This window comes from Octopus bimaculoides, chromosome 5 (assembly GCF_046866305.1).
Source record: "Octopus bimaculoides isolate indiv1 chromosome 5, ASM4686630v1, whole genome shotgun sequence".
Taxonomy (NCBI): Eukaryota; Metazoa; Mollusca; class Cephalopoda; order Octopoda; family Octopodidae; genus Octopus; species Octopus bimaculoides.
The window spans coordinates 4038813-4176312 of NC_142932.1; the positions used below are offsets into that span (position 1 = coordinate 4038813).

General features: G+C 36.1%; 3 protein-coding genes and 1 long non-coding RNA gene across 6 annotated transcripts; 2 read left to right on the forward strand and 2 right to left on the reverse strand.

Annotated features, from left to right (window-relative positions):
- Positions 1 to 19823: 19823 nt before the first annotated feature.
- Positions 19824 to 74514, reverse strand: LOC106872959 (twinfilin-1). 2 transcript variants are annotated; one of them, XM_014920148.3, is made up of 10 exons: positions 69621 to 74514; positions 47170 to 47247; positions 44519 to 44569; positions 41218 to 41345; positions 40150 to 40245; positions 38307 to 38411; positions 34865 to 34990; positions 33696 to 33846; positions 28748 to 28869; positions 19824 to 24045 (listed from the first exon to the last, which is right to left on the reverse strand). In XM_014920148.3, exons 1-10 carry the CDS (start codon positions 69643 to 69645, stop codon positions 23881 to 23883), a joined length of 1047 nt encoding a protein of 348 aa, XP_014775634.1. In that variant the 5' UTR covers positions 69646 to 74514; the 3' UTR covers positions 19824 to 23880. The 2 variants fall into 2 exon arrangements, with proteins under 2 accessions (XP_014775634.1, XP_089208062.1); XM_089351936.1 differs by having other exon boundaries at positions 41218 to 41373; positions 44493 to 44569; positions 69621 to 69860.
- Positions 73283 to 75241, forward strand: LOC149135405 (uncharacterized). The gene is made up of 2 exons (XR_016241819.1): positions 73283 to 73447; positions 74394 to 75241. It is a non-coding gene; the product is annotated as an uncharacterized LOC149135405 (long non-coding RNA).
- Positions 75242 to 81935: 6694 nt separating this feature from the next.
- LOC106872947 (uncharacterized) lies at positions 81936 to 105891 on the forward strand. Of its 2 annotated transcripts, XM_014920129.3 has the most exons (10): positions 81936 to 82285; positions 83321 to 83415; positions 88504 to 88672; positions 89096 to 89207; positions 90347 to 90489; positions 92962 to 93100; positions 93806 to 93947; positions 96054 to 96159; positions 98977 to 99078; positions 103719 to 105891. In XM_014920129.3, the coding sequence occupies exons 1-10, from the start codon at positions 82090 to 82092 to the stop codon at positions 105872 to 105874; spliced, it is 3360 nt and encodes a 1119-aa protein (XP_014775615.1). In that variant the 5' UTR covers positions 81936 to 82089; the 3' UTR covers positions 105875 to 105891. The 2 variants fall into 2 exon arrangements, with proteins under 2 accessions (XP_014775615.1, XP_014775624.1); XM_014920138.3 differs by lacking the exons at positions 81936 to 82285; positions 83321 to 83415; positions 88504 to 88672; positions 89096 to 89207 and adding an exon at positions 89565 to 89700.
- Positions 105892 to 115657: 9766 nt separating this feature from the next.
- LOC149135406 (uncharacterized) lies at positions 115658 to 116092 on the reverse strand. The gene has a single exon (XM_089351888.1). It carries the CDS (start codon positions 116090 to 116092, stop codon positions 115658 to 115660), a length of 435 nt encoding a protein of 144 aa, XP_089208014.1.
- Between the last annotated feature and the right edge of the window lie 21408 nt (positions 116093 to 137500).

A 137500-nucleotide genomic window follows, 5' to 3' on the forward strand; every position in this document is an offset into this window, starting at 1 on the left:
TGTAACTGCTGAGGACATACGTAAGCTCGCAAGGAATGAAGCCAGTATGCTCCGTTGGATGTGTAATGTCAATGTGAATACCTGTCAGAGTGTAAGTATCTTGAGAGAAAAGCTGAACATTAGAAGCATCAGTTGTGGCGTGCAAGAGAGACGATTGCGCTGGTATGGACATGTGGTGAGAATGGAGGAGGATAGCTGCGTGAAAAAGTGCCACACCCTAACAGTTGAGGGAACCCGTGGAAGAGGTAGGCCCAGGAAGACCTGGGCTGAGGTGGTGAGGCAAGACCTTCGTACATTGGGCCTCACCGAGGCGATGACTACGGACCGAGACCTTTGGAAATGTGCTGTGCGTGAGAAGACCCGGCAAGCCAAGTAAGATCGTTGCCAGTGCCCCTGGACTGGTTCTTGTGCGGGTGGCACATGAGATGCACCATTTTGAGCGTGGCCGTTGCCAGTACCGCCTGACTGGCTCCTGTAGGATTTTCGAGCGAGATCGTTGCCAGTGCCCCTGGACTGGCTTGTGCGGGTGGCACATAAAAGACACCATTTCGAGCGTGGCCGTTTTCGTGCGGGTGACACGTAAAAGCACCCACTACACTCTCTGAGTGGTTGGCGTTAGGAAGGGCATCCAGCTGTAGAAACTCTGCCAAATCAGACTGGAGCCTGGTGTTGCCATCCGGTTTCACCAGTCCTCAGTCAAATAGACAACATACAACACTGTAGACTTTACATAATCTCACAGACTACCAGAATGCAGCAGCTGAACCTTCTTCAACACAATTTGCGAACAGCATTGTAAAACCATAAATCCTGGTCCAGCAAAAGTTTCTTCTAGTCTGTCTCCTCTTCTAATATAATATTGCTGAGCCTACTCTACTTAGAATATATATATATCATAGATATTCTTGACCAAAGCTAACCCTATTTTATATATATATATATATATATATATATATATACATACATATAATGCTTAAAGACTTAATGAACTTTTTCCTTTTTTCCTTTTTCCTTTTTCTTTTCCTTTACTTTTTTTCTCCTGTCTATTTTCCTCCGATAAACTCTAAATCATTCTGACAATGTTTGTTAAATGGAGCGAGATAAATGCAAATTTACTTCAAAAATAACAAACTGAAACAGCTGTAAATGTTTTTTTAACTACAATTAAACTATAATTAATACCAATGATCAACTTCTAATCGTTGTTACTCCATTTATTTTCTTATCTATATATATGTATGTATGTATGTATGTATGTATGTATGTATGTATGTATAAAATTCCTCTTAATACTCCTGCATACCATTTTTAAAAGTCACCAACTCTGTCAGTGCCTTATAAACTTATTTTGTCTTTTTGTTTTACATATTAACTTAGCAGAAACTGTTCCCAGGAAAATAAATTCCTTAGGTATAACAGCATTGCAGATAATTTTTTTTCAAATAAACAAAAACAAGTTGTATATAAAAGGATATGTAATCTTTTATATCTTTACGAACACGATGTTTCAGTTGGTTTTCTCTTTGACCCGAGACACTGTAACTTTTATATATACACATATGCTTGATTCCTAGATGATGTATGTAAGCTTGAATGACAGCTTACTTGATATACAAGTTTCACACCTATTTCATGGTTGACTGATACAATGCTATAAATTTAGAAAAAGGTATAGTGGATTAAATTAACTCCAGTACCTGATTGGTACCTTATTTAATCAAACCCTGAAGGATGGAAAGCAAAAAAAATTTCAACAGAATTTGAATAGACAACATAAAAATGTCTTGACTGAATGTCTAATAATTCTATCAACCTATTTCCCTTTTTTTATATGAGGAAAAACAAGTATTTAGTTGCTCCATATTTTTCAGATATATAAACATCCAATTTTACAAGTTTCAATCATACAATTATAGAAAATTGGAAACAAATCTGTAAAATCTCCTTTAGCTGATATTACAATCCCAAAATTTCAGTCTAATTTACATGATGTCAGAGTTCTTATTTATTGTACCACAGTGCTGCGGATTTATTTCATCAACCCAGCTAGAAACAGATGCTGTTGTCAGATCATGATGTCGCAGTTAGACTGAATGCCAGCTGTAAAATATCTGCATCTATATCTTTGCAAAATATGACTATTTAAAGAATCTTTTGCCAACTCCTGATAGCACAATAAAATACTGGATCTTAGAAAGTTCCTCATCCTCTTTGAATTTATATAAAAACTTTGCACTAATGGATCAGTGGTTCACATTTTTTTTCCTAACTAAAGCAGTTGTATCATTCAATTATTCATTTGATACAAAATTATAGACTATTTTAAATAAGACTTCTGGAATCAATGTTCAGGAATATACTATACTTACGTTTTCCCAAGAAAAGTATCAAGCATCATGCATGCCCTATTTTTATTTAATTAAAGTATTTTTTATTAAAAAAGGACTCATTAAAATTTATTTGTTTGCCATAATGGTCTGTGATGGTAAATGCATAGAAACTGCTGATGTATATGAATACAGTTGGGTGCTCAAATTTGGTTTCTGCAGAGTTAAGCAGAAGGTTACAATGCTAATCTGTCATTTATTTTTACCCTAAGGTTGGTAACTATTTCTTACAGCTAAGTAAAGTTGATCAATGGGAAACAAACTGTAAGACAGTAGAATGTTTATAGTATATTTGAACTCACAACTAGATATGATAAATGACAGGTGAAAGTATGTGGAGTATTTTGGTTTATTATATATCTACATGGAATCTTGGAAAAAGATAAGTTAGATGACACTTGAAAATATTGGTCTTTAGTCATTCAATTCTGGATGGAATCAAGTGTATCAAAACATACAACATAGCTATGGAATATTTTTTAAATTGATGAAGCCCACTCCTTTTCAAGGATGGTCATTACCAATTTGGTATTAGGTCATCAAGTATGAAATTTGTAGTAAGGTATACGGTAAACTTTGACAGCTGCTCATTTTGTGCCATTATTTGACAATTTTTATTTTTTGTTAGAAAGCTGACATAAGAATTTGGTCAGCCCAAGGCTATAGTAGAAGACACTTACCTAAGGTGCCATGTAGAGACTGAGTCTAGAACCATGTAGTTGGCAAGTAAACTTCTTGCCACACATTCACACTTGCACCTTTATTTCCACACAGCTATGCCTGCACCTATATATCTAGTTTCTAATTCTTTCATTGATAAAATCAGAGGTTACAATGAAAAAAATGGCATACGCTAAAAATATGACACCCATTTAGCCTGCTCAGTTTCACATAACTTATTTCATTCATACAGCATCTCCAATATTTTTCTTTTTGGATTCTCATCTTTAATTTTTTAAGAATTACAAATATTTGTACTCTGCTAATCACCAGAAATAGCATTTTTTATGATATTTCCTCTTTTTATGTCCATAATTGTTTTGTTTAGTGGTTACATCCTGTAAAATGGCTGGCATTAAGAAGAGCATCCAGCCGTAGAAACCATACCAAGGCATACAGTAGAACTTTATACAGTTTTCTAATTTGCCAGCGCTTGTCAAACTGTCCAGCCCATGCCAGCATGGAACAAGCATGTTCAATGATGAAGAAGAGGATGGTGAGAATGTCCATCTGACTTTTGAAACTCTTGTATTCTAAGTAGATTCTTTATGAATGAGAGAAACTATTATATAATGAGGAAAGAAATGTTCTCTGTTCTCTTCATTTTCTTCAATGAGAAAAGGTTACTTGTGTATTACAGTTACCATGGTCTCTTAATCCTGAATTCTTCTTTAAGATCTTAACTGGGTTTCATTTTAAAAAGATATTTAATAAATATTCTCAAAGAATTAATCTTAAATATATTAATACAAGACATATTTCTAATATTTCCATCAAGTTTGTTCCAATGGGCTGCAATTATACAATTATCTTCAAATTTCCAACTATGTGTTCCAATCATTGTTTATCATTTTCTGTATCACTTCACTTTGAATTCCTTGAAGTATGATTATATGCTAAAACAGTGATTCTTAAGTGATATATCTAATGGAAAACTGGTCTATAGAAATGTGCTGCATTGTATATTGAAGTAGTTTGGAGCAAGAGATAAGAAATATAATTCTGTTAAGGCATTCTTTGCATCGGAAAATAGTTTTTGGCACTATGCTATGTTGGCTTACAATAAAAGTTTTCATTTAAAAGATTTGATAAAGATTAGGCTACAAAGGAATGAGAAAAATCATTGTAATGTTTGGCTATGATACAAGTTATCTGAATATTGGTATAACTCAAAATGTGTAGATTCTTGGAAAATTATTCAAGAGGCTGTGTAACATTTACCTTAATAGCTCAAAATGTTCAATATAAAGGCTAAAGAGAGATATGCATGGAAGAAGATAAACAGATAGGTAGGTAGATCTAATTCAATATCACCATTGATAAAAATGAATATCATCTGAGAAGAAAACTGAAAAAGATTAGGAACGACATAAATAAGCAAGCTAGACATGAAGTAAAAGAGAATTCATGCATTAATGGACTCAGTTTTCAAGAGCTTCAATTATTATTGCTCTGCAAGATTCTTCACAGATTTATACTAGACAACTCACCCAGTGTTCAAGGATTTTTACATTTTCATATTTAAAAATCAATTAATTATGGAAATTTCCATCTTCCTTTCTCTATGCTACAATTAACCATCCATCTGTAAGTACAATTGGATATTCAATGGAAAAAATTCATCTATTGTATTTCTTTCTCAGGTGGAAAAGAAGAGTGTGTTGTCTGTCCACAGAAGACTTTGTTCATTCATTCATTCATTTAGTACAAAAATATAGACTATTTTTAATAAGTCATTTATCTTCTGAAATCAATGCATATATTCAGTGCACACGCATACACATAATGCATAAGTATATAATGTATATATGTATGTGTGTGTGTGTGTGTGTGTGTGTATATATATATATATATATATATATATATATATATATATAATCATCATCATCATCATCATCATCATCGTTTAACGTCCGCTTTCCATGCTAGCATGGGTTGGATGATTTGACTGAGGACTGGTGAAACCGGATGGCAACACCAGGCTCCAGTATGATTTGGCAGAGTTTCTACAGCTGGATGCCCTTCCTAACGCCAACCACTCAGAGAGTGTAGTGGGTGCTTTTACGTGTCACCCGCACGAAAACGGCCACGCTCGAAATGGTGTCTTTTATGTGCCACCCGCACAAGCCAGTCCAGGGGCACTGGCAACGATCTCGCTCGAAAATCCTACGGGAGCCAGTCAGGCGGTACTGGCAATGGCCACGCTCAAAATGGTGCATCTCAAGTGCCACCCGCACAAGAACCAGTCCAGGGGCACTGGCAACGATCTTACTTGGCTTGCCGGGTCTTCTCACGCACAGCACATTTCCAAAGGTCTCGGTCAGTAGTCATCGCCTCGGTGAGGCCCAATGTACGAAGGTCTTGCCTCACCACCTCAGCCCAGGTCTTCCTGGGCCTACCTCTTCCACGGGTTCCCTCAACTGTTAGGGTGTGGCACTTTTTCACGCAGCTATCCTCCTCCATTCTCACCACATGTCCATACCAGCGCAATCGTCTCTCTTGCACGCCACAACTGATGCTTCTAATGTTCAGCTTTTCCCTCAAGATACTTACACTCTGACAGGTATTCACATTGACATTACACATCCAACGGCGCATACTGGCTTCATTCCTTGCGAGCTTACGTATGTCCTCAGCAGTTACAGCCCATGTTTCACTGCCATGTAGCATGGTTGTTCGTACGCATGCGTCATACAGTCTGCCTTTTACTCTGAGTGAGAGTCCATACATACATGCAAGCATATACACATATATATATATATACATATATATATATGGGAGAATATACAAATAATAACAACAGATGAGGACAGGTGGTGTAAATAACAAAAGTATATATTAGTATGACGCTCGGGAATACGGAAAGTACATATATATATATATATATATATATAGATAGATAGATAGATAGATAGATAGATAGATAGATAGATAGATAGATAGATAGATAGATATACACACAAATACACACATACATGCATATGTATACGTATATGTGTTATGTCTATACTACATATATATAATGTATATGTATCAATTTATGCATCTCGTCATCATCATCATCATCATCATTATATAACCTTATTTAGATTGTTGTTATTAAGATCCAAGTTGCTTTTGATCAAAAGCATTCCAGTGATGACTGCAGTATCCAATATGTCCTTCCTTAACGTGTGATTTGAGAGAGATCTGGTTGTTATTTCCAGGAAGCTGAGCAACCATATGGAGCACTTGTGGACAAACTGTAGCCCATGGGACTTTCTGAATGGTATGCCTAACAAGAAATTTCCACAATTATTTTAGTGGTGTAGCTCATTTGATGATGAGTTTTGTCTTATGTGGCCTGCTTCTTGACAAAGGTTATCCATGCCTGATGTAGAGGCTCCATCACTGACTTGCTTTTAACACATCAAATGGCAATGTAGAAGCTTTCTTGCAGGACTGATATTTAGATTTCAGCTGGGTGCAGCACAGTCCACTCAGCTAATTTCATTGTACAGTCTATTAATGACTCACATATTTATAAATGAATGTCTGCAGCCCATTCAAGCAAAGAGTTATCACTTATCTGCATTCAAAGAGTTCGTGTGCAAATTTTGCAGAGATATCTATTAAGATGAAGTTAGAATGAATAAGTTTCTTAATAGGTTTAGGAGTGGTGTTTAAGAAAATAAAAGTGTGCAAACTTCATTTATTTGTTGAGATTTGAAATTTATACATAATCAATTATTGCTAAACAAAAGAATTGCAGGGTTTTTTTGGGTTTTTTTCAACTGGATTTATACATTAATGGGCTGCAGTCTGTGATAGGATTTTTGTGTTTTTCACATTCAGATAATTAAGTATTTGTAGAACAACTACATGATTCTGTGTGTGTGTGTGTGTGTGTGTGTGTGTGTGTGTGTGTGTGTGTGTGTGTGTGTGTGTGTGTATGTTTTTGTGTGTCAGTATGTATGAGTGGCAAGTAATATTTCAAGCCCAAGCCCAAGCTCATGCCCAAGGATTCATACAAGTTGTTGATCCTACAATTAGTTGCAAGGAAGTGTGTACGTGGTCAGTCATCATGCAAGAAAAGTACCCTTTAGATATTGGATAGTTACAGGAATGGCTGTGTGGTAAGAAGTTTACTGCACAACCACATGTTTTCAGGTTCAATCCCACTGCATGGCACCTTTACAAAGTATCTTGGCTCAGGGCCAACAAAAGCCTTGTGAGTGGATTTGGTAGATGGAAACTAAAATAAGTGTATCTATTTATTTGTCTGTCCGTCTGTCTGTCTGTTTATATGTGTGTATGTGTGTGTGTGCATGTGTATATTTATGTATATGTATATGCATTTATGTATATGTAAGCATGTTTGTATGTGCATGTTACTGTCTCCTTATCATGATACTGCACAATAGTTGTGAGCAGTGTCCTTTCTCTCCAATTTTCTGAAACATGTCTAGTCATGGGGAAATATTAGCTTAGATGGAAACAGATAAGCGTTGGTGACAGGAAGAGCATCATTCAGAAATAGAAAATCCCACTCAACTCATATGAGCATGGAATAGTAGATGTTAAACAATGATGATGATGGTGGTGGTGACGATGATGATGATGACGGCAGCGGTGGTGGAGACGGAGGCGGTGGCAGCTGCTGCAGGAGCGGCAGCAGCAGCAGCGACGCCGGCAGCGACGGCGGCGGCAGTGGCGTCGGCGGCGGCGGCAGCGACGGCGGCAGCGACGGCGGTAGCGACGGCGGCGGCGGCAGCGACGGTGGTGGCAGCGACGGCGGCGACAGCGACGGCGGCGGCAGCGACGGCATCGGCAGCGACGACGGCGGCAGCAGCGGCAGTATATAGTCTGCGTGGTTATTTGGCAAAAAATAAAATAAAAAAACAATTACAATCCCTGAATATAACAATATGATCAAAGACATTTGAGTCTAAAGCATTCTATTATTTTTGCTGGGCTCAGTATTTACAGGAGTACACCACCACCACCACCACCACCACCACCATCCATTCTCGCCACATGACCATACCAACACAATCGTCTCTCTTGCACACCACAACTGATGCTTCTTTATTTTAGTGTCCTTTGTCTGAAATCTATTGTGTCACATCCTGTGACCTCTTCAGCAACTCTCCATTCCATGTGTTCTCTTTAGTCCATTCTTTTGATCATAGATTTGCTCAGTCAAGGATGACCTGAGCTAAACTACTACAACTACTAATACTAGAAGAGGTGAACACAATCTTCAGTTGCTATTTAACAAATGTTTTATACTACCCTTTATTGTTGTATTTATGCTGGCCACAAAGGATTTTTTGCCTAAAGACATGAAGAATCAGAGAAGCATGTTTGTGATGGAGTAGAAATGTGAGGTAAGATTATGCATATTTCCTTTACATGGTAAAAGATTAGTTCTGTCCATTTTATTTCTTTACTTTAGATTTATCTAATCCTAAGTAATTTATGATTATCTATAATCAATCTCTCTGTACTTTCAATTTCATAAGCTGTGCTGTTCTCTGTAGAGTTCATGTGAGTGTTATTACCACATAGATAATGCTCCCAAGAATGTAATTAAAGTTGAACATATTTTTGAGGTAGTCATTGCCTCAAAAGATAGTACAACTCAACTGGGTATAAACCTACTCTTTGTTTTAGTTGGTTTTTGTATATTTAATGCCATGTAATCAGTTGCCAAGTATATGCAAGCCAGAAGGGACATAATCTTTTTGATACTGTCTGAAGATATGAATAAGACACGTTTCTTGGATATGGCATACCAAAAATTGGTTCTTACCATTTTATGTCTTTACAATAGATTTATGTCAAAGCCCTAATTAATTTGTAATTACTCTTTTACTCTTTTACTTGTTTCAGTCATTTGACTGCGGCAATGCTGGATCACCGCCTTTAGTCGAGCAAATCGACCCCAGGACTTATTCTTTGTAAGCCTAGTACTTATTCTATCGGTCTCTTTTTGCCGAACCGCTAAGTTACAGGGAGGTAAACACACCAGCATCGGTTGTCAAGTGATGGTGGGGGGGACAAACACAGACACACAAACACACATACACACACACATATATATATATATATATATATATATATATACATATATACGACGGGCTTCTTTCAGTTTCTGTCTACAAAATCCACTCACAAGATTTTGGTCGGCCCGAGGCAATAGTGGAAGACACTTGCCCAAGGTGCCACGCAGTGGGACTGAACCCAGAACCATGTGGTTTGTAAGCAAGTTCATAATTTTCATGTATTTTCAGTGAATAACACTTTGAGCAGGTTGAGATGTAATCCATGAGGTTGATGTGAGACTTATTGCAACAAGCATACATAAATACACACACACACACACACACACACACGTACATGACACAGACATTCACCTCTATTTCCTGCCCAATCTCCAATCTTTCATCATCTAACATTACGCTGCCTTCGTCTCTACCGCAGCCCCATTCAGTTGATGAGGATTTTAGTCTCATGACTACTTAACAACTTCACTAGTGTTGTTGTCACACAAAAAAGAAAAAAGAGAACACAGTACACTCTTTAAAATGGTTGGTATTAGAAAGGGCAACTGGCCACAGAAACCATGTCAAAGCAGACATTGGAGCATGATGCAGTCCTCATAGCCATTGGATCCTGTAGAACCCCCCAACCCATGCCAACACAGAAGACTGCCATTAAGAGATGATGATGATGAGGAGGAGGAGGAGGAGGAGGAGGAGGAGGAGGAGGAGGAGGAGGAGGAGGAGGAGGAGGAGGCGGAGGAACTACATTATACTGCTTTCAAAAAAATGAGTACTTAATAATACACTTTATATTTCCTTTAAATTCGCAATTCTCAATTTCGAGGAAATTCCAGATTTCAGGATTTCAATGAGAAATTGGAGGATTCTTGTGGGAAAATTATTTTAGGCTGAAAAATTTTTTTTTATCATTATTTGCATTACTTTTCTTGATTATTTTCCTTAATGTTGATTTTTAAGGAAGCTAATATTCATTTAATAAATAGTGGTTAATGTTATGTAATGTATTGTTTTGTATACAGGAATAATTTTTATTATCACTTGTGAAGGCAAATTAGGATGGTGAGGAGGGGGAAATATAGAAAAAGTTAAGAAACACTGCTCTAAACAATACAAAGTTCTATTGAATTTAATTCGATTAATACAGACTCGGCTTGACAATTCAATAATCATCTTTGGAAAGCTGTCACTAAATGTCTTTTGTCACTTACAGTGGAAGTAAAATTTCTTTTAAAATGCTTTTCTTTAAACATAATATTTCTTATAATTCCCTCATGTCTACTATATTATTCTTAAAATTCTGACATCTACAAATACAATTTTTTTTCCTTTTTCTTTTTTATCTGTCATTCTCACTCTATAATATATGTATATCAGTATTGTGTACATTGATTTATATCAGATAAAAGCATAATACATGAACACACAGATCATAGGAAAATAGAAAATGAAAGAACTGAGTTTCCTTCTCACTTAGCTCTCATATATTTTTTCTGACTTATTGTGTTTGTATAAATATTTTTTTTATTTCTTTTGTAAATATACATAGATTAGAAGATGTAAAAGATATAAAAGATAATATATCTAGATATTAATATATTCATATATATATATATATATATAGATAGATAGATAGATAGATAGATAGATAGATAGATAGATAGATAGATAGATAGATAGATAGATAGATAGATATGTATATATATGATTGCTTTAGGACATAGCTGTGTTTTATAAACAAATTTATATATATATATATATATATATATATATATATATATATATATATATATATATATATATATGAATAGTTAAAGTAATCTATTTGAAGTGTCAAGCATTTAACAATAGTTTAACTCAGTTTCATATTGCATCATGTTTTGTAGGTGCAGAACATGTACACATCCCCAGATGTACAGAATCAGAGCAGAGAGAATATGAAGAAATTTTAAAATGACTTCTAAATGAGAATATTTCTGTGCCCATTGGTTTGTTCAGGTCATGTGGATACTTCAGTTAATCAGAGACAGCTATTCTTTCATCATATGCTCCATGTGGTAGAGCAAACAGAATGTTAGTGTTAGTTATTCTGTGAGAAATGACATCCCAGCATCTGTAGCAACTACACGTGTTTTTCTAAAATTATGGCATTTTCTAAAATGAAATCATTTATAGTGTTCAGACAATTCCCATGCTTTAATTTTTTTTTTAAATGTGCCCTTTCAGTTGTATAAAACTTCTTCTTTCTGATATTTTGATGTATGATTCTAGGGCCCTCTATTTCATGCTGTAACCAGCATTCTACTGCCCTAATTCCACAGAATTCCTCACCTCATGCATCTGAAAGATATGCTATGGCTACAAAATCTTTGTTTGTATTGTTGTGTTATAATGGTAATCATGGAGGATGGGTAGCTACTGTTGTTGCTGGTAAATGAAAATGTATTTCTTGGACTGTGTAAAGTAGTAACTAACAACTCTCACAAACAATTATCAGAAGATTTTGCTACTGCTCAGTGTTTTCTGTGTGGGTCTTTTACAAATACCAACAGAAATAATTACATGCTGGGAAAGACATACTGCTTGGGATTTAGGACAAGTTAACTGATATAGCAATCTACAGCTGGTTGGCGTTAGGAAGGGCATCCAGCTGTAGAAACTCTGCCAAATCAGACTGGAGCCTGGTGTTGCCATCCGGTTTCACCAGTCCTCAGTCAAATCGTCCAACCCATGCTAGCATGGAAAGCGGACGTTAAACGATGATGATGATGATGATGATGTGGCTGGCCCATCACAACTGGAAAATAATTGCACTATATTCATGACATTGAGAATTCTCGTCTATTATCTCCCATCCATCTTAATTGGCTGAATGTGGTGATGACAATGAAGACATTTTGTAGCTGTCTCAACATTCTGCAATTACCACCAAAACCCATCTTTATATAGGGCACAAAGAGAAAGTAAAGTTCTAGAAAATCAAATCATGCAATGGATTGACATTGATTGGTTACTTAATAGATTGATCGCATAAAACTACTGTGGTTTGATTATGATGTCTGCTCAGCTACCTAGCAATTCTGTTTTGAATCATCTCTACTATATTTACCTTCAACCATACCTATGTAATAATTCTTTGTAGCTGACTGATTTGATTTTTAAACTTCAGCTTCATACATATTCAGTTTTGTCAATACCTGATCTAGGTGGCAATGCTGGAATGCTATATGACAAACCAAGTTTCACATGTTTAATAGGTTCACTGGCCATGAGTGCGCTCATGTTAGAACCACAACTGTAGCTGATTCAAGCTCCTGTAAGAATTGATTAATTTTACCATTTGAAAATTATCTATACAGTAACAGGTCATACACACACACACACACACACACACACACACACACTATATATATATATATATAAGTTATATACAAACAAGGGGAAGTCAAAACTTATCTGCACTTTCACCAGAACCTCCTTTAGGTTGGCTTCACAGCCTTCAGTGCTCACATGCTAAAAGGTGGTACTCTTGTGGTTATCTAACCAAGGTTTGATCTTGGTCATTCCAGTTTTCTTTCTTGTGTTACTGAGTAAACGTCAATGCTTTGCTACCAATGTGCACCAAAGACGAAAGAAATCAGTTATCTGTGTTAGGGGCTGAAATTCATCACAGTTTTCATGGGTGGTGAGGTTAAGATGGTAACTGTGTTTATCATTGACAAACATCTTAGAAAGAAAAACCCCATAAAATTAAGAAGACAATGGCTTTGAAATTAATGTGCTGAATGACTAGACACATAAATTTGTATCCAGGTGGTTATTTGGCTGACAAACCATCAGGTTTCTTTGCTAGTTTATAGATGAATGGTTTGTAGTAAAGAGAGCAGAGTTATAAAAATATTTATTCTGTCCCAGCAGTGAGCATATGTCCAACTTCAGAGGAAGGAGAACATTTCTTTTCACGCCAGAATGGAAAATGGCTGTAAAACAGTTTTTTTAAGGTTATTTGTATATCAGCATATGCATTTGTTTAAAAGAAAGGAAACTAATTTATTATATAATAATACATTATTTATTATAGAATAGGCTAATCTATTATGGATTATGTGATTTTCCAAATATTCCATTGTTTGTCTACGAATTATTTTCACACAAGCTTAAACACATGAACAGAAATTATCACTTCACTAAAAACAGTACTTAAGAGTTTCAGAAAGCTGTTGCTTGTAATGTTTGAAGGAATACCATTATTATAAATTCATATTATTTTAGCACATTTCCACTCTACTGGGAGAATATGCTGGAAGTAGTATAATTAAATTACTAAAACAACTTGGCCAATTAAGCAACCAATTTCAGCAAAAATCTCTACAGAATATAATCAGAGCTAGCAGATCGAACATAAATTCTATACATTCATACTCAACATGTACTATAAACCACAGGAAAAGTACTTTAAACTCTTTTACATTATTTTATCAATCTCAAATTTTTTGTTCTTATTATTTAGTAAAGGAGCAATTAGATGGAACTTTGATCTAGTGATAGATAACATTTAAATTGAATTTATTAAAAACAAAAAGAAACAAGAAAATAACAGATCATAAGTAGATCAATGAAATTAGATATTAAAATTTATTTTTCCATGATAATTAGTTCATAAAATTTTCCTCTGAGCCAGAAAATACTTCAGTTCTGAAAAGTTTCTAATCCAATAGCAATAAAAAATAAAATCCTAAATCTAATGTATTGCTTACATGCTTGGGATGAAATATCTACTAAAAACACTATTGTTTTCTACATGACATTAAAAGAAATGTTTGTTGAGCAAGCTTTCAATATCCAGTATGCCACAATCACTGATCCTCTGTCCCCTCTACTTCTCACACCACAAAAGTTATCTTCTCTACTTTATGCATTGAGTACTTGGTTTTTTTTCATTTATCACACCCATATCTATCTATCTATCTATCTAATCACACACAAACATAACATTATGTATGCGTGTGTTTCATTGGACACTAAACTCTGCTTGCGAAGACCTGTTCAGGCAAGTGAAATCGAGATCAAATTCACTGACATGGTCGATGACAACACCTTCTGACTGGCATCCATGCTAGTGAAACATTACAAGTACATCCGAGCGTGATCGTTGCCAAGGCCGCTGGCTGGATCCCATGCTGGTGTCACATAAAAAGCACCATTCAAGCGTGATCATTATCAGCATCGCCTTACTGGGACTTGTGCCGGTGGTACATGAAAAACATCATTCAAGTGAGGTCGTTGCCAGTGCCACTGGACTGGCTCCTGTGCAGGTGGCACATAAAAAACACCATTTGAGCATGGCTGTTGCCAGTACCACCTGACTGGCCCTCGTGCCAGTGGAACGTAAAAGCACCCACTACACTCTCAGAGTGGTTGGCGTTAGGAAGGGCATCCAGCTGTAGAAACTCTGCCAGATCAGATTGGAGCCTGGTGCAGCCATTTGGCTCACCAGTCCTCAGTCAAACCGTCCAACCCATACCAGCATCGAAATCGGATATTAAAAGCCGTCGCCACCACCGTTGGTGGTGGTGGCAACGGCGACTACGACAAAGTATTTTGGTGGAATGAAATTCCTTTAAATCAATAGGTATATATATAAAGAATATAGTTTATATCCATTTAAATGAAAAGAAAATGGAGTTTATGAAGATAATAATTGTTTATTATTAACAACAAATTGGTCATATTCACTTCTTTATTAACTTTTAGTAACTTCATAATCTCTATTTTCTTTTCTTCTTTTATATATATGTGTGTGTGTGTGTGTGTGTGTGTGTGTGTGTGTTTGTGTAGGTGTGTATACACATATTTTGTGCAGTTTAGAAATTTGCTCCACAAAATGTATGTAGTTTTGAATTCAATCCCACTCCACACTACCTTGGGCATTCTTCCATAGCCTCAGGTTTTGAGGAAAAAAAATTAGTAGTTAGAAATTGTATGGAAGCCTATTAATGACATGGTTTGTTCTTGGGAGCTAGATTTAATGTACCACCCAGTTTAACAACAGCATTGCCTGGTCCTTGACTGCTTTAGAAGAGTTAATTCTATTGTAAGCAGCCAGGCCAGATCTTTGCACAGAGGATAATATATTCCTTTTATTCCAACAGCCTCAAAATCACTGCAGCTGCTGCTCTGATTGAGACAAAAAAAAATAATAAAATAATAAAATAAAAGCTTTTAATTGTTTTACTAAAGCCAAAACAAGCAATTTATAAAAATAAAACAGGCTGATAGCTTTCCCTGATATTTCAATATTGCATGGTTAGAACTTCTTCCTCAGGAAATCTTTGAAGAAAAGGTTAACAAATAACAACTAATCTCCAATGATTTTCAGAGGAATGGATCCTAATCCTGAAATATCAAAATGCCAGGTAAAGCTATCAACTTGTTTTATTTTTATAAATTGCTTTAACTCTGAAAAAATATAACTAAAAACATTTACATATATGAGACTTCATGAAACTATAGATCAATAACAAAAAAAAAATGAAGCAAAATAATAGAAATAAGAAATACAGCCCAGATGTATTTCTTATGTCAAAAGTGTTTATTTTATCAACCTTCTGATCATTAACAACACATCATTATTATTGTTGATCCAAAGTTTGTTTAGCATCTTGGCATTGAGAGAAAAAACCTCTCCAGGCAACCTTATCTCTAGTCGTGGTTGCAGCCATGTTTAAGTCTTTGTATTTGATCCAATGAAGTAGATTGGAAAAGATAAAGTTTGAGGACATGAGTACTATGTGTAGGTGTGTATGTGAGCAGGACCTTGTGTATATGTGTGCTATTTCTTTACTACCCACAAGGGGCTACACACAGTGGGGACAAACAAGGACAGACAAACGGATTAAGTCGATTATATCGACCCCAGTACGTAACTGGTACTTATTTAATCAACCCCGAAAGGATGAAAGGCAAAGTCGACCGCGGCGGAATTTGAACTCAGAACGTAGCGGCAGACGAAATACGGCTATGCATTTCGCCCGGCGTGCTAACGTTTCTGCCAGCTCGCCCTCATGTGTGCATGTACGTGTGTGTGTGTGTGTGTGTGTGTGTGTGTGTGTGTGTGTGTGTGTGTGTGTGTGTGTGTGTGTGTGTGTGTGTGTGTGTGTGTGTGTGTAGTGGGAATATTCAACAGTCAGATCATTACACTTGATGTCACAATTCATTAGAATATTACTCATATGATAAAAAAATTGTGACTAATCATGACTGTCTAGAACTGGTTCCAGCTACAATTCCATCTTTATGCTCCTTTTTCTCTGAGCCTATCCAGCACTATAAATTCAGCATACCACAGCTATTTGAAGGAGGGCACTGAGAGACACCAGAGTCCAGACAGTAGATGGAAGTAGACTGTTGCTGACTCAAACTGACAGCAGCTAAACAAAGATGAATGTCAACAGCAACACCAGCACCAGTTAACCATTCTGTGACTGCTGCTGTAATTACACAAAGAAAAATAACATTCAAACTTCTTCAATGTTTTGTTGTTTGTGGTAATGGCAGCATTTGTTTATTTTACAGTCTCATCTTCATACAAGTGGTGACCCAAACATTTAAAGAATATTTCACAACCACATCTTCAAATATACGTACATATGTATGTATAACTTTGATCTTTTACATGTTTTGGTCATTGAACTGCAGTCACACTGGGACACTGCCTTGATGAGATTTTATTAAGCAAATTGGACCCACTACTTGTGTTTCTTTTTAAGTCTAGTACTTCTATCAAACACTTTTGCTGACCCACGATGTTATAGGGACATAAACTAACCGACAGTTGTCAAGCAGTAGTAGAGTGTGACAAAAACAAATACAAAAACACTCACATTTATATGCATAGGCATGCGTGTGTATGTGTATGTATGCGTATGTGTGATGAGCTTCCACACAGTTTCAGCCTACCAAATTCACTTGCAAGGCATTGGTCAGCTTGGAGCTATATAGTAGAAGATACTTGCCCAAGGTACTGCACCACAGGGTTGCAAAGTGAGTTTCTTAACCATACACACACATACACATATACAAACAGAATTTCTATAGCCAGATGCCCTTCTTGTGTCCAACTCTCACCTATTTCTCAGTAAGGTAATATCATCTCATGATGAGAGAGATTGAAAACAAGACACCACTTGTATGACAGTGATGCTCATTTACAACTACCATATATCAACACAAAGAGACAAACACAGGTGTGCACGCACACACACATACGACTAGTTTCTTTTAGATTCCATCTACCACATTTACTCATGAGGCCTTGGTCAACCTAGAGCTGTAGTAGAAGACACTCACCCAAGGTACCATGCGATCAGATTAAACCCTAAATTGTGTGGTAGGGAAACAATTTTCTCAACCAAACATACATGCCTGCACCTGAAAGCCATGCCAGCACATCATTATCATTCAACATTCACGTTTGCATGGGTCAGATGGAATTACACATATTTTTCTACAACTGGATCTCTTCCTGTTACCAACTCTTACCTGTTTTCCTATTATTAAATAGGTATTATTTTCCTATGGCAGATATTTTTTGCAATGAAGACTGGAAACAAGGAGTATTGCTTGTAGGACAATATTGCTCATTTACAACCACCATTTGATGTTTAAACAAGGATACACACATACAAACACAGATATATGGGTATCTCTCATGTTTGTATGAGCATATGGACAGAGAGAGGTGATGGAGAAAACTTAAATACTAAAATGGATTTCTATTGGTAAACTCCAAATTAAAAAATAAAAATAAACAAATAAATATAAGTTCTTGCTATACATATTCTTACATATAAATGCACAGACATCTCAAAAGTAGACACATCTCACATGTATATATATATATATATATATATATATATATATATATATGTAAGTTAAGATTTTAAATTAAAAATTTACATGTTGGGTGTGTCCCTAGTTGTATGCCAATAAAGCACAACCACGGCCTATGGCTACCTGATGCTATCCATGGTAATTGCACACTCATCGTTGCATCTATCTCAGGAATTCTTCAGCATGTGTTGAGTATAATGGAAACGAGAGAAGTGATGCTTCTGCACCATGGGATGCACCAAAATTAATCATATAGTTTCCCATCCATGAGGAAATAATGCAGGAGGTGTCAAAATGATTTTTGCGGTCAATAAAGTTTCTTATATATTCCATCTCAATCATTTCTGTAATATATATATATATATATACACACACACATGTATATATAACACACACATTTTATTTGTGGATTAATAAGGCAACCAATGGAATAATCACTATAATGGTTTCTAATTTAGATAAAAGGCCAGTAATTTCTGAGGGAACAGGTATTAGTCAATATTTAACTAGTACTTTATTTTATTGAACCCCAAAAGGATGTATGGCAAAGCCACCTTAGTGAGACTTGAGTTCAGAATGTAAAGAGCAAGAATAAACATTGAAAGGTATTTTTTCCAAAGCACCAATGATTCTGCTAATTCAAAACCTTTAACAAAGACATCATATTTGTTCCTAATTTTAACACAAGGCCAACAATTTTGGAAGAGAGTCTCTCATATCAACTTCTATCTTAAACTGGCATTTTATTTTATCAACACTGAAAGGATGAAAGATAAAGTTGACCTTATTCAGAATTTGAATTCAACAGTATCAAGACAAATACTGCAAGGCATTTCTCTCATTTATTTATAATTCTGCCAATCCACCACCTAAAAATTCTTTCTACTATAGGTACAAGGCCTAAAATTCTGTGGGAATGGGGTAGCTGATTACATGAACCCCAGTGTTCAACTGGTACTTATTTTATTGACCACCAAAAGAATGAAAGGTAAATTTTTGGCAGAAGGTCAGCAATTTTGAGAGAAAGGGAAGTCAACTAGATTCACCCCCAGAACTTGACTAGTACTTTATTTTATTGATTCTAGAGGGATGAAAGGCAAAACTGACCTTGACCTCAGAATGTAAAGAACTAGCAGAAATGCTGCTGAGCAGTTTATCTGATGAGCTAATGACTCTGCCAGCTTGATACCTTAAATAATAATAATAATGATGATGACGACGAACATCCTTATGCATCAATCTTGTCTCTTTCAACAGTAAAAACACAAACAACTTATATCAAGCACTATCGTTGCACCAGTCTCCACTTAATCAGTACACAACTAGAGCTTTCATAATCATTTCAAATGTTGGGCCTCACTATTACAAAGGATCTGACCAGGTCCTTTGTGTACATCCTTAACATAGCTCAGACCATATCCTAAAGACAGGTCTCATGTTTCTATAAAGCCAGGCAATATATTAACACCAAATAATTACTGACACTTTACAAAGCTCAGGTGAGGCTCATAACGAACTATATTTACTTTCACATTTGGGACAGTGCTACTGCTCCACATACAGGCATCTAAGACCAGATCTTATTTAAGAAAAGGCCCCTTAACTGACTAGTGATAAAAAGTGATAAAATGTTGCCCTAGTAATAATATCAATAATAAATATGAAGAGAAAGACATTTTATAAAGCTGCTTCATCGTTTCATTAGTTCAATATATTATTTAATTTTTAAAAATTGTTCAAATTTTAGTCTGACATTTGCTTATATGAAAAACCAAATACAAATACATTATTTTATTTTATTTTTAAAAATTTGCTAAAAAAATTACACAATTTCATCTCAACTGAATTTGAATAGTCTCCACCTTCAAGTGAAGTTTGCACTCTATCCAACTAGTTGCATTCTACAACTATCATTTATTTCAATGATTACACAAGTCCAGTCTTAAATACATTTTTCAAAATATTTCCCCTTCAACATTTTGTACCTTAAAATGTCATGTTAATTTACTGAAAAACATTTAATTAAATACCTTGTACTTTTTAATTTCATCAACCAGGGAATAATTTGCTGTTTTTTCTTCTTATAGAATTGTTAAAATAAAGTACCAGTCACATAAGTGATTTAAATCTTCCTCCTTCCCATAAATTTTGTGGCCTTGAGCCTATGTTAGATGGCATTATTTACTTTTATCTCTCTAAATTATAAATTTCAAATCTTCTAGGGTGGGCTTTGCACTTTGCTTTTCTCCCACTGGAATCTGAAGAAACAAAATTAGATACTCTACAACATTTAAATCTAATGTCATACAGTATGAGACTATAGGCACAAAGATACAAATTTGTTGTTATACTGACACTCCATATTTGAAAGGTAAATTATTTCATAAACCCTGGTTGGATAAAAGGGTCAGTTAACTTGATGGGAATGTAAAGGGACATAACTAAATACAGCAAGGAATCTTGATCTGTCAATTCAGCCATTAGCTGCCTCTAATAATGTTTCTAACATAGGTACAAGAACAGAAACTTAGGGTAGAGGGTTAGTGGATTATGTCAACTTCGGTACTTAACTGGTATTTAATTTGTCATCCTTGGAGGAATGGAAAACAAAGCTAACTTGAGTAAGATTTGAATCCAAAATGTAAACAAAATGCAGAGTTTGAATATATACAAGGCATTTTGTCCAACACTCTTAACAATTTTGCTAATCCACCACTCTTTTTAATAATTTAAAATTTAAGCAGAAAGCCTGCTATTTGATAGCAGGGACTTAATTGATTAAATTGACCCTGTACTAGACTGGTACTTTATTTTATTAATCACATGGGGAATGAACGGCAAAGTTAACCTCAGCAAGATTTGAACTCAGAGCAAAAAGAGCTGCAAGAAATACAGCAAGGGTTTTTGTTTCACACTTTAGCAACTCTACAAATTCAAGCTTTTTATAATAATGATTTATTACATTAGCACAAAACCACATAATTGTTGGGGATGGATAGGGTCAATGTGTTTAACCTGGTAACATGACCCAAGAGGGTTTGAACTTAAAATTTAGTGGAAGAGAACAAAATAAAAAATGTTAAATGTAATCAGTCCTATCATTTTTCATAGTAATAATAATTTCTAACATAGGCAGGGACACAGCCATAAATTTAAGAGGTAGGGGTTAGTCAATTAAATTTACTTGATGGTACTTATTTCATTGATCTGAGAAGGGTGAGTAGCAAATTTGACTTCAGCAGGAATTGAACTCAGAACACAAAGAGTGAAACAAATACTGCGAGCATTTTGTTCAATGTTCTTAAGATTCTGCCATTCCCCTGCAACTTTTTCCATTTTTAATTACTTAAACCATTATTATCATTTCCATAATAATAATAATAATAATAATAATAATAATAGTAATAGTAATAAAAGAAAAAAAATGCTTTCTAATTGATGTATCAATACCAGCAGATGACAACATTTCTCTAAAAGAAATGGAGAAACTTTCAAAATACAAAGACCTGGAAACAGAGGTAATTCGAATGTGGAATCTAAAAACAGAAACAATTCCTATCATAGTAGGAATATTCAGACAAATACAAAACAAAACATTCAGACAAATACATAACAAAAACACCAGGACTTACAAATATATATAACATACAGAAAACTGCACTACTGGGCACTGCACACATCCTACGCAAAACACAGCACATACCCAAGGCACACAGAGCTGTGCTTGGTAGTGAAGTGAAAGCACGCTATAAAAATAAAACTACTGAATAATAATAATAATAATAATAATAATAATAATAATAATAATAATAATAATAATAATACAAATAATGGTTCTGTACACTGGCAGAGGATCACAGATTTTTTGAGGAGAGTAGAATTGATTGAACTGACCCACCCACATTTTTGCTTTGTAATTATTTCATCAATCCTGGAAGAATAAACTACAAAATCAAATCCAGTAAGACTTAAAATTAGAATATAAATTAATGTAATTAAATAATGCAACATATCTTGTCCAGCACTTCACCAATTCTGTCATCCAAAAATACTTATTTTCTCTGACACCCACTTTCAACCATGAAATATAGATCAATACAAAATCAATAATAAAAAAAACAATTTAGAAAGTGTCTGACTACCGTAACATATTCTCATTAAAAGTGTTTCTCTTGTTTTTTTCTTTATTGTCGGTATACTTTATATACATAGAAGACAATTTGAGAGACTAAAGAGCAAAAATGGAAAAAATCATATATAAAATAACAAGATCTACTACTTATCAAATGATTTATTTGGCATAAGTCCAAATATTGAAAGAAGCAAAGTATAGTTAATTCCTGTATATTATCAGTGCTGTTTTGTTGACTTGAAGGGAGAAAAATGAAAATTCAGAGTTTACTTTATTGTAATTTGAACTTGGAACTGTGAAAGATGAAACTAAGTACAGTATGTCCTGCACTTTAGTCTATCATCCTTTTGTCTCAGCCATCAACACATTTCATTTACTGCTTATCAAATAATGAAAGATTTCTGGAATTGGTTTGAGTCTTGCAAGATGTTGCTTGAACATGTCTAATGATGACTAGTCAACAAACTTTATTTATCCACTCAAATAAATAAGAAATTTTAACTTCAATCCTTAGTTATTTCAAAAACGTGCAAACTTAAAACATAAAATATGCAATCATGCAACTAAGCCTCAATCCCTAAAATTACTGGTCTTATGCCATAATTTGAAACCATTATTATTATTATTATTATTAGTTCAATATAATTCGTTGTGATATCATTATCAGCTCTGTAAGAGTGATACAGATGGCAATGCACTGATCTGTAACAAATTTCATTGATAAATGATTGAGTTCAAATTCAGCCAATCAGCTTCGAGACTGCATTTTATCCCACTGTTTCTGGAAATATTTACTATAATAGACAACAACTGTTCCAACAGATCATCTGTGTATATGTATAATAGAAATTCATATAGGGTCAAAGTCACCAACTGACCAGAGCACGCCAAAACCCAAGTAGTGAAGTAGACAAAGACGACGGCAACAAAAGGACTTTTCACTTAGTATATAGGATTAAATAGGAATTTAGAAATATTCTGTAGACTAAATAAATCAATCTTCACCACTTATAAAATAATGAAAGATTAAATATTTGGAAATATTTCACAGGGTAAATATATATCAACCATATTTTGGAATTTTGTTGATTTGCTTTTTTAAATTATAATTCTCAAATCAACTATAAATGTAATACAAAATTTTTTTAAAAAAGACATTTCTTAAATATCATTTTATACCACCCATCCTCACCACCACAACTAAAAAAAAAAAAATACTAAAACATTTATTTCAAATTTATATATAAAAATCAGTTACAAATTGTGTTTTTTTTTAATGAAATTTCAAACCTCCACCTTTTACATCAATCATACACAACATACCTCTTGTCAATCAAACAAAATTTATCAAATGTTCAATAATTATATTGAATCAAGGATTATCAAATGTTCCATAATTATAAATAGAAATTTCTTTTTCCAATAAAAAAAAGGAAGAAAAACATTGAAAATACAAAAAATATATTTTACTAACTCCATTTTATGGAGGAAAGACAGAGAAAAGGGCATAAAGAATATGGTATGTTAATTAAAAATGCCTTATGAGCTGGGAAGAGAATATACAAGATTTTGTCAATTAATTATTCTCTTAGTTATGATTCTTGCTGTTTTTGTTTTTTTACTTTTATATTTATTTTTTTATTTTTTTCCTTTGAATAGCACTTCGTTACCAATATGAGGTTCAATGGTTACTTCATCAACCGACTCAGTTAACTGCAGATGAATCTGAAGTGGGTCTGATCATTCGCTTTGGTCCTCGATTTGAAGGGCCTTTTGGTTTAGCAAATGCTTGCCGAGCAATATTTTTCTTTGGATGAAGTTCATCCTGCAAGAACTCATCAGTTAATTCAGCACCCTCAGAAATTTCAATCTAGAAGAAAAAAAAAAAAAGTACTTTAAAACATAAAATAAAGTAAAAACAAAAGTTGCTTAGCTCCTGATCAGCCCTGATCAAGCAAGCTTATGTTCAAGCAGTGAGTATCCCATTTTTCTGTATATATGTAGGACTATTTATATAATTTAGAACATTTAAGTCCCAGTGTGTGTGTGTGTGTGTGAGTTCAAATTCAGCCAATCAGCTTTGAGACTGCATTTTATCCCAGTTTCTGGAAATATTTACTATAATAGGCAACAACTTATTTCTTTATTGCCCACAAGGGGCTAAACATAGAGGTGACAAACAAGGACACACAAAGGGATTAAGTTGATTACATCGACCCCAGTGCGTAACTGGTACTTAATTTATCGACCTCAAAAGGATGAAAGGCAAAGTCGACCTCGGCGGAATTTGAACTCAGAACGTAACGGCAGACGAAATACCGCTAGGCATTTCGCCCGGCGTGCTAACGATTCTGCCAGCTCCAACACATCATCTGTGTATATGTATATGTTACGAAATAGAAATTCATACAGGGTCAAGGAGTCACCAACTGACCAGAGCACACCAAAACCCAAGTAGTGAAATAGACAAAGACGACAGCAACAAAAGGACTTTTCACTTAGTATATAGGATTAAATAGGAATTTAGAAATAGTTTGTAGACTAAATAAATCAATCTTCACCACTTATAAAATAATGAAAGATTAAATATTTGGAAATATTTCACAGGGTAAATATATATCAACCATATTTTGGAATTTTGTTGATTTGCTTTTTTAAATTATAATTCTCCAATCAACTATAAAATGTAATACAAAATTTTTTAAAAAAAGACATTTCTTAAATATCATTTTATACCACCCATCCTCACCACCACAACCAAAAAAAAAAATACTAAAACATTTATTTCAAATTTATATATATAAAAATCAGTTACAAATTGTGTTTTTTTTTAATGAAATTTCAAACCTCATCTTTTACATCAATCATACAACATAACTCTTGTCAATCAAACAAAATTTATCAAATGTTCAATAATTATATTGAAAAAAAGGATTATCAGATGTTCAATAATTATAAATAGAAATTTCTTTTTTCAATAAAAAAAAATGAAGAAAGACATTGGAGTGTGTTCAATGATTTCATGCAAATCATTTGACTGAGTTTTGAAGAAATGCAGTCTAAGATGTGCGCAAGTGTTGCAATAGTAATGTCCTAGATGTAGGTGTAGTACTCCATTGAGAGTCTCACCTGAGCTTTGTAAAACATTGGTAGTGACTAGGGAGCTCAAGCATCTTCTGGTCTTGTAAAAAATAACCAGTGTTTGTGATCCATGTTTGTTTCCTTCCCTCTTTTTTTTTTAATGCTTTAACACAGAAGAGCAAATTTGGCTACCATTTCCAGCAGATCTGGCAACCATGTAACGTTTTAATACCTTGATATTTAAAGCAATAATATCAGGCAGTCATAAATAACACAGCTTGTTAAAAACTAGACATAATTAGCTACAACAAAGACGCATTTAACAGCAGGAACCCTACAACCAAGAAATAATGCAGAAACTTATGGATTGTTTTACTGTCATTATTGCATCAGTTTTATATGAATTCAATATCGTTTAACATCATTAGTACTATACAGAGAAAAGAGAAACTTAAAACAAATATTCTACTCAACATGCATCATCTATATATAATAATAAAAATGTTTAAATTTATATCCCTCTCTTCATGTGCCATACCTGTTTTACAGGGATAGATGATCGTGGATCTCCACACCAAAGCCTGAAAATTAATGATTTTTCTTGGGAAAGACACAAAGATTGATAATACTAAGACATTCTTAGTATGAGGTAGCATCATAAAGTTCCCAGACTAGGTATGTTTAATAAAAAACAACTTATTTGCCTAATTTTAAACATCATCTCCTTTGAAATAGTCACCTTGTGCAGCAATACACCAGTCCCAGCATTCCTGCCACTTTTGGAATCAAGCCTGTAAGTCGTTTCCCATAAGTGAGTTTAGGAGCTTCTGCAATTCGCTCTGGATCTCAACAATGGTGTTAAAACAGTAATCTTTGAACTGCATTTTTATCTTGAGAAAGAGATGGAAATCGGCAGAGTGGGTGCAGAAGTGATACCATGTTGTTTTTGGTAAGAAATTCATAAGTGAGGAGAGCTTGGTGACAGGGTACATTGTCATCATGAAGAATCCAATTCTTCACACTCCACAGTTCCAGTTGCTTTCGCCAAATGTCCTCCCTCAAATACTTCAAAACGTCGCAGGAGAACTCTCAATTGACAGTCTGGCCCAGCAGAGTGAATTCTCAATACTGCAGATGTCGAAAAAGTGATGTGCATACTCTGCAGCTCTGTCATACCATCTTCAGTCATGGAGATAAAGAGCTCTTCCATTGTGACAACTGCTGCTTCATCTCAGGGTCATACCCTTAGACCCAAGTCTTGTCACCGGTGATGGTCTTTGACGTGAAAGATGGGTCACCAGTGGCACTCCGACAGACTTCAATGTGATGTTCTTTCAATTCAGTGGTCAGCAGGTGGGGGACAAACTTGGCAGAAATGTGTTGCATTTTTAATTCAGACATTAGGATTGCCTGCACAGACCCATAAGACAGACCAACGACATCAGTAATGTTGTTGATTGCTCTCCGACGATCCTCATGCACAAACTGATGAATTTTCTCCACATTTCCAGAGGTGATGCTCATGGCAGGTATTCCAGGCACATTCTTCCTCTTTTGAAGTGCCTATGCCACTTGAAACACTGCATATGAACCATTGCTTCGTCACTGTAAGCTTGCTGAAGCATGCTTAATGTCTCTGTTGCAGACTTTCAAAATCTAATGCAAAATTTCATGTTCGCTCTTTGATCAAACTCCCTGTCCATGACAAAATTACAGACTACAACATACACATGATCACAAAAACACAAAATTTCTCAACTTGAAAAGTAAACACAATAATGTCACTTGGCATACTACATCATGAAGGTCACTGCTAGCTCTCACTGCACATGCCAATGTGTGCTGCCATCTGTTGGCATGTTACAGAACTAATCCAGGAAGTTTTTTTATACCACTTTGTATCATCAAAAATAAAGATAAATAAAGACTCCATAATCTTCAACAGGGCACCAATGCTTAACTCTGGATTTAAATATGCCATAAAAATGAACCTCTATTCTGTGGTGAGCTATTAGTCTATATCAGTTTTACATTCCTTCATAGATTAACTGCAGAAAGCTGGATTAAGTGCTTGGCCCAAAAAGATAAATAGTAGGTGAAAATCTACGACCTTTTATGTAGCTAGTTCAGTATCTTATCTAGTTGGCCAATATTTTAAAAATATATTAGTTTGATCTGAAGGGAGGGAATGTGCCCAAGGCCTATAAGATCAATGCATTTACTGTTCTGTTTTCAATAGTTACAAGGTGAGGAGAGGATTTTCCAGAGATATACTGAGAAGAATGAACTGGGTATAGTAAATTAGCATTAAGGTTTATATACACACGGGGTGTATATAGAGCAGTGAAAGTCAAACAATAAGGTATCTGTTCATTCTTAATATGTTCTGGCAGATTAAAATGTGTCTGTCAGAATGAAGTATTTTTTCATGCCTAGAGATGGCCTCCTCTCTTTAGGCAATGTGTGTTCATCACACACGATTTACTGGTTCACCAGTGTAAGAGGACTTTGAGACATTATAGTGTGTTGACCTCATGTGTCTCCACAGTTAAAGCCACCCTATGAGCTTTTGTTTATAGTAATCAGCAAGTGAGCTATTTGCTGATGCATGTGAAAGTCTGCCAAACAGGTAATAATTCAAAGGATGCATGCAGAACAACAAGAATCCAAACAATAACACATCTATTCATTCTTAATATGTTCTGGCAGATTAGAATATGAATATTAGATGGGTGTTATTTTTTGCCACCAGAGAATGCCTCCTCTCTTTAGGTGATTGTATTCACCATGTAATTTCTATACACAAGAGTTCATGCTCTTGTAAGATTCATCAGTCAGGCCATGGGGTAGCTTTGATAGAGAAGACACAAAGAGGTTGAACCACTGCAGTGTCTTGAAGTCCCTTAACAGTGATGAACCAGTGAAATGCAAGTGTCACAAACACTCATCAACTTAGGGAGGATGCATTCTTTGATGGCAGAAAAGAAAAAAACAACAGGATCAGACAATCTTCGAATCTACCAGAATGTATTAAGAATGGATATGTTATTTGTGTGTGTGTGTGTGTGTGTGTGCACGCGCGCACGCACGCACATATATAGATATATATATTGTTCATAATGTAGTATATGTTAGGCTTTGTTTATTTATTAACTCACATTTCAATTGTCTGTTATTGTTGATGTCATCATTTGTCTTTATATTAGTGTTATTGTGTCTGTGGCTAAGAAGCAGTTTTGCATAACATTAGAATCAAATTTTTTTTACAAACTTAGCTTTTAAATAGAGGACAAAAAAAAGAGACTCACCTATGCCTTCCAACCCTTTATCCCCACTATCCATATAAAATCCTGACCTCTGCCTAGGAACAGTATCATTCACTTTGAGAAAACACTGGACTAAAATTTCTTCAAGGTAGTGCCCCAATATAACAATAGTCCAAATGAGCAGAACCAAAAGAGTTATAGGTAAGAACAATACACCAAACTCACCTTCTTGACAATTTCCATTCCCATATTCTGTTCAACATAACTGAGAAAACAAGATTTACAGCTTGAATAAAGCATTCTTTCTTTCACTGGAATACTATAACCAGGAGTAGAATATATGAATACTGCAAAGAAAACAAGAAAATAACACAAAAAACATATATTATTTTGTCTATGTACCTTTTTTAAAAAAACAAAATGAAAGACAAAAAGCACAGGAATGGTTGTGTGGTTCACTTGATAACTGCTTAGTTTAGGACTTGTTCTTACTGTGTAGTACTGTAGGCTGTCTTCCACTATGCCTGAGAGCTAACCAATTCCTTGTAAGTGATTAGGCAGATGCACACACATCATATGTGTGTGCATGTACATGAGAGAGAGAGTGTGTATATGGAAACAGAGATGCAAACCAGTTTGGAAAAGGGAATTATGAAACCTCAAAGATCCATCAAAGAGTCAGAGATTTAGAGACATTCTGATTAAAGCATTTGATAAGAAAGCAGAGGAGGTTGTGACATATAACATAGAGGACAACTGGAAATTCTTACAAGACAACTTTCTGAAGGCTACAGACCAAATTTATGGCTGAGGCAAAGAGTGATAAGGTGGTGGAACAGTGAAATAGATAAGGTCATAAAAACAAAGAGGCAGGCTTGGAAAGATTGGAGAAATGGAGACAGCAAAGAGCTATAGCAAGTAGCCATGAGGGAAGTTAGGGTTAATCTAGCAAGGACAGACGCAGAACGGAAGAGATTTGCAAATGCCTTACAGAGTGAAAATCAGAGGCTAGAGGAGTTCCAGATTGTTAGACAGTGTGTCAGAGAGAATAGAGACGTTGTAGGAAAGAAGTGTGTATGGATGGATGATGGTATGCTTGCACTTAGTGATCTTGAAAAGAAAGAGGTATGGAAGTACTACTATGAAAGGCAATTAAATGTGGAGAGTGAATGGGAGAAAGGGAGTCTTGCCTATGGGAACCTGACAGGGGTAACAGCTATTCAAGTTGACAGCAGTATGACAGATAAGGTAATATGAAGACAGGGGAAGCCCCTGGTTTATTGGGAGTCAGCACTGAGATGCTTAAAATATCTGATGGAGTATGATACAATCTGGTTACCTGTATAGTTAATAAAGTTATTCAGGAAATAACTTGTAGCAGCATTATCGTCAGCTGCTACAAGGGTAAGGGAGATGTCTGAGATAGAAGTAATTACAGAGACATCAAATAGCTGGACCAGGTCATCAAAGTTATGAAAAGAGTTATAGCCCAATCAATTAGGAACAGAATCAGATTAATTGAAATGCAGTTTGAATTTGTGCCAAGGAGAAGCACTACTGATGTTATCCTCAAAGTCAGACAACTTCAGAAGTATTTAACAAAGAATAAACCATTGGACTTGGCTTTTCTTAACTTGGAGAAAGCCTTTGACAGAGTACTCCATTGAGTGATATGGTGGGCTCTGAGGAAGCTAGGGGTAGACAAGTGGCCTGTGAAAGATGTACATGCCATGTTCAGAGGGTCTGTTAGTAAAATGACAGTAAGGTGAGAGTTAAACAGGAGTAAAGTGATGAAATTAGGGTTTGGTTCTCAGAGTCCCTTCCTTTTCATCATTGTCCTCCACGTCTGTTCAAGACCAGCTGCCCCTGGGAACTGCTCTATGCTGATGATCTTGCTTTCATAGCAGATTCTACAATGGAACTAGAAAAGAAATTCCAGACATGGAAGCAAAACCTGGAGTCAAAAGGCATTGAGGTTAACTTGGCAAAGACCAAGGTTCTAGTTAACAAGAAAACAGACAGAACCTTACCCACTTCAGGTAAATGACCCAGTTTGATATGTAGGAAGAGTGTATGCAGGAATTTCATATGGTGTACTCAGTGCAAACTATGGACACACAAGAGGTATAGTGGAATAATAAGAAGGTTAACCAAGAAAGAAGTGCTTGTATGTGGAAGATGCACAAGAGCAATAAAGTGTACAGATACACAGGAAATTGATTTTTTCTCAAATGCCCCAGAGAGATTGTGGATAATTTCTGCTAATTAGGTCCTAGGGAACCTAATTAGCAGTGGAGGAGGATGTATGGAAAGTGTAATTGCTTGAATAAGACTAGGATGGAGAAAATTGAGAGAACTTTTACTTCTGTCAGCAACCAAATGTATACAAACTGCAATGCTATATGGTAGTGAGATGTGGGCTCTGAATGCAGACATGTGAAGACTAGAAAAGAATGAAGCTAGTATGCTCCCTTGGAGGTGCAATGTCAGTGTACATGTGTGACAGAGAACTAGTATATTGTGAGTTAGCAAAAGAGGAATTAGATTCAATGTGCAAGAGAGAAGACTACGCTGGTTTGGTCATATGATGCTTATGAATGTGGACAGTTGTATAAAGTGCCAATCACTTAAAAGTAAAGGGAACTTGTGGAAGAGGGAGACCAAGGAAGATATGAGACAAAGTATTGCAGGTTGATCAAGACACCAAGCCTTACAAACTCACAAAGATGAGAAACAATCGAGATACCTAGCACCTTGCTATACTCAAGGCTACCACAGCAAAATTGATATCCTAAAAACCACCCTGGTAATGTTTGACTGTGAGAGCTCTGCCCCACACATACTTGCATCATTTCTGCTCTGTCAATAATTTCTCACCTCATTTCATCCCCGAACGCTCATCACTTCTCTATCACCTGAGAGCAGAAACAGCACATACTACATCCCCCTGCTTTCTCCAGTTACCCTCCTTCCCACACCTGAAACATTTCCATTCGCCATTATCTTTCCCTGCATACTGTCTTCGCCAATCACCTCCTTTCTGTGCCTTCTCTCTCTTGTGTTATTAACACCTTTGCTTATCTGTTCTCACTCCCAATGCCCTCGCATATCAACAGCACCCCACCCCCAGCCCTGATCCTCTCCTATATTTACTCTATCATTTGCCACTATCACCTGTCTCAACACATCTTCACCACCATCTCTCACTATCCCTCTTTATTTTACTCTCTAACTAACCTATTCTCTTTATCTTACTCTCTAACTCACTATCCGTTCTTTTCCAACTGGGGTATCCATGTATTTCTCTACAGCAAGACACCTATCCTTGTCCATCTACACCTCTAATCTCTCATCAACTATCACAAAGCACAAATCTCACGACTACTCCTTACTCCCAGCAGAGGCAGGAGGCTGTTTTGCAAGTTACTTAGTAATCCAGTTGGTGCTAGTACCATGTAAAAAGAAACTGGTGCAGGTGCCATGTAAAAAGCAACCAGTACACTCTGTAAAGTGGTTAATGTTAGAAGGGCTTCTAGCCATAGAAGCCATACCAAAACAGACAATGGAGCCTGGTGTGGCTCCCAGCCTTACCAGCTCCAGTCAAACTGTCCAACCCAAGCCAGCATGGAAAACAGATGTTAAATGGTGATGATGATGCAACCAAGTGAATACCCACCATCAGGCATCTACCATACACTGAACGCCTTGCTTTCCTGGGCATGGATCAGCTGCTGAAACATTGCATCCTTTAAACCCTCCATGCTTCCTGAAATTTGCCAACGCTACACCTGATATCCCACCTCCATATGCATGCACATATGTATGACTCATACACTGTTCACTTTCCTGACTTTTGTACATAATTCTATGTATTATACATGCACCCTTGATGAGTTGTAGTGCACCTGAGCATGATACACAATATTGTTATCGTTATTACAGAGATGTACTTGCATAGCAAGTGACTTGATCTGAGACTGTGTGCTGAAACAAAAGCAAGTGCAGCATGGAAGATGTTTGTAAGCCATTTAAGAATACACAAAAACCGTTAGTTTCACTTCAACATTTAAATTTAATTTGTGTCAAATTATTTTTGTCACTTTGAAATCATGACTTATTCACTGACAAAAAAAACTTTGTGGTACATTATTATTATTATTATTAAGGCAGTGAGCTTGCAGAATCATTAGCATGCCAGGTGAAATGCCTAGCGGCATTTCAGCCATTGCTATGTTCTGAGTTCAAATTCCACCAAGGTCGACTTTGCCTTTCATCCTCCCAGGGTCAATTAAATAGTAACAGTTACACACTGGGGTCGATGTAATTGATTTAATCCCTTCCCCCAAATTTGAGGCCTTGCATTTCCAGTAGAGAGGATTGTTGTTGTTGTTGTTATTGTTATTATTATTATTATTATTATTATTATAAGGGATTTTTCCCCAGATGAAAACCACAGCTTCTAGTGTTTCAAATACACACATACATTAAATATTTTAGTTTTTACTATAGAACTGCTTTCATTGCATAATATGAATTTCTGCAAGTGCAGTGCCATTACAAGCCAGTGTATAGTTTATACACTATCTGTATATACATCATTCTAGCTGATTCAATGTTATTGCAGAAGTGACATGCCCACATGACATTAATAAAGCACAATAATGAGAAAAAATGTGTCTGTCGCTCTTGCAATCACATCACAGGTGATTTTTGTTTCACCTAGTTCTGAAGTTTATTGTGTTTTTGAACAAAATTTCCTGTAAAGAGACTTTCCTTGGATGAAAACCACAGCTTCCAGGGTTTCAGCTACATGCATGCTTTAACCCTTTAGCATTTAAACCAGCCTTATCTGGCCCAAATATTATGTCCGTTTTATGTTCAAAGTAGCCATATCAAACCTCTCACACTAATGCTACAATGTTGTTCTAAACATAAACAATCACATCATTGAATCTTGAAGTTACAAGATAATGCCTGATCAATTCAAAAGAACGCAAATAAATAAGCATTACATTTGACAAAATAAATTGAGGGTTAAAGGGCTAATTTAGTTGTATTGATATGGGGTTGCATATGTGTGTGTGTGTGTATGTGTGTTTATACAAACATCATACAGACACAGTTGCACTCATACAAAGAAAGAACAAAAAAAGAAAAAGAAAGGCATACAAACCAATGTTCTCTAAATAATCTCCTTCATGGGTATGTTTGAATATAAAGAAATGATACCGGGCATGGTTATCAGGCACTTTCATTGGTAATGAACTGACGTCAATGTCGGCTTCAGTTTCTAAGCAAATTCTTTCTCTTTCAATATCAATACTCTGAAGATAAGAAACAAAAACAACAATCAATAATAACAACAACATCGAAAAATACCTTAGGAATGAGAACACAGGTTCAAAATTTTCCCAAAACACCTGATGAAGGCTGGAGGGTATATCAGCTGAAATGTTGTGTTAACAACAAACAAGATGAGGACAAATATCCGTCAATTGTAAATAATGTATCGGTTGGGTAGTTCTCAAGTTTTAGTGATGCTCACATACAGACAGACAGACACACATTCTCAGTTTTATATATATATATATATATATATATATATACACACACATACACACACATATATATATATATATATATATATATAGGTGCAGGCGTGGATGTGTGGTAAGGAGCTTGCTTTTCAACCACATCGTTCCAGGTTCAGTCTCACTGCATGGCACTTTGGGTGTCTTCTACTATAGCCGCAGGCTGATCAAAGGAAAATGAAAGAAGCCCATCATATATGTGTGTGTGTGTGTGTGTTCGTCCCCCATCCATTGCTTGACAACCAATACTGGTGTGTTTATATCTCCATAACTTAGTGGTTCAACAAAAAAAACTGATAGAATAAGTACTAGGCTAACAAAGAATAAGTTCAAGGGTCAATTTCTTCAACTAAAAAAAATAGGCGGTGCTCCAGCATGGCCACAGTCAAATGACTGAAACAAGTAAAAGTATAAAAGAATAAAAGAATACACACACACATATATATATATATATATACACACACGAAAATGTAACTACATGTGGATTATTGGTGATGTTTTTCCTCTGTCTTCCTTTTCTCTTGGACTTTCCTCTGTCTCCTGTTCCTGAAGAAGAGCTTTGCTCAAAACGTAAAACACCCTTTCTTTCCTTCCCTGAGCATCTTTTAATACTTTGCATGTACCATGTCCTTGCATTGTTGTTTTTTCCTTGTGTTTTTTTCTTTGTTTTTTTTTTTAATAATTATATATACATATACACACATACACATATGTGCATGGTGTTGATAATAATGGTAAATGAAATACTTACAAGCTGGACATAAGTTATTAAACCATTCCTCAGGCGCTCCAAAGCTGCAACACAATCATTTGTTATAGGGAATGCTAGACCTTGCATAGTTTGATTCTTGGTATCAATATTCACATCAGTATTCACCTAACAACAAAAGAAAACAGACATATATAATATGTATGAATTTACCTGCATGCAACACTGATTCTATATGGTAATTCAACATGCTAGTAATAGCAACCAAATCTTTTGGAAATCCCACCCTAAAATCCTAAAAAAGTGAAAAAACATGATGAACAATGTAGGTAGTTCTAAATATACTTCATCATAAGACTTCTTATTCAGAGCATCACTGAGATTAAACAATAACCGGTATAGTCAACACTCTATTCACGGTATAAGCACAATACCAGATTAAATGCCGTATAATATTTAGTTTTATTCCTCCATGTTCAGAGTTCAAACCCCTACAAGAATCAACAGAGGTTATTTTTTTTTTCTTTTACACAACTTCAGACCGAAGACTTTCACTGAATGCTTGCAACTGAGTGGATTCAGCAAGAAACATCAAGTCCTGGGAAGCCAGTTAGGTGGATTATGTCCACCAAACCAAAAGCAAGAGCAGTTCTTCATCCACTGAGTTTCCAGAAATGTCTACCTACCTCAGAAACTCGTCTGAGATACCATGCAATGGAATCAAATTCAAAACCACATAGTTGCAAAGCAAACTTCTTAACTACACAACCAAGCCTGCTCTTCATGCTAACAAGATCAATAAAAAAGAAATATCAGTCATGTACCAGGGCTGATTAAATCAAACACACTTCTTCTTAGTTCCAAGATCTCGTGCCAAAGTTAGAAATTGTTATATATTATTGTAGGGGTTGCTGACACGTTTAGCGAGACGTCAACCTCAATAATATATGCATAATTAAAAAGAAATATGAGCTAAGGGAAATAACTCAAAAGCAAGAGTTCAGCCAGCCTGAAAATAACACTTATGTTATTTTGCCTATCTGTATGTCCTTACATTTGAGAGGGTTTGCCTAATATATGTCACTCGATTTACTAGAACTAGTAGCCAAATCACCTGCTTTTCACACCCTACAGTCTTAAAACAAGATGGATTGGGTAGTGTTCCTGAGAGTATTGTACCTGAGTAAAATAAGGAATGATCACAATTTGAATTTTGATCATCACAGGTCTGCTCAAAGGCTAAGTAACAACATATCCTTGGATCATATCTCATCAGCAATACCATACTACATACTAGACTTGACTTTGCCTATAGTTTCTCCATGTTCAAGAAATCAAGTAACAGTAATACACTGGGGTCAATTTAATCAACAATATCCCCAGGTTTATAAAAATAACCTTGTTACATATCAAATGAAACTGAGATTTGATATGACATAACTAATGCTTAGGTTAAGGCAGTTGTGTAGTTGAGCTTGCTTTGCAATTACAGGGTTTCAAGTTGAATCTCACTGTCCAGCATCTTGGACAAACATCATCAATTGTATCCTTGAGCCAACAAATGCTTTGTGAGTAAAATTGATAAACAGAAAATATGAGGACGCCTATCACATATACATTCAAACATGTGTGTATGCACATATAATATATATATATATATATATATATATATATATATATATATATATATATATATATATATATATATATATATAGAGAGAGAGAGAGAGAGAGAGAGAGAGAGGGATATAATATCTGGGTAGATACCATATTAGCTCTCAGTTAAGTTCCAGTCAATAGCTAACCACAACGATTAGTATCTAATGACTATGATTACAGTTAGCTGTTAATCGCTCTGTGAATTCTTCCAATGGGTAATTCTGTGTACTCTTCGCAAGATGGTAAAAATTTTCTGGAGTATATATCAATATTAATAGTAATAAAGAGTATGGAGGCTTCTACATCCACAAAATGTATTGTATAGTTATATACAGCATATTATAATGACCTGCACGTGTTTCTGCTGCAGCGACTACTCACTGTTGAAAATGCAACCTTGGTGCAGCTCCATCAGGGTATATCCATTTGATCAACCTTGTGTATGTGTGTGTGAGAGAGAGAGAGAGAGCATAAATTTCGATTCAGCATGTCATCATTAACATCATCTAAGTGAAAGACGATGACATCGTTTACTATCTTCAGTGAACAAATCTTCCCAAAGTGTATCAGACACATGATGGTCAGTGGAATGAAAAAAATAAAATACATAACTTGAAAAGCAAGTAAGGGTTTGGTGTCAAGAACATCCGGACAGAAAATCTGCTTCATTAAAACAACAACAATGATGAAGATTTAATACCTAATATGTAATGTTGTTATTCCAGCTGTAACCTTCCTATTGTTTTAGGTATAGTACAGATAAAACTACAACATCCAATGTTATTTTAGCCAGAGGGGTGAACTTTGAGAGAGATTTGGCTACTATTTCTAATAGGTGAGTTATTGCATAGAAATCTCATTTGAATAGCTAACGTTGAAAGTCAATGTAGTGTGAAGAAAAACAGGTATGTAATATCAACTTGATATTATATACCTGTTGAGAGAGATATTATATACCTGAGAGAAAACAGCCAAGCATTAAAGGCCTCAGCCAATGTGCAATCATTCTGCTGTTACATCAATGACCTTTTCCCCACCACCTACAACATCCACTCCTCTACAGATGATCTCACTTCATTCCTCCCTAACTTTTCATATTCAAACTTCATTCACCAGCAATGCACTGGCATGCACCAAAGTTGTCGCACTTAACTTGTCTCCAGCAGTAAAAAAAACATAATCACTATACACACAATGTAAACTCATTGCACATCTCCTGCAAACACAAGCAGCATGTAACGGTAGTAGTATGGGTTCATGCACTGCAACAGTGCATTACAGCAACAGAGCATCATTGCAAAAGTGCATCACTGCATCCATCATTTGTTGGCAATTCCCTACACCTTTGCACTATTCAGGTGATAACCCTCCAATAATTGGGTAGTCATTGTTGATAAGGATTTTATGAGGTCAAAATGCAAGCCCTTCCTCAACCTCTTTTAGCTGCTCTTTACAAAACACAGAGGAAATGCTGGGTCTCTTCTCTGATATGCTGGTTCCCACACTAAACTAGAGCAGTGTGAAATGAAGTGTTTTGCTCAGGAACACAACACACCACCCAATCCAGGAAATGAACCCACAATCGCCAGATCATGAGTGCAACACCCTAACTCTTAGGCCACACATCTTTAAGCAGCATGTAACAAAAGAAAATTTCCATCCATTCTAGCAAGAAAAAAAAATAAATAAATGTAAAGTAAGAAAAATAATTTTAAAAAGTTTAAAGGAAAAAAAACCAACACTGAAAATATGAACAAGCCTAAGATATGAAAAGAAACAGTAAGAAACAAACTGCCTGACAATGCTGAAGATCAAAAATACTTACTTCAGTTTTCTTAATAATTTCTAGCTCTTCCTCAGCAAACGTTAATGGAGCAGGTGCCTTTTGGAATTCTATATGTTTCAGAAAGCCATTCAAAGAAATATCATCCTAAAAATATTAAAGTATGTAAAGTTGATAAGTATTTGATCCCAGGTTGGGATGTTAATGATGACATTTGAACTTATTACTCTAGCCTCCTCTTCATCACTCCTTTAACTTTAATTCCTTCATCATTTACTTAAATACAAGCGGTGACAACATCTCTCTCTCTCTCTCTCTCTCTCTCTCTCTCTCTCTCTCTCTCTCATCCACACACACACATAACAAAATGAGAAGAGAGGAAGAGAAATATTATAATATTATGTTAGTGTGTCTAAGATAAGACTTAAATTTCACAGAATTTGCTTTATTAAGGAGTGGTGAAATAAACTGTGGAAACACCAAAGCTGGAGGAGTTTGATAAGTGAGGCTGAAGAGACTGTTGACAATGGTGAGGAGAAATCAACAATAGTGAGGTGACAGAAAGATATGGTTAGGGGGAAACACTGACAACAGTTGGATGGGAGATAGACAGTAACAACTAAGATATGGGAAGAGACAGTGACATCAAAGGGTAGGAGATTAAGACAATAGTGGGAGAGAGACTGTGATAATAGTGAGGTTGGAGAGAGAGATTGTAACAACAATGGGTTAGAAGAGAAAGATTATTATAAAAGTGATGTAGAACTAGAGCCCCTAAAATCATATTAAATACTAAGTCTTAGCATCACTAATGATCTCCCTTGGTAATCTTACATCTACAAGAAAAAAAACTGCATCCCAAAGACTAACCTGGCTCTACTATACCCACATCTGAAACAATGCAGCTACTGCACATACGAAAATCCAAGACTATCCAAAAGAAAGTCATCAAACTGATTGGCATGATCTCACTCTATCAGCATATTCTAACTGCTAACCCAGACATGCAGTATCTTCACTCTGCCTCTGAATTTCATAAAAAGTAGTAGCATGACACTTTCAGAAAATAATGGACATTAGAAAGTAACCTAAAATAACTATATATATATATAAATATATCATCATCATCATCATCATTGTTTAATGTCCGCCTTCCATGCTGGCATGGGTTGGACAGTTTGACAAGAGCCAGCCAGGTAGAAGACTGTACCATACTCGTGTGTGTTTTGGCATGGTTTTTACGGCTGGGTGCCCTTCCTAACATCAACCACCTCACAGAGTAGACCAGGTGGGGTCAGTTTTGGCATGGTTCTCATAGCTGGATGCCCTTTCAAATGCCAACCACTTCAGTGGGGACTGGATGCTTTTTACGTGGCACCAGTACCAGCAGGGTCGCCAAGTAACTTGCAAGACAGGGAATTTTGAGAGGAGAGGAGGCATTGGAGGTGGTGATCTTGTGTTAGATGATGAAAGAGACAGAAACAGGTGTCTTGCCATAGAGGCATGGTCATGTGCTGCATATGGATGAGGAGAGCTGTATGAAGAAGTGTCACTCCCTAACAGTGGAAGGAACCCAGGGAAGAGGGAGACCCAGGAAGACATGGGATGAGGTGGTGAAACATGACCATGCTACTATTAACAAATAGTAGCATGTAACCCTGAAAAATAGCATAACCCATTACTTTTAGCTCAACCTGGCAACCTTTATTGACTTGTAGCAGTTAAAGTTGAAAATGAACAACACCAAAATAACAGCTGTAGAGAATGTACAACAGTTATGGGACAGCTTCTTCCACCTGACTAAAGTTGAAAGAGAAAAGATAGCAAAGAGAGACTACGATAATAATGGTGGTGGATTTTATTTCCATAGAAAATTGTAACTTACTTCAACTGTACCAAATAATTCCTCCTTTATTACACCTCCGCCAAACTCAGACTTCAAGGTTGCCCGTGTAGCAGCATATACCATTTTCTCGCGCACCTAAATGAGAGGAAAGTCATCAAAACAAAAATGAAAAAAAGAAAAAATGAAAAAAGAATAGAAATCTCAACAGTAAACATTTATGAAATGTTTATGGGAAAACCATAAAGTAATATTTATTTGTCTTCGAGAAAGGGGGCCAAAATTACTTATACACAATGGATCCATTTTAGAACTGTAGTGATAGAAATGGTTATATAAGCCTGTAATTATAAGAGTATTTCTTATGCTACAGTCTCATTGAAAGATTTGAACTCAGCACAGCAAGATCATTTGTCAGCATTTGTTAATTAGGCAATGTCTGCTACTGATGAAAACTGTTAGCAATAATCTACTTGTGATTCTTGTCTTTAATAATTCTATCCAACCATTAACATAATGATGACGATGGTTTCTAATTTAGGCACAAGGCCAGCAGTTTAGGAATGGGGTTATATTGCAGCAACCCCAGTACTGGGGTTTTGTTTATCAACTCCAGAAGCATGAAAAACAAAGTTGAGTTCAGTGAGATTTGAATTCAGAACATTAAAAAGCTGGAATAAATACTTCAAGACATATTGTTTGGTGTTCTGACAATTCTGCCAAATAATAACTTCTTACATAAACACAAAGCCAGAAATTTTGCAGAGAGAGAACAGTCAATAATATCGACCTCACTACTAGATGAGTAGTTATTTTACTAATCCTGGTCGGGGCAAAAGTTGACCTTGGCAGGATTTGAACACAGAACATAAAAATCATAGGTACTCTCTTTGATGATCTAATGATTCTACCAACACATCACCTTGACAAAAGACTACGAATTTGGTAAGGATGAGAAACAAATTTTTGAATCAACCCTTCTTTATTACTTGTAGACATTTTATTATCACTGAACGTATGGAATGCTAAAGTTGACCTGAGAGAAATTCAAACCCTGAACAGAAACAAAGAATTCAGTAAAATATTTAAACTGAAAATGATAATACTTACCGGTGAAAAGTCAGGAGACCAAGCAATAAAGAGCCATTCATATCCAAGGTTATTTTTTGTATCCAAGCGATATAGTATGTAACAAGGTTTCTTATCATCCAAATAGGTAAGGACCATTTTATCATAATGTGAAAGATCTGTTAAGGATATATATATCTGTGGCATCTGTTAGTCTCACAAAATCATAGATCCATAACCAGGAAGTATTGATTCATGAACACATGCACATACAGAGAGAGTGGGGAGAAAGACAGACAGACAGACAGACAGACAATGAAAATGAGCTGAGAGAAGTGAGTGGCATGAATCTGGGCTACAAAGACGGAAGAAATTATCTTCACTTCAAGCAAAGATAAAACAAACATCTAGTGGCAACTGCAACAAACTCTGAACAAAAAAGGGAGATAATCTCAAGGAATCATTAATTACCCAGAATTGTCATGATGGTATAATATCATCACTTTCCACGCTAGTATATACTGGACCGATCATCACAGACCAAGTCATTTCTTTTTGAGAACCATCATTCCCATTGACCGGTGTGCTCACACATGCTATTTTGGTTAGTTTCTATGGCTGGATGCAATTCCAATCACCAACTGTATTACAAAGTATACTGGATACATTTTCTCATGGTACCAATTTCAGAGAGGTTGAGTAGTCCTTAGCAACACAGGAATAAAAGGATCTCACAAAACGACACCTTCTCTGCTTATTTACCAATGACTACGGTGTATACAGGGTGCATTTATCATGGCACCGACACTAAAGACACTGCCTTGTTCATGTATACAAGGGTTGGACAAAATAATGGAAACACCTAGCATCATAGAATCATAATTTTGAAATATCTATAAAACCATCAAAAGCTTGTTTATTTTTATGTTCTTTGATTTATTATTAGTGTTGCTTAATAGGTTTTGCTAAGAATGAAAATAATAATAACGACAGGATAAATTAAATGAAACAGAAATTTAAGGATACCATTCATATTCCAAACAATTGGAGAGATTTATCTAAAGGCATATTCGAAGGGGAATAATTGACATCACCTTAGGAAGCTGCTGTTTAGCCCCACAACCTCAATGAATCTTGTTTGACCAGACCAATGATCAAAAGTATTCTGGTCTCAACCATGGTTTTATCTCAAACTACATTACCTCAAGTGTCTGTTTTGTTTTTTTTTGCTTTTTTTTTGTTTTTTGGACAATACAATGTGACACGAGGAAGATTTGGCTGCCATTTCTAGCATGTCAAGTCACCTTCACTGGTTCATCTGTCAGGAGCTATTAAAGAGATATCTGCACCCATAAGTCCAAGCTCAAGAAAAGTTTCCTTCACAGTATTGTCACCACACTAAATAACATTCTTGTCAGAGTGATAAGGGAGGTCACTACACGACTCCTCAACTTGTAGGAAATATCAGTCAAATCTTCCCTCAAACCACACTCTACCATCTTCAATAAGGAAGGGTCAGACTGGATAATAGAATCCTAGATATGTTCATTCGTTTATTTTGAATCCATTTTTCATACTTGCATCTGACAGAGGAATGTTATTTGAAACGGTTTTACAGCTGGATGACTTTTTAATGCAATCCCTCACCTGTTTTCTAAGTTAGAGGTCTCTAATTCAACATGGATTCAAAAGCACAAAGTAACCATATAATTTATTGACAGGAGAAACTAACACCACCTGTTGCTCTTTCGTATAAACAATTTCAGATGTAGAAAACTACATAGATAAATACACACACATCATCGTCATGTAACATCCACTTTTCCATGCTTCCTTAGGTCAGATGGAATTTGCAAGGCAGATTTTCAACAGCTAAATGCCTTTCCTATCACCAACCTTCACCTGTTTCTAAAAAAACTAATATACCCCATACCCAGATATGGTTTTTAAGGAAGACTGGATTAATCTGTAGATTTATAGAGTACAAATGCATTATTCTTATACCAGAATATCGTCAACAGTGACCTCAAAGTTTCAGCCAGCTAGACCATCATCAAACAGCAGTCCAGCAATGACTTAGCTAGCTGAAATTTCAAAGTCACTGTCAATAGCATTCTTGTATAAAAATAATAAATGTGTGTATGTGTGATAGAGAGAACATTTGTCAAGACATCACATGATGGTTGTAAATGAGCATCAACATCATGTGAGCGAGGTTGTTTCCAGTTTTCTGTGGAAAACATGTCTTGCTGTGAGAAAATATTAACTTGATTCAAAAACGTTGGGCATTAGTAACAGAAAAGGTATCTGGGCACAGAAAATTTGTTTCAACAAATTCTGATTGACCCATGTAAGCATAGAAAAGTGGATGTTAAATGATGATTTTGCAGATGTGTATGTGTATATATATTATATATATATATATATATATATATATATACTTTATTTAAAAGCAGCAGAAATATTTTTAAAAAAACCGTTACTCTGAGTTTCACATTCCTGTTCATCAGACAGTTTTGTTCTAACAAAACTGTCTGATGAACGGGAACGTGAAACTCAGAGTAACGGTTTTTTTTTTAATATTTCTGCTGCTTTTAAATAAAGCATATTACTCTACCTCTGGTATTTGAGTACTCTTTTTTCCACCTTGTTGCACATTTCATGTGCTTACTCTGGTATATATATATATATATATATATATATATATATATATATATATATATATATATATATATAATCATTGTTTAACGTCCGCTTTCCATGCTAGCATGGGTTGAACGATTTGACTGAGGACTGGCAAACCAGATGGCTGCACCAGGCTCACACACGCATAGAGAAAGAGTTACATATAACATAGCATTAGTTACTTCTTATTTCATGTGAAAGTTAGTATTTAGATACAGCTGGCGATACTGAAGTTTTTAATCTGTGAATAAACTAACCCCATAAAGAATAGCATCTTTTTTTTTTTGTCAGTCTCTTATTAAATTTCTATCTATGGTACATCATACATGCGCACACACATACTTGCAAACAAATATGATTATAGACATACAAATACACAGATACACAGATACACACACACACACACACACACACACACACAAGTGCATATCGGACAAATGGTAGATACATACACCATGTCTGTGTGTGTGACACACAGACAAACACACTCAATCACCAAAGTACTGACAGACAGGAAGACAATTACATACACTTGCACACAGTTACATTTCTTGAGATATTACAATACTTCTCACATCAAAATACCTGACTAAAAAATACTACAAGGTCCATCATGAATTCAATATATATACCATTATATAAATGCAGATAAGGATATCACTTTTCCAGTCACCCTTTGGCAACAAATGTTTCTCTAAAGCTAGCACTTCTGCAATAGAGAATGAAAAAAAAAACATGAAAAGAAATAAAATTGGAAGATCTTTTTAATAATTTTTTAAAATGATATTGATTATTAAAAAGAATGGTTTAATTTTTCAATAATAATGAATTTTTTAATACTAATGATTTTTTTAAATAATACCATTTTTAAAATAAAATATTTTTTAATATAATGATTGTTTTTTTCAAAATTAAAAATGGTCTTTTAAATAATAATTTTAATAATAATTTTTGTAAATAATGAGAACTTAAATCATCTATTTTTAATAATGACTTTTTGAAAACTGATTTTTTTTAAATGATAATTTCTTTTGATAATGATTTATTTAAATCAAAAGAATAAAGATAAAAATAGGTTAAAAGCACTCTTAGAGAAAAATGAATATTCTATACAAAATTACAAAGAATAAATGCAAATACAGCAGGTATGAAGCTTAACCCAATAGCATTTAAACAAGCTATATTTGGCTCAAATATTGCACCTGTTTTATGTACAGACTGGCTATATTCAGCCTCTCAAACCTACCCTACAATGTCATACAAAAAATAAACAAGCATATCATTGAAATCTCAACACAAAAAGATAATGCATGGTTAATTCAAAATAATGTGAATGGAAAAGCATTAAATTTCACAGACTAATCTGAATGCTAAAGAGTTAAAGTGCTTGACTACTGACTATATGGTCAGGATTTCAAACTAAATGATTTTTTTTCCTAGTTAGTATGGGTGTAATTGTAATTAAAAATTTTTAGCTCACAGCATCAAGTGTCTTAGCATCCACTTTACTATTTATATTTTATGCAGCAGGTGTTGTGGTTGGCGTTAGGAAGGGCATCCAGCTGTAGAAACTCTGCCAAATTTAGATTGGAGCCTGGTGTTGCCATCCGGTTTCACCAGTCCCCAGTCAAGTTGTCCAACCCATGCTAGCATGGAAAGCGGACGTTAAACGATGATGATGATGATGATGATGATGTGTTCCTGGATTCTTCTTAAAATTTTTCACATCATAGTTTCTTTGCTAACCCATAGTTCTTTTGCTAACATTCAGATTACTCTGCCAAATGTAATGTTTATTTATTCACATTGCTCTGAATTAATCATGTATTATTATCTCATAGCTTCGAGATTTCAATGATGTGATCATTTACTTTCGGAATGACATTGTAGGATGATGTGAAAGGCTGGATCTAGTCAGTCTGAACATAAAACAATGTAGAACATTTGGATCGGTTGTGGCTGGGTTAAACGGTTAAGAACCTAACTCAGAGTCATATTAATTCACTCGTTTGACATCCTCTACACAAATGATGTAAACAAATACAATTCTTAATTTACAAGCAGAACACAGCTGGATAGACAATCCAAGACAAAATCATCTGCTTCAACAATATACTCTTTTTACTCTTTTACTTGTTTCAGTCATTTGACTGCGGCCATGCTGGAGCGCCGCCTTTAGTCGAGCAAATCGACCCCCAGGACTTATTCTTTGGATGCCTAGTACTTATTCTATCGGTCTCTTTTGCGAAACCGCTAAGTTGCGGGGACCTAAACACACCACCATCGGTTGTCAAGCGATGTTGGGGGGACAAACACAGACACACAAACACACATACATATATATATATATACATATATACGACAGGCTTCTTTCAGTTTCCGTCTACCAAATCCACTCACAAAGCTTTGGTCGGCCCGAGGCTATAGTAGAAGACACTTACCCAGGGTGCCACGCAGTGGGAATGAACCCGGAACCATGTGGTTGGTAAGCAAGCTACTTACCACACAGCCACTCCTGTGCCTATTATGCACGTTTTTTTAATAATATTTACCCACATTTATTTTTATCCAAAGTATTTAAATAAAATTCTTTTGGAATCTAAAAGATACACACTCTCTCTCTCTCTCTCTCTCTCTCTTATCCACACACACAAAGACGAAGAGTAAAAGCCCTGTATGCTAGATTTTACATTCCTCTTCATGGCAATTTAACCTTTCCTATATCCTAATTGTTGTAAAAGCAAGAAGACTATCACCACCTTCCTGAAACTATACATTTTACCCTATAACCAAGTGCATTACTGGTATATATTGTACTGACCCACAGATATAGAAAGCACTGATGCTATCATTACTGATACATAGTAATAAGAATATTGTCAACAGTTATATATACTTACACAAATATGCATTCATACACTAACATACACAAGCATGCATATGCATATACATGTAGATACATACATCCATACACATCCATAATGCTTATACATGCATACATACATGTATATACAAACATGCGAGCAAGGTAGTGTCCAGTATGGCTGTGGCAGTGATGGCTAAAGCAAACTAAAAAACAAATGAATGTGTATGTACATGTATACATGTATGTGTATATATATGGTGTGTGTGTGTGCCTATATACATACACTCACATACATGTGTCAACAGACAGACAGATATCGAAATGAGACAGTACTAAAATAACTTCATTTTCCAGAAGAAAAAAAACATGAAAAAGAAAAATATCAATTCAAAAATTTTAACATTTCAAGAGGAACACTGAAAATGCTATAGTGGTCAACTTACCATTTTCAATACTTAACTTCATAAACCGTATACCTTCACTTTTAGCAGTACCAAAAAAGACTTTTAATTCCGGAGAAGCTGGGGACAAAATGAAACAAATATATTAGAAAAAAAGGAGGAAAGAATGGAAAAATATTTCAAATTGGAGATTGCATTTTTCATTTAGTAGAATCATTATTTTTGTTTTCTATTTCTACTATTAGATTTCTTAAGATATTCCTCAATATCATATGCATGTTGTTATGCCCAATTCTTTGATATTAAGAAAAATTGAACTCCTGAATGTAGACTACTAAGATACTTTGCTAAAGTAGAGGTTAAGTTCAGTTGTCTAGATAACACTGTATTCTTTTATTTTTTTCTCTTTTGCAGCTTCTAGTCATACTAGGACACTGCCTTCTGAGGTTTAGTTGAGCATAATGACCACAGTTATATCTATATATATGTGTGTGTATATGAGGGTGCATGGCTTAGTGGTTAGGGTGTTGCACTCACAATCTAGCAATCATGATTTCAATTCCTAGACCTGGTTGTGCATTGTTCTTGAGCAAAGCACTTCATCTCACACTGATCTGCAATCACTTTGGCACCTGACATGGTACACCATGCACCGATTTGATAGAAAGAGTGAGCTAATGTGCAGCACAAACATTTAATTACTATAAACAAATCATTTGTGCAGGTTATTCGACGAAAGCTGAACACTCATACATCATCTTCAATGAGAGAGTTTACCCATATAAAAGTGCCCGTGTGGCACCACACAAAAGGGCCTGTGTGGTGCCACATAAAAGTGCTTGTGCAGTGCCGTGTAAAAGTGTCCAAGCAGTGCCACATAAAAGAACTCAGCACACTCTATAAAATGGCTGGCATTAGGAAGGGCACCCAGCTGTAGAAACCATGCCAAATGAGACTGGAATCTGGTGCAACTCCACAGCTTGCCAGCTCTGGTCAAACCATCCAACCCACGCCAGCATGTTTGGGTTAAACAAAACACAGACAAACATACTTCACATTAAAAGATTATCTACTAACTAATACTAATAAAGTTGATAGTATATCTTCGAAGTTTCATTCCCTGGTAAAATTTCATGTATTTTAAATATTTTTTCATTATGCTCTATCTAAAACATAAAAACTGTTCAGGCAGGTTTGCCTCCCTTAGCTAAAGACATCAAAATTGTGTGACCCAACCTCGTTTCCGAGGCTATTTTTGTAGTAAAAAAAGTTGTGCAAAGAAACATACTTTATTTGGTAGCCGAAAGATTATTGAATCTTTTGATACCTCATATGTCAAAATTTGCAACTCAGTTTTTGAATCCATAAGAAACATGCACACACACACATATACACAAACTCTGTCTAATATCTAGTATATATAAATCACAGTATGTGTGGGTATAATGACTAATGCATACATTTCCGCAATTCTCAACCAATTTTCACCAAACTTTACACACACATTACTTATGTCCCAAAGATGGTCATGCACTATAACATTCTGTCCAGAGCTCCTGTGTAAGTGGACATAGCTTTTTGTATATAGGGTCTTCCATACTTTTTTACAAAAGTGGAAGGATTTTTTACATTAATTTTTTGTTCAATGACCTGAACAATAATAACATCGAAAAATACCTTAGGAATGAGAACCCAGGTTCGAAATTTCCCCAAAACACCTGAAGAAGGCTGGAGGTTATATCAGCCAAAACGTTGTGTTAACAACAAACAAGATGAGGACAAAAATCCATTGAATGTAAATAATGTACATAATTCCTCATCTCTTAAATATAGAACTATGGAAGGATTTTGTCTATTTATTTATTTCGACTGTCCACCTGCCATAGTGATTAAACTGACTAGGAACGCTGAACACATACATTTCCACAATTTCCAACCGATTTTCACCAAACTTTACACACACATTACTTATGTCCCAAGGATGGTCATGCACTAAGTATTTTACCCAGAGCTCCTGTGTAAATGGACCTGAATGGACATAGTTTTTTTGTATGTAGGGTCTTCCATACTTTTTTAATCTTTTTATAAAAGTGGAAAGATTTTGTCTATTTATTTATTTCAACTATCCACCTGCCATGGTGATTAGATTGACCAGGATCATTATACACGATGAATATCCAATACCAAACAATCTTAATCTCCATATTTAAACTGCATTAAACTTTGGCAAGCTTACCTTTACCTATTCTGAGTTACTTGAAAGATGATGTTCCCTTCACTCTCTTCTATTTGTTTACCTACCAATGCGTTGTTTCACTTTAAGGATGCTTATGTACCCATTCATTATGATATTTCAAATGTTGTCCATTGTTTCAAATGCGCTTTAGCATTGTCATTCTAGCCTTTATTTAAACAATCACATATGATTTGTTCCAAAGAATCAACCTTTAAATAAGAGTTTTGCTTCCACTAGCGAAATCTATACGCATCTTTCAGAAAGCTCCATACCAATTTAACTTTATGCAGCATTTGCTGTTAGTTTATGCACAGGCTATGTGGGAAGAAAGAATAAAGGGGCATTTGTTAGCTTATCTCTCCAAAAAATAGCTCCCTTTGATGTTGAAAAAAATAAACTCGCAGAGGGGAAGTTTTAATGTCTTCCTTCAATTTCATTACACCATTTATGTGGCTGTTTCTGACAAGAAATTTCCCTTTCGTGTAAAACAACTATATTTTGTAGTCATAATCTGTAATCTACTCCCAAAACACTTCAGCAGCTCTACTTTACATCACTTGTAAACTTATATGTTGTATGCTCCTTAAAGTGCAACACCTCCACAATAACCAGCCTTCAATTAGATTTTCCATTCCTAGGTTAATCGGAAACATAGGTTGCTGTGCTACTCATAAACCTTCTTGGAAGTTCAAATATTTGGTGAAAAATATACCACCAAAGCAACTTAAACCGTCCAAAGGACAGCTGCGTTTGCTAGTATATAGATATAACTAGTCAGTTACATTTGATATATTATTACAGTTAATAATATAAGTACAGTTAATATTTTTATCTTAATTTTGCAGTTAATTATAATGGAACTAATTTTATTTCAAGTAAAAACAAATTTACTGACCTAATCTAGAATACAGATTACCACCAAGATACAGTTTTTATATTCAATACTAAAGATGCCTCTACATTTGAGCAAATTTTTGTTAACTTCATAAGTCATTTTATAGGCTGGAATATAAAGGGTTTTCTTTTGTTTTTTTTTTGTTTTTCTTTTTTTTTATTGTTTAGTCAGAGGAAGGTAATTCACATGACCTCATTCCAGGACTTCTAAGATTGGAAGGAGGACGTTATCCTCTGTCCAGACACCTAATCTCAATGTTTAAATTCCACAAAAGACCTAAAGACCAGGATGTGGTATTAAACCAGGAAACATTAAATCTACCACCCAAGTAAGGGAACGGTCCCTCTGAAGGGCTTCCACACAGTTTCTCGTTTCTTTATTGCCCACAAGGGGCTAAACATAAAGGGGGACAAACAAGGACAGACAAAGGGACTAAGTCGATTACATCAACCCCAGTGCCTAACTGGTACTTAATTTATCGACTCCGAAAGGATGAAAGTCACAGTCGACCTCGGCGGAATTTGAACTCAGAACGTAACGGCAGAAGAAATACCGCTAAGCATTTCGCCCGGTGCACCAATGTTTCTGCCAGCTCACCGCCTTCTTCCGCACAGTTTCTGCATACTGAATCCCATTCAAAAGACTTTAGTCAATTTGAGATTAAGGAAGGAAATGCAAGCTGAAGGTACCACACAGTAGGATTAAACCTGAAACCACAGCAATGCAAGGTAAACTTCATAACTGCCAGCACCCATGGCTTTGGTAGATCTGTGACTATGGGAGAAAACAAAGCCAAGGTACCATGCAATGCAACTGGACCAAAAACTACATTGTTATGAAGCAAACTTCTTAACCACACAGTCATAGCTGCATCCACAGCTAGAAAGCACAAGTCTGAGCTGCTGTGGAGAAGGATCGAACCTGAAATCATGTAGTTACAATGTAATCTTAACCCCACAGCCATGTTTGCTTCTCATATACAATCAATGATAAAATAAAGACTAGAGGTTCAGTTAACCAAATTGAATCCATTTACAAGAATAAATATTGTCATCCTTGTTACTGACAATCAGGAGCCTCAGATACAACCACCAATCTGCTTTCATTCATTGCCACTTCAAACTCTCTTTGAGATGAAAAGGGTTGGTGGGCTTGAGTTCTCTTCAGATCTGATTTATTCCCTAAACCTTTACAGGTACTCAACAGACAGTGAGGTTTATATTTAGGAATTGTCTTCCTGCTAGGCTGGCTGCCTTCCAAGGTTGCTGTGTCCAGACAACCTACCTGTTTATATGGCCTGTGAGATGTGGAGACAGTAGTGCCATCTTCTTGAGATATGATTTAACAAAAGCTACTTCTTCTCAGTAGTCTTACAACACACCAGACATTAATCAGGAATTTCTACATCTCTGCACTATTTCTAGATAGCTGTTTTTGTCCTGCTGGGTGTCTAGCTACCTTCTTCAAGCTTTGAGGCAAGTTTTGTAGAGCAGCCAGTTTAGTAACAGACCACCCAATAAATTGTATAAGACTTAAATATTACCAGTAGCACTTGTTGATGGTTGGTGAAACATTTGGAGGATATTGGCAGGTTTTAAACATGTAGCTATTGTCATTGTTTAGCCTTGGCTCAGTCCCTAATCCAGCAGACAAAATTAAATGCATTTCAGCATAGCTATCCCATCTCTTTTCCAGACATATCTAGCATTTCATTATCCAGTGTGTCATTCTCTGTATAGATGATATACAGAGTGAGATTTGAGGGAGATTTAGCTCTCATTTTTAAGAGGTTAACTGATGTTACCTGCTTTCAATTTAATCATTAATTCACAAATATTCTGTTTCATTTCATTGCCTGCAGCTACCTCTGTTTCAAACTAACTCCATATCTTCTTTAAGAATCACCTATCCAACCAGTAAACTTTCCTTCCCACCACTCTTACTGTGTCTCCCCATCCAGACAGTCCAGTCCTTCCTACCAAGAACTGTACCCATGGTAGTAGAGTCATGTATTAGAAGAGAGTGACGGATGTATGATAGTGAAACTGTTTAAGCAGAGAATGTGAAGGATCTGCATTAGTCAGAGAAAGAAATAAGTTGAATATGAGAAAGTGGAGGATCAAAAGTATGAACTCAAAACTGAGAATGAATGTATTCAGAGTGACTGGTATGTGAAAATCATTAGTGTCCGGAAGACACTGACGCAATGTCTCCTAGATGTGTAATACGATTGAATGTTGTAAATGTTTAGGTGGAAAAGATGCATAATGAAGTCACTAAATGCTGACCCTTGGAACATTTGGTTGTTCAGCTCAATGAATCCTAGTTTTGCCTCACAACTTCTGCACATCACTGGAGAAAGATCTTGTTGTTAAAAATGGACGCAATGAGCAAGCTTGACACAAAGATATATTCACTGCATATTTGAAACATAGATATCAAAAAGTGGCAAATTTATTAAATATATTTGAAATTTTGCATGCGTACACACACTCTCTCTCTCTCTCTGTCTCTCTCACACACACAGAGAATAATGTCAACAACAACCAGACAAGTTAAGCTCCCGGGACATTACTAAGGAAAACAGCAGCTAGCTAAATCAATAAGACACCAGCATATCTGCATCTCATTTGTAGTATTGCACATAAATCAATGGCTAAGTTTAACTGTCTATAAATATACATCATGGGGCAGCACAGTTTATCACTATAAGTAACAAGGCATTAAGTAATGTGTAATGTGTGATTTTTGCTTTTAGTTCAGTGTCAATCTCATAAACCTCTTATGGACCAGGAAATGTCAAGAGGAAACCACTTTGGGTGCAGTGCTTTTGTATGGTGATGTAAGTTTTGTTTTTCACTCACTAACTGTGTGTATAGCATAATATGATAGTCAAACTACAAAGTCAATTTTTGTATAAGTTCATCTTGAGCAAGCTAGATCCTATAACCTACATGTAATATTCAAGTAAGTTACAGAACATTGTTTACAATAAATGGACTTCTATAAAAATTTATATAATAGTTTGATTGTTATAAATGCATCGCTCAGACAGAAAGCGAACAGCACAAACATTACATTATCACAAAATATGACCAAGGAAACTGATCAAAACTTCATCCGAGACTTGGAGTTATTAGATGATGATGCTGATGAGCCATGTATAAAATGTTAACCTTCATATTTAGATATAGTCTGTAATGATATTTTTAACTTAACAGATGACAAATATGAAAACTTTGAATATTTTGAGACCTTTAATGGCTAATTCATAGAGCAGAATATTAATTAATTGGTGTTGATTCATTACAAATGATAATGATCACTTCACTCATCCAGTATTAAGTTTAAATTGTTTGAGAGTCATATGTGTAGGTCTGAAGTAATTACTACCAAAATATGCAAGCTTTAGTATTCCTCTATTGCTAAACGACTTAGAAAGAGATGATGATAAAGTGACTTTAAAACGAGGAAGAGTTGTTCAGTTGATGGACTATTTTCTTACCCTACTTCAGGATAAAAGTCAAGATGATTAAGAGATGGAAGTCCAGTGAATATCTAAAATACTTTATATTTTGTTTTCTGTTGTATACTCCACATTTTATTGCTCGTAATTGTGTTCCAGCCAGCTAAGATTTCCTCCACAAGGTCCATACAAACAGTGTTCTCGTAATACCATTGGTAAGCTGACAGAGTTGTTAGAGTGATGGAGAAAATACTTGTCCTGATTCTCAGTGCTTTCAGTTTAAATCCTACCAAGGCCAACTTTACCTTTCGTCCTTTTATGGTTGATAATGAAGCATCAATGCTGGGAGGTGGATTGACTGAAGTGTTGACAGGTAGGGCAAGACGCCTTTGTGGTATCTGCTCTCAATCTTAGAGTTCTATCAACAACATCTGCAATAACACTGGTGCCAAATTGTATCAACCCAAGTCTGTAGCCTTTCTCTATTGTTTCCTGTACCACTAATGTTTATTTCAATAAACATTAGTGGTACAGACAAAGAAACTTGCATGCAACTGCTGGTCTTCCCTAACAATATCTTACTCAGGCTTGCACATGCATGTGCAGACACAAAGTAAACAATGATTGAGAGAATTCCAAAATAAAATGTAAACAAGACATAATTCATGTATCATGGCTTCATCCCTATACCGGCAGTCTCAGAGACCTCACATAAAGTCAATGGGTGACATCTCTCATTCATTGACTATGCCCTTAAAAAAAGTAAATTTACAAAGGATTGAAACATAAAATTGTACGATACCAAAGCCAAATTTTGAAGATTGAAGACTAAGCCTTCTCTTCCGAGTTTGAAACTACTTCAATTCTGAGCACTTGGTAATTACAAAGCACGAACATGTCCCACACTGGATTATGGTTCATATATGAGGAACATAACAGCTGCTACATACACAGAACATTATAAATAGCAGACAGAAATCCAGCTGAATGACACTAAAACCTTTGTTCACCAATAACTATTGGCATTTTGGCATGTATTATCCTCCTTTTGTGTCTTCCACCACAAATATAACAGTTTTTGCTCCATTCAACTGACAAGCTCTGCATTAACCTCAACAGACTTCTGTCATCATTAATTCTTTTCACTGTTAAACAAAGCAATCAATATATTTTCCTCAAAACTTCAACTCCTTGGACTTTTTCAATACCCACATCTTTCTTACAGGCATCAACCAACACTAGTACAAGATGAAGAACAATCACATTGGAGGGAGGAACATAATAAGTGGCTGAAAACATCTGAGAGAATAAAATTGAAACACTGACTAAAAAGCAATAAGTTCATCAATTTACTACCTCGACTCTTTTGCTTTTAAACTTGCTGAGTTCATCATATTGTTCCTCCAACAATGCTACCTCATCTACGAAATTCACTGATCTTCTATTCCAACTCTGCTATCCTCAAATTGTTTAACTTCACCATATTGCTTGCTTAATTTTGTTATTCTTAAACTACCAACGTTCAATGTATTGCTACCTTAACTCAGAAGCTTATCATTTATGCAAACAATTTTTTTGTTTTAAATATTAAAGCTTAAAAAAATGCATGACTACGACTTGAACATTTAAGTGAAATATAATATATTTATAAATGAAAACTTGCTTCACTAATTAAGACATAGAAATGTATCTTAATTTGCAGCACCATTCCATTTTTCCATACAGACACTAAATAAGGGATTGCCAGGATGGAAATTGGGTAATAATTATTAGATTAACAAAGGAGCCAATTAACTGACAAACTCAGAGAAGGAAAAAAACTACTTCAGTTTAAGTCTGCTTATAAAACATGTCATCACCAATGTTAATCATAGAAAATAAACCAAGCAAAAAGGGTGTGGGATGGGAGATAAAGAAATCTATAAACTTACAAATAAAGTAAATAAAATTTGAAATCAAAACAAAAAAAATAAACACCATGTCAACAGTTGATCTAGTTTTTTATAATTAGTCTTTTTACAACTGTATTTGAAGAAAACCTGCAATTGATACTAATAATACATAGTGAATAGTAGAGTTTTACAATTGTTTCTCACCAAAAAGACTCATTAACTTCCTCTAATCATATCAATCAACAACACACTTCATTCTGAGGTTGTTTGGCATTCCATTTAAGCATGTGTATGCATGGGAGGGTGTGTAGGGATGTATGCATGTGTCTGTCTATGTATGTGTATTTCTAAATGTATGTATGTTTGTGTAGGTGTATTTCTAAATGTATGTATGTTTGTGTAGGTGTATTGATGTAATTAAAACATGAGTTTTTGTTTTCTTCTTATGATTTTCTGTTTTCCTTCTTCTGACTCTTAGCAATATCCAATTTGTCAAAAACTAAGTCATTTCCTCTCAATTCTTCTTCTACTGCTTCTTTGCTGCAGCTGCTACCACTACCAATACCACTGCCACTGCCACCACCACTGTCCTCATTATTATTAAATCATCCTCACAGTAGAAAGCTGATAGAAACAACACTGTCATAAAGTATTTTTTCAGGCTTCGAAATATTTTTTCATGCTCTCTATGTTCCAAGTTCAGATCTCACTGAGGTCAACTTTTGTGCTCAACAAAATAAAGTACCAGTCAAAATTCAAGGCTGCTGGATAATGACTAACTCCATTCTCTCAAAATTGCTAGCCTTGTACCTAAATTAGAAACCATATTTAGAGTGGTACATTGGCTGAATCATTAAAACATCAGAAAAAATATCTTGCAATCTTCTGGCACTTTATGTTCTGAGTTCACATAGTATTGTGGTTATCTTTGCTTTTCATCTATAAAATATCGACTTGTCAAAAACTGGATTCAATATAATTAACTAACACCCCTTCCTCTAAAAATTGCTGGTTTTCTGCCTAAATTAGAAATGATTATTTTCAAGGTGGTATACTCACAGAATTATCACAACATTGCAGTATTTGTTTAGACCAGTGGTTTTTAACCTTTTTTTCGTCTACGAACCCCCTCTGATTCCTATTCTCTTCTGTGGTACCCTAATAAACATCTGATGTGTATAAAAAAAAAATCCTACTCTATTTTTATAATCAAATATTATAAGGAATTATATTAAAAAAATTTTAATATTTTGTGTATTGTAGAAGTATAAATAATTTATTGCACAAAAATTTTAACAAGAAAATGTTATATGGACCCCTGGTTTAGACTCTTTACATTTTGAGTTCAAGTCCCATTGAGGTTAAATTTAATTTCATCCTTTCTGGACTCATGGTATCAACTAAACGCCCTCTCCAAAAAATTGCTGACATAAGAGGAAAAATACTGACAAAATGAAATAAAAAAGAAATAATTTTATTAGCAAAAATAACAACATGCACTCACAAGCATTTTCCAGGGTTGCCAGTCACAAAGAAAAATGAGTAAGTTATCACAGGGAAGAGCAGAATGGCAAAGCTGAGTAACCAAGGAGGGTGTTATTCTTCCTGACCACATTATTAAATAAAAGGAAAGAAAAAGAAATCATGTATATTTGTCTTGCTAGGAACTTGGAGACTTCCTTTGAAATGAAGCAACAATTGCATGTAGCAATGAACAATATGTGGAAGAACATTTCCCCAGTTGGTCTATAAGTACAGTTTACAGGAATGGGGATTAAGCAAGCAAACAAGACAGGCAGGTTCAATACACACCTACAAGTACACATGTGCCACAGTATTTGGGGGAATGAAACAGGTAAGACAGGATCAAGGATGTTGGTAATGATTCTAGGTACATTTGTGATGTAGTAGGGTGCTGAGATCATAAAGAATGACACAGTCTCATGGAGTCTCAATGATCATTTAAGTTTTTATAGGCCCTGACTACCACAGCCATTCCAGAACTGCTTTCATTTATAAGTGCAAAGAGAAGGCTGATGAAACTAGAAGTGCAGAGCAAGAAGCTGAGTTGCTAACACAAGTTGTGGTAAAAACCACTTGAGGGCTTTCTACCTATAGGGACAGCAAAACAGAAAAGGAAAATAGCAGAAATAATGACACCAAGTTTCAGAAAATGCTATTGTTTACAGAGTCCTTGTAGTAAAAACTCTAAAATTGGCAGATCACCCTGCCCTCAGTGCCAAGTGGCCAAAGGGCCCTCCCTAGGCCATAACCAATAGTGTCAGAGAGAGTGTGATGGGGGAGAAGAGTGATCAACAGCAGTAATAACAGCAGCCAGTAGCATTGAGTCCAACACTGTAAGGGGCTGGAAAACTAATCTCTTCAGTCTCAGTAACCAAAAAGTAGAAACCTTCCCCTTTCCTACAAACAGCAACACCTTATCATCTTGTGACAATGGAGACATTAAGCAAGCTAGAGAGGAATGGAAAATTACCAGCAAAAAAAAAAAAAAAGAACGTGCAAGCAAAGAAAACAAGGTGAACCTAACATAAAGCATGTAAAATGCAACAAAAGAATAACATGACAAAAATTTCAAATTCTCAATAGTTTGATGTGCAAACCATCACTTTCTAGACCAAGCAAATGAGATGGAGAATGTAAAATGAAATAGAAAACAATATACTGACTGGATAGAAATAGGACCAGAATACAGGAAAAACTTGGAAGATAGACAATTGGCAAAAAAGCCACAAGTAGTTTAACATATATCAAACCAGGAATACTCACTCATCATTATTCTAAGCAAAAGATGCACCAGTACAAGCAATGACAGGAGGACAGAAATATTATGGTTGCTTTTACCCAACCTTACTAGTAAATTTTCACAAATGTTTAGTAGGTACATTTTTAAATGAAATTTTGCTTCATTTATTGTTTCTTTCTTGGTAGTTATTTATCTTACATTTTAAACTAATCATTGTTGAATAAATGCAAATGATACATGTGAAAGCAAATCAAAAATGTGTAATTTCAATGTTTATATGACTCCCTTCGGATCCTCTATTATATGACATTTTTGTATGCACCCATATTTAGTTTAAAATATATAAACATGCGTTACTTGCTTAATCTTAAAAGTCTTTACAATAATTATATAAATAAATCTGTATTTATAAATAAATAAATAAAATAACGATACAACACTAAAAAAATATTTCTTTGTATATCACCACAAATATTCTTTTGCTTATATATTCATTCTTTTTAAGTTCACATATCAATATTAATTAGAATGCTTAAAAATAATCATTTCAAATTTCTAATTTTAAGAGCATTGTAATTTGCTTGAAGCATTGTAATGGTAAAAATAGAGAAAACAGAAAGCTTCTGACAATGCAGAAAATTTAACCTGCATAAATGGACATTTCCCAGACTGTTTTCCTTCTGAAGATGGGCTTTTGCACCTGAAATATAAAGGTCTTATAAAACTTTCCACACTGTCAGAAGCTTTCTATTTTCTCTTTTTACCTCCTTCTAATTTTAGTTTTCAGTTTATCCATTTTTTCACATAAAAAACTATTTTCTTCATATTTTTATACCCAAATATGGGCATAAAAAAATAGATTATATATTTCAAATATTTGAAAGTATATGCTTTAATGAGCTGATTGCAGGTTTTACAGCTTCCCATTTGGTGCTTGGAAATTCTGAGTTCAAATCCTATGAAGGCTGACTAAGGCTTTTCATCTGTTTGCAAGATATCAGCAAGTAACATACTGGAATTAAAGGTATCAGACTGTACCCTCGTGTTCTTGCATCAGAAAAAAAAAAAAAAGAGAAACAATCATTTACATCAGTATTAATTAAAGCTCATTAGAATAGAAATAAATGATTGAATGTTCTTGTATGGTTCTCAGAAATTCAAGTTCCAGTTACTTAATCAAAAGAATTGTTTGTACATTGTATTTATAGGAGCCTCCACTAATCAAGGCTGTCCATATATCTACAAATGTGTGTAGAGGCAAGGGCATGATTTTTTTTGTGGAAGATTAGCAGTTGCTCAAGCATGCAAATCTCCTTTCTCCACACAAAATATGTTTATCTAAGAGAAAGACTGCTGACTTGAGCTAATGCAGCTTAGCACCAGTGTCATCACATGTATGGCTATCAGTTTCTGAACTGCATGCACATACAGAGGTTGACATTCACCACATCTGAAAGGATGTGCAACATAAGTGCCCGCTGACATAAAATAAAAACCATATCATGCAGTCTAGTTGGTGTGCCAGGAGCTTGGAGTAACACCACATTACAACAGAGCAGCATTTTCAACATGGAACAGCAGATTTCAAACAAGATGCAAATTACTTGGCTGATGCACAGTCATCAAGGCCAAATTTTCAGAAGTTTGAGCCATTCTACTTTGAGCCATTCTACTACTTTAACTTCAACTGCAACATCACACTTTTATTGGGATAGTAGCAGCAGTAACAGCAACATACACAATCAATGATTAAGCTAAAATGTATGAATGTTGAAAGGATTTTTTTTTTTTAAATGTAGGGAAAATATATAAGAAATGTTACTAAATAGGAATTTGCATCATTCCATTCATACAAGCTTTATAATCAATGATTCATCATTATAGTGGATATAACAGGAAATTGCTAAAAAGTCACATGGACTCACCATTAAAGACACACACATAAGTGCAGTTATTAATTATATATATATATATATATATATATATATATATATATATATAAATATATATATATATATAGATATATGCATATATATATATGTGTGTGTGTACATATGTGTATATATGCATACATATATGTAAATATATATATATATATATATATATATATATATATATATATATGTGTGTGTGTGTGTGTGTGTGGGTGTGTGGGTGTATAGTTTTATATATATATATATATATATAAGGCGTAGGAGTGGCTGTGTGGTAAGTAGCTTGCTTACCAACCACATGGTTCCGGGTTCAGTCCTACTGCGTGGCATCTTGGGCAAGTGTCTTCTACTATAGCCACGGGCCGACCAAAGCCTTGTGAGTGGATTTGGTAGATGGAAACTGAAAGAAGCCCGTCGTATATATGTATATATATATATGTATGTGTGTATGTGTTTGTATGTCTGTGTTTGTCCCCCCAACATCACTTGACAACTGATGCTGGTGTGTTTATGTTCCCGTAACTTAGCGGTTCGGCAAAAGAGACCAATAGAATAAGTACTAGGCTTCCAAAGAATAAGTCCTGGGGTCGATTTGTTCGACTAAAGGCGGTACTCCAGCATGGCCACAGTCAAATGACTGAAACAAGTAAAAGAGGAAAGAGTATGTACATATATATATATATTCTTTTACTCTTTACTTGTTTCAGTCAATTGACTGTGGCCATGCTGGAGCACCGCCTTTAGTCGAGCATCTCGACCCCAGGACTTATTCTTTGTAAGCCTAGTACTTATTCTATTGGTCTCTTTTTGCCGAACCGCTAAGTTACGGGGACGCAAACACACCAGCATCAGTTGTCAAGCGAAGCTGGGGGGACAAACACAGACACAAACATATACACACACATACATATATATATATACATATATACGACGGGCTTCTTTCAGTTTCTGTCTACCAAATCCACTCACAAGGCTTTGGTCGGCCCAAGGCTATAGTAGAAGACACTTGCCCAAGGTGCCACGCAGTGGGACTGAACCCAGAACCATGTGGTTGGAAAGCAAGCTACTTACCACACAGCCATTCCTGCGCCTATTATACACCCATATATATATATATATATCTATATATATATATATATATATATATATATATATATATATATATATATATATATATATGGGTGTATAGTTTTTTGGGGAGGGGAACTTGAGTTGCAAGACAATCTCTCAGCTTCAGTTTAGAAAAAAATCCTTTACATGTACTGAGTACTCCTCTCTCATTTGTTCAATATAAAGCAAAGGATTGATGGAGGGACTGACAGACAAAAAGATAAATTATCCAAAGAGAGGTACCTTGGCCAAGTATCTTTTACTGTAGTCACAGGTCAATCAATATCTTCCGAATGAATTTGGTGGACAAAAATTGCATGAAGTGCATTATGCAATCGTGCACGTGTGTGTGTGTGTGTGTGTGCATGTACGCACATGCACAAATGTTTACATACTGCCTGCTTTGCATGAAAAAGGTGAGAATTAGTGGTAGAAAAGGCATTTGACTGTAAAACAAAGCCTCAATAATATCTGTCTAACCCATGCTAGCATAGAAAATGGTTGAAAAATAAATGATGCATGCACACACACACACTGATAAATAGATTTCATTCCATTCACCTGTTTTCTATCCACAGCATGCTGTTGCCAACTTAGCTATATTGATTGCAGGCCTACATGCAAGTTGGATGGGGTTTTTCCATGACTGGGTGATTAACTCTGGTTTTTGGCACCTAAATGGAATTTTAACTCAGAATGTAGAGAGATGGAGCAGACACCATACAACATCTCATTCAATGCTCTAACAATTGCAGAAAACCTACTGTCCCAGACTGGTACTTTATCAACCTCAAAGGGATTACAGGTGAAATTGAACCCAGTGGGATTTTAATTTGTAACACAGAGAGCTGGAATATTGCAAGGCATTCTATCCATTTTCTTTTCTATCTACCATTCTAATGACTGAAAATTACACACTCACATACATATGGTAAGAAACTTACTTCCCAATCACTTGGTCTTGAGTTCAAACCCACAGAATGTATTCCATCAGATCCATACAAGCATAGAAAAGTAGATGTTAAATGATAATTTTATATGTGTGTGTGTTTGTGTATGTATATATATATATATATATCATCATCGTTTAACGTCCACTTTCCATGCTAGCATGGGTTGGACGATTTGACTGAGGACTGGTGAAACCAGATGGCTACACCAGGCTCCAATCTGATCTGGCAGAGTTTCTACAGCTGGATGCCCTTCCTAACGCCAACCACTCTGAGAGTGTAGTGGGTGCTTGGATTCAGTGTCATCCAGTGCACCTCCTTAACAATGGGCATGATTCTTAAGTTAATACACAAACCATGGTTTTTCTCTTCCATTCTCCATCTCCACCATTCTCAGAGGCTCGACAAAGGGGCCATGAGCACTGTCCTTCCTTCTTAGACTAACCTATTAAAAAAATTTACTAACTTTAATTTCATGTTGTTTAGAAGATGATAAACTTTCATGTGTACTACCAAATAACACACTGATATACAAAGGGTATCTATCCCCAATAGCTTAGACACTGGACTGTCACAAATGATAGACCTAGATTATCAGATAGCTATTCCCACCAGGTGAGAATTTGGTCCATCACTAGTAACACATCCAGATTATATGCTATCTATTCTCAATAGCCAAGTGAATAGAAGAAATATAGAATTAAACATACATCTGCTGCAAGAACAAGGGAGATGCTTTAGAAATGAGTCCCTACAAAGGCATCAAACTCAAGGGCCAACTCACAAAAGCAGCTTATCAGGTAAAAAAGATTACATGGAGTAGACGCAGTGTGAGTTTGCACCAGGATAATGTATCACCAATGCTCTCTTTTTAGTGATACAGCTACAAAATTTCTTAGTCAACACCCATTGACCTGAGAAAAGTTTGACAGAATATCATGTAGGCAGGTAGTTTCTAACAAAACTGGTTGTAGATGAATGGTTTGTGATAACATTGCAAGTTTTGTAAAGGAGGTACTGAGATACTTAGCAAAGAGTTTGATGAGAAATTTAACATGAAAATAGTTGTCTATCAGCACTTGGTTCCCAGTTATCTCATAGCATAGTGGGAACTCCTACATACTCACAGTATGGTTCTTATAGCTGAATCAGTCAAAGAATTAACAATAAAATTCCAAACATAGAATCAGAGCTTGGAATCAAGAGACCTAAAAGACAATATAACAAAGACACACAGAACTTTAATGTGATCTAAGAAGTGACTAGTTTCAATATGCAGAAAAAAGAGTAGGTAGAAACCTTATACTGATTACCTAGTATAAACTAAAGTGTGCACAAATAGTGCATACATATATGTGATCTTAAGCAAGTTGACCGAGAAGGATTTTGTATGTGACAGACACATAAGAATATGTAATAATAAGAGCAATCATGAAATGCAATCTTTTAATTACCAAAAGGATGTCTAAAGGTACTTGACAGCTTCTGTTATCTAATCAAAATTGGAGGTAGGTGTTGCAAAACCATAGTAAATAGAGATAGGATGGGGCAAAAAAGTTCAAGGAAATATCAACTCAGCAGGCAATAAAGGGTCTCTTTCTTGGAGAGAAAAGTAGAATGTATGATGTTGTTTGCAAAGTGCAATGTTGTATAGTAGTGGGACATGAGTACTGAGTGTGGAGGATGTACGAAGGCTGAAAAGAAAAGAGAATTCTTGACTGGATGTATAATGTTAGCATGTATGAACAATGGAGCACAGATAAGCTGAGAAAGAAAATGAGAGACAGAGGAATCAGTTTGAGTGTGCAAGAGAAGGAAAATGGGTATCAGAGGAATCAGTTTGAGTGTGCAAGAGAAGGAAAATGGGTATCAGAGGAATCAGTTTGAGTGTGCAAGAGAAGGAAAATGGGTATCAGAGGAATCAGTTTGAGTGTGCAAGAGAAGGAAAATGGGTATCAGAGGAATCAGTTTGAGTGTGCAAGAGAAGGAAAATGGTTATCAGAGGAATCAGTTTGAGTGTGCAAGAGAAGGAAAATGGGTAACAGAGGAATCAGTTTGAGTGTGCAAGAGAAGGAAAATGGGTAACAGAGGAATCAGTTTGAGTGGTGCAGATCTTGCCTACAGATCTGTACCAGTACATGTCAATCTACAAGTGTTGCATATGAAGGATGAAAAAGAGTCAAAAGGCAAAATGGGAAGGTGCTTTCAGTAGAGAAAGTCTGAGGAAGACATGTAGAGGAGTGCTGAAATCAAACTCGATAAGGGATAGGACAAGGGCCTGTAAATGGCAATTTATTTATTGCAGACACATTTAACCCATGACAACATGGAAAAACACATAAAATGATAATGATGACATAAGAACATAATAATTCAACACTCAGCTGTCATACATCCACATGGTTCAGTTTTAAATTACTTTTATACCATGTATATTAGTTAAGTGTACATGGGATACTTGACAAGGCTTCAGATAATATCTACATCATGTCACTCCTCCTTTGGACATATCCAGACCAACTACAGTGTCATTTAATTTTATTTGTTCTTGGATCTGTTCCATTATTTTATGGTTCTACCACATATTCCGTACATAATGTTTTCGTGAACCTACTGTGTTTTTCTTGGTTTACTTATTAGTGTTTTGTTAGATTCCATGTTTAAGGGTAATTTGCTTTTAACAATGGAACTTGATCCAGCAAAGACCTACCAATCCGAGGTAATTCATTAATGGATTTTCTTTTCTTTACCTGACTATTATTATAAGAGTGCCAAGGATGATATAGCTGTTTACTACTTGAAGGAATTCTTACACTTGTTTCAGTCATTTGACTGTGGCCATGCTGGAGCACCACCTTAAAGGGTTAGGGGTTAGGGTTAGGGTTAAATCAACTCCAGGACTTTTTTTTAAGCTGAATACTTATTCTATCGGTCTTTTTTTTTTCTACCAAACTGCTACATTATGGAGATGTAAACACAACAACACCAGTTGTCAAGCAGTGATGGGGGAACTAACACAAAGATACACACATGTAGATATGTACATACATATATATATATATATATATATATATATATACACACACAACTGGCTTCCTTCAGTTTCTGTCTACCAAATCCACTCAAATGCTCCAAGGCTATAGAAGACACTTGCCCAAGGTCCTGCGCAGTGGAATTGAACCTGGGACCATGTGGTTGAGAAGCAAGCTTCTTACCACACAGCCATGCCTGCACCTGTGATATTACTATGTATTATTAATATCTGGAATTTTGATAAATTCTTTCGGTTTTTTTTTTTTTTGTTTTTTGTTTTTTTTTTCTCTTTAATATTCATCCTTAATCATCCTGCCTTACTTTCTGTATTTAGTTGTCCTAACATAGTCTGAAATATGACCGGATCTTCTGACACAAGTTCTGTGTCATTTCAGGGAATTGAAAGAGTTATTCAGTTGAATTAAATCAATTATACATAAATTAATTAGTGCACTTTGTATGTATTGTAAACAATACACACAAACAATATTGTTAAAATATCAATGTTCCACTGAGAAACAGTTAACATACAAGAGAGGTGAACTTCAATTTCAAGAAGTTGATAGTTGTTTTTACAAATATATATGAATTAATATTGGGTATATATATCTTCTCTAATAGGTATATATAAAAAGAAGGCACACCAATATCTAGTGCACTTATTACACTATTACAGACAAGCAGTGAATTCCATTCTTCTATGTTTCTTCATGTGTAACCCGACGATTACTCCCACCTTCCCTTATCCTATGACGATAACATTTTTGGTATTACTGAAAGCTTAGCTTATCCTATTTGAAACAATCAGCTTCTGAACATTAATACACACCATTTCCCCCACTGGAAGAGGTTGTTAGAAAGTGCAAGCGACATATAAAAATCGGTTAAAAGGCTTTCCCAGACCTGCATTAATGAACAGCTGTAGTCCATTCATGGTACTATAAAAAAAGACTGCTGACCAAACAATTTGATTCTGATTTAGGAAAGGGCGAATATACGTATCCGGGTGGTGACATTATTAAACCAGGCCCAACACAAACTACACCACTGGTTGTCTACCTGATATAAATAACAGCCAAATCTTCATCAAACATCAGCACAATTTGAAAGTATAGTCCGCAAATACACAACTCTGCCTAACTAAAATACTAGAATACTTTGAACTTCAGTTTGCATAATTAGGGTTGGGATGATTAACAACGTGAATTACAAAACATTTCTGTGAAACTTTAGTTTTACAGAGTTTTCATTTGTTTTGAGTTAATCAAGACTTCTCACTATATAATAAAAACTCGATTCACACGATAAAAGTAAAAAAAAAAATTAAAACAACTTTTCTAATTGTCGATCACAAAATTTACAACGCCCCAGTTAAAAATAGTATGAAGTAGATGACACTTCCCTATCATATTTGTATAGCTGACGACAAGCTCTTTCAATATATATATATATATATATAAAGAATACCATATATATATATATATATATATATTACTATTCCATATAGAAGCAACAGAAAAAAAAGACAAAGGAATATAGATTAATCTCTCTCCATCTCTCTTTCTCATATATGTACGCGTGGGTGTGTTTAAGCGTGTGTAGAGCAGTATTTTGAAAAGATATATATACAACATACACAGATAAACAGGTGTAAACAAGATCGGATAAAAAAAAAAAACGAATCTTAAGAGATTGGTGGAGCGGTTTACGTAAATGTTATCACGTCTGTACGTCGTCAGTAAAACTCGGCAACTGATTATGCGTTTTCATTGCAATTAACATTAGGAAATAACTAGAATTATTTAATAAGCTTAATCCTATTTCCTAGTTTCATGTCATCCTCACTAAAATTCTGTTACAAATGATATATTCCGGTCTATTTTGATAACAGCAATAAAGAAATGACCAAACACACACTCCTTTAATACAATCTCAAACAAAAGTTTCCTTGTGTTATTTCTAGTCCACGCACCACCTATTTCCGAAATAGTTTCACAGAGAAGTTATTTATTACCGATCGGAATGTGGCATAATTTAATTTCGTTTCATTCAGCTTTGAATTCAAATTTCGCCAAAATTTCAGGGTTGGCAAAATTGCATAAAAATAAAAATGGAAAAAAAACAAAAAACAAAAAAAAACATAAACCCTTGACGAAGCTCAGGAGTCTATGGAACCACTGTCTAATTCTTTTACCCAATAAGATGCCAATCTATAACAACTAACCGTGAATTGCTTGAAAACTACGTTTATACTAGACAGGCAAACTGAGGCAAGTAGAATAAAGTGCCATGTTCAGAGACAAAAAGTGAATATCCACAGTGGTATTGAACTTATGAATCATGATCTGGCAGTCCACGGCACGCCCATTTGGTTATTTCATGTTTTTGAGAATATTACCATTAAGATATCATCTATTCAAAAGATGTCATTTATGAGATGGTAAGGATCATAGGACTATAATTAAAAATGAGTCGAACCGATTCTGAACACGGTTTTGAGCCATAAGTGAATCCGTTTTGCCTCTGACAAATGACAGAGAAAGGTAAGTGTGAACTTCACACAACTTGACACAACACTTCCGAAAGTGACATGTTTTATGTCAACGTTAGAAAGCATCAGGCTTAAATGTGAAAAATACATAGGTGACGTTCATAACTGACCAATAACTGTCATACAATCATATGTTAACACTTATAAATATAAAATTCGTTGTTAGGTAAAGAGTGGGAGGATCAATAATTCGTTCATTGAATTCATAGCAAGCGATATGTTTAAAACACAAAATGATAAAGTAATTGCTGCTTAGCCCGAGGTCAGCCTTGATCAAATAGACCTGTGATCAAGAAATTTCGACCATTATCAACCACCCATTCATTCGGACAATGCATATAGGATTATATTATCCAATATATCTTTCCAGTTTTTAAAAGATGGTATGGTGTGATTTGAGGAAATTTTGCCTGCTATTTCTAGCAACTGGAGCGATTGCTTCTAGTAAAGCTAATCTAAATTTATATATCATATATACTAATAAAACTTTATATCTAAAGCCTCTAAACGCATGTGTGTGTGTGTATTTATATATATATATGATCACAAATGGTTTGTGTGTGTGTGTAAATATATTTATATATGTATACATATTATACGATCCCCACCAAATTGTTTATGGGGATGTTATTAAAGATTCGAACCTACAACATTCCTAATAAATATTTAAATTACATATTTATTTACATGCTTGAATTGTCGACAAGTATCGACGCCTCTGCGGTAGTTCGACCTACTAAAGACTAGCAACAAAATATTACTCAAACCATACCCTAACGTCTTAACGATGTGCTGGACACTTGTATTTTCTGATGCACAAAATTTAGGGATAGGCATAGCTGGAACGCCTTTGATCAGAGTCATGTTCAATCAGAAACAACTAAAATTTAAACAATGAATTTAACAAAAATTAGCTACGTGCTAGCTTGAGAAGAAAATATCTGAAGTTTTGATCGGAATCTTTCACTACTATCTACACGTCAACATGTTTCTGGAGTTAAAAAAAAGTGAGACCCCCGGATTGTAGGCGTTATCTATAAGTACACACGGCTGTCAAAGTAGACGTCTCTGTAAGAGAAGTATCAGTCAAACAGGATGTATGAATAAAAAGAGAAAGTATCACATGCTCGGTTTGGTAATTACGGGAAGCAAATTAGCTGTGTTAAATAGTGATACACAGCTGTAGATGACTAGATAGTTCGGAACACGCAAACGTGAAACAAAGGCGTTCCAGTCGTGACCATCCAGTCAGTTTGTATACAAAAGACTACACTGTCCAACTTCTCATTCTTTTCATATATATAATATATATATATATATATATATATATATATATATATAACAGGAGGATATTTGGTGGTTACATCAAGCAAGATAAGCAGTAGTTATTTCCTTAGATAAATATAAGAGTGCACTTCGGTGGGCGTAAACAACATGAAATAAATGTAATACATGAAGTCGGTACTTTTTGTTAATAAACATTACAGTAAATCAAGTATATAAATTAAGACATATAAATGAAAATGGTTTTTGTAACTTATTTTCTACGGAAAAATTCGAAAATATATACAAGCAGCTTGTTTTAAAAAGGGAAAGAAAGAAAACAAGTGTCCAGGTACACAGAAACACAGAAAGATCGGTACAAATAAAGAAAACACTAACCTGTTATTCCAGTTTGATGTGACATTTTGGTTTAAGTTATAGTGAATATAGAAAGAAAAAAACTAAGCTAAACCCAACAATTGAAATTTAGATCGTTTTCGCGCTAATCTAAGAATCTTTCATCTGATTTCTAGAGACAACTAACTACAAAACACCGTCTCTGGAAGGGGGAAGTGCAGGTTTGGACTAAATGGCTCTGAACCAAAAGAAGGGAAGGAGGTAGAAATTAGCGCCGTTTTAGAGTTATTTCCCCTTCATTTTGACTTTCACCTTCTGAGGTCACTGCTGTAACACTAGCTGATAATTAACTTTTCTTAATGTGTTCTGTTCGTGCACCGACGAGCGAGACTTACTTCGAAAGCATCTTACTACTTGTTATGCAAGTTATTTTTAGTTTGTGTCTCATGTTTCACCTCATCAAAAGATACAGATGAAATATTTTCTTTCACTTGCAGCTGAAAGTATCTATTTTCTGATTAACTAATTGTGAGCAGGCAGCTGAAACCCAGGTCGATAGGGTACATGACAACCCAACGAAAAGCTGTGTTTCTTTGAAAAGGCTCAACAGAAAATCTACTGTGAATCCTTAAGGCGACTTCTTTCTCAAGTGATTCCATGATCAACAAAACTAAGCACAAATGTCATCTTTTGGACCGAGAAAGGGCCTAGGCATCTAAGTTTGAACTGGAGCCCTTGAAGTAATTTTTACCAATGAAAAAGTAGGGGTTTTCGGTTTCGGCCTTTTATGTTTTAAGTTCAGATCCCACTAGAGTCGATAAAATTTGATATCAGTAAAGTATGAGGGCTGTTTATATTCTTATAATGCATTCTAGATGTGAATGGAATTGTGACATTGCTTCTTGTTATTTTTGCCAGCCCTTGATATACTGATGTATGATACCTTTTTTTTATTTTTCAGACTTACTTTAAAAAAAAATAAATATGTCATTAAAGAAAATATAACACGTTGTTGAAAAGTATATGTCAAAATTTAGTAGGAGGTATTAAAGGATATTTCAACAACACCAGTGAAAATAAATGATTACATTTGGGAATCGAACTCATCTAGTAGATTCATCTTGTAAAAGTTTGCTTACAACACTTGCTGTTTTAGTTGTAGATTCTGACAAAATACGTCGAAGTTAATTCTGCTATTATTATGAATATAAATTATAATATACTAGTTATAATTAGATTGCTACTACATAAATCCTGGGATTAAATGTTACAAAGATACTAAGAATATTTAACTAAGCTTCTGCTGATATTGGCGCGTTAACTGAAGTTTACGTTAAGTTGTTGTTTTCTCTTCCAGCATCTGTTCTGCTAGCATAGCTAGGAAGATATTTGGAAATGATCCAAAGATACAGTTTGTAAACACGCTATAATGGATATTCAGGAGAGCTTGCTTGTTGCCTTCTAAATCCATTTCCTCAAACGAATTGCTGGCGGTTGATATGCATTATAAAAGGCGCTGGGTTTGCAGAGATCGCATTATATATATTTTTTTCTCTTTTCACATTCTGAATTTAAATTCCATCAACAAAATGAGTAATCTGGAGTCCAACCTACACATCTCACACCAAACATGTACTAACTTATTAAATAGAGACTTCAGAAATACTTTCCAGTGGAGCCATGTCAATCTTGACTTCTTCAACAGCGCAAATACACAATCGCTACACGTATTACGTAAACAATATCATACCCCCTTGCACATGAACAACATTCAGCCTGCACTCCTATAAAGCTTGCACAACTGTTAGGTCTCACTATTACAAAGGATCTCGTAGTATATCACAGTCTCGGTGTAGCGAAGGCTGAATCACAAAACTGACTCTCCTCTTCGTGGCCAGAAAATCCTTTTGCTCTCAGTACATACTAACACTCTATAAAACTCAGACTCAATCCTGTAATGGAATACTATCTACGTATGGGACAGTGTTAATACTCTGTATAAAGAGATGTTGTTGGCTACATCAAAACAGCACTGTCACCTCTGATTGATTGTCATGTGGTTGCTCACCAACACATCCCGACCTCTGATGCACGGATGTGCAGTCTTTTCGCTTTATCATATCTGCTGTTGTTTATGAAATAGTTTTTTTCCACCTCCGAGTTGTCTGGTTTTGTGTCACCTCTACACAGGTCCAAACGACCCACTTTCCTCTTCCCTACTCTTCACCTTTATTTTGATCTTGCTCTAACCACTGAATCAAGTCTTTCCTGCTCAGAACGCGATTGATGTTCTTGAACAACTGCAAGTGTACAGCTCCAGGATAAACATGGACAAGGAAGCCTTGCAAAAGCCTTGGCTCAACCTCTTCTTCCAGACCAGCACATAAAAAATCCCATCGACTGTACTCTTCCAAAATTTTGCCTTGTCTATAAATAGAAAAACTATTTACTATACAGTGTGAGATTGACGTGGTGGAGAGGATTAAATATTGAATGCCCAACTCACTGTATTCTTTAAGGAACAAAACTCTTGTGTCGAAGCATCTTCAGAACTTCATGAATATCTACATAAGGTAATGGGGTATCATTCTAATATAATTCTCATTTTTATATATGCACAGGGTTAATTTCATTGGTAATGAATATTATCAACTGAATCGATTTCATTATAATATTTATTTTATCTATTTGGAGGAGGAAATGTCAAAAATTAGTGTTGCTTATTTTGGACATAGAAGAATCGATCTGAACCAAGAAAGGCTTTTATTCTGGCACCCTATCATATATGCTACCACACAGGGATATATTAATTTCTAATGTTAACACAAGGCCACCAGTTTTGGAGGAGCAAAATAATCGATTAAATCACACCTTATATTCTGTGGGCACTTATTTTAAAGAACTTAATAGAATAGAAAGGAACGTTAATCCTCGGAAGATTTGAAATTAGAACATAGAAATGTAACTAAATACGCCAAAACAACTTATTCTGCTAATCTCTGCCCATTATATTGCGAAATTTGTTTTCGGTATGACTACAAACTGCAAACGGTCATGAGGCCTGGTTCGAGAGTTTCATAGTTTGAGGTGTGTGGAACTACTTTTTAGACCTTATTGCTCCCAGCTCTACTCTGACCCGATGTAGTAGCGCCTGTCGGGGTCCCAACTATAGATTAATTAGGTCTTACCTACCTATGTAAGTGAAAACTGGATCGGGCAAAGATTTCATGGTTCAACAAAGGAGAAGGTTGCTGCACTGTGGAGTGCCAAGTGCAAGATGCAGTAAAAAAAAAACATTTTTTAAAATTCATTATTCGAACTTTGAATTGTCAGACCAGATCGATACATCGACTGAAAGAAAAGTAGATACAAACAAATAGATGAACTGAACTGAAATGACATAAAAATAATCTTGGTTGGCAAACAACTTAGACTGAGCTTTGCTATTGAAAACTGTAATGGTGGTGGTGGTGGTGAGTGGATAATGAAAAGTATATATATTTTTTATTGAACTTAACGCATGCACACAATATAAAAGTTTGCCTCGATCCCACAGGCTCATGAGGCCGTAGATTATCTAGATTTTCAGGGCGTTTAGGCTTCGGGGAATACAAGAGTCCACTATCCCCTAAACGTTGTTGAATTAATTTCCTGCTGCCGCAGCTGGTACTAATTTCTGTAGAGTGGATAGAAGCAGTGTGCAGTGAGACGCCTTGATGACGCACCGTCGAGCCTGAGAATCGGACCCAAGTTCTAACAACCATGAGCCAATGCTCAAAACACTAAGCTACGCGTTCTCAGTGTGTGGTCATGGGAAAATACTTGTCTGCCAGAACAATTGAGATAAAGCTTCTTGAGAGTTGTGAAAGGTAATATAGTTATTTTCTCCAGTTACACTACGACCATTACGTATTTTTCTCCTTCGAAGTAAGTTATCAATTGTTTGCCACAAATAAACGAATTATGCAATCAGTTACTCGACCTTTATGCAAAAAAAAAATGGTTTTAGTATACTCCCCTGATCTCGTTTTTCCATAAAAATCATATTTCTTTTATCTTTTACTTGTTTTATTCATTAGACTGCAGCCCTACTGGGGCACTGCTTTGAGAAAATTTTAGTTGAATGAATCGACCTCAGTACATTTTTTTTTTGCCAAAACACTAAGTTACGGGGGCGTAAACACACGGTGGTGGTAGTGGGTACAAACACAAAGGCACACACACACAGACACATACATACACACACACACATGTATATATATATATATCTGTATGTGTACGACAGAACTATGTGGTTGGAAAGCAAGCTTCTTATCATACAGACACGCCTGCGCCTCAAGAATATTATGGTGTTCTTTTATTTAATAGAATACTTTCTTTTGCCTACAGGCAATTTTCTTCTGATTTTTTTTTTCTTTTTTTCTTTTTGAAGCCTGATGATCAGTGTCGTTAAAAACTGACTGTCATGTCTCCGGGTCCTTTTGCATCATATTCAGTGATACTCTATTGTATACTTTGGTTCTTGTGGCCAGAGACGTAAGTAATATGTATGACCTTGTAGCGTAGGCTCGGGTGAAATTCCTCTCTCCCATTTATCATATATAGGTGCATTCGAACGTAGCAGGGGACAGCTAGCAATTAGCCGCTATTTGGATCCCGTTGTGTCCACTACTCTGGTTGATATTGGCGCAATTTGTCTCCTACTCTGTTGCGCCAAATTGCCGCGTATAACCAATCTGTTTACTACCGCGTCTGTTTACTACCACGTTTGAGTCTATAGCTCCTTATAAAAACTCAGCTTTTCTTTGGTTCCAGACCTTTTAAGGTTTAGCTACAGACTATGAAGACACAACCAGTTCCAGCGACAACGCCAGACACCACCACTATAGTAGCTATGTTGAGACTTACCAATTTCGTCCAACAGCATTACGGCAACCTCCGTCTTCGTCGCCACCATCATGTCCTTCTCAACGTCGTCAACATTATCTCTCTCCGTACACAGCTCAACAAGCAGTTCACCCAGGTTCCAACAGTTCACTGTTCGTAAACTATTTCACCGCGGATCTACAACGAATATACAACCTGCATGTACTCCTGTATCAAATGACCGAAGCAGCAGCATCACTGCCACGACTTCACGTACGACATGTACCTGTTACCGGCTCAACATCATGGCAGCGATTTCTTGATACAGTATTTCAACTACCGTGTACTATTGACTACGAACTGGTATTATTTTTCTTGTGTCTATGAACACACGGATCTTTCTGATTTGGCGGAACTAAATAAAAACTAAATAAAAAATGGTGTCCGCCAAATCAGAAAGATCCATTTTGATGGTTATAGACTTGTGGTGACGCCTTAATAGCAGACGACATTACCGGAAAGCGTATCCACGCATGCGCAGGGACTAGTTCCGGAAGGAACACAGGAAGAGTTTCATGCGCATGCGTAGTCATCGACATCCAAGCTTCGCGCTTCTTTTCATTCTCTTTCACCCTGGCCGACGAAGGGCCTAGACGTCGTAGCAGCCTCTCTCCAACAACCCAACTCTGGAGCTACACAAATAACCACGCAGCATCATTGACGGCGTCTCAGTAACCAAAGGGCGAAGTGCTGCCGACTTTTATTGTAATAAATATTGTTGTGTTGATAGTTCAGAATCTGCGTTCCGTTGTTTCTTCGAGAAATTTAATGTACGGAAGCGGAGTACACCTAATGGTGTATAACCACTTCCCCACAGACTCTTTCACTGTTTCTTTCTTCATTGCCATTCTTATATGTACTCATAGTAAGCTGATTCGAATGGTCCATTGCTGCTTCTGATGTGATAGCATTGATCTATGTACCAGCCATTAACATGTATGTTGGTCTAATTAGAAGATCAAAATGTGAAACTTAAAAAGAAAAAACGGTGAACAACAAGAAAAGACAGAGAGAGAGAGGGGGGGGTGAACAGGGGATACGAGTAAGTCAAATGTCAGCAAAATCTTATTCTCATCTCACCAATGCGCTTGCTTTCAGGATCTAATTTAGACTTAAATTCGTTTATAATTTAATCAGTTAATTAATTTACCCGACTAAATGTTATTTCCATAGACTTTAAAGTTACAGTGTGTAGCATACACAGAACTTTACTATAGAAATCCATTGAAAGCGTACCGAGTGAGCTTATCCAGTTGCTCAGGTAACTATATAAGCTCGGTTAGTGCTGTTAAAATTAAAGATAAAATATCCACTTATTTGCCACAAACCAGCATTTGACAAGATTGTGTTCTTAAATCTGTGTTTTTTTAATTAACTTTTGGAATTAAAAAACCTTTTTTTTTAAATATAGCCATCAGTGCAAGTACGAAAATGTTCAACTCTGAAGGGAATACACACTCGAATACATCCGTTACATCTGAGTATCTTACTCTCGCCACTTTCGTTTTTTAAATGTTTGAAGAAGTATATGTCTAGTTTCTGCAATGTCAAACGAATGAGACGGTGGATTTCGTCTTCAGTTTAATTTCTGTCGAGATCAACTTGGCCTTTATTGTTTCGGGATCGATAAAATATAGCACCAGTCAACAGTAGATATTATATTCCTACGGTATATTCTACATGCGAATGAATTATGATAGAAGACTGAAAATGACACGGATATCTTTTAATGAACTGTTATTGGTATTCGTTTAACATCATTCTAACTCTCCAACGAAGTATTCTTGGCGAAAGCTCTCCCTTTTCACTAATTAATATTAAAGTGTCTTTTCATGCGGAAAGAATTGAATTCAGTGCTATACAACAAGTTGCCTTTAGTTACATTGATAAATTACACCAGCCACGATACCCACTTACAACGCATTTCGACAAGGTCTGTGTTAGGCTGTGAGTACAGATAAGTAAAAACCAGTTTAACACGAGTAATTTCCCTTAGATGCATTAGTTATGGCAATATATTTTACAAGGATTAATTGTCTTTTTCATGATATTTCTGATAATTTATAGTTGACAAAAGAAGAAATTTATTAATAACAAAAGGCATAAGTTATTTTGATTGATTGTAAATAACTAATAAAAGGAATCTTAGTCAATCGCTGCATGGAATTTCTAATCATTTCGCAATAACAGGGTTAATTGTTTCTTACATAGATTCTACAATCTATTTAAAATCCCAGTTATTTAGCTCATCTGTGTTTATCCAAGTTTTCCTCGTTACTTCTGGAACCTTTCTTCAACTGAATTATTAAATTGTTATTGAACTGGTAACCATGTTAAATGGCAGCGAACCCTTGATCGTCGAGTTGAGTCACAAGATAGAGTAAGCATACAGATCGTGTGAAATGTTATATTTTTCTCTTTGAATACATGCATTGTATTGCATTCATACTAAATATTGCATCTGATCACTGGTATATTCTTATTTGTAATAGACTTATGCCAGTTATACTGTGGTTCAGGTGATACCTGGCCAAACTGGCTGCCATGTAACACCTCACCATCCTTATTGACATTATGATGAAAAATGAACTCCATTTTTAGTAAACGAATTTTTGCTGTATTCTGTAACACAGTTGCCTACACACATGAAAAATAGATGAACAGAAGACAACATTCAGCTCTATTTCTTAACACGTGAAAGGGACGTTTCTTTTCCCTATGTAAACTATCTGACCGTTGCGCCTCGATATACTGCTTTTCCAACACATCGAATAAAATTATTGGTATTCGTTTAACATCATTCTAACTCTTCAACAAAGTATTCTTGGCGAAAGCTCTCCCTTTTCACTAATTAATATTAAAGTGTCTTTTCATGCGGAAAGATAAAAACGTTGGTCAATGCAGTGCAGTCACCTAGAGGTTCTGAGTTCAATTCAGAGTAAGGCATTAATTAAGGTAGTTATCACAAAATCAACTGAAGCCAAAAATGTCACGTAACGCAGAGAGCGGAATGAGAATAGTGTACCTCAGTGGATCAAATTAAGGATTAGGTTAGAAATTCCGATGCAACAACCGAGTTCAACACAAGATACATGAAGAATAGCCGAAACATAGTGAAATCATCAGTCAAGATGAAGATACCAGTCCGACTAATATAAACAATATGCATAATATAAATTCCTCATCTCACAAATATAGAATTGTACATGTTTTTTAGTTTGACAATTCGATTTTTGAAAATGTCTTGCATACATAAGTAATAACGCGAAATTCGTTTGAGAAGTTAAGTTGTACCAAAACTAGCATTAACATAGAACTTCCTGTCTTGTTTCGAAGTGAGATAATGTATATGATGTTACACATTGTTTTAACTCTGTCTCATCCTTTCCCTCCTCTCTCTCGTCATTTTCCTTAGTATGTCTGTCTTAATGACTTAATCCATTGCATTTCCAAAGCATTTTCATAAGTTTGTCCTAAACGTCCACTGTTTTCAATCATTCAGTTAGACCTTGTTTCATACGCTCTGAATAATAACAGCATTTTCTTTTCATAACTCCCAAGTTGTCCTGGTTGCTGAAAAAAATTGGGAATGTGTGTCATATACATATATTGCATGGATGCCACAAGAGAGGCAAAAGGTTAGAATACTATGAGACAACCAAAGAAGTTAAATAAACTCAACCTTAACTTCTGAATTCGATTAGTGTCGTTGGATGTTTAAAGTGAGTGGCAGCATTAAATATATCCAGCGTTGGATTAACTTACTGGCTTGACACAACAAAGCCAAAATATTCTATCTCGCATCAAAAATACATTTCTTGTGATTTAAAGTAAAGCTATTGTTACCCAATATCATTTGTGGCGTAGACTTGAGTGAAATATCTCTCTCCCATTTATTATATATACGTGCATTTGAACGTAGCAGGGAACAGCGACCCTCTGACACTTTATTTATACTATTCCAATTTCTCTTTATTGCAACAGTCGTGTGGTGTGGTACAAAAGAGCCATTCTCGTCACCTCACATCCTACGGACCCTTACAAATTGGTGACTCGACTTAGAACACGCAACCACGCTCCATTACAAATTGCTGACCCGACTTAGAATACGCATACACGGTCACTCCATTACAAATTAGTGACCCCGTCAAGAACCATGGCTCGGTTACTCCATTACTAAGTTGTGATCCTGTCAGAAATAAAGATCTTCAAATTCTTTGTTCAGTGCCAGCTTTCATTTTAATTTAATGACCAATCGTTCTTTCTAATTTCATCTCTTCGCTACAGATATATCTTCCTTTTATCGTGTGTTTTGTCTCCCACAAAATGACTGGTGAGGGGCTCTCAGTAGCGTAGTGAAATACTTCTCTCTCCATTTATTATACATAAGTGCATTCGAACGTAGCAGGGAAAAGCTAGCCGTTGGCCGCTGTTTGGATCCCGTTGTATCCACTACTGTGATTGGCTGGTATTGGCGCAATTTGTCTCTTACTCTGTCGCGCCAACTTGCCGTGTATAACCATTCGGAGGCCCTTTTAAGGAGTAGCCACTGACCACAAAGACAGCCAGTTCCAACGACAATGCCAGACAATACTATCACCATAGCAGCTACGTTGAGACTCCCTAACTTCGTCCAACAGCATTACAGTAATTTCCTTCTTCATCGCTACTATCATGTTCTTAACGTCGTCAACATCATCTCTCTACGTACACAGCTCAACAAGCAATTCACCCAGGTTCCAACAGTTCACTGCTCGTGAATTATTTCACCACGGATCAACGGCGAATATACAACCTGTATGAACTCCTGTACAAGTGACTCAAGTAGCAGCATCACAGCCACGACTTCACGTATGACATGTACCTGTAATCGGCTCAGCATCATGGCCGCGACTTCTTGATACAGTATTTCAACGACCGTGTACTATTGATTACGAACTGGTATTATTTTTCTTGTGTCTATGAACTTTTCACTTCGATGGTTATAGACTCTTTCACTTTTTTCTTCTTCATCGCCATCTTTATATGTTTCGTAGATAATATTTATTCGTTTGCCCGACAGGTAGTTAGAGAGACAGTTGCAATTTCAGTGGCAGTGACAAGGTTGGCTCGCTGATTAGTAGTTGATAGTGTAGAAGAAGGTTGTCTGTCAGTAGAGAGTGAAAGAGTAAGGGATGCACGGTGTTGACTAGAAAGGAAGAAAGGATAAAGGTGGTATCGTCTTTCTTGCGGCTGAGGAAAGGGATCTAGTTCAAAACGGGGGCACCAGTTTTCATTTATATTTTATGTAGTGTTTTTGGTACGGAAAGACTTTCAAACTTCGTATACTTATCTATTTTGTGTTATAGAACAGAAAAAAATTTTTGTATTCGAATTTATTTCATGTAAAAAAATTGTCTTATTTCGATAATTTCAACCAATCACTGACAAGTATTCAGCTGTTTACAGTTACTCCTTTGGCAGTTTAAGCGGTGTAAAGCGTATTTAATCTCCATTACTTCTGACATTTTACAGAGAGGCAACACACGTGTGTTCGTTTTCCCTAACCCTAATTGACTTGCTCCTTCCCTCAAAAACCAGGCCTTGTACCTATAATAGAAAGGTTTATTAGCTACTGCCAATATGCTTCAGCCATTTTTTGACAAGGAAATAATAATTTTATCACCGCCAGAATCGTTTGTTTACGTAGTCAGCACTTAATGTATTCGGCTGAATGGACGTCAGTCATTGGTTGAAATTACAGAAATACGACAACTTTAACATGAAATAAATTGCAATATAATAATTTTTCTTAAGAAGACTAAGAGAAAAAGATGTTTTATATGACACATTCTACCAGTGTCCCAAGTTTCAAAGTGTTTCGTTAAGAAAATACTGGTGCCCCTGTTTTGAACAAGATCCGAGGAAAGTGCTGCACTTGGTCATGGTTGACGTAAAAGAGTGTGTTGCACCTTGGTCTCACTGACACAAAAGAGCGGGTGTTGCTACTTGGTCATAACTAGATCCAGGTCAGCCTGACTAAACAAACCTATGATCAAAGCATTCCAACCATGACAATCTCAACTTATTAATGTATCAAAGAAAGGATTATAGAAAATGTTCTTCCTTCTTTTTAAGAAGGTACGTTGTGATTTGAGGGAAATTTGGTAGCTATTTCTCGCAGGTCGAGTAATCACATACATCATTTTCAAATTTTGGCACAAAGTCATCAAATCCAGAGAAGCGGGTGAGTCGATTACATCGATCCCAGTGTTCATCGACCCTGAAAGGAAGCAAGGTAAAGTCAACCTCGGCGGAATTTGAACTCAGGACGCAAAGACGGACGAAATGCCGCTAAGCGTTTTGCTCGTAGCGCTAACGAATCTGCCAGCACGCCGCCTTAGTAATCACATATACATATATTAAAAGAGAGAGAAATCAGTGAAGGAGCTCCTCAGGCGGTCGATTGGCTTGCTAGAGATAGCAGTCAAGTTCTCTCAAATCAAATCCTGCCATCTTAAAACAGGAAATTTACATCAGGCAATGTACACACACACGTTATTATGATTGTTGTTGTTGTTATTATATCTTTCTCCGTTTTCTTCCTCTGTTTAGACGAACTTTCCTACCTTTTCGGACAAAACCGTTTGTAACCTTCGTCCTGTCTTTGTCCTTATATGTTTTTAATATATTAGCCCTTGTGGCCAATAAAACGAATTTATTATTATTATTATTGTTCAGTAGTTTTATTTTTATAACGTGCTTTCACTTCACTACCGAGCGCAGCTGTGTGCGCCTTGGGTATGTGCTGTGGTGCTCTTATGTTTACTGTATTGAAAGTGTTTTGTGTAGGATGTGTGCAGTGCCCAGTAGTGCAATTTTCTGTATGTTATATATATTTGTAAATCCTGGTGTTTTTGTTATGTATTTGTCTGAATATTTTTTTATTATACCTAAGGCACCTACTATGATAGGAATTGTTTCTGTTTTTAGATTCCACATTCGAGTTACCTCTATTTCCAGGTCTTTTCATCATTATTATTATTATTATTATTATTATTATTATTATTATTATTATTATTATTGTTGTTGTTGTTGTTATTATTATTCAAAGCAGTTTGATTCGGCCCTATTTCGTTGGTTTCTTACAGCAACCTAGCTCGTTTGAGTTAACCGATTAGGGGCAAATCAAACTGTTTTAAATAATATGTCACTCCTACCAAATGTGTTGAGAGCCTCTTTCTTTCGTTTGTCCACTCACTTGTGTGTGATGAATATGATAGATCCCTAAAGATGACCAGGGGCGGAACAATGAATTAAAAGAGAGTATTTACTTTGAAAACACCAAAAAATACGTCAACCGGAAAACAAAGCAAAGAGTAAGTTACGAAATAGATACGAAAATTAAAATAAGCTTAGCTCTAGATATCACCCGGTTTGAGCAAATATAGTGCTCTCCCTTTAATAAGCATGTTCTCGATAGTTCAGTCGTGTTAGTAAACCGTTTCACTGTTAATTTTCGGCTTTATTATTTCTTTTAATCTAATCCAAAGAGATACGTCATTCTGCGCACTTTCATTTTTATTGCCTTCGTTTATGTAAAGCAATGCTGCCTCGCAAAGTGGCTCATAATGTGAGTAATTCTGCAGTATTTCGTACCGCAGACATAGCGATAACTGAAGATGTCACATTTGAAGGGTTGTTATTGTCGGACAATGTCCTGAAAGGGCTTCAGAATTCGGGTTTCGTCAAACCCTCGCCTATCCAGCTGAAGTCCATTCCACTGGGAAGATGTGGTTTAGGTAAGCTATGAATTAATTTGGTTATTAACTATTTTTCACAGAATACTTGTTAAACCATACATATTTCTTTTTACTATTATAAAGTAGCACAAAAGGTTTCCTATAGGAAGATACGCATGTCTTCCAGTCACCATAAACAAAAACACCAGGTTGGCTAAGGCAGAATTTAAATGCAAATAAGTCTCAAACTAAATACTAGGAAACTTAATTTATCGCTCATCATCAATTCACCCTACTTTCATCATTTCACGTCCACATGCTGGCCTGAGATGAACGGATCATCATGGTCTCAGTTAGATTTTGTTTGGAATTGGTGCTCTCTTAGCTAAGTGAAAAGACCACATTTATCACTCGTACACCTATTAAAATTTTTAAATGCTGTGGGCTTCTTTTTAGAGGAAGAAATGATTGCATTATGGTACATCGGCACTTCCTTTCGTTTTACTTTCATTATTGAATGCTTTTGTTCTTTTAAGCATAATCAGAACTTAGCTGCTCCCTGAATTAAAGATAAATTTAAGCCAATTACTTTTACGAAAAAATGATCGATGTTTATTAGGTACTTCTGTGGAAATATTTTCACTCATACTCCCAAGTGGTATCCGACTTTTTAATCTTATTTTCCATAAATAAATAATGGTTCTTTTAATTTAATCGACTAGTTAACTTATATTTTGGAACATATTGCTATTTTATACCTACATTGAACCGTAAAAAGAGTACAGTATATTTATATAAGCTAACAAAAGAATCTTTTACGTAGTTGCTTGACATGCTAAAAATAGCAGCCAAGTCTCCCTCAAATCATATCCTACTATCTTAAAGTTTTATAATGTCGTACATATCCCTAAAAAGTTGTGGTTGTTTTGACTGGAATACCTTTGTGCATAAACCTAGACAAGTAAGGTTGACTTGAGGCAAAACAGCAATGCTGTGTTCTGATTGATTTTTATGCAATTTTCTGTTATTTCGTGTTTTCAAATATTTCAGTTTCAAGTCTTTCTTTGATCATTAATTCTTTTTCTTTTTCTCTAGATTTAATTGTCCAAGCCAAAGCTGGAACTGGCAAGACGTGTGTTTTCACTGTGGTTGCTTTAGAATCACTGCAGATCAACAGCCCAGCTATCCAGGTAAAGATTAAAAATACCTGTCCTATTTCAAATTAGGCTGATTGTAAATCTCTCGCTCCGTTAACATTTTTGTCTCCATTGTAGATCAACCGTTTAGTATTCAGATTATTCTGGCAAAAACGATGCTTGTTTATTTATTTTGTGCTGAATTAATCATCCATCGTCTTGTAGTTTAGAGATTTCAATTATGTGATTGTTTAGTTTTAAAATGACATCGTAGGGTAGGTGTGAGAGGCCTGATCTGCTCACTTTCAATATAAAACTGGGGGAATATTTTGGCTGGATATGGCCTGTTTGAATACTAAAGGGTTAAATGTAAACTTTATGGTAGAAATTGCTGCTGTGTTTAAATTTGATATAAGACAACTGGAAATCACTTTAGCTTAACTGACTTAATACTAAGACATAAGAAGATATATATTTTTACAGATATCCTAGACCTAGTTTGTTACAAAGCAAACCAAATGTATTTTTAATATCTATTTCTTCAATATTTGACAAATTTCTATAATTTCTTTTTACTTGTGGTCTGGGTCTGTTTCAATACCAGTTATTTGAATGCATACTTATAATGCTATCCTTACTCATTTTACACAAACGTTTTTTCCTTAACAATTTAGAGGAGGAAGGTGAGTGCCTATGGCTCATTTGAGAGCCTCTACATGTGAATACTGATACAAAGTTGCCTGCAAACCTGAAGCCTAACTTAAATCTTTGCAACCAAGTGGACTCTGCTAATGTCACTTAAGAGCCAAGTGAGGGGTATTAAGCTGCAGTGGACTTAGTTTGCCAGCCCAAGACAAGAATAGGCCTTCTGACAGCTTCCAAGCAATTTACTTCAGTTAAATTTCACTTACAAGGTTTTCATAAAGTGCAAGGTTATGAAAGAAAACTAAGTACTGCATAGTGGGATTGAGCCTGAAACCATGTAGTTGGGAATCATGCTTCTGCCAATAACATTAAATTATTATTGTGATGCTGCTGCGTTAACTCTTCAACATTCAGATTACTTTGTCAAATGCAATGTTTATTTATTCGCATTGTTTTGAATTATGTTGTAGCTTTGAGATTTCAGTGATCATCATCATCATCATCATCGTTTAACGTCTGCTTTCCATGCTAGCATGGGTTGGACGATTTGACTGAGGACTGGTGAAACCGGATGGCAACACCAGGCTCCAGTCTGATTTGGCAGAGTTTCTACAGCTGGATGCCCTTCCTAACGCCAACCACTCAGAGAGTGTAGTGGGTGCTTTTACGTGTCACCCGCACGAAAACGGCCACGCTCGAAATGGTGTCTTTTATGTGCCACCCGCACAAGCCAGTCCAGGGGCACTGGCAACGATCTCGCTCGAAAATCCTACAGGAGCCAGTCAGGCGGTACTGGCAACGGCCACGCTCAAAATGGTGCATCTCATGTGCCACCCGCACAAGAACCAGTCCAGGGGCACTGGCAACGATCTTACTTGGCTTGCCGGGTCTTCTCACGCACAGCACATTTCCAAAGGTCTCGGTCAGTAGTCATCGCCTCGGTGAGGCCCAATGTACGAAGGTCTTGCCTCACCACCTCAGCCCAGGTCTTCCTGGGCCTACCTCTTCCACGGGTTCCCTCAACTGTTAGGGTGTGGCACTTTTTCACGCAGCTATCCTCCTCCATTCTCACCACATGTCCATACCAGCGCAATCGTCTCTCTTGCACACCACAACTGATGCTTCTAATGTTCAGCTTTTCTCTCAAGATACTTACACTCTGACGGGTATTCACATTGACATTACACATCCAACGGAGCATACTGGCTTCATTCCTTGCGAGCTTACGTATGTCCTCAGCAGTTACAGCCCATGTTTCACTGCCATGTAGCATGGTTGTTCGTACGCATGCGTCATACAGTCTGCCTTTTACTCTGAGTGAGAGTCTCTTTGTCGCCAGCAGGGGTAAGAGCTCTCTAAACTTTGCCCAGGCTATTCTTATTCTTGCAGCTACACTTTCAGCGCACCCACCCCGACTACTAACTTGGTCGCCCAGATAGCGGAAGCTATCGACTACCTCTAGTTTTTCACCCTGGAATGAGATAGAAGTTGTTTCCTGTTTGTTTGCAGTCTTTATTGCACCTGAACATCTGCCACAAACAAAAACTAACTTGCTAGTTAACCTGCCTTTGATGTTGCTGCACCTCTTATGTGTCCATAGCTTGCACCGGGTACATCTTATAGAGTTACTACCTACTCCTTTTCTACATACTGAGCAGGGCCATCTACCTGAAGGGGTTTGTGTTTTATCTACCTTCCTACTTATTAGGATTTTGGTTTTAGCTAGGTTGACTCTAAGGCCCTTCAATTCTAGACCTTGCTTCCACACCTGAAACTTCTCCTCTAGTTCTGATAGTGACTCCGCAATTAGGGCAAGGTCATCAGCATAGAGGAGCTCCCAGGGGCAACCTGTCTTGAACTCCTCTGTGATTGCCTGGAGGACTATGGTAAATAAGAGGGGGCTGAGGACGGAACCTTGGTGGACCCCTACCTCTACCCGGAATTCATTGCTGTACTCATTTCCAACCCTCACCTTACTGGCAGCATCTCTGTACATGGCTCGCACAGCTCTCACTAACCATTCTTCTATCCCAAGTTTCCTCATTGACCACCAGATAAGGGATCGGGGGACCCTGTCAAAGGCTTTCTCCATGTCAACGAAAGCCAGGTACAGAGGTTTATCCTTAGCTAGGTATTTCTCCTGCAACTGTCTCACTAGAAATAAGGCATCAGTAGTGCTTTTACCTGGCATGAACCCAAACTGCATCTCATCTAAATTGATTCGCTCCCTAATTAGTTGGGCTATGACCCTCTCTGTAACTTTCATAACCTGATCTAACAGTTTGATGCCTCTGTAATTATTTGTATAGTGATGTAATTGTTTATTTTTAGAGTGACATCGTAGGGTAGGGGTGGATCTAGTGAGTTTCATGTAAAACAGAATATTTTGGGCTGGATATGGCGAGTTTAAATGTTAAAGGGTTAGCTTATTGACTTAGTTAATGTTTATTAGAAGAAATCATTAACTTCAATTTTATTGAAATTATATTTAACTCAATGAAACACTTGGAAACTTTAAACAACCTTAGCTGTGAAACTAAATTGAAGACATATTGAAAATTTTAACGAATATTGAGAAGTTCTATCAGTAAGGTTATATTTATATATAAAATGAGGAATTTTCAGATAGTCATCTTTAAGGGAGGCAACTCCAGGTACGTTTAAGTATTAAACTTTGATAAAGCGTACTTCACCATGCTTGCTTAGCTAGTGATGAATGAATTACGAAATAGTTATAAAAGGTTGTATGAATTAGCATATTTTATTGATAAATTTGCAGACAGAAATTACTCAAAGTATTAGTTTTGTATATTTAAAGCAGTTTGAATTCTCTTAGCATCATAAACTTGTAATGAAGAAACTTGTATCGTTGTTATCTGGTGAGCAAAGTAAAAGTTAGGTGTGAAAGAATTGGTCATCTCCAGTGAGTAAGTGAATGTAGGGCTTTTGATATATATATATATATATATATATATATATATATATATATAATATAAGGATTTATAATATATAATAATTTATTTTCTAATTATATTCTGATGAATAAAAGATGCAGCTTACTGCATAGTTTTGCTGTATTAATTATGAAACCAGTGGTTTGCCGTTAAGTTAAAAGTTTTTAGGAGGTTAGCTTTGAAGGTTGCATTCCCCGCGATCGGTAAACATGTGCTTATTTTCGTAGTTTTGACTTATTAAGTCCCTCTAAGCGTGAGGCTTTATTTTATAATAATGCCCTTATATATATTATATATTATATATATATATATATATATATATATATATATATGAAGTCTGGTCAATAAGTATCCGGACTGTTGCCATAATAATGAAGCTAAAGCATGCAGAGTGAAGCCGCTTGGCACAGATTGACCTTGGACTCTGGTGTGCATGTGCACTAAGTTTTAACATTCTAGCTCACTTCTGCTGTTTACAATAGTGCTTGGAAGGAAGGTGTGTAGCATGTGATCATTGCATTGACTATGACAGAGAAAGTTGTCATGGCGATACCTGTAACAAGGTCAATTAGTTTTACTAATGAACACATTCCATTCTTTTTTTTTATAGTTCAGTGTTAAGTCATCGGAAAACATTCTCCAGTGATGTGAAATACTTCTCTTGTATCAGTGCCATGAAAAATTCACCCAATGCTCTCTGAAGTGGTTGGCAAGTGAGCAGAGAACATATAAGGTTGTGAAGTCTCTTTAGTCCTATCTCACTGAAAACTATTTAACCTTTCTAATGTTGATTCCATGAAAAAAGGGCACTTAGTACACTTTGTTGTAAAGTTGTTGTCAATAGGAAGGGCATATACTTGATGATATCAAACCAAATGACACATACGAACCTCAGTCTTTGGGAACAGCAGCTCCAAATAAGAAACGATTGGTCTGTCATCACTTACCCAACCCATACCAGCATTAAATAAACAGACATGAAATGATGATGACATGCAATTATACAAATATGTAAAATGCTAACAAGTAGAGACAAGAGTCAGGAGGCTCCATTTTTTTTTTTTCTTTTTGTCATCCTAGAACACAGCACCTCTATGTTCAGATACCACAATAACTACATCTTGTAAAGTGATTTGTGTTTGTAAGGACATTCAGCTAAAGAAATCCTGTCAAAAATAAAAGCTATATGCAAGACATCCTCGACTTGTCTAAAAGGGGAAGTAACTGGATAATAACTGACTAGGTTTATGACAACTCAAACCAGTATCAGAAGTAAATGTAAAGCAATGACGATCTCCTGCTGTAAGGTACTCACGGTTGAATGTTGGTGACAGCTGATGTTGTATAATTGATATCTTACATTGATACAAGCTAATTAATAATAGTGGTATAGTCTACTGCAGATCAATTAATCCAACTAATGTCAGTATTCAAAATAATATTTGCAAACGACTTTGATAATGTTGACAATGTTAATACTAAAACCAAAACAAAATTCCTCATATACGAAGTTTTTTAAAAATAATTTTCTTCAAATCTACAGGTCCTTGTTTTGGCTCCAACTCGTGAGATTGCTTTCCAAATATGGCAGGTGATAACCAGTATTGGTAGCTGTGTAACTGGCCTCAAGTGTGCCACTTTCATTGGTGGCTTGTCTGTAATTGATGATAAGAATAATCTGAAGATCTGCCATATAGCAGTTGGAACTCCAGGTTGGTAGATTTCGTTTCTTAGATATTGATTTTATTTCTAAATTTGTTTAAATTAATAAAATATAAAATTAAAATATTTTTCATTTCCAAGCAATATTTAAAAGGGCTGCTTCTTCATTTCAGTTTGTTATAGATATTCTCTACTTGCTGAATAAGATTATATATCTCAGCTAGTATTCTCAGATGATCCTATTCTCTGTTTCTTATGCTGGATGAACTGAGGGATTTATAATTAAGTGTATGGCTAAAATTCATAATGAAATGTTCAAGTCTTGTGGTAGACAAAATGGTGATGGTAAGAGGTGAATAATGAACAAGAGCAGGAGATAAAAATTATTTTTGTTTCCTTTCAATTTACTTTATCTTTTAATTAAATCTAATTTTTCTGTGATATTAAAATCATTATACTTGATTATGTTGTAGGAAGAATTAAGTTCTTGATTGAAAAAGGCTACCTGAGAACCAAAAGTATTCGTTTGTTTGTCCTTGATGAAGCTGACCAGTTATTAGATGAACAGTTCCAAGCAGACATTAAGTGGGCTCAGATTTTTCTTTTATTACATGTTATTTTGCTTGTTTTATTCTTAGTTGTGACTAAATTTTGGCTAATTATAAATGTACATGCAAAGCATTTGCAGTTGTAACCTGCATCTTTTTTTACTCTCTTCCAATCATTAAAATTCATCAGAAATGAAAAAAAGTAATGATCTTCCCCAAAACATTTCAACAACCTCTACTTTAAACTCTTTAATACTGTACCATCTCTCAGCCTTTTTTTTCTTTGTAATTCTTACAACAATCTAAATAACTTTTTCCAGTTCAGTTAATAAGAATATAAGCACAGGTGTGGTTATTTGGTTAAAAAGTTCTCTTCCCAACCACATGATTTCAGATTCAGTTCAACCCATAGCACCTTGGGCAACCATCTTCTACCATAGCCCAGGGTTGACCAAAACCTCCTGAGTGAAGTAAGAAGCAGTAAACCATGTGGAAAGCATCTAAGAACCAAGTAATTGATGTTAAACCAGGTGATGGATAAAGTCTATAATTTACTGTTGCCAGTACCGTGTGACTGGCCCTCGTGCCAGTGGCACGTAAAAGCACCCACTACACTCTCGGAGTGGTTGGCGTTAGGAAGGGTATCCAGCTGTAGAAACTCTGCCAAATCTGATTGGAGCCTGGTGTAACCATCTGGTTCACCAGTCCTCAGTCAAATCGTCCAACCCATGCTAGCATGGAAAGCGGATGTTAAACAATGATGATGATTTAACTGTTACAATTTTATATTCATGAGGTCAAAAATAAATTAAAAGGTGGACAGGTGGTTGTTAATGGCTTCAAAGCATTTATAAATAAACTATACAAATGTATTTATAAATATAATAATGCAGAAAGCTGGAAAATAATTCACAGTAGATAGATGAATATTAAGATTTCATACATGAAAATCACAAAGAAGAGATAAGAGAATTCAAGATAGTCCTTTACAGTTATGGGATTTGGTGGTCAGTTGATGCAACAGTGTTCTTTATGCATACATATATACATACTAAATTTGGTGTTAGCAAATAAATATGAAATAACATGTTTCCAAATATTTTTGATTACCTCATCTGCATTTTATTTCTTACTTGATAATTTTCTCTTGTTTTCATTTTTTTTGCTTGTTTTTAGTTGGATATATTCAGTTTTACCTGAAAATAAACAGATGCTTGCTCTGTCTGCAACTTATCCAGAATACCTTGCCAAACACTTGATGCATTACATGCGGAACCCTACTTATATCAGACTCAATACATCACACCTGGCTTTGTTAGGTAAATGGTCCAAAGTTTATCTCCTTAATTTCTGGTCTCAAAAATTTCTATGCAATGGGCAGGCAACCTGTTCAGAAGGACTGTTGTGATCTCAGTAACTTATATGTCATGGAAACTGGGTAATTGGCCCGATGAGTCCCAAGACTCAAACAGTCATACCCATATATTCCACTCTTTGAAAACACAAAATGACTTGGTCATAATGTAAATAAGACATATCAACATCAATACCACTTTTCTGAAACAGTAGCTAATGAAATATCAATGTTGATATATGTTTGTATACACAATGTAGAATTGTTATGACCTGATGGATAAGGTTTTGGATTATATATATGTTCATGAACCATGATTTCAAATCTACTGATATTTTTTGTGTGTGAGCAGAATGCAATATTCTACCTGTGCCTCAGTTTTTCTCCCTGTTATTTATAGGTTCAAAGTCATTTATAGATCTGATAATGCTCTGTCAAAGATTTAATTTTTCTAGTTGTTTTGTGAATGGACTTTTGTTCTGATTTACATGCTGTGTGTCAAAGCTGTGCAACCTTTTCTAAATTAAAGTCATAAATATATCTGCCATTTGATGGGAATTTCCATCATCCATAACTATTTCACAATAATTTCAGCATGGTAGTATTATTGTTGTTGAAAATAGGATGTTGGATTGGCAGAATCACTAAAGCTTCTGACAAACTATTGTATACTATTATAGTCCTTTACATTCTGAGTTCAAATCTTGCCATGGTCAATTTTGCTTTTCATCACTCTGGAGACAAAGTTCAGCCAAATATTGAGGGTCAGTATAATTGGCAATACCCCCCACCCACCCCCATGTTATGCTGGTCCAAATAACTTGTAAGCCAAATGTATTGGAACAGTTTTGCTTTTCTGTTTGCTTCAGTTAACTTTGCCCTGTCAAGATTATCATCATATGTCCACTTTCCATGCTAGCATGGGTTGGACAGTTTGACTGAAAACTGGCAAGCTGGGGGGCTGCACCAGGTTCCAATTTGATTTGGCAAGGTTTCTATGGCTGGATGCCCTTCCTAATGCCAAGCACTCTGAGAGTGTAGTAGGTGCCTTTTACATGCCATCAGCACAGGTGCCATCAACCTGACACCAGCATTGGCCACAACTATGGTCTCACTTGACTTGACAGATCAACACAAGCACGGTATGTCACGTAGCGTCTTGGTCACCTGTCACTGCCTCCATGAGATCTAATGCTTGAATGGTGCTTTTTATGTGCCACCAGCATAGGTGCCAGTCAGACGGCACTGGCATCAGTCACAACTACAATCTCACTCAGTTCAACAGGTCATCACAAGCACAGCATGTTGCCCAACAATTGAAGAGTGCTTTTAACAGGCCAATTACATGACACTGACATTGGCCACGACTACAATCTCACTCAGCTTGATGTCACTGTCTCCATGAGGCCCAACATATGAACGGTACTTGCATCATCCACGACTAGGATTTCACTCAGTTCGACACATCTTCACAAGCATGTTGCCCAACGATTGGAGGGTGCTTTTTAAAGGGTCAGTTGGACAACACTGGCATCAACCACAACTACAATCTCACTTGGCTTGACAGGTCTTCTCAAGCATGGCATATCTCGAAAGGTCTCGGTCGCTTGTCATTGCATCTGTAAGGCCCAACATTCAAAGATCGTGCTTCACTACTTCATCCCATTTCTTCCTGGGTCTACCTCTTCCACAGGTTCCCTCCACCATTAGAGTGCAACACTTCTTCACACAGCTGTCCTCATCACATGACCATGCCAATGCAGTCGTATCATTTGCACACCACATCTGATGCTTCTTATGTCCAACTTTTCTCCCAGGATGCTTACACTGTCGTGCATGCACACTGACATTACACATCCAGCAGAGCATATTAGCTTCATTTCTTACAAGCCTGTGCATAACCTCAGCAGTCATAACCTATGTTTCACTGTCATGTAGCATGGCTTTTTGCACACAGTCATCATACAGTCTGCCTTTCACTCTGACCAAGAAACCCTTTGTTACCAACAGAGGTAGGAGCTCTCTGAACTTTGCCCAGCCTATTCTTGTTCTAGCAGCTATGCTCTCAGAGCATCCACCCCTACTACTGACTTGTTAACAGAAGCTGGCATGTGATGGAATCTATTTTCTGTACGTTTTTGGTGTTTATTGTACCTGAGCACCTTCCTCACACAAAAACTATCTTCCCTGTTAACCCTCTCTGATATTGCTGCACCTCTTGTGTCTATAGCTTACACCGGGCACATCTTATGGAGTGTCTACCTATCCCTTTTCTACAGATCAAGCAGGGCTATCTAACTAAAGGGATTTGTGATTGGTTCGCCTTTCTACTCATTAGTTAAATAAAACTCGGATAAACTATTGTGATTTATTTATTCTTAGTCTTTTGCACAGCTTTATTAATATTATACATCTTGGAAATTGTTCTTGTTTTTAGGTATCAAACAATATTATTTGAAGATCCCCTACCACCCACTTGTGCAAAAAGTTGCTGAATATAGTGCGAAAGCTGCTATTAAGATTCTGTCTTCAGTAGTGTTTAACCAGTGTCTTGTATTCTCGAACCTTCAATCTGGGTAAGTTTCCATGTTTTATAATATTCAAAGAATTTTGTTTTCCTCTTGAAATTTTTCTACAGAAATCAACTACTAAGATAAGGTTATTCTTTGGATTAAGCTTAACTGATCTTCAAAAGTAAAAAAAAATCTTGATTCTGGGACATTAAGACAAGCAAGAAATCTTGAGTCTGGTTGACCAGTGTAGGTGAAGAATCTTGGCTCTAGTCAGCTGGTATGGTCTTGTGGTCGGTTATTGTAATTAAAGAAGATTGGTTCTGGTAGTGGGCATAAAATTTTGACTCTGGTTGGCCATTGTGGGAAAAGAATCTCAGCTTTGGTTGGCCAATGTGGGTAGAAAATTTTGGCTCTAGTTGGTAGTTGAGAAATTTTGAGTGTTGTTGGCTATCAAGCGAAAGATATTTTTTATATTGTTTATTTAATTCAAATATCAACAAACAACTTTATCATACTTTACACAATGTTAATGATTATTTTGTAAAACAACTAAATTTTCACTTGGAACCATTTGCTAATTTCCTTTAGGACGTGCATTGATATCATAACATTACTTTTCTTTTTCAGTTTGAGAGATTTTATACCAAGTAAAATAAAACAGGTACTTCTAGCTGGGATATCAGCTATTAACATTAGTTTTATGCCATTTATAATTACATTATTCTACTAAAATTACTTGTTTATACGTTTTTCTTTTTAATTCTGCAGTGCTCAGAGTTTGGCAGTTCAACTAGAAGAACAAGGTTGGCCAACTTGCTGTATTGCTGGTTCTTTAGATCAGAAAGAACGTAATGAAGCAATGGCTAGTTTGAAATCATTCCAGTGCCGTGTTTTAGTCTCAACTGATTTGGTAAGGGTTAATTAAATATCACTCCTTTTATGCTCTCCACTTAAAAAGACAATTCCATTTTATTCTGACTTTTACAAAGTTCTGCTGGATTAAGTCTCAGTATATCGTTGCTGACTTATGTATAATGGTTTGCAAGCCTGCCTGTCCATGATGGGCAAATGTGTGTTGGAAGGGATATTTCTTTGGTTCGGTGATTAGCCTTGGCCATTGTTATCTCAGAATTTGAATTAAGAACACAGACATCCAGAACAGATATTGCATTGCTTCTTATCCAAGAGTCTAATTCTGGCAGTCTGCTGTCCTGGACTGATAATTTATCAATCCCAAAATATAACAATGCAAAGTACACCTCGGTTAAATTTTTACTAAAAATGCAGAGTGCTACAACAAATACAGTGAAGTAGTTTAGCCGACACTTTAACATCTATGCTTATTCTCTTCCTAAACAAAGAGAATGTATCTTTTGATTTTATTATATTTTCGAGCGAGATCGTTGCCAGTGCCCCTGGACTGGCTTGTGTGGGTGGCACATAAAAGACACCATTTCGAGCGTGGCAGTTGCCAGTATCGCCTGACTGGCCTTTGTGCAGGTGACACGTAAAAGCACCTACTACACTCTCTGAGTGGTTGGCGTTAGGAAGGGCATCCAGCTGTAGAAACTCTGCCAAATTTAGATTGGAGCCTGGTGTTGCCATCCGGTTTCACCAGTCCTCAGTCAAATCGTCCAACCCATGCTAGCATGGAAAGCGGACGTTAAACGATGATATAGCAGCAAGTTGGTAGAATTGTTAGCACACTGGACAAAATGCTTAGCATTTCACTTGGCATACGTTCTGAGTTCAAATTCCACTAATGTCAACTTTCATCATTTTGGGGTTAATAAAATAAGTACCAGTTAAGCCCTGGGGTCAATATAATGGACTTCCCCATCCTCTCAAAATTACTGACTTTGTGCCAAAACAAGAAAGGATTATTATTATTTGTGAAGTAGTGAGTTGCAGAAATGACTGCAAAAGCTTTGGAATATTTCTGTTGAATTTTAAGCAGTGGATTGGCAGAGTTGTTAGAGTACGAGATAGAATGCCTTGTGCCAGTTATTCCAACTCTGCACCAAGTTCAAATCTTGCTACGATCAACTTTGTCTTTCATTCATTCAGAGTTGATAAAAAAGAAACTAATCCAGAAATGTGGATTGGTGGAGTGTTTACAAACACAATGCCTTCTGCATCTCTAAAAACTGAGGCCATCAACTTCCCTGTAGACGAAATGACCGTGACCTTCTTTGGAGCAGGTGGAGAGGGGATATTTCCAATGCATGGATTGTCTCTTTGTCTTTGGCTCAAAGTGATGAAACCAATTTTCATCCTGGCTTATGAAATGTTCAAATAAACCAGCTAGATCTGCTTTAAACAATGTCAAGTTTTGCTGTGATGTGATCAACCTGGTGCACTTTTGATCTGGTATTAGATGACACCCACTGAGCAGAAACATTCGTCATACCAAGTTCATTGTGCAGAATATTCTCAACTCTCTTAAGGGATATGCTAATAACATTGGCTATTTGATTTAAAGTCAATTGCCTGTCATCCATCACCATGTGGACAGCACAATCAATGTTTTCCTCAGTGGTTGCGGTTGCAGGATGTCCAGACTTTGGGCCGCCTTCGAGACTCTCCTTTCCCCTCCTAAATTCAGCTGCCCACTTTTGCACTGGTCATAAAGCTAGTGTATAATCCCCTAATGTCAGCATAGGTGTCCTCGGGAGCTAAAACTGTTTTCTACAAGTACTTGATAACACCATGATGCCAAATTTTATCCATTTTGAAGAGAAATTGCTACTAGTTACTTTTGAAGTCTTTGAACAGTGAGATATCAGTTTACCTGTAAAGAAACAGTGCAGTTATTAAGAAGAGTTGAAATTAATGCATGCAAGGTTTTACATTGTTAGCATCATTCCTTTATAGTCAGCCTCTGAACTTTTCAGCTTGCTCTCGTAACTGATCAGAAATATCCTACTTGACAATATACACACACTTTATATTGTCACATTTTTTATATATGTATATTGTATGTATTTATATATATTTCCTGTTGATCTCTTTACAGACTTCGCGTGGAATTGATGCTGAGAATGTAAATCTTGTGATAAACTTAGACCTGCCAAAAAATCCTAGAGTGTATCTTCATCGTATTGGGCGTGCTGGTCGATATGGTAAGTCATATTTATGTACACTAAAATTACACATGCATACATTGCTTATAGCATTGTATAAGCTGTTTTTTTGTCTCTTATTGTAAAAGGGACACTTTATTAAAAACTTTAGTATATTATAGAGTAATGCAAATGTTTTGTTGTCACAGCATATAAAATGATGAATGTTATACTCCAAAAAGTGGCAAGAAAGATGTACTAAAAGAACCATTCTATATCACAGATCATTCCTGTGAATAGCGATATTTATTCCTATTTATTCCTAAGAAGGTAGATTGGAGGCCCAATAGCTGAATGTTTCTACTGTAGATTTAAAAAGAAGCCCATCGAAGAAAAACTGGTATTTTGTCAGCTTATGATCTTCTGTCTGTCAAGTGATGGAGTCTGGTTCTGATGCTGATTTTTGTCTGTATTCTTACTGAAAATTAATTTGGCATTGTTATTGTTGCAACAGTTTACTGTAGTGGAATTTGATAAACAATTAAATATTTAAAATTCTGAGATGAATTATTGCCATGACATTAATTTTTAATGTATATTCATATCATACATGCCAGAGCTTGTTTCTTTACTTCTACCTGCTCTTGTTCCATCACACATAATATGCTTGTTTCACCTTTTTGGTCAAGGCTTTTTTGTTACTCAAGGACGGGGTTGTTCATCATTCAAAGACACTCATTTTATCATTCCAGTTGGATTTTTCATTTTTTTTTTTTTACCTAAGATGTTACAAAATGTGAGAGATGAAGTTTGATATCCCCAAATGTATTTTGTCTTTATCTAGAAATATCAATTAATGTGTGATGACTCTTGTACAATTGATCATTAAGATATCAGAATAATGATAATGTTGAGAATTTTCAGCAGAATTTCCACTGAAACATCTCATTAGTTAAGACTGAATTTGTTATGATTTTGAGATTTTAACCTCTATGCTGCAAAACTCTTGTCAATTATAAGCTCACTGTTATCTGAGCTACTGAAGGTTCAATGTCATTGCTAGAGTCATGACATTGTAGCAGTAATTAGATCCAAGTTGTAGATCTCGTAGAAGATGTTTAACTTAACAATATGAATGAAATAAAACAGAATTGATAGATTTTTGTTCTTTAACTGCCCAACTCAAAATTGCCTCCCTTAAAGTCAACTGCTTATTAGTATTTGGGATGATGCACAAGTTAGTCTCTATCGTATCAAATGAATGGGAGATAAATATTTCACTGGATAAAGTACTACTATATCATGTGTAGCTTCTCTTGCAGAAAAAAAATTATTGCTGAATATGAACATCCTAAGTATTCTCATGCAAAAAATGTACCCTGTTGATTGGCATGGTTTTGTTGACCAGCATATTGCAAACGTTGGCCTACAGGTGTGCTGCCCTTTTTAACATTACGAGTTTGGTCTCTGTTCCTCAAGCTTGCTGGTATCCTGCCACTTTTCACCCAGTCCCATCTAAATTTCTTGTCACCTTTATTTTGTTTATGCTGCAGACCTGCTCTTCCCAATTTGTTCCCTCTGAAATTCCCTCTCATGTTAAGTTTTTCTTTGAACTGTTCAAAACAAACCTCATCTGCATTGATATCAGTTGTCTTGGAGGTCTAATAAGATCATAGTCATCAACCCTTTCTCATGACCAAATTTTGACAAACCTATTCCTGAATAATCTGACACTATCTTTTATGAACCACAAACTCCTCTACTAGATGCCTGGTACTAGATGCCTGGTACCCTATTGACTTACTGAAAATATATGATGTGTAGCATGTTTGCTTGTGCCATGATTTAGCATTGGACCATGTTCTAGCTGTGTTCATGTCACCTTTAATGTGGAAAGGCTGTTCAAAGAAAGTTTAAGGACTTGAATATGAGCTGTCATTTTAAAAAATTTTGGGGAGATCATTATGATAGATTTTGTTGACCAAGTTGGCCTACTACTTAGAAATAAAAGAACAATGTAGTAACCATACCACCCTCAACAATATTGTCTTTCATTATCATACTGTAGCAGGGTGATTTATTTTTCACAGTCATTATATTTCTTTTGATGTCTACTTATATATATATTATTCTACCTCAAAATAGAGATTCTCTTATCAGTTATCTATCCAATATGGATAAGACTTTGTGTTGCCGAAGAGGTCTAATGAGACTGAAGCATATTTAAAGTTGTAGTCCGCACTCGTCAACATCAGATATTAGTTGTTGAGCTGTTTTCTTCTTTTTATTGCATACATACAATTAATGAGATTTTTTTCCTTCAGTATGATAAATATGATGACACTAACTTAACATAGATTTTCCTTTGCTGCATCAAATTAACTGAATTTTTTTCATTTCCCTTTTATGTTCTTTAACACTTTCCCAATTTTGTGTGTTTATGGGCCAAGTCAAAAGAATATTGGACAAATATCCTAGAGGTCCATAGTCTGTACCTGGACATTCTGCAAAATGACTAGTGTTAGGAAGGGCATCCAGTCATAAGAAACCATGCCAAAGCAGACAGCAGAGCTTGGTGTTGTCTTTTGACCTGCTGGTTCCTGTTGATCTGTACAATCCGTGCCAGGATGGAAAATGGGTATTAAATGATGATGATAGTGTATATTGTCCATTACCAAGATACTTAACTAGTACTTAGTAGGTACTACAGGTGATATAATTTATCATTGTAAATAGTAGTTGACCTGTACAGTTGAATGATTCACCAGTGTACAATGCTGAATCCAATTTCAACCCTTATCCATGGAAAAATTAGTGACGTCTGTTATTTTATATGCTAATAGTGGCACAGCTGCAGAATTTCTCTATTTATTTCAGGGAGCTTTGGTGCTGCAATAACTTTGGTTGCTGGAGATGTTGGCATGAAATGTCTGAAAAAGGTTGAGGGTGTTTGTAATACATCTCTGAAACCACTTCCAGGTTAGAAAATCTTCATTTTTACGATTTTTAACTTCCTTCATTGAATTCTTCCTCTTACCTGCCTAATTTTTTCTTGTCTCCTTTCCATAAGAATTTAACTCTGTTCTGAAAATACAAGAGACTGCAAAAATGGAACAAGACTAGGCTAATGTATAATTTTTATGAAACTGAATCATAAGGATAAGACCATTACTGATTGGGATGAAGTATCTTTTATCTTTTACTTGTTTCACTCATTGGACTGTGGCCATGCTGGGACACCACTTCGAAGGGTTTAGTATTATAAATCAAGACCAGTACTTCCTTCTTTGCCCTTTTTTTATAGTCTTGTACTTATTCTACTAGTCTCTTTTGCTGATCCATGAAGTTACAGGAACATAAATAAACCATCATTAGTTGTAGAATGGTTGTTGGGTTTGGGGACAAACACAGACATGCATACATATATACAGTTTCCATCTAAATGCACTCATAAGGCATAGAACTTGTAGAAGACACTTGTTCAAGGTGTTGCATAGTGAGATTGAACCCGAAACCACATAATTGCAAAGCGAGCTTTTTAACCATACTGTCATAAATAAATTAAATCCATATTACTGTAATCAGAATAACTGTAATGCTTTTACTGTGTTGGTGCCTTATAGTTTTTGCTGTTGTGATTGATATTTTAGAAAACTGATATTCTTCGAACCAGTGAGGGAACTTAGAAAAGATGGATTATCCCAGCTAGAACACCTTTAATAATAGTCCGAGCTGATCCAGGGGCACTGGCAACGATCTCGCTCGAAGGATTTCATGTGTTGCCCGCACATGAGCCAGTCCAGGGGCACCGGCAACGATCCTGCTTAAAGAAGAATGTGAAAACCTGAAAATTGTTTTGCAGAAGCTCTACCATCATTCGTATTTGCGCTCTATTTGCTTTGACTTGAAGATGGTGAATTTATTGGTTGGACACCAAAGCGTTTCATGTGCTTATAGGGCAGTCAAACAAGGCAAGATCATTGGGGAGAAAAAGTGACATGGCGTTTAAGGGAGACAATGGCTGTCGGAACAATGACCATCATTAACAAACCATTAGTTCAAAGAGAAAACATTTTCTCTCACCTCTGTATTAGACTCACAAAGCAGTTTGTTAAAGCTTTGGACAGAGATGGTGATTACTTCAAGTATATTTGAAGATCGTTGCAAGAGAACTTCATACTGATCGTCATATTTGTAAATTCACAGATTCTAGTTTTTTGTAATATATGAATGATGTGAAGGTTTCTGCTTGGTGAAGTTCTCAGTCATTGAACATTTCTTGGGGAGCATGAAAGCACAAAAATATGAAGAATTGGTGGAAAGAATGCTGAAAGATTTTTAAAATATGGATGCTAATTTGAAAATAAAAGTACACTCCCTCCATAGCCACTTGGATAGGTTTTCAGAAGATTTCAGTGAGGAAACAAGAGGAAATAAGGAGGGAAAGTATCAAGACATCTTGAACAGCCACTTGATAGCAGACTATTGCTGGAAGCTGCAGCATGAATGTCCTTGTTAAACCACGTAAAAGAGGTGTAGCTGTATGGTAAGAGGCACAAGCATGGCTCTGTGGTAAGAAGCTTGCTTTCCAACCAAATGATTTCAGGTTCAGTCTTACTGTGTGGCACCTTGGACAAGTGTTGTTTATTCTACAACTTCAGGCCAACCAAAGCCTTGCGAGTGGATCCAATGACTGAAACAAATTAAAAGAAAAAGATAAAAGTTACTTAATTAGCCAATGCTACTGTATTGTCTTGTGCACTATTATTGGTTAAGTTACCATCAAATATTTTGTGTTTATTTTTTTAGTGTTACAGTGTGGTACATTTTTTTTCATATTTTATGTTGATATGCTCTAATTCTTTGTAATAAAAATAAAAGTATTTTTTATTGCAACATTTAATATGAAATAAATTAGCCAACCTGATGTTAAAAAATCAATTCTGCAACTATTGTATATCATAAAGATAACAGAGGCTTAAGAGATTAAGCATGGTGGATTCTCAAATATGGGGTCTTCGACTATCTTAGCTGTAGCCAGTCTAGCAAACCAGTGCCATATTCAAATTCAGCACCCCCAAACTTTAACCCTTTAATATTTAATCCGGCTATATCTGGCCAAACTATTCTACCTATTTTATCTTCAAACTGGCCAAATCCAGCCCCTTACGGCTACCTTACAATATTATTCTAAAAGTAAACAATCATGTCATTGAAACCTCAGATCTACAAGGTAATGCATGACCAATATGTATCAATGTTAATAAATAAGCATTACATTTTACAGAGAAATCTAAATGCTGATAAGTTAAAATTATTCCAATTATTTTGACAATGACATTAGGGGAGATAATTCACAAACTGGTATAACTAATGGTTATTTATTTTTATTCTAACCTGTCTGAATTATCTTCTGGTTCTATGATACAAATTTCTCGTTTTAAAGCGATCTGAATGAAAATCTTCCATCAAAATTTTGTGTTAATTTATGTTCCAAATACCAGCTTAATAATAACAGTTATTTTATTAAAGTTTTCATTATTATTGAAATTAGTTGCAACAAATGCAGTTATATTTCACAAAAATATGTTAGTACAAGGGTTAACTAACCCTTCACCTAATTTACCTGTGAAGAATTGTTACTCTAGCTTCTATTCAGCCCTGATCAAGCAAATCCATGATCAAATTTATTTCATCAATGACCTTTTCCTATATCCTGGATGACATGGACTGATATGTCATTCCTTTTTTAAGATTGTAGGGTTTTATCTGGAAGAAATTTGGCTGCTTTTTTCCCTCTAGGCTCTTAATTTGTTTTAAAATAATACTGTTTGAGTACTAGACTTGACTTAGGCGAGGTTTGAGGAATATGCCTTCTCTTCCCATTTGTCTTAAAAACTTAAACGCTGTCCTTCCCTCTTAAAAAAAAAATTGTCACGTCAGCACCAAGTTCACAAGCTGTTGTTTTGTGATTCAAAATTATATTTGCGTTTCATCTTTGCCATATTACAAAGTTGCAAAAGGTCTAAAAATATACACCAGTGAGAGAAACACTATGTGGTTGCTCCACCTGCTAGAAGTAGCCTCAAAATCTACCTCAAACAACACTTTACTGTTTGATAAAAGAAATAATAAAAAAACAAGTACATTAGTTAGGATAAAAACTTTTGATCATAAGTTTGCTTAATCAGGGCTTACTCAGGGTTAAACAACAACTGGTTAAGGTTAAGAGTGTATTTGGAGATTAGATAATCCAGACACTATTAGCATGAAAATAAAGAACAGGAGGCAAATTAATGTTAACAAACTTAATGAAACAAGAATCAAAATATATAATTATTACCATGCTGTAAAGGAAAAAAATAATTATGTAATGATGGAAAAATGATAGTCAGTGACAAGTATTTTTGTTTTTTTAAAAAATTTTTTTTTGAAAATATGAGCGATAAGTTTGTACATCTTTCTGCCTTATTCTGATCACATCAGCAAAGTATAACCTTTATTGTACTTGCTAGTTTGAAGTAATGGATGACTAACTAGAAAAAATTAGATTACCGAATCATTCCTATATCAATTTCTTCCATTAGCAATTATTTACAAATTCATAAAGGAAGTGTATGGTTACTCCAAATGTACTGTCTTCTGCAAGTTTTAACCCTCAAAATATGATTTGTAAAACAAAGTATAATCGCAAGGGATTTGGTCCCAAAAAGTAGTTGGACAAAATTGAGTATTGTAGTCAGGTATTGAAACGTCAGCTGTGTTGTTCCCAGCTTCACCTACAGCCATGAAAATATCTATTATTTTTTTATGGTTTTGGAGCCTGATATATGATGTAGAGAGTATATGTGTCTCTCTGGATGTGTATCTGCCTTCTTGAGACAAAAAATTTGCACATGGGCTTCACATACACAAACTGTCAGAAGTACATGTATGCACACATGCACATGCGTGTGTATGCTGTCAGTCTGTCTGTCTCTCCTTTTTGTCCCATTTCTTTATCTGTCTCACTATATGTATCTTTGTTTTTGTTTGTCTTCCCCCCCCCCTCCCGTTTGTTCAATATTCAAACACTCTCACGTTCACAAATATGTAGACACTAATGAATACTTTCTGATATAGCAATGCATGTATGTAATAAGATAGGCAGACACACATAGAAAGGTAGCTGTATACTGTTACACTCACTGAGCACATTCATTTGTTTGACTATTCATGTGTGATGTAAGATTTACCTCCAACCAGCTCCTGTTTTTATTGAGATAACATTTCTAGATGGTTTCTAACCAAGGCAGAAGAGCCTATCACCTACATTTGATATGGTGATGCAGGCACTTTTATCACTTATGTTTGACTTCATAATTAATGACGCCATGTCTCAAATGCCTCAGAGAACTATGCTTAATAGTAGATCTGTGGTGTTTGATTCAACCAATGCCACATCGGGCCCTATTCTGGAACTTGTTGATACGGTAATGCAGGATTGTGAGGTCTGTCAAACTGAGATTGTCTGTGTGAAAAAAATGGGTGTTGGAGTAAAACAGCATATGTATTTCTGTACTTATGTATATATTTATGCTATGATTTATTCTTTGTGTTTTATTATATTATTATTTTAGATCCTATACCACATGAACTTATATCGGAAAAGACCTCTTCTCCAAATGTTTCTCTGGATGATCTTGTTCTCTCAGAAACCATTCCAACCAAACAAGACAGAAATTGTAACAATCTGGACACAGAATCTTCTTTAACATCTGTAAAAGATTTCTCAGAAAGCAATCCTGTGAAGTATTCCAATCATTCCGATAAACTTAATAATCATCCAGTGTTTCCATCTCCAGAAATAGAAATCAAATCAAATTCTGATCAAGAATTACATTACTTTTCTGACCAAAATTCCGGGTATGTTCATTTGGAAGCATCCACGGGTAGAGTTTTATTTGAAGCAGAGAAAACTGCCAATAAAGACTTAATAACAGAGGAAACTCATGGAAGATCTATTAACCATAACAACCAGTGTAATGACAAGATGTCTATAGAACTTTCAGAATCATCTGAAGTGGGTGAGGGTAACAATAACGAGTCTGGAGAAGCTAAAATTGAAATATTTAAGGTATGTGAAAAACAAGATAGTTCGAATGTTTCTGATGGACTTACTCTAGATACATTGAATGATACTGAGTGTTATGAACAAAAACCTGAGCCTAAAATTGCATCAGCAAATGATGTTCTATTTCATGAACAGACACACTATGATATTGTTAAATATACAGGAGATCATCATGAGTGCCATTCACAAAGAAATCTAACTGCTGTCATTCCAACAGAAAGCAATGAGTTCCAACAAGAACACAGTCATGTTGCTACTGCAGCAATTACTGCTGTCGGGAGTCCCATAGAGAAACATGATACTTATGTAACATCAACAGAAAATACTGATGAACTTCTTGTAGAAGGACATATTTCAGATGTTTCTTGTATTAGAGCTACCAATGGTACTCCCCATGTTTTATCAGTAGATGCTGATTTTGTATCAGACAATAACCACCACCAAACATCTATGTCACAAAAATCCTCAAGCTCCTTTTTGAACAATCAAGTCGATGGCCTTTGGCCTTGGGGAACGATTCCTCAGTACAAGAAATCAAAGAAAGTTGGTGAATATTCTGAACTTTGTAAAAATTTCAAGTCTTTCCAAATTAATGACAATGAGCCTAAGTGTGAAAATATAGAATCTCTTATGCCTACAACTGCCCCTTTATGCTTGGAATCAGTCCCAAATGTAGGTGGCATACTGAACAAGTTTTACAGACAATCTTCAGCCAAACTGCTGAATGAAATTTGTGATAACCAAGCTACCTCTTCCAGTAAGCTGCAAAATCAGAACAATGTCAACAACAAGGATGATATCTCAGAGCCAAAAATGTTGTCATCAGATGGTGAAGAAGCATCTGCTGTGGTGTTGCCTCTGAATGCTGTGACAAATGTGCAGTGTGCTGAAGAGAACCTTTCCAAAGATGTTTGCATTACTGATGATGCAAACACATTGGTTAATAAGGGTGAAAGACGACGTTATAATTTAGACTTTGAGAAAACCAATACTTCTGCCAAATTCCAAGTTTCTTTAAAAAGAGATCAAGTCAGTCGTGAACTTAGTCCAAATGATTCCGTATCTAAACTCAAAACTGAGAATCAAAAGACAGCAAGCAATGCAGGCTCTTTGAGGTCTCAGTCCATTGATGTGCCACAGAAGTCTGTTCCTGTAAAGAATAAGAGCAACAACTTGAAATTTGGTTCGGTCCATGTACAACCTGATCGATTAAAGGAGGACTTCTCTTTAAGTGAGGACAGTGATTCTTCAACAACTTCAGATATTTCAAGTTCCTATTCAGAAGAAGAAGACTTCTCTGAGTATTTTTCTCCAGCAGAATATAGTTTTTCTGATTCTCTTTCTTCCATATCCTCCAATATAAATGAGCCACATCACAAAACTTCTGCTGGTCACAACCCCAGTTTTCCATGGCAATCCCTGACTGGTTATCCTTTATTTTATCCCTCATATCCCTATCAGTATACATGGGCCAATTGGGTTCCTCAAGCTTGTCAGTCCGTTTCACAAAGACGACCTGTGTTACCTGTTCCAAATCCATTTCACTCTTCTCTCATAACTCCACCTGCTTCATTAACTCAGCAACAATTTGCTCATTCATATTTTCAACAATACAACTACATTCAGTGGATGGTTAGGAATTCTGTTTTGCAGAATAAATAAACATTTTTTTCCTCTCATCTCTGTCTTGATTACTTGCAAAATGTTTAATAATATTTGGTTCTGTCTGTTTATTAAATTTCTAAATTTTATATAAATCAATACATGAATTATACAGAATGCATTGTGTAACCATGTACAAAAGTAAGACACAAAGCAAATTTACTCTGTGGACATGGAAGTGATTTCATGCCATGGTGAAGAGTTCCTCACAACTCATCAAACCTACCATAACAGCCCCCATTGAAATTTTGACGTTGTGGGTTGTTGGCTTTATTGACGATGTAGGACTTTTACCTATCTTTATATCTGGTAGTAAATTCTGCTACTTTGAGCTGCTTGTTACTAGTCTTCATTGATCCACTGAGGCTATTGTTGATGTTGTCCAGGATCTGCTGGTTGAACTTGATTGTCCTGGTGATGTCTGACTTGCTGAGAATATTTTTTCTCTTCATCATAGAGAATATTTCTTCACTAGAGGCCTCTAGCTCTTTCCCAACCCTAAATGAAAGTCCTTGTCACTTACGAAAACCTGGGGATTTGAGTCATTATGGTTAGCAACTACATATATGAGCACAGTATATATGAACCTACAACTTATATATGAGCACAGTATATATGTATATCATCATCATCATCATCGTCATATATATAATAATAATAATATTATTAGGGATAAAAATCCAAATTTACAGGTAAAAACTCAATTAAATTCAATTTATTAAAAATTAAAATTAAATTAAGTTTCACACTATGAGTTCATGAACCTTGGTTCTTTACCCTAAAACTAATATATATATATATATATATATATATATATATATATATATATATAATGTCCTCAGTCAAATCGTCCAACCCAAGCTAGCATGGAAAGCGGACGTTAAACGATGATGATGATGATGATGATATATATATATATTTATATATATATATATATGAGCACAGTATGTATATATGAGCCTACAGCTAATATATGAGCACCATAACAACCAGTGTAATGACAAGATGTCTATAGAACTTTCAGAATCATCTGAAGTGGGTGAGGGTTAGGGTTAGGGTTAGGGTAACAATAACGAGTCTGGAGAAGCTAAAATTGAAATATTTAAGGTATGTGAAAAACAAGATGGTTCAAATGTTTCTGATGCTATTTCATTGAAATATGACCAGTGGAACCAAGATGGACTTACTTTTTCATTTTCTTTGTCAGACTTGAAGCTGTCAAGTTGTTACTGAAAAAGAACTGAATAGATTACATTAAGGCATCTGCTAGTTATGGCTCATTAAAGTTTGTTCAAAAATAATTGGCATGCTCTGTATATTAACCCCTGTATTTGTAGACGTACCTATTTCCTTTGGAAGGTGAAAAGCAAAGTCTACACTCTGGATTTGAACTTGGAATGTAAAGACATGTAACCAAACACTATTAAGTAATTTGGGAGACATTCTACAGGGTGTCCACAAAGTCTGGGTACATGGGATTAAAAAAAGTAATTATTTGTTATATTCTATTGTCTGTTACGATTTTATTTTCTCCTTGTACCCAGACTTTGTGGACACCCTGTACAGTTTCTATTGTAGGTATATATGCACACACACTTATGTATGTAACATGCATGTGTGTATGTATATAATTGTTCATTATAAAATATTCAAATATCTATTTTTATATGTTTGAGCAAACATAGTTTTGGAATAAATTTACATGCAATAATTTTAAATTACCCAAATGAAAAGCTATTTACAACACTTCACAGTTTTGTATTTCCTCACCTCTTTTCTTCACATAGTTTCTTCTCTCTTCTTCTCAAGTAGTTGCTCAACTCTTCTCCCTGGGTATATAGCAGCCAAATTGCAAATCAGAGCCTACACTTTTAGAATAGGAAGGAAGGAATATTGGTTTCAGCATCAATCACAATGCTCAACTGGTACTGTTTTATAAACCCCAAAAGGATGAAAGGCAAATTTGACCTTGGTAGAGTTTGAACACAGAATATAATGACAGATGAAATGCTATTAAGCATTTAGTCCAGCATACTAACGGTTTCTTTTCTATTCTAGGCAGAAGGCCCGAAATTTCTGGGGAGGGGGCCAGCCGATTACATTAATCCATCCAAGTATGCAACTAGTACTTAATTTATTGATCCCGAAAGGATGAAAGGCAAAGTCAACCTTGGCGGAATTTGAACTCAGAACGTAAAGACAGACAAAATGCTGCTAAGCATTTCAGCCGGCATGCTAACGATTCTACCAGCTCACAGCCTTAAGAAGGAAAATTAATAATACTAACTGGCATACCTTGGATCATCTCTATTCTATCAGTTATAACCTAGGGCTAAACAAACTATAATCTGTCTGAATGGGTCTCAATTGTATATTATTTATTTTCTTCTTACTGAGTCTTTCTTTGTCTTTTTTTTTTCTCACCATTATTTCTTCCACTCTTATTCTTGAGTGTTTCCCTCACTTTTCCAATATTTTTTTACTGACCTGGTACTAAGTTCATTTTATTTTGTTCTTTTAAATGCAAGAAATGTAGTTCATGTTATTTTTACTTGTTCACAGCCTCAATATAGATTGATAACATAACAAATATGGATAAATTGTTAATATAACAATTGATCCTGAAAGTAAGGACGAAACCTACATGCAGTCTGATGCTCAAATGAGTTACTGTTTTAATGATTAGATTCTCATTTATAGCCATATTTGTGAGGATAAATAATTACAGCCCTGATGTTTATATCTGGAATATTCTCACTAATTATTCTTGCCCCTGTGTGTGTGTGTGTTTATACATATGTATAATACAGACGTGTATTGTGTGTGTCTTCACAGAGAAAGTTGCATCTGCGTTCAAGTTTATGCACTCTCGTTTGTGTGTGTGTGTGTGTTTAAATAATTTTAAAGGTTTCAGTTAATGTAAAATGAAACCTTACAGTTGATATAATTCAGAATTCTTCTCGATGCTTTTCTATGACAAGCACATGCATACATACAAACACAGGCACGCACGTGCACACACACACACACACACACAAATGTATATACACTTGCACTCTTGCAATTCTTGTCACCTCTGACAGATAGACATTAAATAGGTAGATTGAAAGAAGGAGGGAAATGCATTCTGAAATCAATGAGAGGGAAAACGAGAAAGAGGAGAAATAGTACACAAAGGGGAAAATGAAAAAGGAGTCATTGACCAAGTAAGAAAAGTGTTGCGGGTGGGAGGAGTGTGAAACAATAAATGTGTGTGTAGGGTGTGGGAGCAATGAAGACGGATTTTGAATTAGGAAAATCTCAGGAATGGTAATTTAGAGGGAATGTGAGTGAATGAGAAAATTATATATGGATGGAGATGTATGGAAAGGATGAAAGGACATAAAATAGGTGGTTTAAAAGCGGAATCATTAAGGTATTCTATTCTATTTACCTGGCATTCTCTATCTTAGTAATTCTATTTCTAGCTCTCTTTCTCTCTTTGCCACCTTCTAGTTTAGCCTCCCACCTCTCTCTCTCATGGATGACATATTTGTGTATAGTATGTACAAGTGAAAGAAAGAATAAGGAAATAAATATAGCATTAGGTGATTTAGATTGTCTTTTAAGTTCCAGGTACAATATGTCCTTCCGTTTCTTTTTATGGCTGTGGGTTATAATTTGAGATATTACTATTTCTAGCAGGTCAAGTGGTCCTGTAGATCAGGGGGGAAGAATCCTTTCGGTGTGTGTGGGAGTGGAATTTTGTAAGTGCTTAAGAACCTGCAGGGTACACCTGTAATGATCAAATAATGAATCTTTGACTCTACCAAATTCAGTGGTAAGTATGCAATCACTCTAAGCAATATTGAGTTCAAATTTTGGTACAAGGCCAACAATTTAGATGCACTGGGTAAATCATCATCGTTTAACGTCCGCTTTCCATGCTGGCATGGGTTGGACGATTTGACTGAGGACTGGTGAACCGGATGCCCTTCCTAATGCCAACTACTCCAAGAGCGTAGTGGGTGGTTTTATGTGCCACCGGCACGAGGGCCAGTCAGGCGGGTACTGGCAAAAGCCATGCTCAAATGGTGTTTTTTACATGCCACCTGCACAGGAGCCAGTCCAGTGGCACTGGCAACGACCTCACTCAAATATTTTTTCACTTGCCAGTAAGGCAATGCTGGTAACGATCATGTTCAAATGGTGCTTTTTATGTGCCACCGGCACAGAAGCCAGTCGGCTGCTCTGACAATGATCACGATCGGATGGTGCTCTTAGCGCTCCACTAGCACGGATGCCAGTCATCGAATTTGATTTCGATTTCACTTGCCTCAACAGGTCTTTGCAATGCAACCCCAGTATTCAACTGGTATTTATTTAATTGACCCTGAAAGAATGAAAAGCAAAGTTGAGCTTGGCAGAATTTGAATTTAGAATGTAAGGATGGATGAAATGCTGCTACCTCTTCCACAGGTTCCCTCTACTTTTAGAGTGTGGCACATTTTCACACAGCTGTGCTTATTCATACGCATTCGTGCAGGTGACACGTAAAAGCACCTACTACACTCTCTGAGTGGTTGGCGTTAGGAAGGGCATCCAGCTATAGAAACTCTGCCAAATTTAGATTGGAGCCTGGTGTTGCCATCCGGTTTCACCAGTCCTCAGTCAAATCGTCCAACCCATGCTAGCATGGAAAGCAGACGTTAAACGATGATGATGATGGTAATGATCATACCAACGCAGATGTCTCTCGTGCACTACAAATGATGCCTCTTATGCCCAACTTTTCTCTCAGGATGTTTACACTCTGATGTGCATGCGTACTGATATTATACATCCAGCAAAGCATACTAGCTTTATTTCTTACAAGTCTATGCATGTCTTTGGCTGTCACAGCCCATGTTTATCTGCCATGTAGCATGCCTGTTCACACACAGGTATTATACAGTCTGCTTTTCACTCTGAGAGAGATACCCTTTGTTACCAGCAGAGGAAGGAGCTCTCTGAACTTTGCCCAGCCTATTCTTATTTAGTAACTATGCTCTCGGAGCATCCACCCCCACTACTGACTTGGTTACCTAGATAATGGACGCTATCAACCTAGGTAATTACCTAGGCAATGAAAGCTATTTTTCTCCCCCTGGCATGTGATTTTCTTTATATTTTTAATGCTAATTGTACCTGTGCATCTTTCACACACAAAAACTATTTTCCCTCTTAACCTTCCTCTGATATTGCTGCACCTCTTATGTGTCCATATTTTACACCAGCTAGGTTTTATCGAGTTTCTGCCTATGCCTTTTCCACAGATTGAGCAGGGCTGTGTTGACAATTCTGCCAGCTCACTGTCTTACTCTTAGCAATATCAAAACTTTGAAATGCTTTAAATAGCAAGATATCACAAAGTTCATTCATTTGTTTTACAACCAAATACCCTTCTAGTCACTAATCTATGACGATTTTCATTGTAAGGGATCTTTTAATCCGCTTCTTTTGAAAAGTGTGGAACTACCAGATGATTTGCTGAGGGATTTCCAACAAACAATACCAGAATGTAAATATTTACACACACACAATAGGCTTCCTTACAGTTTCCATCTACCAAATACATTCATGAAGCATAGGTTAGCATAGGATTAGAAGTCACTTTCCCAAAGTGCCAAACAATGGAACTGAACCTGAAACCATATTGCCTGTGTTTTAAATTGAATAAGACTTACCTCACATCTCAATAATATGGTTGGTTCTACTTTGTTTTGGTAAGCACAAAGATAATCCAAAATGTCTGACTTGATTTGCAAGATAATCATCTCTAATTTTCTCAGCCAGTTTAGTAGTAGAAAGCAGTGATGCATTTTCAATCTATGGTTCCTCAAATATGAATATTTTTCAATCTCTACATATGATTTATAAAATTCCAAAATAGATAATGCATTGTTATCCAAATTTTACTGTTTTTTTTTAATACAATTTATCTGATTATTAATGAACTGGAATTTTCTGCAGATCAAGAGTAGTTGCTCATGTTCAAAGTTTGAATTTATGATTTCAAAAAATCTCAGCCTCTTGAAATTGACCTGAAAGATCGAAGCACTTTGTAGCATACTTTGCCATTGGTTCTTTAGGTACCGGAAAATATTCCATGCCGTTTTTATTTTATTCGTAAATCTACCAATAGATTTATAAACAATAGCAGCTTTTATACAAAACTTCTGATGTTGACAAGAAGATAAGCAAATAGCTGATTCACTCCTTTTGATGTCAACTTGTGTTACTTGTGAGATCAACTGAAGATACTCAGTCAGAAACCATTTTCTTCTTTGTCCCTTGATTCCCATGATAGAAAACTTTTAACATCCTAAAAGAGCTTCACTTGCTTTTTGAGAAATAACATTTGAGCATGACCCCACCATATTCTGTTTCAAGGTTCATTAAAGTTTCTGTTGTTGAATTACTTATTTTTTCATGAATACATTTTGTTATCACATTTGTATTGTTTATTTATAAAAATGTGCACATGCACACACACACACACACACACACACACACACACACACACACACACACACACACATTGTGTTCATGAATAAGACAATGGCACCCAATTAAGGTATTTGATTCCTGTTAAGTTTTCCAATTCTTTCTTGATTAACACTTAAAATCCTTTTATGATATCCTACTGTACATGATACAGAATCTGTAACTATACTGCTCAGTTTTTCTGTAGAATAAATAAATTGAAATTACTTATTTCTGATTTGAGCTGAGGAAAATCAGTCTTCACCTCTGCTCTAAACATAAATCTTTTTCTAAAGAAAAATCTATTTGTAATGTATATTTTGCCAGCATCCCATGGGCAATTATAACCTTCTGTGCTATATTTATGCAACAATCTGACTATCTTTGGCAATAACTATACACACTTTGATAAACTCCCCTTTGATGTGTGTGGCTTCACTTTCTGTCATTAGCTCACACACTTTATACCTTGTGTTATATAGAAGAATTTTTATTTATGTCTTTCAAAAATAGATTGCTGTTTGCATAAAGTGTCTTCTAAAATTGCTTGCTTGTTTAAAAGCAGAGCAGTTTTGGTTCTGGCTTGATAGCTGTAGCCAAGATTTTACTTTTTCTTAACTGTAACTGAATATTTACAAATAAGATGTATACATTCATACCTTACTTCAATATACAAATATCTACTTGCTCCTAAGAACTTGTACCAATAGGTCTTTTGTTGTTGTTGTTGTTAGTAACTGCAGAAGTTAATTTCATGCATCAGCAATCATCTGAGAAAAAGTAAATTCTTACTAACCATTAATTACCAATAACAATATCTAATAAAAAGTATAAATATTTGCAAGAAGAAAATTGTTTTTGACATAGGTACAAGTCTTGAAAATTTGAAGGAGGAGATTAGTCAATATTATTAATCCCAGTACATGACTGGTATTTTATTAACTCCAGGGGGATGAAAGCCAAAGTTGATCTTGGTGAGATTCGAGTTCAGAAAGTAGAACAGTGCAACTAAATACCACAGTCCCTTTTGTCCAATGCCCTAATGATCCTGCCAATCCTCTGTCCTAATTTCTGCAATATTTTATAATATTTGACTGTTACATCATTTATACAAATCTTTACTTCCAATTAATCTACAGAAATCAGTATTACATCTAACAGAAATTTGCTAATCCATTATAGGGTACTGAAAGCAGCCTACTATTAAATTATTTAGTAAATTGGCTGAGTTTATGGATCATAGGACAAAATTCCTTGGCAGTATTTGTTCCAACACTTGATGCCTGGAATTCACATCATGCTGAAGTCAACATTGCCATTCATCTTTGCAAATCAATAAAATATGGTATTAATCCAGGACGTGTTGTGCAAACAAGTAAGATTTATTAGATTGAGTAGAGAAGTCAGCAAAAATCTGACATATCAAATAATAAAATACAGTCTAATCTTTCATGTGATGATGCCACCAAAGATCTATCAAGTCAGATTCGTTCTGGAGCTCATTAAAAGAGACCATATTTGAAGACTAGAGAAAAGGAATTTTAATGGCAGACAATAATTCAGGGATTTAGTGACAGGTACAGTGAAGTGTGACAGCTCGCAAATCCTTTTGTCTTGGGAGTCTGCCCAATAATGACTGTCAGAATGCTGTGTTATGAGCAGAGCAATTTTGACACATAAACATTCATCACTTTCTCTTTGAATACATTCTTCCATTAAGAACAGTACTTTTCAATATCCACTGGTTTTCTTTCTTGGAATGGCTGTATTCCTTTAAAATTATTAACAATAAAGTAGATGAAGTTAGGTTACTTATTCATGCATATGTATGCTGGAATCTATGTAAGTGTGTGTGTGTCAAAATATATAGTGACTCTTAAAATCTATGAAGCTAAAATCTGTACCTGAAATAATTACCATATATGCTATCTCTACAGTCCAAGACTGTAGCCAGTACATGAATCTAGCTTATATATTATATATATATATTATATATATATATATATATATATATATATATATATATATATATATATATATAAAGTTCAAAAAAACAACAAAGTGAGGACGTGATACGGATAGTGTTATTGGACGCTTGGGAAAGGAAAGAGAGATTTCCTTTCCCGAGCGTCCAATAACACTATCCGTATCACGTCCTCACTTTGTTGTTTTTTTTGTTATTGTTTTTTTGAACTTATATAACGTACGCTCACACGGACCCTGGCCTTTCAACTGGATTTGATGTACCCAACTGCCGGAATCTCTTGTTACCTTGGATTACTGTTCCTGTTGGATCTGCCTTCCCTGAACCTTGATTATATATATATATATATATATAATATTCTTCTATTCTTTTACTTGTTTCAGCCATGCAGCTGTGGTCATGCTGGAGCACCACCATGGTGTTTCTGATTTCCTCCATCTGGGGCATTTCACATCACCACTCCTGCATGTACCTTTGTCATTTGGTGTATAAGGGAGTTTGATTCCTTTGTCCTCATGTGCACCTCATGTCAGGCTGTTTGTTCATCTGGTATTGTGGTGAGGAGAATGTCTAGTTCCTTTTTGAAGAAATCTACTTCCACCTTATGCAGATTTCTTATTTTTTGTGGTAGAACGTTGAAGAGCTGTGGGCCTTTGAACCTTAGATTATTGCAGTACTTGGTCATGAATTCAGATGGAGCAGATGATACTTTTAGTACAATGCAATGGCAGCCAATTCTGACATTTGTCTAACACTCAATGCCAAAATTAGGTACTAGCCCTCTAGAGTTTTCCATATGTAGATTATTGCATATTTCTCACACCTTCACTCCAGGGAGTAAAGTTGCAGTTTTCTCAGCTTATCCCTGTAGCTCACCCACTTCACTGTTTTTCATCCACTTCAATCTTTTTAGTGTAGTGGCATTGGATTATTTCAAGCTCTGCTGTTAGTTTGGCACTATATGGTGACCATAACTGGGAGCAGTAGTCCAGGCAGCTGAGAAAAAAGGTTCTCTACAGAGTCAACATAATTTCTTGGTCTCTTGTCTTGAAGGACCTCAGTATCCATCCTACCAGTTGTCTGAACTTTGCTGCCATCTTGGCAATGTGCATATAAAATGATGCATCATTGCATATACTGATCCCCAAGTCTTTCACTACCTGTGACACTAGGATTGTAGTCTTTAAGTCCTGTATATGCAGTCTGTAGTACATTCGTGAGTTAATAGTGCATTGCTTGAAATTTTCCAGCATTAAATTGCATGTGGTTTATTTCAGCCCACTTATATATCGAATTCAGCTCCTGCTGTAAGCTTGCAACATCATCTTAGTTTTTATTGCTGGTGATAATTTTGTACCATCAACATAGCTAGTGACAGTGGCTGTCTGAGTGACCATGGGCATGTCAAAGAGAACTATTATGAACAGTAATGGCCTCAGAGCAGTTCGAAGGGGGACACTACTTGGGATTTGAGTTTCCTCAGAAAGAGCACCATTGGCTGCAGCTACTTGACTTCTGTCTTTAAGGAAGTCATGCAGCCACTCTCCCAGTTTACCAGCAATGCCAAGGTCTTGTAGCTCATGATATATCAAGCCATGATCTATCTTATCAAATGCCTTTGTAAAGTCAAGGTATATCACGCTGACAGCTGAATGGTCAAGCAGCTGTTTCAAAACCCAGTCAGTGCTGTAGGAATTGTGTGAGGTAGCTTCTTCTTGAATGGAAGCCATGCTGTGTATTGTCCAGTGGGTCATTTTCTTCTAGAAACATTATAAACTTCTTTCTGATGATTTGCTCCATGACTTTATTGGCATGTGAGGTCATAGAGAGTGGCCTGTAGCTTTTGGCCTCTGCTTTGCTTCCACCTTTGTGGATAGGGTATATAATGCCTTCTTTCAGCTTTTTACGAAGTTTACCACTTGGAAGGAAACTTTGGAAAAGTATCTGAAGTGGTTTCACTAAAGCCTGCTTACATGACTTCAGGACAACAGGTAGGAAGCCAACAGGACCAGTTGTGGAGCATGAGCTCATTTCATCTATGGCTGTTGTTACATCTGTCTCCTCAATGTTGATGTAATCCATGGCTAGCGCCTCCTTCTTTAGAGCTGCAATATTAAAGAATTCAGCCGAATTTTTTATCTGCATGTGTCCGAGGTGGAAGTGAAGACACTTTAAAATTGTTCACTGGGTCAGCTTTCAGTGAGTCATTCCCTTGGAGCAATGGCCCTATTTTATATTGTATTGTGGTTGTTTCCTTTGCGAATATATAGAAAGCTTTGGGATTTGTGTTTATGCTTGTTTCAGTTCCCTTCTCTCTCTCTCTCTGCTCTTTCTCTTTCATGAGAGAGTTTGATCTTGTTTTCGATTTCTAGAAATGTCTGTATTAAGACAGACTTCTCCTTATCCTTCAGTTACCTATTCATCCACTTTGAGACCGTTGACCTACGTCTCATAAAGGGGTTTTCTGTCCCTGTGAATCTTGTTTATCAGTTTTAAGCATCCAGTCGTTAGTTGTTTCAAGATATTTGACTAGTCCAATTGTAGTTTTGTAAGAAAGTTCAAACTGGATCAAGCCTCGACCTCCTGGGGCTCAGGGAAGGCAAAGAAGACGATACACGTCTGGGTTTGGGTGGTGCATCTTATTACATGTCAGAAAGTTACGGATTTTTCTATCAATTTTGTTTATTTTACTGATAATCCAGTTCAACACATTGAAGCTATAAGTAACAACTAGAACGGCTAATGAATTTATGGCTAACGCCTAGTTAAGTGCATTTAGTCCAGATTTCATAACTGCTCGAACTCTCCTATAACATTCCTTCATGATCTTCTCTTTCGTGCTTGCATGCTGAATGCCAGATTCTTATTTTATTCCTAGGTATTTATAGGCTTGTTCCTGCTCAAGTTCTTTTATAACTGGGTCAGCATGACTGAATTTGAGGTTTCCAATTTCAAGACCAAACACCATACCGATGTCAATACTGAATGCATTGAATGCTTTCGCAGTACGAAATAGGCGTTCAAGCTCATCGATGTCTGCACCACAGAGTTTCAAGTCATCCACATAAAATACAATGGCTTATTTTGTTGCTCTTGCCATTGCTGCTGCTGCTGCTGCTGCTGCTGCTACTGCTGCTCAGGCTTACACTTTGCTATCTAGGAATTACTAGCGTAGTATTCTGAAACATGGAAGTAGTTCATCGTGTCGCGTGTGCAGAGAACATCCAGTACCAGTCGACGGCAAAATAGTACCAACAGAGTACTTGCAACGAAACGACAAGCATAAACTGGTCAACATACAACCTCTGTCACAAAGAAAAATGGTGGGAAAATAAATTACACAAGTAACCCAGAATGCTAAATTCTTGGAATTCCAGATTTCAGTCTGATCAGGAAATTCTGACTAACCGACCTGATATTATTGTGAAAAATCATGTTGAAAATACATATCTTTTGCTGCATGCTACAAAAAACATATCACTGAAAACGCTTGAAAAATTGAATAAGCATAAGAAGTTGGAGAGAGAATAGCATCTCAAAGTAACGTTACCTATTTTTATTAATGGTACTCGGTATGATATCAAACGGAACAAACAAATATGTAGTCCAAATTCCTGGCAGCCCCAAAATAAGTGAGTCCCAAAAGATCATACCTATCGGTACAATCTTAGTCAGACTTGTACATTTTGTAAAGAGATTTCTATTTCATAAGACACACACATCAGTTTTTTCAATTGCATGACAACTTACATGTTTACATCTTTAGATACAAAACCTGTTGTATCTTGACGTCTCTGAGTGAAACTTGGGTGCAGCTTGTATAAATTTAAGTAAAAGCAAATAATAATAATAATAATAATAATAATAATAATAATAATAATAATAATAATAATAATATTAACTATAATAATAATAATAATGGTTTCAAATTTTGGCACAAGGCCAGCAATTTCGGAGGGTTTGTCAGTCGATTACATCAATCTCAGTGTTCAACTGGCATTTATTTCATCGACCCCGAAAGGCTAAGTCGACTTCGGCAGAATTTGAACCCTGACTATTAAGATGGGTGAAATGCAGCTAAGCATTTTGCCCAGCATGCAAACAATTCTGCCAGCTCGCCACCTTTAGGCAAATGATGATGATGATGATGATGATGATGATGATGATGCTACTGCTGCTGCTGATGATGATGATGATAATAATAATTATAATAATGATAAAAATAATAATAATATGGTTTCAAATTTTGGTAGAAGACCAGCAATTTCGAAAAAGGGAGTAAGTCGTTGACATCGACCCCAGTTCTGAATAAGATTTATTTTCAAATCTCTTAATGCCTCAAATCAACCACAACAAATACATTCACACAAAGACACATTCATATATGCGCGTCTGAGTGTGTTGGTTTGCCAATAATTATATGTTTTAGTGTGTGCTGGTTCAGTTTTATCCACAGTCAAATGACTGAAACATGTAAAAGAGTAAAAGAACAAATATATATGTATTAAAATTCATTCTGTGTATGAAAAAGAAAGACGACTTCACATTAAAAAACCGAAATTACTTTCTTGTCAACCCAATACACACACACACACAGAGTTTTGGTATATTGTTAAGAACGTAATAGAGTACAGTATAAAGCGTGTCCGCCTTCATATTTCATCCTGTGCTATCCAGTAGTAGTATTAGACGTATTTTCAGGGTTACATTTGGGCATCTGTCGTGTTTGAATAAGATAATTGAAAAAAGGTCAGCTAAGGACAATCGCATATGTAACCAACAATGAAGAACAAATCAAGAGTACAAAGAAATCAAATACCAATCTCTTTAAAACGGCAACCACTTTAACAGTAGTAGAATCACTATCCCACTACATCTACACATTCAAAGCAGTTTACCAACAGTCCTTCAGGTACAACACACCCTGGTATACCCAGTGACTTCTACTAAATTTAGGTACGACAAACAGAGAGGATGTTCTTGAAGCCAAGAATTTGAACTTACGGAGACAATATTTACATATCGCCCGCGGAAACACAATTAGATCTCATAATGCAGGGAAGTGGTTGCATAATCAAGTACCTGTAAGTCTGGAGAACTACGTTACGTGGAAACAATTGTAGTGATTAAAAAATAAATGTCCAACCGTACTTCTTGTTGACTCCAATTGTCTCAATTACACACACACACACATATACATATACATACATACATACATATATATATATATATATATATATATATATATATATATATATATATGTAAACGCGTATACATATACACCGTTAATGTCTAGCTATACATTAAAAATATCTTGATAAATACAGTTGTTATTCTTTTATACATAAATATACGATATACATATATGTAAACGTGAATCAGTTTCACATGGATCGAAAAGTAAGTGTTTGTTTTGTTTGTCACTTATAAAAGGTTGCTTTTCACACGTGATGTTGGCATTCGTAACGTTGATGGCCACCTTATTATAAGAAGCAGTTTATCGATTAAAACTTGTCATACCGAATCAAACTACGATACACGACGAGATATTTTATAAATACCTAAATTGACTCAGCCGAGATGTCAATATTGTGACATTGATGGCAGCAAACACACAAAGATGCACAGGTTCACAGATGTACTTATATATTCGGCAGGTGTATATATTAGTGTGTGCATGTATGTATATGTGTGTGTATAAATACATACATAATACATATATATGTGCGTGTGTGTGTGTTGTATGTATGTATGTATTATGTATGTACGTATGTAGGTAACTCTATTTGGATAGTTTCATGTTTGTGCTTCATGATATACTATTCCCCCTCCCCACCAAACAATTATTTGACGCCCTCCTTCATAGCTTATTAAATTCTTATGACGTCAAGAATGTGTGCGTGTGTGTGTGTGCTCATGCGTGTGTGCGCGCGCGCACTCTCACGTTCTTTTCTGTTTTTAATTATTTAAAGTCTTTCTTTGCGAAAGGAACTGGTTTCTAACAAAGATGTAAAGCTCCATCGATGGAATGGAGATAATGAAAATAACGTCACATCTTGAAAACTGAGAAAAGTCTTGCATAGTTTTATTGCTCCGCTTACAGATTGTATTTGAAATGTGCGAATCAGTTGATTTGTTTTTCTGGAAATCCAAGCTTATCCAGAGAGACAGTTAGGCATTTACTTACAAAACTACTTGATGTATGTATGTATGTATGTATGTATGTACTTGTTTCAGTCATTGGACTGCGGCCATGCTGGAGCACCGCCTTTAGCCGAGCAAAACGCCCCCAGGACTTATTCTTTGGAAGCCTAGTACTTATCGGTCTCTTTTACCGCTAAGTTACGGGGACATAAACACACCAGCATCGGTTGTCAACCGATGTTGGGGGGACAAACATATATACACACACACATATATATATATATATATATATATATATATATATATATATATATATATATATATATATATATATATATATATATATATATATATATATATATACATATATACGACGGAATTCTTCCAGTTTCCGTCTACCAAATCCACTCACAAGGCTTTTGTCGGCCCGAGGCTATAGTAGAAGACACTTGCCCAAGGTGTCACGCGGTGGGACTGAACCCAGAACCATGTGGTTGGTAAGCAAGCTACTTACCACACACCCACTTCTGCGCCTATATATATATATATATATATATATATATATATATATATATATATATATATATATATATATATATATATATATATATATATATATATATATAAGTGTATGTGTGAGTGCACGTATTTGACCGTATATATGTATATGTGGACGTATAGGCATTTACATGCCTGTTGATGTGTATTGATGGAGGTACCCAAAAGTAACCAGAAAGTTCTCTGTGGGACAAGCCCGTTGTAGTTCAAGCTTCCGTCGCTAGAAGCCACTTGATGCAACCCTCAGGCAACAGTCTGCCAACTGCGTCCTCCTATGGAGTCGTACTGCTACGTGGTGTGTCTTTGTTTTGCAGTGCTTCTCCCCTGTTCGTCGATTTTAACGTGCCTCCGTGAAATTTTGTTTTCTTATGGGGAGAACGGAGGCCGAAACAGTTGTCATGCTTCAAACAGCTTACAAGCACGCTGCTATGAGTAAAAAAAAAACAAAAAAAAACATAAGTTTATGAGTGTTTTTCACACTTTAGGAATGGTCACTTGTCGCTTGAAGACCAACCTCATCCAGGGCGACCGTCGACCTCACAAACGAATGAAAACATGAAAATTCATGAACTGATCTTGGAAGACCGTCGCCGAACAATTGACGAACTTGTTTATATAGTTAGTGTTTCCTGAAGCTCCTGCTAACGAATTTTGAGCGCGGAGTTGCGAATGAAAAGTATTGCAGCAAAATTCGTGCCTCGCTTGCTCACGGAAGATCAAAAGCAGTCACGACTGAATGCGTGTCGTGAACAGAAAGAACAGTTGGAAGTTGATCCGGACCTTTTTTCTGAATGTCATCAATGGTGACGAAAACTGGTCCTACGGTATTTGTAGATGTGGAAGAGGTGAAGAAAAGAACCGATTGAGGCGTTAAAAAGGATCACTTCGCATGGGTTCCAGGGCTGCTTCGAACAGTGGAAAACGCGTCTGGACCGATGCATTACTTCAAATTGAAAATATCTTGAAGGCAATGAAAATGTAAACATGTAAAACGAAGTGAATAGAATAATAATGCAAAATTCTGGTTTCTTTGGGGGTACCTTCTCGTGTGTGTGTGTGTGTGTGTGAATTGATGAGTCTGTGTGTGAATTGATGAGTCTGTGTATAAATGTAGAACGGCGCATGTGCGTGTATAATTGGGTATGTATATGCGTGTGTACGTATATGTATATGTGTATATGAGCGTATGTTGTGTTATTGATGTTTGCCTAATAGTCATTAAGTTTTATGATCCGAACGACATCCTGAACTCATTCTAGCCCAGTGCGTCTGCTTGACGACAATGATCGCCAACTATCAAAGAATTTATTACCAGCAGGGAGTCTACGGATGAACTGGTCAGACACTGATACATTTCGACATCATACTAAAGCTGGGATTCTGTATTTCCTGTACTCCTTTCCAGAGATTCTGTGCCCTCTATTCCTTTCCAGAATTTACTAAACGCAGATATATGAAAACCTAAGAATTCAAAGAGAACTTGACTCTTTTTGGACAAATCTAAGAATTTATATAGATTAGATAACGAAGCATAAATACAACTATTAGTCAATTGTATCGCACAGACTTACAGGAAGGCTGATTCTCAGGTCTATAATAACATTAACCATGCGATCAAAGAGCTAGCTTTTAGATTAAGCATAGAAGATTGGATAGAAGCTCTGGCAAAGGAAAGTGTCTTTATAACCATCGAATACCACAAATCTAAATTTGTCAACAGCTCACAATTTTCAGCTGATTAACCTTGTGAAATTGGAAACCGTCTTGGTAAGCAAACACCTGCTCAGAAATATCATATGCGACATTAGAAGAACTTCTGGTCTCTCCCTATGACGCAACACCAATAAGGTCATCTCAAGGTTTAAAAGCAACAGCGGCTGAAGCAGAGCATAATTCACCCAATTCATCATCGTGCACTTTTTATCCATCCATATCGAAGAATTTGTTATATAGGACACTCAGCATTGCTAGGGGCTATACTGAAATTAGCAATGGGGACATTAACATCATGATGTACCCAGAAAACTCCATCTATTTAACAGTGTTCGACCTGCATTAAGCAAAGTGACCCGAGTAGCTTCTTCGATGTTGCAATGACAGCATTTGATATATGTAACCTTATGGGCCTTTTTGCTGGATATAAGAAAGAACTTCCCATCAACTAGCTTTGGCTTACATAGGTACAATGCCTTGGCCCTAAATGGAGGGAGAAACGGCCACACTCTCAATAGGCTCATGAAGGACTTAGCTCACACCCTTAATTCTCTTGGGCTCAAAATCACAATAGAGATTAATTTGAAAGTGGTTAATTTCCTGGATGTGACATTAAAGTTAGACATTGGTGACTATAAACTTTTCCAGAAACCATATAAGAGGCTGACATATATAAACACAGCTTCCTGCCATCCGGCCATAGTTTTCAAAGACCTGACAAAGAATTTAGAAGAAGAATCTTAACCTATCGTCGAAGAAGAAGCTCTCCGACTCCACAGACCCGTAATACAACAAGGCTGCAAGTAGATTTAGAAGTAAAATTAGTTAGATGTTCGACACTAATCTCACCAAGAGAAAATCCCACGGAAATGGTGATGTTGTTTACACCCCCGTTTTCTCTTAATGGAAATCTTAACTTGTTCGATAATTGTTTTCCCTGGACATGTATATATATGCAGAAAAATCTCCAATAGAGATACTTTGAGGGTTTCTCTCAGCTGTGCACTAAGCATAAATAAAATATTTCTAAATAGGCCCAAGCCTAGCACAGAAGCAGGTTGCTAATTCAGGAGTAACGTCACGTGCCCACTAAACTGCCATGCAATTCAGAAACCATGTATGAAGCAGAGATAGTGTCGAAAGATCCCAGTAGAGAAACAAACGTACGGAAACATGTGAACGCTGAGGAAGACCCTTCAGGACCAGGTTCAAAATCTACTAGTCCTCGTTTAATATCTAAGAGAGACGCGATGTCCAGTAAGACAGTATGGACGCTGAAAGAAAACGCCGCACATTACAAAATAAAGTGGAATGTACTACAAAAATTCCAGCCCTTAACTAAACAGCAGCAGAAGGTTCAAAAGGTGCTTGACAGAGAAAATGATCATGAAAGAACTCTCTTTGACAAGAAGCCTAATTAAACACTTTAAACGAGAAGTTCTTATCACATGTCATCACGAGTGCAGGTATAGTTTAGTAAACTGGCCGACTGTACCGTAAGTGTGAAGGATCAGGTTGTTCCCTACCAAAATCCTTGCCAAATTTCATACTACCGTCACCAAAGAGAAAAGAAATAAGATACATTGGATAATGTATCTGTGAGTAAAGAGTTTACTTTGAATTCGAATCCTGCCGAAGTCAACTTTGCCTTTCATTTTTCCGTGGTCGATAAAATAAAGTACAACTCAAGTGCAAGGGACCATGATTTTCTTTCTTTCTTTCTTTCTTTCTTTCTTTCTTTCTTTCCCCTTCTTTCTCTGCCTTGTTATTGTAATCCAAATTATTATGTCACCCGTTTCCAAAGCCGGGTGAAATAGACAGATTAAGCAAGAACCTACCAAACTCTTCTCATAAAAAATAGGAAATTGCATTGTTTAAGAAAAAAAAAAGATCAAATGAAACCATTGCATACTTGAGCCGGCCATTATAGGCGTGGGCGCGCCCATATGCTGACTAAGGGGAAAACATACATATCACATATATAGATCGTAAACTAAGTTTTTTTCCTATCGCTTTAAAAGGTCATCCGTTACTTTGGTTACCCAATTATTAGAAGCAATTTATCGATTAAAATTTACCATATGGAACCCAACAATGATTTACAGATTATTTCTTAAATGTCTTCAGTGTCTTAGTCTAGATGTCAATAGTGTAATTATTGATGTATAAACACATTCATCCATACACACACGTGTGTGTGTGAGCGAACAAATGTCTGCAGAGATGGACGTATATATATATATATATATATATATATATATATATATATATATATATATATATATATATATTAATAGTAATGGTAAGACAACAAAAGAATGAAAGGGACCTCGATATTATGTAAATAGAGGAATTTATTTGTAATATAATGTGACAATTATTCGGTTGCCATAATAAAATTCCTAGTTTTAACCGCAAATACCAATGGACTAGCACAAGATCGGTTTAGGAAGGAAATTATCCAACTGATGAAAACTTTCGGTCTTAGTATAACTACAGACACCAACCTGACGGTTGTCAATTTCCTAGGTGTATCCTTAGATCTAAATAAGAATATTTATAAACCTTACAGGAAGCCCAACGATAGACTTAGTTATATTAATGTGAGTTCCTGCCATGCCCCTACCCCTTGTGTTTAAAAATTTAGTTAGAAACATTAGCAAAATAATTTCTAGACTCTCCTCCGATATGGACATTTTTAATAGCGTTACCCCAGTAAATAATAAGGCTCTAAAAGATAGTGGTTTTAGCGAAGAAATAACCTATACACCTGTCACCAGTCCAATAATGAAGAAAAGGAAGCATAGGAATAGGAAAACCGTCTGGTTCACACACCCCTACTCCCCCGAAGTGACCTTTAATATAGGCAAATGTTTCTTAGCACTGATAGATAGACATTTTCCAGTCAACCATAGTTACAGAAAACTCTTCAATAGACATAACTTAAAAATCAGTTTCATCTCAACTACTAATTTTAAAACCATAATCGCACACAACACACAAAAACCACAAAATGAAACCAGCTGTTCATGCAGGGATAAAAATTTGTGCCCTCTAAATGGAGCTTGCATGTCCGAGACTACTAAGGGCACAGTTTTGACAAAGAAATATGTGGGCCTTACAGAGGGGCATTTCAAGACCAGGTTCAACAATCACACCTTGAGCTTCAGGGATAAAAGGTAAACGACCAAATTATCCAGTCACATATGCTCCTTAAAAGAAAGAGGTGTCAGTTACAATATCCATTGGAAGATCTAAGCCAAGTGTAAGCCTTACACCAACGGCAGTGGAAAGTGCGGTCTTTGTGATATGGAAAGATGGCTCATTTGGAAAAGTAACTTAGACCCGCTACATGTCTAAATTTAAGAACTAAACTTTTTGGGTCATGTCCACATTTAGCTAAATATTTGTTATGTTTTTGGTCCCCCAAGATCACAGATAGAACTTCCTTTTTATATTGTCCACGCACAAGCTTTTTATCTTTCTATATCTTTTATATATATTTCTTATATATTTCTTACATATTTTTTTTTACATATTTATAGAGATATATTTTATATTTTTATTACTTTATATATTTTTACACATTTTTCCTGTATTTTACCTTCCACCCTGCATTTTTCTTGTATATGTGCGTATATAGACGTGTATATGAATTTTTTGTGCGTGTGTGTGTGTGTGTGTGTGTGCGTGTGTGCGGGTATGTATATATGTACGTGTGTATGGTTACTAATATACGTGGGTGTACATGCGAGTGTACTACGCGAGTATAAGTGAGCATATGCATATATAGCATGTATGTATTTTAGACGTGCATTTGAATATAACTGTGCGCGTATGGGTACGTGCACGTGTGTGTATGTGTGTGTGTGTACGCGCGTGTGTCTGGATATACATGTGTGCATCGTGCGTCTGTGTGTGCGTGTGTGTATATATGTAGTGTATATGTACATGCGTATGGTTGCATGTATGTGTGGGTGTACAAGCATGTGTTCCACGCGAGTGTGAACGAGCATATAGCACGTGCGTATTTTTAGACGTGTATTTGTGAATATAACTGTGCGCACATGGGTATGTGCACGTATGTGTGTGTGTGTGTGTGTGTGTGCGCGCGCGCATGTGCGTGGATTTGTATACGTGTGCATACCTGGTTGGTGCGTATATATCTGTTTCATGCGAGTCTGAGTGAACATATGCATATAGGCACATGTACGTGGGTGTGCGTGCATGCGCGCATCTATATGTATGTACATTTTTACTCCTTTTACTGTTTACTTCCTCGCCTTCAATTTTTCCCCTTATTTAACGGTCATTCTAATAGCTCTTTTGTCTTAATTATGGTCAATTTCATAATAATTTCCCTTTGTTTAATGGTCATTTTCATAGCATATTTTAATTGCCTCGATAACTGAAGAGATGCCGGTGCAGGTTTCGCCCCGACACTCGAAACTCAAGTTTTATTATGGCAACTGAATAATTGTCACATATTATATTACATATATATATATGTATATATATTGTTTTTCTTCTTATTCTATTACTTGTTTCAGTTATCTGACTGCGTCCATGCTGGAGCATCGCATTTAGTCGAACAAATCGACCCCAAGATTTATTCTTTGTAAGCCTAGTACTTATACTATCGGTCGCTTTTGCCGAACCGCTATATAACGGGGAAGTAAGCACACTAGCATCGGTTGTCAAGTGATGGTGGGAGGACAAACACAAACAAATAAACAAACACATGCACATACACACACACATACACACACAGATATATATACGACGGGCTTCTTTCAGTTTCCGCGTACCAAATCCAATCACAAGGCCTTGGTCGGCCCGAGACTGTAGTAGAATAGTAGAAGACACTTGCCTATTATACATACGTGAAGGCGCATGGCTCAGTGGTTAGAGCGTCGAGCTTACGATCGTGAGGTTGTGAGTTCGAATCCCGGACCGGGCTGCGTGTTGTTTTCTTGAGCAAGACACTTTATTTCACATTGCTCCAGTTCACTCAGCTGTAGAAATGAGTTGCGACGTCACTGGTGCCAAACTGTATCAGCCTTTACCTTTCCCTTGGATAACATCAGTAACGTGGAGAAGGGAGGCTGGTATGCATGGGCGACTGCTGGTCTTCCATAGAAACAACCTTGCCCGGACTTGTGCCTTTGTAGGTGCAATCCTATGGTCAGTCATGACCGAAGGGGGATCTCAGCAACATACATACATACATACATACATACATACACACACACACACACACACACACACACACACACACACGCACACACACACACACACACACATATATATATATATATATATATATATATATATATATATATATAGCTGAACTGCTGAAATCTAGAAGTGCTTTTCATTCTCTCTGTTTACCTTCTCTTATTCCTTTCTGTTCAAGAGCGTAGGCTCGAAACGTAAAGGCTTTTTCATTTTTCCCGAGCGTCAAACTAATACACTTGCTTGTTGTTCATACACCTGTTTTCGTCTTTTGTTTTTCTATAAATTTCAACTATATATATATATAGTACACACATATGTATGCATATATGTATAAATACTGTTAACATAGTATATATATATACACATACATTTGCATGCAAATATATATACGTACACATACACACATACATACACATACATATTACACACACATACACGCACACACAAACGCTCACACGGACTTATGCTATTAAATATTCAACCTTGCAAACTCACACAGACATACAAACACGTACACATATTTCTTGTGTGTGTATGTGTATGTTTGCGTATGTGTATTGTTGTACGTGTATATGTATGTGTGTGTGTATGTAAACCACGTGTCATAGCTAGTGAAAGGAAGGCATGTACTTATATATATGATAATGTTCACGTCATCTTTATCATGGCTTCGTTGCTAATCAACCAAATTGTTTGTCTGTCACTTAATTCCCCAATCACATTTATCATAATAGCCACACGTTATCACAGTCATTTAATAATTAGCTCTATTTCCATTGAGATGTTTCGGTTAGAAAACAACTCTAAAATATACGCTAATATATACGGGGTGGTCTCTTCTTATTCTAGTCTCTGACTGTCAAGGGTTTACATCCGAAGCCGTCGTAACATCTCGAACAAAGCAATGTTGTCCCTACATACACAACCAAAGCATTGATAGATTAGCTTTGGATTCCCTGATCTGTGCCCCCACTCCGCCACACCAACCACCACCTAGTAATTACCCAGTGTGTACATGGCTTATGATGTCATTGCTTTACACCATTATTGAATTATATTGTGATGACAACGAGAATAAAACGTAATATCTTTGTTCGTAGTTCTTCTCAACGAGTGCTGAGATGGGCTAAACAACAACAACAACAACAGTTATTGTTCTGATGAAGGCCACGAGCTGTCAGAATCGTTAAAACGCCGAACAAAATACTTTTGTCCTTCTTTGCGTTTTGAGTTCAAATTCTTTCGAGGCCGACTTTTCCTTTCTTCCAGGTGACCACTGGAGTCGATGCAATTGACTAGCCCCGCTCCTATCAAATTTTCAGTCTGTGTGCCTGTAGTAGAAAGGATTATTGGTTGGCTTTCAGAAAGTAACTTGATGTAATAATCAGTTCTTCTCTTTGTTGATTTCTCCAAGGCCTTTTGACTCTGTACACAGATAAGATGGCAGAAATCCTTTAAGCACATGGAATCCCCGATGAAACAATAAAGGCAGTAATGATGCTGTAGAAAACACCCGAGCGATAGTGCTGCCACCAGATGGAGATACTCACTTCTTCGATGTATGTGTCGGAGTACTGCAGTGTGACACATTAGCTCTTTACATGTTCATCCTGTATCTCGATTATGTATTGCGTACCTCAGTAGATCAACAAAATGATCTGGGTTTCACTTTACAGAAGTCTAGAAGCAGAAGATATCTGGCCACCTACTTGACTGACGCCGATTATGCTGATGACATAGCACTCTTCGCAGACAACACGAAAGATGCTGAACGTTTACTCCATCGCCTGGAAAATGCTGCTACTAACATAAGACTGTATGTGAATGAAAAAAAGACAGAGCTTATCATCCTGAACACAACAGGTGAAATCAGGACATTCAAACAGAAGTCCTTGAAAAATGTCAACGAATTTACTTACCTAGGCATCAATATCGTGTCCACTGAAAATGATATTAAATCTCGCGTTGCTAAGGCTTGGGCAGCTATAGACGGTCTTAGAACAATATGGAAGTCAACCCTACCAGATAAACTGAAGAGACAGTTCTTTAGAGTAGTTCTTTAAAATAAAAAAAGAACTTGTGAGTAATGTGTTGCTGTGGACACCAAATCATGGTATCACAGTGGCTAAGATGTATATATGTTAAATTTTAAAGGGTTAAATTTTATGTTTACAAAAAGAGTACCTCACACTTGAAATCTGCCCCCCCCCCACACACACAGCGAGGTTGGCAGTAAGACTCTATTATACGAAACCTCTAGGGATAAGGAAATAATCTTGCTTGCTTACGGACAACAATTCTGCTGCATCTGAAAGCAGCTTTAATAGGAAAATAGTTTACCAGGAGTGCTCATTCAAAAAACAGAAAAGGAATATAATTTGGTTCATTCCAAATAAATAGCATTAAAATAACCTAACTAAAACATTCCTGTCGTTATTAGATAAATACTTCGCAGCCACACACAAATTTCACACAGTATTCAATAGCAACAATTTCAAAACTAGCTATTACTGCCTGAACAACGTCACTTCACAGACCAAATGGTCAAACTGCGAAGAGAATAATGTTTTATAACGTCTTATAATGTTTTATATGTTATAATGTTTTATAACGTATGATGTTATAATGTTTTATAACATCATATCTCTGTTATTTTAAAAGACGACATGCTATAGATAATAATTAAAACTCTGAAAAATTATCTATGCGAAATTCCACTTTTTTAAATCTCCCCTTCCTCGCCGATTTTCTAAATATGGTCATTCTCCTAACTGCGATAAGGAATGTGCCAACAAAGTTGTCAAGCTCTCTCTCCCCAACCAACTTATACTGAAATATAAGAATTTTCTTTCCCTATTTATCAATGAGAAGACGAAATATATTTCGTATCAAATAATTCTGCTTTCTTCATCATAGTATTGCACAAGTTTTAAATGTTTCAAATTGTCTCTAAAAGCAATCACCAAAAACACTGTTTAAGCCGTCAGTAATTCAATATATTTAATGTATAGCCTTCAGTAATTTAATGTGTACCGTATTTCATTATTTCTTTCAATAAATGATACTTTAAAAATTCTTGTAGACTTGCTCCATACAATTTGGCTAGTTTCCTAGTCTTCAATTACAATTACATTCACATCCAGTGTACATTATAGCAGTGATCTACACAGAGGGGAAAATGTGCTCCTGCGTGTTGTTTAGAATGAACAGGGAGTGGACAAATCGTCATTTGGGGGCATTTAAAACTTGTTTCTCCAACATCAAGGCAACGAGGAAACTTACAGTGTGCTCAAGATATTTCTCGAGATTGTGAACCTGACCAAGACCCTTTTTGCCTCAAGCTGTTCGATTGATATTTGGTGTGTCGCTTTCAGACTGTCGTCATTTAATTCATTAACTACTGCTATGCTGGGAATTTCTTCTTCGTTTGTAGATCCCTTATTGGCATTTTATATACTTTACTTTCTATCAATTCATAAAACTTTCTTTTCTACTTTTGAGAAAAAAATCTTTAAGACGTTTTGAACTTTGTTTCAATAACTGTTGTGTTTTGGCTGTGAAAAGCGTTGCCTGTGAAAAGAAAAAGGCTACCAGGAACAATGCTGGTGCAGGAGTAATAATAGTTTGTATAATAATAATAATAATAATAATAATAATAATAATAATAATAATAATAATAATAATGAGTAATTGTGTTTTGAATCCATAAGAATTCCTTTCACAACCTTTTTGAGTTTGTGGAAGGATAGAGTTCTGTTCTAGGAAAGTGTATATTCTTTCAGTTAGTATCGATGTGAGGATCTTGTAGATGGCGTTGAGACATGTAATTGGTCGGTAGTTCTTTGGATTTTTCATGTCTTCATATTTTGGTAGAAGGCATGTTGTTCAGTCGGCTAGCCAGGCAGGTATTTGCTCTGGGTTCGAGATGACAGATGTGGCAAAACTTTGGTGTACTTCTGTCAAGCAATTCAGTTAGAAGTTAGGGATCCGGTTGAGTCCTAGGGTTTTCCGTTTGTGAGACTTTCTAAGAATACATCTTAGCTCTTCTACTCCTATTGCTTCTCATTTCTCTCTTCAACTTCAACTTGCGTTTCGTTTTGCAGGCTGTCCAACGAAAACCATCCTCCTTACCAAGCAGGTTTGGTCGGGTTGCCGGTTCAAGTTACCAATGGCCCGACGAAGCAACAGTTTGTACTGGGTTATATGTTATCAGTAGCACTAAGAGTGATGATGCGCGCACGTGCACACAGCAGACGCGCGCGCGCACACAACCCCAAACATGCACACACACACATACACACACACAACCCCACACATGATGCACACACAAATAGCTGCATACATATAGTGATACACACACATACACGCGCGCACGAACGCACACATACACAAATAGCTGCATACATATGGTGATACACACACGCACATACACATACACACACACACGCACACGCACACACACGCACACGCACACACATGAATATATGTATATGAGTTTGCATGTGTACGCATTGTCCTGTCCCCAAAGATACTATAACGAATATTGTAATAGTTTACTAAGAGCTCTAATGCAGTGTGAATCGAAAGCATTAAGAAAATATAATTAATATATGAAAATAATATATAATATAAAAATGAACATTTTGAGATGGAAAAAAAAAAAACGAGTGGAGAAACTGGTGTCTGTCCCAGAAGGTAGTTGGCATTTGGAATGATTAAAAGACAGAATGGCAAAGACGTGATATTTTCAACTTAAATCACCAGTAGCAAAATAAACGCGCAGAATCACATAGTCATACACGCAGAGATACTCCATGCACATGCGTGTGCACGCGCGCGCATACACACATACACCCACGCACGCACCGACACACACACGCACACTGACACACACGCACATACGCACACACGCATGCACTCATGCACACGCGCACACGTACACTTATTGACATCCTCGCATGCACACATTTTATAGATATTACATGACTGAAAGATGAACACGGGGCAAATGGATATTGTCTCACACACGCAACAAAGAAACATAGTACGCAATCATACACACAAAGACATACAGATACACATTCACACTCACACTTAGAGCATTTTATATAAGCACGTTCATGCGCATATACCTGTATACACACTCGCACTCACACACGTGCGTGCGTATACGTATGCATATATAAAAAGGTAAAAAGCATATCCAACGATTTTGATCGGACACAAACAATACACTTCAATAATCACCTATATTTATGCAGGCGAACTCAAAAAGTTAAGCAGTTCGCTTCGTCACTACGTGGTCCTGGATTCGATCCTGTGTTACATTTTGAATATATATATATATATATATATATATATATATATATATATATATATATATATATAGTCTGATACTCGACTGAAGAAAGAAAACTTCGAATGACCCGTCCTTGTTTTATTTGTATCGTCTAACTGGATGTTTTGCTGTCCGATTTTTGTATCGCCTAACTGTCCGGATGTTTTGCGTTCTTGTCCCATTTTGTATTTTATATATATATATATATACACACACACACACACACACATTTGCAGCGTGACAGTTGGTTATAAGCCATTTAATAACACACAAAAAAACCATTAGATTCACTTCAACATTTAAATTTAATTTGTGTCAAAATATTTTCGTCGCTTTGAAACCGCGACTTGTTCACTGACAAAACTTCGAACGAGTGGTAGTTTTGTAGTGTGTACAATACATTCATTAATTTTATTAGGTGTCCATGTAGTTGCGAGCAGACATGGACATTCTATCGGCCCTCCTAATCTTGACGTAATAGAACATTTATGGTCTGACAGGTGTGGGGGAGATAATGCCGCAACAACATCTGGTTAGTACTCATTACAGGTGAGTAGAACAGGTGATAATCTTCACTAAGATTTTAGGCGCATCAAACATCCTGGTTGTTGTTCAAACTCTGATCAGCTCCGACTGAGCTGACATATAACGCTGTCTCACGATTTTTGTCCTTGGGTAGCAACTGTTATTTCCTATTTGCTTACACCTAGAAAGTGTGAAAAATGGCTAATATTTTCTTCAAACTTTACTTTTGTTACATTTATACAAACCCCGAAGAATCCCTATCAATACATGGATATGATGTACCCCCACTACTCCTGCTCATAATCAGAGGTGCACATATTGTCAGCCACTAAGCGATATGCTCAAGTGGTTAAGGTCCAGCAACTGACAAGTAAATCTGTGGTATTGAGCAGAATATTTGCTATAACGATATTCCTGCTTCAGCAACTCAGTGCTGAATCTGTCTGAAATGTAATGGAAAATAGGTCAGTTTGAAAACATTGATGTCCAGGTTACGAAAGCAAAGTTTGAAGGGAATAATAGTCATTTCCTTTGATTTCTAGATAGAAGCAAGCAGGAAATAACATTTACTAACCAAAAACAAAAATAAATAAATGAAATAAAATTAAAAATTAAAAAATTGTTGCACAGTGTAATCGGAGACATTCTAGACGTGACTATTCCTACTTATGATTATGACTATATTATCTTACGTTTTCTCACCTCTTATTGCTTTGCCTGTCCAAAACATTTTCAAACTTTTAATTAGCCCTTGTTTTAAATATTCTGAGAGATAAAAACCTTTCTTTTCATAAGTACCAAGTTACTCTGCTAGATAAAAAAAAAAGGGGAATATCTATCATATATGATGCATAGAACAGGCAGATTTTAAAGGGAGGCTTGGCTACTATTTTTGCAGACCATATGACCAAGTAGAAGCTCCAGACGTTTTGGTATTTTGAAATACGGTGTATTACAAATACTTATTTCCCTTTACTTTTACGTCCAAGTTACTACTTGGAAATAACAGTTGTGGAATACGAACAGGTGTTGAGCTGTTCGTAGTGTTTATTGCTTCACTAGGTCGCAGTTATTTTCTCCTTATAACGTCATTTACCATCAGCGCTGCGCTGCAGGTTTCTTGCGATCTTTTATCAATGTCTTTTCAAGCATTAGTAATTTTGAGAAACAAACAATGTTTTTCTTGAATTGTATTTTAAAGGTTTCTACGAAGCTGAACTGGACAGTAACGTGTGCATAAACGTATGTATGTGCAAATGCATCAAATGTGTCTGTGTATAATCATTTATCTTATAGCCATAAACACGACGATGGTGGTGATAGTGTGGAATTCTCAGAAGAAATGTAACGGTGTTGAATTTACGCCTTAGCATTATTTAGTTTCGTTCCTATATTTATTTATCATCACGTCTACAAACAGTTATACATATATATATATATATATATATATATATATATGTATGTGTGTGTGTGTGTGTGTGTGTGTGTGTGTATGTGTGCGTGCGTGTGTATATATATATGTATATATATATATATATGTATGTATGTATGTATGTATGTATGTAATCATTACGAGTGATGGAAGCAGAAGTGGTTCAGAATATCATTTTGAAAATCTTATTTAACAAGCATATTCTGTCGAAAGCCAAAATACTGCACTATTCGTCTAGAGCAGTGGTTCGCAAAGTGGGAGGTACTGCCCTCTGTGGGCGGTGGAAAGATCAAGAAAGGTGTTGAAGAAAAGTGGGGCGATAATAAGATGGCCAAAAGGGGGCGATGGATATCCCCCCACTCAACCAATAATGGGCTAATTACTCTTTGTTTCAGTCGTATGACTGCGGCCATGGTACTTTTTCTAGTTCCTTCTAGTCGAGTACTTTTTCCATCGGTCTCTTTTGCCGAACCCCGAAGCTACAGGGTCATAAACACACCAGCATGAAGCGAGGGTGGAGGGACAAATACAGACGCACAAATACATACATATACATAAATATACACACACACACACACACACATATATATGTATATATATATATATATATATATATATATATATATATGTATATATATACATACATACATACATACATATATATACGAGGAGCTTCTTTCAAGTTCCATCTACTAAATACACTCACAAGGCTTTGGTCAGCCCGAGGCTACAGTAGAAGACACTTGACAGAGGTGCCACGCAGTGGGACTGAACCCAGAGTCATGTGGTTGGGAAGCAAGCTTCTTACCACACAGCCACTCCTGCTAGGTTAAATTATATTTGTGAAATACTGCTTTTTAAAATTTGCTGCAGAAAGTGGTCTATGTCTGTGGTGCTAAGTGTGTGTGTGGGGGGAGGGGACTAGGAATGTGGGTCGCGTGTCAAGGGGGAAGCAACCCGAAAAAGTTGGAGAATCACTGCTCTAGAGAGAGTTTCTCGTATAGACGTATAATGCTAAATAGCAAAGAAAAATATTAGTAGCAGACGAAAAGTGTCCAGTAGCAGCGATGAAATTGGAAAATCTAGATTTATGGGTCTTTGCAGGTCATCAATAGCAAGTGTCCACTATCAACCGCAAGCTTAGACAAGGGAGTGTGTGTAACTCGATGCAGAGCACATAGCTTTACTCGTAAAGCACCATTTTTTCGATTTCTTCATATCCTTCGCCGATATGCATCGGCAAAAGATATATACCAACTTGTGCATTAAATTATCAAACCTGAAAGAATGGAAGGCAAAGTTGATTTCTGGAATTTGAACTCAGAAAGAAAAGTGTAGAAAGAAATACCGCTAGTCATTTTTATCCAATCCCTTTACTATTTTGCCTCTTCATCGCTCTATGTTAATTTCTAACTTAGGTATAAGGTCAGTAATTTGGGCCGGGCGTTAGTTGTTTAAATGGGTCTCGTGTAGTTAACTGGCAGGCTTCCTACCAACCTAAGAGGAATGACAAACAGTATTAACTTCAGTGGGATACGAATGCAGAACCTAAACTGCCGGAACAAATACCACGATTAGTTTGTCCGACGTTGCTAACGATTCTGCCAATCCACTCTTTATTAATTACAGCTATGATGTTTTTTTAGCATTGGCACACGATAAGGGAATTAGGCAAAGGATAATAATCAATTATATCGACTCCAGAATAATAATAGATATCAGGGTCAGAAGTTCGAATCTCAAAATAATATAGAAACTAGTGTGATAACTACGATGCCAAAATATATTTTACTTCATCTCTCCAGATGAAGTCAAGTGTATTTTATGGCTCATTTGTGGGTTACATCAGTGTTTACAGAAGTTTAACAGAGAGGGTGGATGCTGATATACATTAGAATATCTGCATCTACAACCAGATTTACTCCTTAAATAAGTGGAACGAGCATACCCTAAAGGGGGAGTAAAGCGAAAGAACGAGAAAAAAATGAATGTGTGTTGTGGTATATGATGCGTTGTGTATGTTTGTTGAGGGGAGGTGATATGATCGAGAAGTGAAGTAATTTGGTCTGCACTCATGAAGCCCCTGTCCGATCCCACTGTATGATATCTGGTGTTATGACAACATTTTCTTTTTATCTTGCTTTATTAGCACAGCCTTAACCTTAGAGGTCGATCCAAATTTTATTCCT

Bases quoted from the DNA above. Each gene is read 5' to 3' on its own strand.
- LOC106872959 (XM_089351936.1), bottom strand. From the start codon at position 69,645: ATGTCACATCAAACTGGAATAACAG. The intron at 47,248-69,620 runs GTTAGTGTTTTC...TTTTGTCCCCAG, and splicing joins ACATCAAACTGGAATAACAG to CTTCTCCGGAATTAAAAGTC. The intron at 44,570-47,169 runs GTAAGTTGACCA...TCTCTATTGCAG, and splicing joins GAAGTTAAGTATTGAAAATG to AAGTGCTAGCTTTAGAGAAA.
- LOC106872947 (XM_014920129.3), top strand. From the start codon at position 82,090: ATGCTGCCTCGCAAAGTGGCTCATAATGTGAGTAATTCTGCAGTATTT. The intron at 83,416-88,503 runs GTAAAGATTAAA...TCAAATCTACAG, and splicing joins TCAACAGCCCAGCTATCCAG to GTCCTTGTTTTGGCTCCAAC. The intron at 89,208-90,346 runs GTGGGCTCAGAT...GCTTGTTTTTAG, and splicing joins CAGTTCCAAGCAGACATTAA to TTGGATATATTCAGTTTTAC.
- LOC149135406 (XM_089351888.1), bottom strand. From the start codon at position 116,092: ATGGCTTCCATTCAAGAAGAAGCTACCTCACACAATTCCTACAGCACT.